Source organism: Acipenser ruthenus, chromosome 3 (genome assembly GCF_902713425.1).
Source record: "Acipenser ruthenus chromosome 3, fAciRut3.2 maternal haplotype, whole genome shotgun sequence".
Lineage (NCBI taxonomy): Eukaryota > Metazoa > Chordata > Actinopteri > Acipenseriformes > Acipenseridae > Acipenser > Acipenser ruthenus.
The window spans coordinates 56,637,325-56,781,503 of record NC_081191.1 but is presented as its reverse complement, the minus strand read 5'-3'; the positions used below and the strand labels follow the sequence as shown (position 1 = coordinate 56,781,503).

Below are 144,179 nucleotides of genomic sequence, written 5' to 3'. Positions count from 1 at the left end.
TATTTTATGATTTTAAAGCGCAGTTGTAAGCTCGGGCAGAGGACCCTTGTTTATGCATGAGTTGCTTTGCTAATTAAAATGCTGGTTTTGATTACAGGTTGTCACATTCGTGTCTCATAAGGGTAAGCGCAGGAGGGTCATTTCTCCTGGTGTTTAAATGATTATATATATTCGTGCTCTAGGCCTGAGTGAAATGAATTTAAGCAACCCAATAAACCTTTTAACAAAAAAAAAAACGACACTGTAAAAGGATAACAGCTTCTTTCAGTGAAAATGTTTATTGAGAATACACACTGCCTCTGTTCAGAACACATTCTCAATTAAAAAAAAAAAAAAAGGTTAAAACATAATTCTATATCATTCAAGGGTGTCACCCTATTTTTAAGCATTTTACAAAAAGAAAAGTAGCCTCCTTCAGAGAAATTATGTTTATCAAGGCCCTCGATACAAAAACGGTAAGTTTAAAACAATAAGTATCCTATCTTTAAGAACAAAATTCTATAAAAAAAAAAACTTATTAAAACAGTACTGTGTTATTCAGGCATACAAAACAATCTAAAACTAATAATGATAGCATAGTAGATACATAAGACATCTATTTTTCAGGCAGAGAATTTTACTTCTCCTCTTTTTTTGAGGAATAATTAATTCAGCGGGCAGGTGATGTCAAAATGGGTGAGAGAGTTTGCAGGCAGTTTCTGATTCAGGATTCAACTACAAAGGCTGGGTTCATCAAATCACAAGCTCAGGTTGAGATCAGAGATTGAGGACATTTTTGGTATAGTTTGACTCCAGTATTTATTTCTTTCTAAAAGCTGTCAGCTGTCCCTTGACATCACCACATCCTCTAATGCTATGTGGTTACAATGTGTTTGAAAGCTGATATATCTAATACAGATGTGCTAAAAATACATAAAAAATACATATAATGCATTTAGCAAAAATGCATATATTGGGTTAGGTAAATTGAATATAATGCATTAGCTTGGTTTATATGAGGATTATGCTTTTCTTTAATATTTTAACAAAAATAACAATTTTAGCAACCTGATAGCTTAGTTAAACATCATGACCTGATCCTGTAGTAGCAAAAATACACTTTGTGGTAATGCTTCAGAAGGACATCACTAGACCACAACGGTTAGATCATTATACTGTAGGTCCAAGCAACTCCATGGTTTTTCAGTTAACGGGAAGTTCATTAGACGGTAATATTGGAGGTGTTGTCATTCTCTGAAAACCGCTAGTTGAAAAGTACCCAAGTTCCTTTTTAGTTTATCAAACGTTCCTTGTGTGGTTTGTCTCAGAAAACTGTTAGTTGAAAAGTACACAATTCCCTTTACAGTTTTTCAAAAGTTCAATGTGTGATCAGGCTCAGGATGAAACCCTTGCTTTAGATCCCTTCTTCTCCATGACATGTAGCAGGACTTTATTTCGGCAGGCAGTATTTCACATTGCAGGTATGCCGAACCTGTGCTGGCTGGTTTCTGTAATGTATTGAAACCTCATCTGTGTCTGGCATACATTGTTTACATTCTGGGCTTTCAGCAGCTGCCCATTTAACGTAATTTTTGCACTTGAGACAAGTTGCCCTCACTATTTTTTTTCCGTCAAGGATATGGATCGGCTCTCCTGGGCTAATTCTGGTACCATTTAGGAAAACAGGCTGAACAATCTCCCTTCTTAACTGCACCCTGTCTTTTCTGACATCTGTCACAATTACAATAGTTGCGTAGAGGCCCGCATCTTCCTGGAACTTATTACCCTTAGCCTAAACCTGAATATCCTGTAGGACAGTTATGAAAGGTCCCGTACTTATCCATCTCAATCTGTTCACAAAAGTATACCATTCTGGGTACTCCATGAGCCATTATAATTATTTTAACATAATATTAGTTCACTTCCATGTCTCCAAACTGCCACACCTCAACATTGTAGCTACAATCAGGAGATATTTGCAGCACTAAATTAGACAATGAGCCTGTCTGAACACCAGTGTTTACTTTGTATATTTTCCACACCCTGCTGGGCCCAAGGATCTTTACTAGCTCAGTGATAAGGTGCTAAGCAGTATCAAACCCAACGGTTCTTACACAGACAGCTCCGGCTAAAGGTGTCGGCTGGGCGACCAAGGAAGGGGGGCTGGCTTTATTCTGTATTTAAACCTCTAGACCTGTATTTCGGTGCTCTATCACGTATTCTCACTCATGCACACTCAATGGGGCAGTTTACAAGCAAAAACTGAAAAGCGTGACAACAGATCTCTCGCGCTTTTTTGGTGATGACAGTTCTGCTTCCACGTTAACATGCGAGTTTATTTTAGAGAGAGAGAATTTTGTCGTCCAAATGCAAACGACCTCATTAATAATAATATATTGGGAGGGTTTATTTAAATATCACCAAACGCGCTGAAAAGAGATGCTGCGCGATAAAAGACATCGTTCAAATAATGCATAGGGGTTTACATGAGGCTTTACGCGCTAGGCAGAGATGAAGAGGTTACCCCCATCTGTCTAGAATGAAAAAGGCTTGCAGTTAAAACGGTTCATGCTGCCAAGAAGAAAATAATAATATTTACTACTATTATTGTTTAGAATTATTTGTTCTAGAAATGGTAATATAATAAATACATAATTTGTGTGTATTTGCTAATTAGTTATAAGGGTATATAAAATCATAGGCCTACTTACAACGTAGTTGCGACAAAAATGGATGGATGGAGAAGACGCAGACAAACACTGGCTAGATTAAGTCTTGTATGGGAAGAACTCCTTCAGTCCCATGCAATGGGTTTGCAGGAAAGGAATCGTGCATCTATTGCTTTCTTATCTAGAGCTTTCTTTCAAGCAGAAACCTTCGTCCACTTCGTTCTTATGTACAGACCTCTATTTGTATATCGGCAGGAAAGACGAATGCGGGCGCATCATCGTCCCTCTGTTTGGTGGGAGGAGGTTGTGCTTTACGAGTCTTTCTCTGACGAACAATGGATTGAAACATTTCGGGTCATCCGAGCTACGTTTGACCAACTGGTGGAACTTGTACGGGTGGACATGGAGCCGTCACCAATACATGTCCGTACACCTGTGCGCTGCAGAAGCGAGTGGGTATTGCTCTGTACAAACTTCTCCGACCGCTGATTCGGCAGGACTGCGCACAGCAGAACAAGTACCCACCTCAGCGGGAAATTCGGCGTGCAACATAACCACCTGTGCTGTTGATCAGCGTGGTCCAGCATTTCCAAAAGTTGGCTGTATTGCCGATCCTGCCTGCCAGCGGTGCGTGCAATCAGACGGTACATCCTTCTGTACTCCAGGCGCATCAGACGATGCTCTTGGATCAGCAGCTACAGCGTTCAAACCTTTAATTTAAAGAAGACAAGTTGTGAATGTCTTCACAGCTTTTGTTTTACATGTGAATCCTAAGAATAATATGTGAAAAGCAAAACATATCGCATATGTGCACACACTTAGTCTGACATGCGTAAAATGGCTTGATATACCCAACCATTTGTTTTTTCACAAATTATTATTAGGATTCACATATAAAACAGAAGCTGTGAAACAATTCACAACTGGTCTTCTTTAAATTAAAGTTGTTTTGAAAATGCTAGCTGCTGTGGTTGGGGATATCAAGCACTTTTAATTGACGCTGGGACGGTGGTGTGTATATGCGATATGTTATTGTATTCACAAATTATTCTTAGGCTTCACAGGTAAAACACAGACTGTGAAACAATTCACATTTGGCATCCTTTAAATTAAAGTTGGTTTGAGCGCTGTAGCTGCTGTGGTTGAGGAGATAAAGCCATTTTACGCGTGTCAGGTAGGCTGTGTGCGTATATGCGGTATGTTATTGTTTTTCACAATTTATTTGTTTGATTCACATGTAAAGAAGAGCTTGTGAAACAATTCAACCATTGGTCTTCTTCACATTAAAGTTGGTTTGGACGCTCTAGCTACTTTGGTTGGGGGAGATAAAGCCCTTTTACCCGTGGCTGAGGCTAATTATGTGCGGTATGTTATTATTTTCCAGAAATTATTCTTAGGATTCACATGTAAAACAGAGACTGTGAAACAATTCACAATTGGTCAATCTGGTGTTGCGTGCTGTCAGAAGGGGTGGAAGCTTGAAACATCCTGCAGGAAAAAAAGCTACATTATTCGTAGTATTATTATTATGATAATAATGCTGGTCATAACGATCTAGTAGTTTTCATGCATCCTTCATAATACATTGAAATGAATAAATAATGGTATAAATCAACATCTCTATATGCAATTTATATATAATTTAGCCGCGACCCTCATCAGGAGAAGCGGATTGATAATAATGGATTTGTATTAGTAAGACTGGGATAAGGAAAATCTTACTTACGCTACAGAGGAGGACAGAAAGACCGTATCACAGAGAAGAGCGTTCATTTACATAGGGGAAGTGGAGGAGGTATCGTGTTATTTCATGAAAGTCTATCGTTAATTATTTTGCACGACTGTGGAGTTTGTTGCTATAGGACTAATGAGGCCAATTAGCGCGCACTTTACCGTGCTTTACCAAAGTGTAATGACACTTGAGTCACACACTTTCTTTGCCATGAACTTTTTGAACGAGCACAATCATGCCTCATTTGTGCATGACACGTCATGAATGCACTATAGTAGCGCGATTAAAACTTGCATGTAAACACCGCATGTTTTTCCATTTATAGAGCCCTGCAGGTTTCGACTTGCAGTATTGTCTTGTTTCAAGACTGTGCTGCAGTTTGCATGTGATTGCGTTCTGTACTGTTTTCTTTGGATTTTGCTTTGTTCAGGAATTAAACTGTTTTGATTGAAGATTATCTGAAGAAGACTGAATTGCTATTTTTAAGAAATAAACTAAACCTTACATGTATGTCTGGTCATTAATTTATTAAATGTGTCAAACAAGTTTTTACATTTTTTGTGGTCTAACAAACAAACAATTCTTAATTTACTGGATTAGCAAATAGTAAACTGTAATCATTACAATACATGTGACTTTTTGGAAGTCATAAGGAGTGAAAATAAAAGACAGAAACTTAAGTTACATAAAGGCTTTTTATAAGAGAATAGCGAGAGACATAAAGTATATAAAACATTGTGTTAGATAAATTGCTTAATGTAATAGTTACACATGTATTTTGTAGATACATACTATGCAGCAATTATACTGTAGTATTTTTCATATGCATGCAATTTTAGTTCTTCAAAGTGTACATTAAGTCAAACTATTTTAAACATTTTGTTTATAAATCTGAATATTCCTTGTTGTATCGCATCAAAAAGGAGCTTAGGTTACTGAAGAAAAAGTTGTTCTCTGTCGTGACTTTATTAAGCTCTGTACTCAAGCCAGTTAATCCTGATTGTGGATGGCCCATGTTTATGCATGAGTTTCTTTGTTACTTAAACTAAAGAATGTACCAAGTAATTGTTTATTAACAACTAAGATCTGCTGAAAGTAGCCCTGGTCAAGTGTCTTTGATGACATAATAATAATAATAATAATAATAATAATAATAATAATAATAATAATAATAATAATAATAAATACCTGAATCTGAATTCCACAGGGACAGTACAAGGCTCTCATAAGAACATAAGAAAGTTTACAAACGAGAGGAGGCCATTTGGCCCATCTTGCTCGTTTGGTTGTTAGTAGCTTATTGATTCCAGAATCTCATCAAGCAGCTTCTTGAAGGGTGTCAGCTTCAACAACATTACTGGGGAGTTGGTTCCAGACTCCCATAATTCTCTGTGTAAAAAAGTGCCTCCTATTTTCTGTTCTGAATGCCCCTTTATAATAATAATAATAATAATAATAATAATAATAATAATAATAATAATAATAATATGAGGGGTTTAGAGACCTGTTCATTTACTATGACTTGTTTAATGCGATTTATTCAATGTTTAAAATACACAAACTACAAAACAGTAGCAAAGACTATAGACTCTAGTAAAGATACATCACGCTGATACATCACTCATGTGCCAACATTTGCCACCATGCAAATGGAATTATTGTCATTTAAAACTTACGCTTAAAATTAAACAAAAAATAAATACATTTAAAAAAAGGCACTCAGGACACGTAAATGCACCTAACCTCCCTGTGGCAGTCTGGCTCGCAGTGGTGACGTCACAGACCAGGAAGTAGAAACCAAAACAATGGATGGGCGGTTGAAGCTGAGTGCAACGGCACTCAGCGTATTTATTAATAAACAAAACAAAAGATTTAAACAAAACAACAAAACACAAAACAAAAAGGCACAAGGGCCAAATAAATAAACAAATACTATTTAGCAGTCGTCTTTAACTGTCATTTTCGCACACTCTCTCCGCTCCCCGTACTCTCCTCTGTACACTCCACCCCGAGTGCAGAGAGCTGCAGGTTTATATATTCTGGCCGAGGGATTAACTAGTTGTTAATTATCTTATTATCCCTTGGCCAGAGTCTGCACACGTTTGGTAAGGATACATGACTGTCAGCTAGTTAAATAATCAGTAGCTGATCAGCCATGCATCCTCACGGGGTTTTTAAATATATAATAAAAGACGCAGCGCTTTCACCTGCGCCGCAAACAAAAATACAAATAATAATAAATAGGGGTGGGACACTCCGCCATACATGCCCCCCCTTGTGCGCAGCACACATGGCCTTTTCGGCCACCTCCCCCCTTAGTCCCCAAAGTCCCGGTTAGCAGTCCCAGCGCAGGAACAGGGGCAGCAAAGGACCAAAGGTGGCGGCCACGGTGGGATGTCCTCCTCCCACCCAAACAGCCGTAGCGTTCCAATGGCCCGTGCACCGGCCGGCTCCTCTGGCCAAAACATTTTTGGGGGTGGTCTCCAGACCTGCCCCCCCTTCTTCATGGCCGGCAGTTCCCCTCCGTGGGGCTCCGGCCACCCTTTCTCCTGCAGCGAAATTGCTGCGGGGGGAGCTGGTCTCCTGACCTCCCCCCCCTTCTTCATGGCTGGCAGCTGCCCTTCATGGGGCTTCAGCCACAGTATTTCCTGCCGCGAAAGTGCGGCTGGGGAAGCTGGTCTCCTGACCTCCCCCCCCTTTTCCGTGGCCGGCAGCTCCCCTTCATGGGGCTCCAGCCACAGTATTTCCTGCCGCGAAAGTGCGGCTGGGGGAGCTGGTATTCTGACCTCCCCCCCCTTCTTCGTGGCCAGCAGCTGCCCTTCATGGGGCTCCAGCCACAGTATTTCCTGCCGCATGGCAGGACTGGTAGCGACCCCAGGCAAAACAGGACCCTCAGGAGGTGAAGGTAGCAGCTGCAGACCTTCGGCAGGTAATGGCAGCAGCAGCGGACCCTCAGGGGGCGACGGCAGCCGCAGCGGACCCTCGGGGGGCGACGGCAGCAGCAGCGGACCCTCGGGGGGCGACGGCAGCAGCAGCAGCGGACCCTCGGGAGGCGAACTCGGGAGGGAACCCCTGGCCATGGAGACGGCAGCGGGAGCTCCACTTCTCCCTCGTACCCTGTAACTGGTGGCTCTCCAGGCGATGCGGAGCAACAGGCAGCCCCAGGCGATGCCAGACAGGCATTCTTGGGCGAAGCGAGGCAGCTCTGCTCCTTGTGCTGGAGACAGCGGCGAGGGCTCCTCACCCTCTGGCGTTGGAGATGGCAGCAATGGCTCCTCTCCTCTGGGCGCTGGATGCACGGGCTCCCCCCCTCTGGGCGATGGATGCACGGGCTTCCCCCCTTTGGGCGATGGATGCACAGGCTTCCCCCCTCTGGGCGCTGGATGCTCGCGCTCCACCCTTCTGGGCGCTGGGTGCTCGCACTCCCCCCTTCTGGGCGCTGGGTGCTCGCGCTCCCCCCTTCTGGGCGCTGGATGCTCGCGCTCCCCCCTTCTGGGCGCTCGCGCTCCCCCCTTCTGGGCGCTGGGTGCTCGGGCTCCCCCCTTCTGGGCGCTGGATGCTCGTGCTCCCCCCTTCTGGGCGCTGGGTGCTCGGGCTCCCCCCTTCTGGGCGCTGGGTGCTCGGGCTCCCCCCTTCTGGGCGCTGGGTGCTCGGGCTCCCCCCTTCTGGGCGCTGGGTGCTCGGGCTCCCCCCTTCCGGGCACTGTAGCCTGTTTCTTCGCCTTCTTGGCACCGCCCCTCCTTCCCTTCTTCGGGACCAGCAGTTCCACCTCCTGCCATGGAGGGGGTTGGTCGGGTGGTTTGTGCCCGACCTTGCCGACGGCAAAGCACCACTCCTCCCCTTTGAGGCAGGTGAGGCAGGTTTCCTGATCCACCTGCGGCGATGGTATGGCCTTCAGGTGGATCCACTCCTCTGCAGTCTCCACCTCAACTTGATCAAAGGCCTGCACAAAGAGGAGGTCTTCATATGGGCACACCTCAGGGAGGTGCCCATACTCCAGGCAGGCGAGGCACCATGTAGCCCCTCCTTCCTTTAACTCCCGCTGATGCGCATGCCACCTCTCCATGTAGGCATCCACTTTATCCATTTTTTTTTTCAAACACAAAAAAACACTATTTGAAAAAGAACAAAAAAAAACGTCCTTTCCTTTCCTGGTCTGGCTGTTGGAGGCGTTGTTTGTCCCACGCAGGACACCATATGTGGCAGTCTGGCTCGCAGTGGTGACGTCACGGACCAGGAAGTAGAAACCAAAACAATGGATGGGCGGTTGAAGCTGAGTGCAACGGCACTCAGCGTATTTATTAATAAACAAAACAAAAGATTTAAACAAAACAACAAAACACAAAACAAAAAGGCACAAAGGCCAAACGAATAAACAAATACTATTTAGCAGTCGTCTTTAACTGTCGTTTTCGCGCGCTCTCTCCACTCCCCGTACTCTCCTCTGTACACTCCGCCCCTAGTGCAGAGAGTTGCGGGTTTATGTATTCTGGCCGAGGGATTAACTAGTTGTTAATTATCTTATTATCCCTCGGCCAGAGTCTGCACGCGTTTGGTAAGGATGCATGACTGTCAGCTAGTTAAATAATCAGTAGCTGATCAGCCATGCATCCTCACGGGGTTTTTAAATATATAATAAAAGACGCAGCGCTTTTACCCGTGCCGCAAACAAAAATACAAATAATAATAAATAGGGGCGGGACACTCCGCCACACTCCCTGATAACTTACTCCTGTATGAAGTGTATTTTTACCTCAAGAATAACTGAGCATGGAATGTACATATTTTAAACTGCCTTGTGATATTTTATGTTCCATACCAAACACCCACTGCTAAACGTACCCAATCCCAACAGAAACAAGCTGTTTTTCTGAGGCGGCGGCTTCTGGTTTTGAGAAGATTGTGTAAAGTTTGTGTATTAATTGTTGATACACAATAAATGGGTTAAAAAAAACTTTATTGGGAGAGTACATGGTATGATGATGTGTACAGGAATAGTGTAGCTGTTTAGTCTTGCTTACAAGTCTCAAGGCTGTTACAAACCAGACACTATGCAACAAGCGAAACTGCGCAGCGATGAGACAAAATTAATATAACCTATACTTTTGATAAGTATTTTTCACACCACAGGCGACACCAGGGCAACACTGGAGCGATGCAAAATAATAAACACTATTTTTTGCGATTTCTCATGCAACAACTATAGAATGACCAATCAGAGAACAGCTTCAATGCACGTGGTCCAGCAGGGTGAAGAACTATTTAAAATGACAGATGAAAAAATAATACTTGCCATGAAAAGATACCCAGAATTTTATGACAAAGATCATCGCAATTATAAAGATACAGATTTGAAAGGTAATATATGGGAGTCCATTTTGAAAGCACTGGATAAGCCTGGTATGTATGATTTATTGCCATATATGTTGAAATACCATCAGAGAAGACACTCATAATTTCCACATCATGTTGACGAATATGTACCAGTCTTGATTATAGTTTTGTCAATAGCACTTTTTAACAGTTGTATAGATCTGGCAGTTTTCAAGCCTGTCACATTGCCTCTGTGTCACTTCTGGTGTGTATGGTCACTGCAAAAGTATCCTGCCACCCAATGAAAAATCACATTGTGTCTGGTGTGTGGCGGCCTTCACTCATGTTTCTCTCTCATTCCCACTTCCTATATCCCCTATATAAAGGTCAACCCCCAATCAATATATGGGAACCCAAACTGAATATAAAAAGCTTGAAAAAAGAGCATTTTGAGCATAGCAATGACAGCTAAGTCAATATACTTAAAAACATGTGTTCTCTTGAGTTTTATTGGTTGACCCCTAAAAAAGTTTAGTTGGTTTATTGCCTGTGTCTGTATGGTCAAAAGTGCTCAGAAAAATACAATTATATGCGTTAGCTAGAAAAACGGTCATAGAGACGCTGAGAACCAGCGAGGCAGTTGAAGATTGCTGATATCCAGAGTTGAATCATTATCAGAAAACAGAGATGCCTGGTGCCATTATCGATGATAATAAGACAATGTCACCTGGCAATAATTAGATTTTCTAATAACGCTTGGCTAAGACCTGGCTCTTCTAAGGAGTGTCCAATAATTCAGTAGTTTAGTGACACGTATTCAATGCTTGTGTCAATTAACGTCTATTTCAATGCACATACTTATAAGTGCGTTTTGAGTGATTGACTATTGAATCACAGAACGTGGAAGTTAATTGGACTCAAGCTCTGAATATGAGTCACTGAAACTGATGAATTATTGAACATTCCTTAGAAGAGTTGGGTCTTAGTGATGTGATATTTGAAAATCTAATAAAATGGATTTCATATAAATGGATGAAACAAAGTTAAGACTAATAATAATTCAGAGAAAATATGAACGGAATAGATTAAGTTCTGACAAGTTATTAGATTTTGTATTAATTAACACTGCCATATGCATTGTATTGCAAATGATGGAAAAAGCCTAATTTCATGTTTTCTAATTAATACTTTCTTAACAGGTTTCTTTCTGTTTTAATGAATACCTGCCAACTTAAAGATGTTAAAGGAAATTATTTGGAAAATAAGTAACAGCGTAGCTCTAGTTGTCGACATTCATGGGTATCCAATGGAAACGTTAATGGTTTACAGAACACCCTGCAGTGTTAACAAGAAATACGTTACCTTTGCTGCATCAGGTGTTGCCTTTTAATTGCAATATATTTTTCATCATAATCACAATATCATAATCACAATGAAAAGATATTTTCATTTGCACAACATGAGTCATAAATCAGATAGGGTATATCTTTCTAAGCTTCCACTCGGGAGCATTCGCCAAGAGAGAGAAAACTTCTCATGAGCACTGTGGTGTATCCAGTTCATTCTTCCTCCTGCAACACTGATGTGTTGTGGGAACAGAAAACAAGCATGGTTGCTGGATAGGAAATGATCTGGAACTACTATGGTCTTTGGAAGTGTAATTCTCTCTCAGCTGACAAAAACTCCTGAATAAAAGTTGATCAATGTAATTCCTTATCTGGTTTATGACACACAATGTCAAAACAATCGGGATTATAATAAAATGTATATTGATGTGATACAGACACCACAGGACTCTGCAATGGAAATGTTTCATGTAAACACTGTAGGTGTTTTTGTAATAAAAGAAACCAGCAAACATTTGCTCCGATTCCAAACTTCCTAGTCACCAGCTCACCAGCAGTTGCTGAAATTTTCAGCAGGTATGAGAGCATGTCAAAACTGTTTCCCCATTACATTTATTAAAAAAAAAATACAATCCCCGCAGTTATTTTTAATAAATGTGTTCTTTGTGGTAATCCGACACAATTAGCATAGAGAAAACAGACATCCACTGAGAGCCCCATTAAGGCCACAAGGGTGCTTTATAAAGTCACCAGGATGTGATGACTGAAACAAATGATATACAAATGTAATCTAAACAAGAAGTATAAATTAGGTAAGGTAAATGTGATATTTTATACCTATACCAAGTTGTTATTTAAATCTATTAAGACATGGAGCAAATTCACACAAGCTTCTGTAATCACACACACAAAGAATAGTCTGTTTTGACTGTAAACCAATGGACGTATCTTATCTTTACCATGGTACAATGTGTGGCAGGGCAGAGCCCTGCCTGTAAGTAAAGCGTTGGGGTTATGTGTTTTGGTGGTGGTTGGTAGGGATGGGGTTAATTCCCATCCCTGCCAAATGCATGTGAGAATGTGGCTGTTCCCAAATTAGATAATTGGTTCTAATTGGGAACAGCCACATGCTATAATAAGGAAGCCTAAAGCTCCAATAGGTGAAGAACTGCCTGGGAGCTGGTAACAATAGGAAGTACTGTGTGCACAACCAAGAAGAATGTAAGAGTACTGTGTGTATAACAAAGAATGTGCATTTTGGAGCTTAAATGAAAGAGTTGTGTTGTGAGTTTCTGGTGGTGAGGCGAATGCTTCAGAAGAAGAAAACCAGAAAGGCTTTGCCCAGCCTGGTAGTTTACTATTGTACTACCTATTTACTCTTGTGAATTCTCTGAAATAAGTATATACTGTGTGTGTGTGTATATGTGTATATATATATATATATATATATATATATATATATATATATATATATATATATATATATATATATATATAAATTAGGGATGACAATAAATAAGTATATACTGTGTATGTATGTGTGTGTATATATATGTGTATGTGTGTGTGTATATATATATATATATATATATATATATATATATATACAGTGCCTTGCTAAAGTATTCAGACCCCTGATCAATTCTCTCATATTACTGAATTACAAATGGTTCATTGAAGTTTTGTTCTGTTTGATATTTTATTTTAAAACACTGAAACTCAAAATCAATTATTGTAAGGTGACATTGGTTTTATGTTGGAAAATGTGCACCGATACCATGACGTCAGGCTCAAGCAAGGGCCTATGGCATTCCCTTGGCAGGTCATTTGGGCAGGGTAAAACTGAGGCTAGACTAACGGCACAGTTCCAATGGCCGGAGATAGATGAGGAAGGGTAATGATTTGTGCAACCTTCCCTGACTGTCAATGGGCCAGCCTCAGAGTTGTCCCACAGGCCCCGCTGATGCCCTTGCCACTAGTGGAAGCTCCGCTCGAACATGTTGGGTTAGACATGGTTGGACCATTGAAAAAGAATGTAGCATGATACACCCTCCTATTGGTGCATTACGCAACGTGATATTCTGAGGACATCCGCTCAGGGTCCACCAAGTCTTGTAGAGAAGCTTGTCAATGTTTTCACCTGAGTAGGTATCCCCTGGGAAATGCTCACTGACCAAGTGCCAACTCCATGTCATAGCTGGTAAGTGAGACATGCAAGATTTAGGGATTAAGACCATTTTAATGAGACCCTCAAGAGTATATTACGCAAGTTCTTTCTTAACGACATGTGTAACTGGGACAAGCAGATCCTTGCTGTATGAGCGGAAACCTTGAGTTGTACTCAACCTCATCATAGAGATGTGGGAGGACTAGCCTGATAATTTGACCAATATGGTCCGGTATGTGTTGGACTTGCTCAGATGGAGACTGTGGACAGGCTCAGCACAGATACGAGACTGATTGCATACGTTTCAGCCAGCAATTCATTCTTCTCTTACTCCTCAGTTCAGTCTAAAGTGGCAAGGACCCTTTTAGGTCACACGGCGGTACCAGAATAGCTTCACTGTATGTGAAACAAAATGCGTCTGGTAAACGATTGTGACAGAAAAACAATAATTCTTGGTGGTAAATCTCTCTCCTGACCTGTGAGGGAGCTAAGTAACAGGAACAGAATACCCTGGACTGCTTGGCCTGACACTTCGTTCCTAGGGTTAAAAGGAAGTCGGTCATTTGGAAAAGTGGTGGAGCTTCGGTACATTAACTCATCGACCCGGAAGACAAATGATGTGGCAGCCACAGATTGGAGGAGCGGCTGCAATAGTTTACCAAGGGGTCATGAGTGACGGTATAAGTAGGGGTCAAAGCGACGTAATCTGTTCCTTCGTTTTGGTTATTGAAAAAAAAACCTGGAAGGACCTGAGGATTTGTGTATACATATCGTGAGTGTTTTGTTTGTTTGTCTAATTGTGTCTTGTTATTATTAGATGGCTAACACATTCCGGAGCTGTCGCCAAGGGCCAGCACAAACCCGGAAAAAGCACTGCACTTGTATCATGAAATAACTGTATTTGCACCACGAGCACTAATTCACGTACTAACTGCACTTGTGTATGTGTTTTGTGTATAATAAACTTGACTATTATTTTGGGACAAACCTGGGGATTACAAATTAAGTAATCCACACCGATGTATTACTTACCATCATTTATTGTTTACTGTTTGTTTTGCCATCAGGCACTGGACATGCAAATCATTGAACAACTTTGCACCAGGATTATGGATCACACATCACTTTTAGAGCTGCTGGAAGCACTGGACAGCAGACAGGAGACTGCGGAAAGACGGAGAGAGGAGTGGTACATGGCGTTGGTTGAGAAGACTGGCCTGGCGATCCAGACCACAGTACCAACGGCACCCGTGATCATGGCCCCAAAGGCGAGGGCACAGAAAATGATGGCGGAGGATGACCCTGAGGCTTACCTGTTTGCTTTTGAGTGGCTGGCTACCACCACGTCATGGTCCAGAATGTACTGGGTGAGGCAGCTGGGATCCTGCCTAATTAGGGAGGCTAAGGCAGTGTACCAAGCCATGACGGACACCGAAGCCGCCGACTACGACCTGGTAAAGCGAGCCAACATCATGGGGGAAATGCACAGGGTATGATTCCGGGAGTACCGAAGATCCCCAGATACACGTCCCAGGGTGGTTGCACAGCAGTTGTGTGACCACATGGTGCACTGGCTAAGCCCCGCCCAGAAAACGGGTCTCCAAATGGGCGAAGCCATAGCATTGGAGCAAGTCTGCTATGTGGTCGGCGCCGAAACACAGGTGTGGATACGTTGCCACAACCCCGCCACCCTGGAAGCAGCAATGAAATCAGCTGAGGATTTGGAGGACTCCTCTCTCTGCTCCACCTATAACACCGGGACCGAGACCTTCTACCTCTCCATGGAGATCAAGGTTGACCCCCAGCGGGGGTATAGCTGCTACCCTGACCTCATTGCCATACCAGCAACGAGACATGAATCTAACCAATGTTCCCTCTTTCTCCCCTATCTGTTTTAGATGCAACCAACAGGGGCACCAGCCCAGGTCATGCCCATTGACTATGGAGTGTGACATGGCGGCGTGCAATTGGGAATCTGGAGCGGGTAAGCACAGGGAAAATGGTCGGGAGGGGCATTGTATTGTTAATGCAGTTTTAACCCACGCATTAGTGGACCTTAACGCAGCTCTCTTTGGCGGTGTGTCGTGGCAGCCACAAGGCCTGTCTCCATGGAGATACGGCGACATACCCCACCCTAAAAGTATATTTATCGGTAGAACAGATAACACGCCACCTAGTAGTTGGGGTGGCGGAAAGGCTACCACACCCAATAATTCTGGGTCGAGACTGGCCAAATTATAGAGAATTGGTTAAATTAATGGCAGTCTTGACCGCACATGTAAACGTGGCAGACAAAAAGGAAAAGGAACGAATTGGTGAAGTGTTTCCTTTTCAAGCCAAAATATTTTCTCCCATTTTCCATCTTAGAAAAACAAATAGAGAGAAGGACTGCAAAATGGGAGGGAGCACCATTAAGACAAGGCTGGGGTCTGGTGGGAGAGTGCTCGGACGGTAACAAACGCCAACCAAAGGGAGTTGGAACGCAGTGTGACCGAGAGGGCGAGGTTACTGGGCCATCTAAGGCAGATGCTACTCCGGCCCCTCTCAATATACCTGACATGTGGTACTCAACCGCGGATATAGTGTGGGGCCAACATAATGACCCATCACTAGTGCACACTTAGGGGCAGGTCCGGTCTATTGAAGGTAAGGATGTTGATGGCACTGGGGCGCTAGTATATCCACACTTCAGTATCAAGGGGCAATTACTGTATAGGGTAAACCTAGCCGCAGGCACAGGACAGCCTGTAACACAATTATTGGTTCCCCCATCTTGTCGGACCGAGGTCATGAGGCTGGCGCATGATATCCCTTTTGCGGGGCACCTCGGAGCTGACAAGACAAGGGAGCAGATATTGGCTCGATTCTATTGGGTAGGTCTTCATACTGATGTGTCGAGATATGTAGCCACATGCCCAGACTGCCAACGAGTAGCGCCGGGTCGAGTGTGTCCCGCCCCTTTGGTTCCACTGCCGATTATTTCCACCGATTATTTCCACTCCTTTTGAATGCATTGCAATGGACATAGTGGGCCCTTTGCTACCTTCTGACTCTGGGTATACGCATATATTAGTTGTGGTAAATTATGCAATGCGATACCCAGAGGCAGTTCCATTGAGGTCCACTAGTGCAGCTGCAATTGCCAAAGAACTAGTGCAGATTATGGCTAGAGTAGGGATCCCCAAGGAGACTTTGACTAACCATGGAACCAACTTTCTGTCTAACACGCTACAGCAGGTGTATAAAATATAAAAAATACATCACATCAGGACATCTGTTTATCATCCACAGATGGATGGTTTGGTGGAACGATTTACCCTAAAGCAGATGCTGAGACGTTCTGTAAACCAACAGCAAAAGCATTGTGCATCGCTTCTTCCCTACCTCCTTTTTGCAGTGAGAGAGGTGCCGCAGAGTTCGACAGGGTTCTCTCCCTTCGAGCTCTTGTATGGCTGACAGCCTTGATCTGCTGAGACAGGGGTGGGAGGAGCACAAAGGCTCGTCCAAAAATGTAGTGCGGCATGTGCTCCTACTACTAGATCGCCTAGATTTGGTCGGTTGTTTGGCCCCGGACAACCTCAAATCGGCTCAGCACTGGCAACAGCAACATTACAATAAAAATGCACTAATTCAAACCTTTCGACTGGCAGACAAGGTAATGCTGCTGCCTCCCTCCTCAGAATCGAAATTATGTGCTAAATGGCAGGGGCCATATGAAGTGATTCGGGCTATAGGAAAGGTGAATTATAAAATTAGATAGCCCAATCGCCTTAATGAACGTGAAATTTATCATGTAAATTTATTAAAGCCCTGGCAGACAAGGGAGGCCTTATTTATAGCCCCAGGCAATGTACAGGATGATTTAGGCCCCTGTCCAGAGACCCCTAGCACTAAAGTCATTTTGATGGGGGAACAATTGGTTCCAGATCAACAATGGGAGCTGCGTAAGCTTATGAGGAGTTCAGCGATGTTTTTCCTGACATGCCCGGCAGAACTAACTTAGTTGAATATGACATTACTCTCCACCAGGGGTCACAGTACGAGAGAGACCTTACTGGATCCCAGAAAGTCGACAAAGTGGCGTTCGCAAAGAGGTGTGGGACATGCTCAAACTTGGGGTGATTGAGCCGTCCAGGAGTGAGTGCTGCAGTCCAATTGTCATAGTGGCTTAGAAAGTCGGCAACAATCGCATCTGTGTAGATTTTCGGAAAGTAAACGCTATTGCCAAGTTCGATGCGTACCCAATGCCTCGTGTTGAAGAACTTCTAGATAGACTGGGAAAGGCAAAGTTTATCTCGACTCTGGACCTGACAAAGGGACACTGGCAGATCCCCTTAACCCACAGTTCTAGGGAGAAAAATGCACTTTCAACACCAAAAGGGCTGTTTCATTTTAAAACCATGCCGTTTGGGCTACATGGTGCACCCGCTGCCTTTCAGAGACTGATGGACCAGGTTTTCCACCCACATCATGAATATGCAGGAGCGTATATTGATGATGTGGTGATTTACAGCTCCACCTGGCAAGAGAATTTGACTAGGATTACAGCCGTCCTTCAGTCTCTAAGGGCAGCCCAGCTGACAACTAACTTGAGAAAATGTGCGTTGGCCAAGACAGAGGCTCAATATTTGGGATTTTTAATGGGAAATGGAAGGGTGAGACCTGTGCTCACCAAGATTTAGGCTTTGGTCGATGCGGCAATCCCCAAAACCAAGACTCGGGTGAGGTCACTACTGGGATCAGCCGGTTATTACCGCCGCTTTATCCCTGGATATGCCACAGTGGTTAACCCTTTAGTCGACCTTACCAAAAAAAGTGCTCCAAATTCTATCAAAAGTGTCAGGGGGCGTTTGATACTATTAAGTGTAAACTTTGCCAGGCCCTCACTCTTATCACACCAGATTTCTTCAAGAGATTCATCCTCCACACCGATGCGTCTGATGTGGGTTTGGGTGCGGTCTTGTCCCAAAAGGTAGACAGAGTAAAACACTCGATACTGTATCTCAGCAAAAAGATGCTACCTCGGGAGCACAACTACTCCGTAATCGAAAAGGAGTGTTTGGCCATCAAATGGGCTACTCACTCTTTACGATAATACCTGCTGGGGCATTCATTTGATCTTGTCACAGACCACACACCACTCAAGTGGTTAAGCACAATGAAGGATAGCAATGCCCAGATAACTCGGTGGTATCTGGCATTGCAACCCTTCATGTACCACATGGTACACTGTGCTGGGAAAGACCATCAAAATGCGGATTATTTTTCCCGGGAGGTGGGAGTAATGGGAAAGATAGATTCAGCTGAGTTTTCCTTTGGCGCCATTCTGAGCGGGGGGTTATGTGACAGAAATACATTGAATCTTCGTTGTAAATCTCCCTCCTGACCTGTTAGGGCACGAAGCAGCGAGGACAGAGTTCTTTGGACTGGCTGGCCTGACAGTTCTTTCCCGGGTCGGGAAGTCGGTCAGTCTGGAAGAAGGCGAGACTCCGTTGCAAGAACGTATTGACCCAGAAGGGAAACAATGTAGCAGCCGGAGATTGTAAAGGCAGCTGCATTCGTTTACCAAGGGGTCATGCGTGACAGCATATAAGGGGGACGGAGAATCTTAATCTGTTCCTTCACATTGGTTTGTAGTGAGTAGAAGCCAGAAGGACAGTGAAAGTGTATTGTACCCAAAATTGTGAGTGTTGTGTTTTTGTTTGTTTGTAATTGTCTTGTCTTGTACGTCACCAGACAGTTAACACAGTTCCAGAGCTGTCATCAGGGGCCAGCACAAAACCGGACAACGCTGCATTTTTGTCACAAATATAAAACTGTATCACCCACCACAAGCGCTAGTGCATGCACCCAGGACTGGTGACCGTGTTTGTATTATTGTGGGACGGATATTGTTTATAATTTGGTTTATAGTCTGTTCTTATTATATACCCCGTGCTGTACACATTGGCGTGTACTGCCGGGGAACTATTGTTTGGTCACCAGACCTGGAAATACAATAAAAAACATTTCTAAAAACTGGATTACAGTTATCTCTGTCTGCTTCTTTCACACACTGCATCACCCCTGCACCTGTCTACAATAAACTACTTAGGAACACCTCGTAACAGAACACCGGCTCAGTGAACAGCCTTGTGGTGAAACAGAATTTTCCCATTGTAAATGCTCTGCCTAAAGGAACCGGAACTTCACTTGAAAGAACACTTTTTTTGGCACAGATAGCAATTTTTTGCTAACAGACTCAAAAATGATATACAGTAGTAGTACTGTTTTGTAACCTGATTACTTATCATCAAACTCAAATTCAAATGGTTTTATTCAATCTTTTGAAATGTGACTTGTCATCGTGAGAGTAATCTAGCACTGCTGCTGTTTTTTTGTGTGTATGTGCGTGGGGGGGGGGGGGGGGGGGGTTAATAACCATTGTGTTCAAATTCATTCACGTATTCATAATTACTGTTAATTTCTACCGTATAGGGGTGTTTTGTTAATTTAGTTGGTCAGTTAGTTTATTAACGTTAGTTAATTATTCTGTTCATTTCATATATTGATGCATGTGCATCATGACATAAGCAATAAATACGAGGGCTGTCAAGTGGTTAAAAAAAATGAATTGTGATTATTTTTTTTTATTAACTGCACGTTAAATTGATACAATTACTACATCAATCTAATTTTAAATTTGTTTTATTAATGACCCTATTATGATTATCCTTAACTGTAAATAAAACTGTTTAAAATGTATTTATTTATGTATTTTTAACCAGGAAATTTACCCATTGAGACCGTGACCAACATTTACTAAGAGCCATTATTTAGATATTACAAATACTAGTACAACCAACACAATAAAACGTGCAGTTCAAGCTTGAGCAGCAGCACAGTGAGATCAGAAAACATAATAAATAGGATATCTATATTTAATTGTGGACTGAAATAAATTTGTTTTTTATAAATACAATTATAAATATGTAGCTACACTAAGCACTTCTAGTAAATGGACTGTTAATTGTGAAGAGAACATAAAAAAACTTTGCCATCATATCCCAAAACTGCAAACTAACAAAAATAAATTGTTAGGCTTTACATACTACGCGGGAAAAAAGCAGCACTGCAGCCTACTCTGGTGGCGTAACTAGGCTTGGAAATTTTGGGTTGGACGGGCAATGACCAAAGGTCTGACGTCACAGGAATTAGTTTACATTTCAAAAATGATTTAAATCAATTAAAACCCTGAATACATCAAATATTTCCACTGTAAATCCATTTAAAATGTTTGAAGTAGACAAAAAATAAATGTACATATATCTGCAATGAATGCACTTTAAAAAGCCAAACCAGCGAGATTACAGTAACATTATATTTTAAGCAATGATTATATAAAATATAAAATCACACAGGTCTCTTTCAAAAAAACATATGAGACTTGTAAGCATGAGGCTCACAACAGCAAACATCCTGTTCACATTTGGAAAGATATACAAGTGGCAATAATCTAAAACTTAAATTACTGTTAAATATTTTTTTCCCACAGTTGATTTGCACTTTATTTGTTGAACGAAGACTGAAACTTCAGCTTCATCCATATTAACGTTGTACAAAGCACATGCCAGTTCTGTAGAATTCCTCTATTGCCAAATGTGTCCGATTTTGGCAAGCATGCAGACGCGGCTTTCATGAGGCCATATGTGTCATTTTGAAAGCGGCTGTTCAATTCACAAAGTTGACAGTCTAAAATATGATTCCACATTGCTCTCAAATCTTCATTAGAATGCTCCCTGGTTCACGTTTCCAAAGATGAAGTAACAAACAAATCAAACGAGTCGATTTGGTCATTTTCTCTTCCAACATTTAGTTTCACATGTTACTATTTCCACTGTTGAAGTAGAAGTAAATTAGTCTGTTGTCTTAAAAAATGAAATAGACTCATTTGTTTTGCCACATTGACCGCCTCACTACTACTAATTAGTCTGCAAGTTTGGTTAAAAAACTTCACATTTAAAATAAAGTTGGAATATAGACATGTCTAGGACTTTCAAAAGATCGCGCCAGCTGCCTCACAAGCTGTCAATCAAATGCGGCTTGCACACAGAGTTGCCAGACACTCCTCTCACAATCCCCCTACCGCAGAATAAAAAATCCACCATTTTCAGCTGTTTTCAAGAATTTTCCCTCATGAACATGTGGATGACATATTCTTCAAGAAAGTGAATAAAAAACGTTTTTTTTTTTTTTTTTTTTTTTTTACAGACTGTAATTAGGTGTACTTTGCATGGATATAAAATATGAGTGAATAAATAAAATTATCAATGCGAATGTATTAAATATATGTAGATCTTACCAGGGGGGTTTCCATGAGTAGAGCTTCCAGGGAGTCCTGTTCCTTGGTGATATTATACATGTTGCTGTTGAACTTCTGAAGCATTTGTGGAGTTGGCTGAAAGCTCCTGCAGTCCTGTCCCCTCCACTCCAAGCAGTATTTAACCTGTAACAGGCTTTCCAAAGTTGTGCACTGAAGTCGATTTCTTAACTTTGTTTTCATCATTGTAACAGTGCTGAAAGTTCGTTCCACTGCTGCATTTGATACTGGCAGTGTCAACATGGTGAGAGCAAGCTCAGCCACATGACCAAACCGCCTGTCCCCTGCAGCATCCCTGTCTTCATCTCCCTCAAACCAGAAGGATGACTCATCAGCTGTTTTGTCCCAGATCTTGTTGGTTAAATTGGACCATTGCTTTTCAGTTTCTCTTATGTCTTGACAAACCACCTGGAATTCCTGAGCAATAGTTGTGATGAATCTCTTGAGATAATGCCTCTTTTGGGTGCAGCATGTCCAGTTTCTCCAATATGCTTATATTGGCTGGTAGTCGAGCCCGCAATTGATGTGCCATCTGCACCAGCATCCCCTTGCATTTCTCCTTCACTGACTCTACAGCCTTTTTGTCTTTAAGACTGTCTGTAATGGAAGTAAAATCCAGTTATATGGTTGCTGTAGGCATGATATACATCTAAAAAAAAAGTGACTAGCTCAGAGTAGGGAATTTTCTCTAGCTGATTTGGATTAACTAGAAGTTTCAACACTGACTGGTAGTATATCATGAGATCATGAAAAAGCTTGAGGGGGGCTCTGTGGCAGAGCAGGGCTCTGCCTTTGTAAATATTGGCAGGGATGGGGTTAAATTCTCCTCCCTGCCCAGGTTTATTGTGTCAGGTGGGAATCATTAGTAATCAATTAGCACCCAGCCACCTGACATAAAAGGAGGCCTCAGCTCCTCAGTAGGGAGAGGTGGCTGAGGAAGCAAGAGTGGGTTTTTCTTTGTGTGCTGGTTTTTGTTACTTTTGCAATCCAGTGAAGGCAAAGCTCAGCCTGGAAGCCTTATTTTTGTAAGTTTTTGCGTCGTGTTTATTGTTTTTGTTTAAAAACATTTTGTTTGGCCCATGTGCCTGTTTATTTTGTGTTTTCTATTTAATAAAAGTATTTTTATTTGAACTGCAGTCTGTCTCTGGGTCTCATCCCTTGCGCCATCCTGTCACAGGCTCCCTGCCTCCAGCTGAAATAATTGGTTAATTCTGTTTAGCTTACCAAGGGTCTTTAAGAAAGATGAGATACACTTTATTGTATGGGTCTGTCATCATTTCACAGTGGAGACTTGCTGTATATCACCTTTCTGTGTCCTTTGACATGCCAAAATGTAACCTGAGAGCATCCCATTGATCCAACACCCTGGAATTGCTTTCTCCTCTACTGAGCAACCTGGTTGCTGCTGGCTGAGTCATCCTTCTGGGGTCAACACCTTCAAGAGTGTTATACAATTCCTTGTATAAGTTTCTTCGCTTTGCACTGTGTGAGGACCAATTATAGATCTCACGTACAAGAAAATCCAACTGCCTTGGCAAACCTTCAGAGGCTTTGCTGCCAACTAGGTTTAATGAAAGGCAGAAGAACTTCACCAGGACTAAATGAGGGACCTTTTCCTTTAGCAGGCTGTACATTGAATGGATGCATCCTATCATTACACTTGCCCATCAACACCAATGCCAGTGCACTTTTACAGATCCAGGCCATCTTCTTCCAGTGCAGTACACAGAGCGTGTACAAGGGATTCTGCATCGGTCTCAACCACTGGAATTAATTCAAAAAATGTTGACACAATCTTCTTTTTTGAAGAACTAGGGTATCTAATCACAACAGAAAGTGTCTGTGTGAATGTTATATTCACAATGTTCTGCTGTGTACACGCTAATTTTAATTCTGTTTTTTTGCGTGCTCTAGGAATGTTGACAGTAAAATATTGATTAATTGGCTGAAGTTCACCTGTTGCTTTTTCATTCCGGGCATTTGAAATATGCTTCTGAGACTTTGAATGCGTGATAAGAACTTTGTTGTGAGCCTACAGAGTGCAGCGACACACAGCACAGTAAGCCACAGTATCAAAATGTAATTTTAGATTTCAACAAACAAAAAAACAAAATAGGTTATTAAAGGTAGTTTGTACCTAACTTAAACATATGTTAAATCAAAATGCCAAAAAATATGTTTTAATCACAAGTTTTAAGACACCAAATTCACATGCTTTTTCTACCGGCAGCCATCTTAAGTTTTGCATTCTACAGTCTTTGAGCCCTTATAATTTAAAAAAAATAAAATAGTAACACTTTATTAATAATAAAAAAAATCCAAGCTAGATGATGATTTTAAATTGAAATATAAAAGTTTTAAGCGTACAAACAATCCTCCTAAAAACAATGTGATGCGGAGCCGCCACTGACACCATTTTGTGCTGTCATCACTATGCATTTTGGTGTTTTGAGATCAACATATACAATACTACAAGCAAAATTAAAAGTAAATTGCACATGAAATGTTATCTTCAATTAGTATACTATACTTAATTGTATGTTTTAGAATATAAATACAAATTTTAATTCAATTTTTACCAGTTTCAAAGTGCTTGCAATGGTGATATTTTCTCAAACTATGTGTATTGTGATTAATATTTATTTAGTATTTAAACTTATAATAACTGCAGACATATTGTGTTTCAGTGATTCACACTCAATTAAAAAAAAAAAGCTAATTTGATGACCAGCACTTTGTACTCTGAGCAGAGCTCTCCATAGAGGCTGTTTTGCCCACCCTAATTAAGCACATTTAAACCATAATTAAGCTAGACATACACCTTGATGTAAAATTATTCAAAAAATCATTAATTAAATTTTACTTGTACAGAAAATAATAATGCTAAAAATGTAATAGGCCTACTAACACTGCAGTCAGAATGTTCATGTACGACTAGTACTACACGTGTTTCCATTGCACAGTGAAAAACTAAGATATAATAACTAATAACTACATGTACCTTTCAATTCCGGTTCTGCCTCCCATTTTTTTGTGTATCGCTGTCGAGATATTGTTGACATCATTAAGATACATGTCAAAATATTTCTAAGAATTTCTCGCCTCTGGTACTTCGTTTGCTCGCTCGCTCGCTCAACAGCTATGGCGTCAGACTCAGCACGGACACACACAGACAGACAGCAATGCATAAGAATTTTGGGCATACCTCAAGGGCTCAAAGAGTGTAAGTATGATTGATCAAAACATATGTCCATCACTTGGAGGCGGAATAAAGCAATATGATTCGTAAATTCAATCAGTTGCCTGTCGTTAACAACTGATCAGGCGGGAGTTGAGAGAGTATGTATGATTTCAAATGGGAGGGTGGGGGGTGTTATTGTGACACATAAATATGCAGGATTGGTTAAAACTATAGCATGTGCTGCAATTGGTACACTACTGCATCAGTCACTAACTTAGAAAGTAGGATAAATATCATTGAAAGATCTCGAAGAAGCTAATTACAGAGAATATAAAATGGCCCCATTTCTATCTGAATCCCCCCATTTAAAAAAATATTTTCCCCCACACATTCCCCATGAAACCTATCCCCCTATTTTCCCCCCATGGCTTTGATTTTCCCCCAATCAGGCAACGATGCTTGCAAATGATTCATTGTGTAAGCGGAAGACCCCACCCAAACATAGCATCACAATAACTACTTTGCTTTCATTGGCTAAAGCCTGCGACATTTTAAAAAATACAGTAGCCCTTTTGTCCTAAACTTGAGCTCCCACCTTTGGGGTGCACAGTTTAAAAAAAAAAGAATAATAATAACTAATATGTAAATCTACTTAAACTTGGCATTCTTATAGGCACAGATTTGAGTGGGCCTGTGTGCTAACTGGGTACGCCCCTGGCTTACTCATTAAAAAATAAAAAGTCTTATATTGTCATACTTCGCTTGATTCTTGGGCTTGCAGCCATCCTGAATTTCTGTCGAAACTGGTGGGTTTAATTTTTTGTTGTATTGTTGTTGTCTGTAGTAGAAGAGCTGCTGGTGTATTTTGAGACATGAAGGCGTGTTCAGCATGCAGCAGACTGGATGTACTCGTGTGTGATACTGGAACTCACTTTAACAGTAGACAAGTAAGCGTCTTTCTATCCAGTGAGCCGTCAGAACATTTAAAAATAAATAAATAAACCTCCCATTCATTTTTTGTGCTTTGCTCTATTACGTGGTTCCGTGATTAACTTTCTATTTAAACAATAACTGCACTCAGACACTCAATCCAATGTTGCCGCGGCCGGGATTGAAGTATGGTGTGCCGAAAGGCTCAAGACACAGCAATGAGATTAACGCATGTGAAAATAATTAATCTCTAAAAACATTTATGCGTTAATCGCAGAAGTTAACTGCGGTTAATTGAAAGCCCTAATATATACCTTTGTATTTATTGATTCATATCACGATTGGACTTGGTATATTGTGTCTGGTGGTCAACTCTGTCTAAGAAAATACTTTGGCTAAGGGAACACTTCGCTTGCTTCCTGAGGGGTGTTCTCTTAGCCAGAGACTACTGTACATGTAGTAATATTTCTTAAAATGTTAAATATCAGGCCTGGTAAATAAAATATCTAAATATTTTATGGCATTTATATTTGTATTAATTAAAAATAATCTTCTGCTCAGAAAATCTGATCAACATATTTTCAGAATTTTAACATCATGCTACCTGAGGAGGGCACTGTTGCACGACTTTATTTAATAAAGAATAACTGCAGTAAATGTATACAAGTTACTGTATTTGTCTTATCAAAATGTAGCCAACATAAGATATATATGGGGTATTTTCAATTAGTCTAAAAAGAAGTAGATCCAAATGGCACCATCATTTAAATCATTATTTTTACAGGCATAAACAAAATTAAAATGCACTGTTGGAAGTTTGATTTCCATAATCATGGGTCCTTTATTAATCATTTAAACAGTGGCAGTATGCTGGTGTTACTATTGTTATAATCAAAGATGGGTAAAGTTTTTTTTTTTTTTTAACTAAACAACTCTTTAGCACTTTTGAGTTGTTTGTTCCTCACTTTGTAACATTAACATGCAATTTATTGGCTATTCTGTTTAAAACTAAATAAAGTAGCCTAATGTACACCAACAGTCAGATTAGGAAAATGTATAGTATATACTGTCCTTAAAAAAGCAAAAAAAAGTTGTTAGTACTATTTTAACTGGTACTGTTCCCTTTTAGGGACCGCCCAATGTTAACTATTCCACCAGCAACCTGGCCCTTTAAATCTTTTTACTAAGGCACTGTGAGTGACAGCCCTGCTTGTCATTGGAAAGAGGAGATTCTGAGCTTTAAAACGTATGGGGTGCCATGTATAAATCTAAGCGTTACTATTTTAACATGTCTTTTGTTCCAGATTTAACTTAAATCTTGTATTTTTTCCCCAGACTTATGAATGTTGTGAAAATAAATAAATATTTTTTTAAAATGTGTACATTCAGATATAATTTATAAATCTAGTTACAAGATTTAACATTTAGCTAAATATTTAATTAAATATTAAATCTCTTAACAAGATTTAACATTTAGCTAAATATTTAACTAAATCTTAAATCTCTTAACTAGATTTAACATTTAGCTAAATATACTATATATATATATATATATATATATATATATATATATATATATATATATATATATACACTGAGTGTACAAAACATTAGGAACACCTTCCTAATATTGAGTTGCACCCCCTTTTGCCCTCAGAACAGCCTCAATTTGTCGGGGCATGGACTCTACAAGGTGTCGAAAGCGTTCCACAGGGATGCTGGCCCATGTTGACTCCAATGCTTCCCACAGTTGTGTCTCGTTCTGGTGACTGGGCAGGCCACTGCAGTAAGCTGAATTCACTGTCATGTTTGTGGAACCATTCCTGGACAATCCTAGCCTTGTGGCATGGGGCATTATCTTGCTGAAAAAAATCCATTAGCAGATGGATACACTGCTGCCATGAAGGGATGCACCTGATTGGCAATGATGTTCAGATATCTTGTGGCATTCAAACATTGCTCCATTTTTATCAAGGGGCCCAATGTGTGCCATGAAAACACATCCCACACCATCACACCACCACCACCAGCCTGCAATGTTGACACACGGCATGATGGATGCGTGTACTCATGTGGTTTTCTCCATACCCTAGTCCTCCCATCAGCGTGAAACAGCAGGAACCTGGATTCATCACACCAGGCAATGTTTTTCCAATCCTCCAGTGTCCAGTGTTTTCGTTCCTTAGCCCACTGCAACCGCAGTTTCTTGTGTTTTGCTGAAAGAAGTGGAACTCTGTTAGGTCGTCGGCTGCCATACGTCGGCTGCCATACCCCATTCGTGTCAAGGTACGACGAGTTGTGCATTCTTTTATGGGTCTTTCGGCACCAATGTTGTACTGGACTGTCAGTTGACAAACTGTAGCCCGTCTGTTGCTCTGAACAATTCGTGTCAGCCTCCTTTGGCCTCTTTCATCAATGAGCCGTTTTTGACCACTGGCCTGCCATTGGCTGGATGTCCTTTGGGTGGTGGACCATCCTTGATACACACGGGAAACTGTTGAGCGTGAAAAACCCAGCAGCGTTGCAGTTCTTGACACACTCAAACCGGCGCGCCTGGCACCTACTACCATACCCTGTTCAAAGGCACTTACTGTAAATCTTTTGTCTTGCCCATTTACCCTCTGAATGGCACACATACACAATTCATGTCTCAATTGTGTCAAGGCTTAAAAATCCTTCTTTAACCTGTCTCCCCTTCATCTACACTGATTGAAGTGGATTTAACTGGTTACATCAATAAGGGATCATAGCTTTCACCTGGATTCACCTCGTCAGTCTATTTCATGGAAAGAGCAGGTATTCCTAATGTTTTGTACACTCAGTGTATATAGTAAGGGAGTTTTCTATCCTAACAAAAATTTGGGGGCCTTAGGACCCTGGGGTTAGGGTAGGACACTCCATGTGACTGTGACTGAAGGCAATAGGGGGCCATCTTGGTAAAGACCTCCTAAATTGATTAATGCACTGACTAATTAAAGGTAATGGGAAATGCCGATCAGCTGCGTCTGATCTTGGGGGATATATAGATTAACCTCAGGTGGGTTATTGGGTGTGGGAGGTTGGAGAAAGACAGGAAGTGGATTGTGAGTTGAAACATAGAGCAAATAAAGTATTTTGATTACCGGTAAATGGACTAGCCATCCGGTTATAGTTAGTTTCTTGCAAAAGTATAGGCAGTACTCTGAAGGGAGTTAGGTTTTTGTTTTGTTTGTTTGTTTTCTGAAGAAAATAAATATACAGGCACCGTCCTGTTTTCATTTCAAAAGTTGTTGGAATACTTTATTTTTCACATATGACGGGATTGGTGAAGCTGTCTGCATAAAACATTGCAGACCAATGCCCATTTCATTACATATGGTACCAGAAGTGGGGATTCTGAGCAAATCATGGAAGACATTCTGAGGGCTGTGTTGCAGGCCACAGCGTCCCAACAACAAGCCACTGCAGCCTTACAAGAAAATAATAGAGTTCTTGCTGAACAAGCAGCGCAGGATCGACAAGAATGGAAGAGTTTGTTCACTCAACTGAGCACCACCGGACGGGCAACGGAAGCACTGGAGTCTCGTCAGCCAGTTCGGGCAAGCTGCATCCTTCAGAAAATGACCAGCACAGACAACATTGAAGACTACCTCTTGGCGTTTGAGAGAACAGCTGAGCGAGAATCCTGGTAACAGCACAGTGGGCCGGCATCGTTGCACCGTTCCTGACCGGAGAGGCCCAGAAGGCATACTCGGATCTTGAACCCGAGGCGGCCGGCAACTACACTCAGCTGAACAAGGAGATATTGGCAAGAGCTGGTGTCACGCAGGCAGTGAGAGCCCAGCGGTACCATACCTGGGGGTATGTAGAAGGGAAACCACCCCGGTCGCAGCTATTTGATCTCATTCATCTAGCCCAGCGGTGGCTAGCGCCCGAGGTCAATAATGATGCCCAGGTTGTGGAAATATTGGTTCTGGACCATGAGGAAGTGGGTGGCACAGGGCGACCCTCAAACTGCTGATGACCTGATTGGGTTGGTCGAGAGGCAGTTAACAGCACTGGACATTACACGGAATACTTTCCCCACATCGACAAGAAGAGCCTGGCGACCCTCGAGCCCGAACTTGAGGAACACCGGAGAACCCGGTAAGACTGATTTTGGGCAAGGGGGCGCCGAAGAGCGGTTGGAAACTGTGAAGGGACCTTGGGGTGGGGGAAATGGGAAACAGGTTAGACAGGGGTATACATTCTATAAGAACCCTCATATTCAGTGTTTTAATTGCTTGGGTTTTGGGCATACTGCTAGATACTGTCCGATAAAGAGTGAAATTGAGGCCAGGGATTGTCACCTGGTTACCACGGTGAGTAATTTATTTACAGCCCCGATTAAAGCGGAGTACATAATCCCAGTGGAAGTAGAGGGTGAAAATACTGTGGCTTTATTGGATTCGGGCTGTGGACAGAGTTTGGTCTCTGCTGACTTACTGGGTGACCTAAAACTGTATGATAAGTCTGAAGTGAGGATAATCTGTATTCATGGAGATGTTAAGACGGGGCCCTCTAGCGTTCCCTTTCGAAGATGGTGCACTAGCGGAACGTAGAAAGACGAGGAAAACTAGGAGCGAAAAGAAAAGGTCTCGGGTTAATCCACAAAGACTGCCAGGGGGAAAGTGTACCGCTAAAACATCTGAGCCAGACAAACATTTATCTGAGGCACACCCAGGGGAGGAGAGTGCTGATACGAAGTGAAAAAGTGTGGCATGAGACACAGTTAGACCCATTGAACTTCAGGAAAGAACAACTAGTACGCTTTTAACCAGGTCGTTAGTACCGAGGGAGATTATTGGCAGGATAGGGACAGTCCTAGCCTGACACATTTTATTGTTAAAAAATAATTTACTGTATTGGGTAACTAAAACTGATGAAGGGGAATGGTTTGAGCAGTTGTTGGTTCCGAAGTCACAGCAACAGGTCGTGTTACATTTGGCACATAGTCACCTGTTAGGGGGTCACTTGGGGGTACACAAAACGAGGTACAAAATCATGCTCAGATTTTATTGTCCAGGGATTTATAAGGATGTGAAGCAGTTTTGTGTAACATTTTGTAGTGTTACAACCTGGAATTAAAATGGATTTAATTGGGATTTTTACCATTTGATTTACACAACATACTTAACACTTTGAAGGTGCAAAATATTTTTATTGTGACACAAAAGTTAATTAAACAAAAAAAAGACATCTGTTGCATAAGTATTCACCCCCCTGAGTCAATACTTGGTAGAAGCACCTTTGGCAGCAATTACAGCTGTGAGTCTTTTTGGGTAAATCTCTACCAGCTTTGCACATCTGGATCCTGCAATTTTTGCCCATTCTTCTTGGCAAAATTGCTCAAGCTCTGTCAAGTTGGATGGGGACCGCTGGTGAACAGCAATTTTCAAGTCTTCTCAATCGGATTGAGGTCTGGGCTTTGACTGGGCCATTCTAAGACATTCAGGTTCTTGTTTTTAAACCACTCCAGTGTAGCTTTGGCTGTGTGTTTAGGGTCATTGCCCTGCTGGAAGGTGAACCTCCGCCCCAGTCCCAGGTCTCTTGCAGACTGAAACAGGTTTTCCTCTAGAATTTCCCTGTATTTGACTCCATCCATCTTGCCCTCAATCCTGACCAGTTTCCCAGTCCCTGCCGATGAAAAGCATCCCCATAACATGATGCTGCCACCACCATGCTTCACTGTGGGGATGGTGTTCTCAGGGTGATGAGCAGTGTTGGCTTTGCGCCACACATAGCATTTTGCGCTAAGGCCAAAAAGTTCAATTTTGCTCTCATCAGACCAGAGAACCTTTTTCCACATGTTTGCTGTGTCTCTCACATGCCTTTTGGCAAAATCCAAACGGGATTTGATATGGGTTTTTTTCAGCAATGGCTTTCTTCTCGCCACTCTTCCATAAAGCCCAGCTTTGTGGAGCGTCCGGGTTATAGTTGTCCCATGGACGGTTTCTCCTATCTCAGCTGTGGATCTCTCCAGCTCCTTCAGAGTTACCATTGGCCTCTTGGTTGCTTCTCTGACTAATGCCCTCCTGTCACAAAGACGGCCGGAGTGGGTGGTGTCAGACCAGAAGCAGGAAATAACACGACAGAGAGGTGTGGTTTGGTGGAGCTGAGCGAAGGTTGTACAAACAAAAACACAGGACACGGCACTTCACGCCAAAATAAAGAGACAAACAAAATGGACCAAACAGACAAAACATGGTGAGCTTCTTTTAACGATTATTACTATTATTATTCTTCTCTTTACCTCCGTCTCCAATCCCGTTCTCCACTCACTGAACACCCAACCCCAAGTGAGTCAAACGTGCATCTATATATACTGTTGTGCTGGGATTCAATTACTAATTAATTATTTACTTGAATCCCAGCACGTTAATTAATTATGTGCAACCTCGTGCTCGCATATTAAATTACTTTAAATGCACGTGCAGTGATGTGCAATCCCGTGCCTAAATACAATTATACATTTTAAATACACGTGAAACACAGACCCGTTTATATCCCGTGTACCATCTCTATACACCAACATTTACACACAACACGTAACATACAACATATAACACACAAATGTACACAGGGGCGGGGCACATTGCCACACCTCCTTACCTAGTCACTGAGTTTTGGTGGACAGCCTTCTCTAGGCAGAGTCGCGGTTGTGCCATATTCTTTCCATTTTTTAATAATGGATTTAACGGTGCTCCGGGGGATGTTCAAAGTTTGGGATATTTTTTTATAACCCAACCCTGATTGGTGCTTCTCCAGAACTTTATCCCGGACTTGTTTTGATAGCTCCTTGGTCTTCATGATGCTGTTTGTTTAGATATGCTCTTTAACAAACTCTGGGGCCTTCCAGAAACAGGTGTATTTAATCGGAGATCATGTGACACTTTAATTGCACACAGGTGGACTCCATTCAACTAATTATGTGACTACTGAAGACAATTGGTTGCACCAGATCTTATCTAGGGGTGTCACAGCAAAGGGGGTGAATACTTATGCAATCAAGACTTTTCAGTTTTTTATTTGTAAATAATTTTGAAAAATATGTAGATTTTTTTCTCCACTTCGACATTATGGACTATTTTGTGTAGATCAGTGACAAAAAATCCTAATTAAATCAATTTTAATTCCAGGTTGTAACACTACAAAATGTGGAAAAGTCTAGGGGGGGGGGGGGGGGTGGTGAATACTTATGCAAGGCACTGTAAGTCTGTTTTGATGGAATAAATACAGTTGTGTATGTATTCATTTTCTTTTGATTGTTTTTAAAGAACTCAAGTCTAGAAGAGATTTGTTTTAATCAATACAAAAAACATTTAAAAATCTTATACATATGGTCCACTCAATGTTTATAAGATGATATAATTTCCAAAGTTCTTCCAAATTAAATTACTTGCAGATCAAAATTATGGAGTGGTATGGACTTTATATTTTTTATTTTATTTAGTGTGTGTGCGTGCGTGCATTTGTGTGTGTGTGTGTGCGTGGGTGTGTGCGTGTGTGTGCGTGTGAGTGTGCGTGTGTGCGCGTGTGTGTGCGTGTGAGTGTGTGTGTGTGTGTGTGCGTGTGTGTATTGTTGCTGACACAGATCATTCCATTCAGTTCCCTGCTGGGTAAAGTTGTTTATTTTAACTGAAAAAAAATGTAAGCCTGTACTGATTGAATATAATGAAATGAAAACTAATTTCAAACTGTGTCCTTGTGAAATGTACGGTACATCCACATTTAGCTGAATCTGGGCCATAAATATAAACCCGTTCTTGTGACTGCATATTGTGAGTACCTTTATAAAAGTTTACCATGGCACGGTCATTTTTCACATTTTCCAAAATAGGCACCCATATCAAGGAATGTATTATATATCCCAAAATGCACAACACTGATATGGAGGGACATGGTACCATTATTATGTTGCTTTTATTTAATCAAAGTCATAGTCAAACTGATTTTCAGACTGATTTTTCAGTATGCCAATTAATGTTTTGCAAACATTATTTAAAGTTAATTAAGAAAGTATTGTCATTACCTACCCCAAATGCTTATCCTCAATGTTATATTGATGTGGTGATGCATGCAGAGTACACTAGCATAGTCTGTAGTTACTTTTTTAGTGAAGTATATTGGTGCTCCATCAAGTCTGGTACTGTGGATTTGTAACAAGCTAATGTTTTTCCTAATTTTACTTAGTATTTTGACCATAGTTTGATTTTCGTTGACATAAAATGTGAAAAACATTCTGGTAACCTGCACATAATTGTATTCCAGATTGACAGTGAATGGTTTCTAAATAACCATATCATCTGTCATTGAGTACCAAATTGTAACTTGCAACTAACGATGAATCCACAAGATGGAGCTGTTGTATACTTTATCAAAGTTGATCAAGCCCAATAATGCCTCAGAAGTAGTATAAAATAGCATACCGTTAGGTTAAAAATCCTGATGACTTCAAGTGTAATGTATACGTAGTTTATTGTAATTCACAATGGATTCATGACTATATCATTATGCAGGCTTTGATTTTCAATTTTATGTCATATCGATATGTGGGCATTCATTTTAAATTATGTGAATCCTTGCCTGTTTGTAAACTTTACCCATTTATTAAATTATTTTTTAATTGATTATTATAGTGAATGGAATGGAAATGTAAAGGCTACGTTTAAGTCAGCGGTGGCCAAAGTTGGCCCTTCCAGTCCTGGTCTTTGTTCCAACCCTGTTCTAAATAGTTTAATTGAACCATTCAGACCCTAAAGTAGTTGATTATGTCATTTTATCTGTTAAACCTGGAGTGGAATGGTCCTCCAGGACCGTGATCGGACACCTCTGCTTTAAGTGATGCCTTACCAGTTTAAAAAGTATATGCAAAACGTCACATAGACAACAGATTAATATTTGTTTCCCTAAAACCATGTTATCTGTATACTCACAACTGCCATTTCTCTTCATATTAGGAACCCATAACTAAGAGTTTGAAATGTGAAGCATCGCATATTGAACTTGTATAGTTCTGTTTCCACTTGTTCCATGTTAAACCCACTAAACGTGTTTTAATAATGGTTTTAAAGCACCTTAAAAAGATTTCCATAGAAATCCTGAAAGAAATAAGCCCGAGATCCAAGTTTCTAAGTGCAAGCTACCTCATTGTTTAGCCTCTGAGTCATGTTGGTAAAAATGATTAATCCTACAGTGGATATGTTACAGTAAAAGTCAGAATATTGGCAAATTTTAAGATTTACTGGTAAATGTCGACATTTACCAAGCAAAACGGTAAATGTCTGAAATAAACATGATAGCATTTTATTTTGGACATTTACTGGTAAATCTCAAGAATAACCAAGGGGTTTTGGCTAATGACCGAATGTCTTTACAAAATAAACATGAAAACGCTTTACCTAGGACAGTTACTGGTGTACTGTCAGAAAGTGGTATACCGTCAGGATGCGGTAGGTATACCAAAACGTGACCTGTGTAACTTCAAAAGATTTTGGTATGTGTAACAAATCGAGATCTGATGGCTGTTGCTATACCTCTTTATCATAAGTATTTTGCTGTTGTTAAAAAGAAGTACAGTATATGTATATTCAAAGAACTTTAATAGCATGTACCAATTTCCTGCTGTCAAAAAAGTGGTATGTTTGTATTTCAAGGACTTTTAAAGTTTCTGATAGGTGTTTCAGTGCTGCAGAAGTGGTACATTACTAATTATAGTACATTAACTACTTTCTGACAAAATTTAAAGTCTGATTTGCAAAGGTGTTGCTCTGCTGCATAATCAGTGTGTTGATATGCTCCTCACTTGCTGTGGGACAGAAACCTTTTTTTTCATTGCTTTGTACTGGAGGAAAGAGCAAAGCCCTATTATTATGTATTTAGATGGAATTTTTAAGACTGAAGAGGCCAACAATATGGTAAATATTACATTATCAATGAAGAACTGCAAGTTCAAATTAATTGAACATGTAAATTTACAGCATGCTAAATGATTTGGCTTTCTAAGTAAAAGCTGCATATCAGGTGCAAAGAAAAATAAATAAATTGCTAAATTCAAGACCAAAGTACAGAAATTAAAGTACTATAATTACTGATGGTATAAAATATTTTAAAACTACATGTGCACTTTTCCTTCAGAGTTTCTTTGTTAACATGATGCCTAAAATATTTGTTAATTGGCTGTGTATTTTAATTTTAAAAGTATTAATAAAAAATCAAGCAAACATTTTCACTGAAAATAATTTTAGATGTTAAAAAGTGGTTTAGTGGATACCACACTTGGAAAGTGATTTAGATGCTAAACTAAAATGTATATTTCATTCTAGAAGTTTAATTAACCTGTTCAGTTGTTTGTATTTCTGAATCTCATCCGTTTTAAGATCTAGGAGATTTTTTTTCCATTTACTACTTATTTTTGCTATTTGCTATTACTATTAAGGGCTGTGAGAGGAAGGGAATGTTTTGCAACTTAGGATTCGAGGCTCGGCCTCTAGAGCAAGGGAGAGAGAGAGAGAGAGAAAAGGACGGGCCGGACTCCAATCAAGAGCTCCTTCCCTGTGGAGCCGAGGCTGGCCCTATCGGCCTCCAGGCCCCTGAAAACAGAGTCCTCTGACTTCTCAAAGAGTCGTTATAGGCTCGGCCTTACGATTGGGTCCCGGTTAATGACCAGGTTCGACCCTCAGAGGACGGAACGGCTCATATGAAGCCTTGATGTAAGTAAGAAAAGAGAATCTGAAAGAACACAAATAATTGTTAGTTATGGGCCTCGAGCACTAAGATTAAGAGGGTCATGTCCCAAGAGGATAAAGGAGGAAGTAAGACAGAGCCTTCTTTCATGAGGCAAGATATAGTGCATGAGTTGTGAAAGAATAGTGTGGGCGGTGGTCCCTTCTGACCACACAAAGAACCTGCAGAGTTACTGGAACTCCAGGTCGGGGAAGTGAGACTCACTATCCCCCCAAAAGATGGACCACCGGCTTCCCGTGAACCCGCACCTGTGAAGACAAACAAAGACCGCGTGCCAATGTATAAACTGAAAGCAAGAAGAGACAAACAATGACAAACAGCGATCGTATGTAGGAGTTGACTTCTGAAGAGGACCAATGCCCCATGGTCTTGATCAGGCAATGGCTGATGCGGGCTCTGGCTGCTTAAAAGGCTGCGCCAATCCAAAAGTAGGGTGTGGAATTGGAGAGAAAGACCTGCTCTGTTGACAAGAGCGGTGAAGTGAGAAGAGAACCAGTGTCTGATAATGATGCTTTTGGAGCAATTATAGGAAGTCTGGAAGAAGATGCAAGGGGTGTTCTTGATAATTCCTCAGATTGTCAAACATACTGCTGGGATGACTGCATTATTGAAGATGCTTGGAAGATGGCGAGCTTGGATGATGAAATTGTGGGAAAATGATATCCAAACAATTAAAGATGAGCTGCTGGAACTTAATTTGTTGATTGTTCCAGTATTGCAGCAAGGTGTACCACATTCTGATGTCTAGAGAGATGAGATGCTGACCATCCTATGTGTTAGTTAATACAGGATTGATCAGCAGTTTGCTATATTATGTCTGCTTGGAATGGAAAAGGTGAACTCAGATTCAGAGATTTGGGTTTCACAACTCCAGTCATTCTCCTAATAGTGGAACTCCTTAACTCGTAATCAAGACAGATTTCCAGTCCCGTACTACGATAAAGTTGTCTTCCCTGCAGGTCCCGAACAGTTGGTGGAGGGAGGGATAAATGGTCATGATTTAAAAGCGTCTAAAATATCCGCTTTTGCGAGCTAGGCGCCATGGCCTGCTGCTCTGATGGATTTAATAGCGGAAGCTGTAATGTAACAAAGGGAGAATTGATTGTGGGGAATTAGGGCATTGAGACTGGAGTGGAACTGCCTCTCGGGGCAGAAAGATCGATGATTAGGTGCTTTCCCCTATATTTTGTGGGTGGCTATTCCGATGGGGTTAATCCTTAAGACCGGGAATGGAGCTGGGAAGGAGCCGGCCATGAATTCTTTGTCCATCTCGACTTAGATTAGAGACTCAGTGATTCTTTAGATCAACGGGGAGAGGGCGTGACCTCAGATGGCGGCTGCTGATTGGGAGCCTGAAGCAGATGCTGTAACCAGGTTGTACTCTGGAATGCTTATAGATGGGGGCGGGGCCGGAGCTGCCTGGGCTGGGGTGAGCTATGGAGCTGCTGAAACAGAAGATGTAATGAAAGAAGGGGCGGCGATTGGCACATGAGAGGCTGAAGGAGGAACTGCAATGGTGCTGGAGTGATTGTCTATGCCATCTAAACAAGTGTTTATTGCTGACAAGGCGTTTCTGGGTGATGCTAAGCGAGCAGGGGCGGGGCACGAGTGAAAAATGTGGCTTTGCCGGGGTAAAATCGAAATCATGAAAATATCTTTAGTTCAGTAGCATTCAAAACTGGAAGTGTACAAGATGGGGAAGTCCAGTAAAATAGTAGTGTGAAGCCTGTTTTCAAAAATTAAACTTGACAGTAACAACAACTCAGCCATTTCTTAGTACTTGCAAGCAGTCAAAATTAGAACTGTACTTGAAAATGTTCCCTTATAGAAAATAAAATGATATGATCTTGGAGATAGCTTTGAGAATCTATCCCTAAATGTTGCACAAATATCAAAAATAGAAACCATATGTGGTGGCTGGACTTTGATTTCTGACAACAGGCGCTTGTTGTGGAGCATTGAGGGTGGCTGATGCCCAGTTGTCGGTCGGAACGTCAGCTGTGGGGACTGGAAGTGCTGAACCTGAAGAGATGGCGGCCATGATTGGAGTGGCGAATACTGGGCTTGAAGTAATGTGGAAGCCACCTGTTTGTCCATATATTAATTGAGGCAGTTGAGACAGTGATGGGGTGAATGAGGGGCTTCATGGCCTCGAAAATGTTGTTATGAAGCTGAAGAATTTAAAAGCTCTCTTTCCATTTACACCAGTCCAGTTCAGTTGTTGAGCCAGGATGTTGTTGATGGTCTTGCTGAGAAATCTCCAGACAGTTTCCTTCACATTTGTTCCCCTGTGACAGGAATGACGATGGTCTGACGTCAGGCAGAAGCAGGAAGGGAAAAATTAACTGACACCAAGGCAGTACTGCAGTTCAAAGTAAGACGCGGCTGGCTGCCGTTTTTATTAATAAACAAAAATAAATCAAATATTTAAACAAAACACTTGCGCTCACAGAGCAAAATAAAAGGGTTAACAAAAACAAATCTCGAACACAAAAGTAAATAATACAGGTCAGGCTGGGCTGTATCCTTCACTGTTCCTGTAATTGTTTTAAACTCTCTCGTTCCTCTCCTCGCTCTCTACTCTCGCTCCTCTGGACTCCCACACCGAGCTAGAGAGCTGCAGGCTTTTTATAACAGGTGACCATCTCCCGATTAGCAACAAATTAAATCACCTAATTAATTCGGGAGATGGCCACCTTCTGCACGAGTTTTAATTATGTTGTGGATGGGCTACCCATCCACGCTAAACAAAACAAATCGGCTACGCCGTCAAAATACAAACAATAAAACATACGGCGCTCGCCGACATAAATACAATAAATCATAATAAACAAAAACAATAATCTGCACAGGGGTGGAGGGGACTCCGTTCTAAAAATAAACAAAACAATGTACAGGGCTGCTCGCCCTGTTACATCCCCCAATCATCCCAAGATAAGAAATCTATAAAATCAGGTGTGACAAGATAGAACCGTAATAGTTAATTATCGCAGATTTGATATCAACAGTAGTAGTTTTTTAAGAAATCCATATGGCAGATTATGAGAACCTTTGGCACAGTGATCGTCACTCCTGGTCCAGGAGAGCCACCGCCCTGCAGGATTTAGAGGCAACTTCAAGACCGCAATGACTGATTAAGTTAAGCTATTAAGAGCAGCTCGGTTGAAGTGAAAACCTTGCAGCTCTCAAAACCAGGTGTGAAGATCACTGGTTTGGAGTATACTTTCATTCTAATTGAGAGGCGCAGAAACAACATTATCTATCATAATTAAAAAGGGCGGAAATGTGTATATATTTCTTTATGGTTAAAATTACCAAGCTCTTCTTCAGATCGGTTTGACTCCTCAGTTTCTCCTCCAACTCCAGCATGGAGGAGATATCACCTAGGGGGAGCAAAATGTCTCCTGGCAGTTCTGGTGCAGTCCTGCCCTTTGTAAATAGGTGGGTTAGTATTTGATTTAGCAAGGCTGAATGTTGTTTTTGCTGTTCCTTTATGGCATCCAGCACCACCAGAATCTCCCTTTGTACGTCTACAAGAATACAGAATAGCAATAAAAAATTTACAGATTTAGTGATACCATAAACCGAGCTTATTATGTTAATTTCAGATATCTCTGTCATTTAGAGACATCTTAAAATGAGGGTTTTAAAGATATCTCTAAATCATTTAAAGATATCTCTAAATAACTTCCTGTTCATTAAAAGATATCTTTAAATCATTTGAAGATATCTTCAAATAGCTTCCTGTTCATTTAGAGATATCTCTAAATAACTTCCTGTTCATTTGATCTTTAAATGGACAGGAAGTCTATTGAAAACATAGAGCATTTTCACAGCAAGTCATTTCAAGATAACTTGAAATGGCTTCCTGTTCATTTGAAGATATCTTCAAATAATTTAGAGATATCTGTAAATGAACAGGAAGTTATTTCGAGACATCTCTAAATGATTTAGCGATATCTCTAAATGAACAGGAAGTTATTTGAAGATATCTTCAAATGATTTATAGCTATCTTCAAATGATTTATATATGTCTTTAAATAATTTAGAGATATATTTAAATGAACAGGATGTTATTTAAAGATATCTCTAAATCATTTGAAGATATCTTCAAATAACATCCTGTTCATTTAAAGATATCTGCAAATCATTTGAAGATATCTTCAAATATCTTCCTGTCATTTAGAGATATCTCTAAATCATTTAGAGATATCTCTAAATAACTTCTTGTTCATTTGAAGATATCTTTAAATGGACAGGAAGTCCATTGAAAACATAGAGCATTTTCACAGGAAGTCATTTCGAGATATCTTGAAATGGCTTCCTGTTCATTTGAAGATATCTTCAAATGAACAGGAAGTCATTTGGAGATATCTCTAAATGATTTAGAGATATCTCTAAATGAACAGGAAGTTATTTCAATATATCTTCAAATGATTTAGAGATATCTTTAAATGAACAGGACATTATTTAGAGACATCTCTAAATGATTTAGAGATATCTGAAAAGTATATAAAGATATCTCAAAAACATTTACAGACATCTTTACATGATTTAAAGATATCTAAAAATGCATTTTAGATGTCTCATTTAAAGCTCCATTTAAAGACATCTGTAAATCATTTTGAGATATCTCTAAATATATTTTAGATATCTGGAAATGATTTAGAGATATCTTCAAATATTTAAAGATCTCTATAAATGAATTTGAGAAACTTTGATGTAATTTTTTTTCTCAGACTCCCTCTATATACGACTACAACCCACAAATAAATCTGACCAAATACAATGTGACAAATGCGCAAAAATGCAGAAAATCAGACAAATACTTTTTCACTACACTGCATCTAAAAATCTTATGTAGTTTTAACTTAAAAGACAACCAAGCACAAAGACACTCATAAATGTTCATAAATGGAAGCTTATCCTGTGTGTTTATCTACAAATTTGACATCCTTAGTAAAGTGTCTGTGCATTGTAATGATTTTGCGATTTCTTAAAACGGAAAGTGTTGCTTTTACTCCTCATACAAACTACATATGCACTGTATAGAAACCTTAAACTAAAAATGTAAGCTTTCCTGTAACATATAAGCAAGCTTTTTAACAAAGAACATGAAGTTTTATATTTTACTTTGCAATGCTTTGTTTCCAAAAGTATGTGGAGTATATTTACATAACATATAAAATAATGGATAAATTTAAATACAGACACACACACACACACACACACACACACACACACACACACACACATATATGTATATACAGTGCCTTGCATAAGTATTCACTCCCCTTGGACTTTTCCACATTTTGTAGTGTTACAACCTGGAATTAAAATGGATTTAATTAGGATTTTTTGTCACTGATCTACACAAAATAGTCCATAATTCAGCGCATCTTAGGCTCGTCAGGTCCAATTTATTTTCACAATCGCAGTTTATTTTAGACACGCTTTTTAAAAGTTTTTTTTTTCACAGTAAAACAGGTTTAAAAGGCACTGCATATCAACAGGACACTCAGTACTGCATCTCCAGCCCTGCCCCACCCCTTGTTCACTGTATTTTTCACATACCTCTTCATAGTCGTGCATACCGATAAATCATCTCCTGATCACTCGTTTTATCACCAAACTCCTCAATAATGCAATCCAAGTCATTATTTTATTACTATACCATCTCAAAAAGCTCTGAAAATGTCTGTGATATTCTTTGAGCGCTGGATGCAGAAGCAGCTATCTTGTTTGTTTATGTCCGTGTTATCTCTGTGATGTTATGTGTAGATCCGCCCCTTTTTTTCGGCTTCTCTCGGCTCCTATCGGTCTCACTCGGCCATTAAATGGTTTTCTCGGCTTTTTCCAGAGAAAAAATGACTAGAGACCTGTGTTTTACGTCTTTTTGATGATGTCAGACATGGAAAATTGTAATGTCGTACCTAGTCCGACATAGAACTGCAAAGGGTTAAGTTAGTAAGCTTGAACACAATGCATACAGCTAGGGCCAGCTTAACCCATAGGCTAATAAGGCTGTAGTCTTATGCCCTCATATTTTGTAGGCCCTCCATTCCATATTGAAGTAACAGCTGAGCGATGGTAGCGCGGCCATCGGAAATTGTTTGTCTCATTAGATATTGCTTTGTACAAATTGACGACGTTAGCGACACGAATTGTAGCACCCTCATGATCAGTTAGCAAACTACTCACTTAGGCTTCAGCCTTCACTAGTTGAACACTCTGTCTCTGTGGCAGCGACCCATTTTTCAAGCTGTCTCAATCTTGAGTCTGCCTGCGTTTTTATTTTGTTTATCTTAGCGATCGCGTTTGCTTGCTTCGTTTTATATACAACTGGAAGCTACTAGAGACTGGAAAATGCTGGCAGATGTTGGTCAATGGCTTATTTTTCCACCTGAGATTGCCACCACTAACCTTCGACCAGATATTGTCTTGTGGTCTGGATCAGCATGACTTGTTCACCTGGTAGAGTTAACAGTGCCATGGGAGGATGCTATAGACGAGGCATATGAGAGGAAGAAACTGCGGTATGCTCAACTAGCCGCTGAAGTGGAACAGCGAGGATGGAGAGTCCGGGTTTACCCAGTGGAGGTGGGTTGTCGAGGATTTGTGGCACACTCTACAACCCGGTTTCTCAGAGACGTCGGATTCAGTGTCCAAGAGTTGCGTCGCACAGTGAAGAACTTATCTGAAATAGCAGAGAGGAGCAGCAACTGGCTGTGGTTGAGATGGAAAGATTCTGTTGGAGATCTCAAGCACAATAGAAAGAAAGAAATGCTGATGTACGGGTAAGTAAGCTGGGTTGAGTTGAATGGGGGACAGAAGGGGGTGATGCTGGGATGCCAGAATCACCGTTGAGCCCTCTTGAGGTGTCGTGGGCTAGTCGACGAAACACCGAGGACAGAAGGTGCCCACTTGAAGACCCCAGAGATGTACCCTACTTAGTCCAAACAGTTGTCATGCTGATGTGCTGGGGAGACCACACTGTGGTTGATCCCCGGAGCCAGCATCACAGCCGTTGTGTGTGCTGATGCGCTGGGGAGGCAAAATAAGTTGATCCCTGGAGCCAGCATTACACGTCAGCCATCAACACCAGGCAGAAGGATATCTACATCATCAGATGGAAAGAAACTCAAATGGAGATGCAGATGGATCACATTAGTTTACTGTAAAGCTACATCTTAGTTGGTGCTTATCTTGGCGAGAACCGAGTTCAAATCAGCATGAAGTTTTAACATCTACTCTCATGTATGGAAATCAATGCTATTTTATTATTATTATTATTATTATTATTATTATTATTATTATTATTATTATTATTTATTTCTTAGCAGACGCCCTTATCCAGGACGACTTACAGTCATAAACAAATACATTTCAAGAATCACAGTACAAGTAATAATACAATTAAGAGCAAGATAAATACAATGACTTTGGTTCTAGCAAGTACAAGTGTGACAAAATACGATTCAATAATGGAGCAGATAACAGTGTCAGTGATAGCTGCATCAGGATATAATTAAATACAAAATACTACAGATTAAATAACACTTGACAGATTACAGTAATCTAAAATAGTTATTGTATTCTAAAGATTTGTTTAACCATATTTGTAATCATAATTTTGGAACCTTGTGACCAGACGAATCGATTCTTCAGAAAGCAAGGTCAATTTCCATGTTTTTATTATGTTTATTTTAAGATTTTTGAATCTTTATGTTAAAAGTTAACAATTACTATAATAAACCATTTAAAAGTTTTTATTTATATGATCTAAAATATAAAATCAACACAATTTTCTAACAACTAAATCGCCAGAAAATGCTATGAACAAAAGTTGTAGATCTTGTAAAGTTTAATATTTTACGATATTTATATTTGATTTAAATTTTCATAGCTGTGTGCATTATACCTGTATCGCCCTTTACATAAAATTGGATTATTCAAACTTCTTTTGTGTGCAGAATTTTAAATCTTTTGCTTGCAATACCTACTATCATTAAATAGAGATAGTTTTCCTTATTAATAAACTGCGGAGTGAGTATTAATTGAGATCATTTCAGTTTTCAGTACATGATGAGAAAGTACAGTGCAGCATGGGACAGATTTATATATATATATATATATATATCAAAAATGTCCTCCAATCCACCATGACTCAAGAGCATCTCAGTGATTTGTCCCTCTTGAGCACTGAGAATGAAATCGTCAGGTCTTTGAATTACGATGACATCATTCATGACTTTGCCACAGCTAAAGCTAGGGAAAAAAATTGTTTATTTGAAGAAATTAGTGTAGTGAGTGATTTATGTTTGATGAATTTACCTTGAGTCAAATAAATTTGTTAATATTACGTAGGTAAATAAATAAATATGTTTGATGACTTCATATTCTTTTTTTCAATATGTAATAAATACTTAGGCCCTTCCCTCCTATTATCCTTAGGCCCCTCATAACCTTAATCCGGCCCTGCATACAGCAGTCCCTCTGTAAATTGGGCACCATGTTAGGTACAATTGTAAAAAAAATAAATAAAATAAAATAGTTTTTAGCACTATATATAACTTAAGTAAACTTTACAGATACATACATAACATACCATATCGTCAATATCCTTTGACATTCCTAGCCAATAAAATCTTGCAGAGATTGCTTGTCTGGTTTTCACGATACCGTTGTGGCCACCCATTGCAGAAGCATGAAACTCTGAAACTTTGAAAATGTCTTGCGTTTCCAATACTGCTGTTAATACCTTGCAATTTTTACCATTAGAAAGACGATAAAAATTTCCATTAAAAAAAACAAAAAAAGCAAAAAAAAAAACATTAAGTTATTACAACTTACCCCTGGACCCCTCAAGAACCCAAATAATTATTTAAATTTACTAACCTTCAACTGAAAATTTGGAGCTCAAAAGTTGATATTCCCCTTCGGAAACATACTGATACATTTTAAAAATGTTCTCCTTCATGTTTGTTCCACCTCTCTTGAAAGGAAAAATAATATTTGGAAATGAATTCACAAGTGTGGCAAGTTTTAAGTAACACCTTACCACTAGAACTACCAGAGTGGTCTTTTTGGAGCATCATGGTTTTCTCCACTGATTTGGCAGCTAGGCACCTGTGCTTTTTTGACTTGTCCTATATATATACATATATATATATATATATATATATATATATATATATATATATATATTAAACATCTCAAACCATCAGAAACTTATGGAGATATAATATGTTATACCTAGAAATACCGCAGCTGTCATTTTGACTGTCATAGTAAAAACAGTTGGTTTGGCTTAGTACTGCTGAACTTGAGAGCTTCACGCTTGTTTTGAATAGCTACAGGAGACATTTTCAGATGTGATTTATCTACCAACAGCTGTAAAAATACTTATTTTCTATTTAAAAATACTTATTTTCTAGTTAAAATGAATAGACCAATACAACGCAGGACTGTACAGCAAGTCTTAGGCATGCCTATATTGAAAAAAATAAAAATAAATAAGTTACTGAATAATACCAAATAGTACCAAATCAGCTATTACAAGACTGGAGACGGAAATTACCGTTGAATAGCTAACAGAGTGAAACTCAGGCACAAAATAAAAGGGTAAACAGAAAACACTTGTATTAAACAGTCAAACAAATAAATCTCGGGCACTATTCTCTATTGCTCCACAGCTCCCACTGCATGTCAGAAGTCGTCTCTGAGCTGCTAAAACCACTCAATTTTAATAAATAATAATAATTTCAAAGGACCCTTTGAAATTCAAGATTTGGCTGGGTGGGGGGCACGTAAAAGTACCAACACCCAGTAACAGGTCGCTCTACCATTGGCGAAGTGCCAGAGACAGGGGAGGGGTATTTAAACATCGGAACTCACTTTTAAAGCAATATCACTCCTCATCAGCCTCAGATTATTCTTCTCCTGCTCTTGACTTTTTTTTAGAAATTGTGCGTTTGCAGTTTCTCCTATCCATTCTTCAGCTCCGCCTGCTTTTTCAACAAGCAAAGATTCTCATGGAAGACCCATCAAATATTCTGGGGGCAGACAGCTGTGCAATAATTTCAATTCCTCATTCTGCATTTCCAAAGAATTAATAGAACCAGTCAATTCTCTCATCAATTCCGAGATCTCAAAGGGATTCATGGAGGGCCTGTTTTTAGCCCCTTTCCCCACAATTCTGCATCAATCCTATTGGAGTAGCTACAAGGGAAATGTCAAGCAAGAAGCACCTCTTCATTGACCTCTCTGCTCCTCACAGCTCTTCTATCAGCAGCATTACTTCTCTCATTCCCTCGGACAGTTTTCTCTTTATTACATCACTATATCTGATGCTATCCATTTCATTAAAATGTCTGGACGGGGTTCCTGGTTAGCTAAAGCAGACATTTCTGACACCTTCAAAGTCATGCCTATACTCCCTTCTCTCTGTCATTTTGTTGCTATGTTGGAAGGGGCAATTTTACTTTGCTACTAAACTAACTGTTGGATGCTGCAACAGCCCTAAGATCTTTGATTCACTCTCCAAAGCCCTCTGCTGGATTCTACTCAATATTAATCGCATCCCCTTTCTGATGCATTTATTGGATGACTTTCTCCTTATCAGCCCCTCCAGCTGAAGCACTCTTAGAACTCAGGTCTCTCTTCTCAGCAGTCAACGCCCCCCTCTCAGAGGAGAAAACCAGTAGTCCAGTTCACTCTCTTGAATTCCTAGAAATAACTTTTGAAAACCAACTGCCTCCCAATAAACTAGAATGCATTCGCTTACTCATTCAATCCTTTGAGATCAACCATTCTGTTCACATCATTCTTCAAGGTAGGACATTAATTTCTCATCTTATCGCTCTTTCTACAACAGCTAAAAATCTGAACTCTCACATTAATATTACAGCTGAAGCCCGGAAAGACATAGGCTGTTAGGATGTGGTCCTCTCTCCTACAGCACTGGAACAGCCTTTCTCTGTTTTACAATAACTTCATTTCTACCCCCAATGACCTCTCACTCCATACGTATGCTTCTTCTATCAGTTTTGGTGTAATTTTTCTTAATCAATGGTTCTCAGATGTCTGGCTTCAAGAAATCAAAAATGTTCCTCCTCAGCTTAAATCCACAGCCTTACTTTGGGTATTCCCTACTGTCATTGCAGCCTCTTTGGGACCCATTTTGGCAGAAACAATCTAGCTTAATCTTTTGTGATAATCAATGTACTATTTATATTATTAATAAAGGCTGTTCCTCTTCCTCTTTAATTATGCAACTTCTTTGCCGGCTAGTCTGGACTTCAGTTATTAATAATTGTATTTTGAATGCCCAACACCCTCCAGGTATCACTAATAACACTGCTGATGCTCTTTCTCGTTTACAGATCACTCAATTCAGACATCTGGCTCTCTCAGCCCAAACTTTCCCTCTACTCATTTCTCCATTCAGTGAACTGGTTTTCAACTAAATTCTACATTTGCAATCTTCTGTCTTCAGCTCATTTCTAACGCTGGCCTTCTTCCCCAATCGTATTCTCCCATTCATTCTGTATAGGTGCAGCAACATCAGCAACCAAAGTTAAAATCAACCAGTCCTTCCTCAGCAGTTGAATTTTACATTCGCTGTTCTCCCTGATATTATTCCCGCTCAACAAAGTATTGCTAGCATGCCTGGTGGGGGCCATCTCTCTGCCAGGACCACCACAGGTTTCCTCCCACAAAAAACAGAGGGGGGGGGGGGGGGGGGCGGAGGATCCTCTCTGCCGAGCAATTAGATTAATAAAAAAATATATATATATATACACTAATTGTAATTAATCACAAACTATCATTTCTAACTAACCATTTTCTCTCTTCTGTGCAGTTGTGGGGAGCCAAGCTCACTTCCCAACCTTAGAGGCCAACAACGTCGTCTCGCATCAGAGGTGTGGATATACTGGATCAAATGGCACGGCTGTATTCTGTCAAAGGTGGTACTTGCGTGTGGCCTGTGTCTGTTTTTTATAAAGTTTTGGACCTGGCAGCCATCTACGCTTTGGTTTTTTACAAGGAGTGCACCGGCAACACATTCACTCTGAGTGACATAATTTTGCAGCTAGCCCTGGAGCTACGGCAGAAACATTTTGATAAGAGACACGAAAGCCGGCTGGCAAATGCCCCTCAACCTTCAGCCAGCGCTGCGCTCACTAGCACACAGAATAAAAGATAATGCCAGGTTGCTAAATTATTATTTATTTCTTAGCAGACGCCCTTATCCAGGGCGACTTACAGTCATAAACAAAAATACATTTCAAGAATCACAGTACAAGTATTAATACAATTAAGAGCAAGATAAAATACAATGACTTTGGTTCTAGCAAGTACAAGTATATGACAAAATACGATTCAATACCGGAGGAGATAACAGTGTCAGCGATAGTTACATCAGGATATAATTAAATACAAAATACTACAGCTTAAATAACACTTGTGACAGATTACAGTACTCTAAAGTACAGGATTAAATGCAGTAAAATAGGGGGCAGATAAGAGCAAGTAAAGTGCATTTAAGGTAGAGTGATAAGTGTCCAGAGGGAAAAAAGAGGAGTTCTACAGGTACTGTCTGAAGAGGTGAGTCTTGAGGAGGCGCAGGGAGGGGGTCAGGGACTGGGCAGTCCTGACATCTGTAGGAAGGTCATTCCACCACTGCGGGGCGAGGGTGGAGAAGGAGCAGGCTCTGGAGGCAGAGGAACGTAGAGGAGGTAGAGTCTTCTACTGCAGGAGGAGCGGAGAGGTCGAGTGGGGGTGTAGGGAGAGATGAGGGTCTGAGGTAGCTGGGTGCAGTCTGGTCAAGGCATCTGTAGGTTAATACAAGAGTCTTGAACTGGATGTGAGCGGTGATCGGGAGCCAGTGGAGTGAGCGGAGTAATGGAGTTGCGTGGGAGAAGCGAGGCAGAGAGAACACCAGACAAGCAGCGGAGTTCTGGATGAGCTGGAGCAGACGGGTGGCGGACGCAGGGAGGCCAGCCAGGAGGGAGTTGCAGTAGTCTAGGCGGGAGAGTACCAGGGCCTGGACCAGGAGCTGGGTGGCGTAGTTGGTGAGGAAGGGTCGGATTCTTCGTATGTTGCTCAGGAAGAATCGGCAAGTGCGTGCCAGAGTGGAGATGTGCTGGGAATAAGAGAGGCAGGGGTCCAGGGTGACTCCGAGGTTCTTAGCTGAGGAGGAGGGAGAGAGTGTGGTAAATTCCAGAGGAACACAGATAGAGAGATCAGAGGAGGGGGAGGAGGAGGAGGGAAAGAAAAGGAGGTCAGATTTAGAGAGATTGAGTTTGAGGTGATGCGAGTGCATCCAGGAGGAGATAGCAGACAGACAAGCAGAGATACGGGAGGGGATGGTGGAGAAGGAGAGGAAGAGGTGGGGAAGGAGAGGAAATTCAAAGTTACCAGATCTTATCCTGTTTCCCCAGACAGACAGGGTGTTGGTGGTGTGTGAGATTACAGGGGGGGAGATAGTTAATGACTTATTCCTTTTTACTATAACAAGAGAATTGTAAAATGGTTAAGAATGTCCGCCCATGTTGTTGCATGGTCTGAGTGAGATACTTAAGCATGGAGGAAAAGAAAGCTCCAGTTTCTCAATGCACACACACAGAAATGAAATTAGTGTGTATGTGTACCCCAATTGAGTTGTGTTCAAAAGATGTGATGATATGTCATGTGCTGAGGTAGCCTTGAAAATGGCTTGCCAGCAAGAAATTACCATTTATGTTAACCAGCTATTGTTGTGTTTATTATCTTGGGTGTGTCCGTTTTTTCCAGCTGCCAGCAGTTGTTTGTTGGAGACGGTGCCATTGGCTAATTTAACCATCTTCTCAAGAATATGCAACTTCAGATTACCTTACCACTCTCTCCCACTTCCTCTGCTAATCCTTATGAACTAACAGCGTATAGGAGATTTGTGAATTTAGTCACTTAAGTGTATGGAATGTGCACTGTAAACAGACAGATCATTTAAACCAAGCAGAATAATATCTGCTGTTATTTCTCTTTTCCATCTTACAACAAGGAGACTGAAGAGGAGTGAGCTTTTGGACACAATGAAGTAGACTGGGTGGTGGAAGCACAAACTCTGTTAGCATGGAGACCACTGAAGAATCTATTAAAGAGATCATGATCGTTTGAGACCAATCAATCAGTGTATAGTCCAATGCTAGCCTATAGTCCAATGCTTTTGCTGAAGCTTTATGATACTCATTAAAAATGGTACTGCCATATCTGACCGAGAAATCAACAATGTTAAATAAATATGAGTCCTGTTCTTGTCATCAGTGAGCGTAAACTTCACAAAGGACATCGCAAAAAATAGAAAATGCAAGCACAAATTCTCTAAGAGCTGTGTTTTTTACACAGCCGAGGATCCCGAGATTTTAGAGTAACAGATCTCCACAGTCAACTACACTGTGATCCAGACATTCTGAGGTTGCAATAAGAATAGAGACCAAATTAACATCTTTACCTTCAATAATATTGCATCTCAGTTGAGGAGAGAGAGAGAGAGTGGCGATGAACAGCTGAAGCAGAGGAGGTTCCAGAGTATGTGTTTGAGCGTGGATGAGGCAGCGGTAGAGACGAGTGCCGTTGCCACTGATGAGGAAATAATGGCTGCTGGTTCCAAGTGAGTGATCCTGCTATCTTGCGCATCCATGTGATCAGATACTGTAGAAATTGAGGTGGAAAGAGCAAAAGCTTGCAATGCAGCAGGGGTGGAGTGTGAACTTTGGATCTCTGCTCAGGAGGAATCGCAATATAATAATAATAATAATAATAATAATAATAATAATAATAATCTTTATTTTTATATAGTGCCTTTCATAGGTGACCACCATCATAAAGCTCTTTACGGATGTAGGCTGTGAACTGTGCATTAATAGGACATCGCTCCCTGCTTCAATGGGCAATCCTTTTTTGTAAAGAGCTTTCACAAGTTTGTTGATGGGCCAATCCTTGTAAAAAAAGTTGTGCTGGAGAAAAAGGTTCGATGCATTTTGAGTGTTGAAGAGGAATGGCAGTGGGCAGAGCTGGATAAGCAGAGGTTGAAGCAGCAGCATTGTCAGATGGAGGAGAAGCAGGACAGGAAGATTGAAAGTTTTTTCAGTGGATTATTTGTTGAAGGAAGACAGCCAGAAGGAAAGAAAAATTCTTCATCTGAGTCAGATGAAAACGAAAGCTGCCTTGGGTGAGTAGTTATTTTAAACCGATTGAAAACGAAGGTTTGTTTTAAGATTGGGTCTGCAAGTCTGCATAGTAACCGCAAACTGAAAAGCAAGACAAGAATTAAGAAGCTGGCTACAGTTTAAATATGGTGACTGACAGGTAATTAAAGGGTGACTGACAGGTATTTTAGCAGGATGACTAAGGGAGGAGCCCCGGCTCCAGCCCCCCGAAATACACAAAGGTTCTACTTATAATTATTATTATTTTTAAAGTATCACAGTAAGTTAAAACAACACGATTCTGGTACGACTTTTTTTTTTCAACAGTAAAATTCACATGATTTCGCTTGTATTTAAAAAATAATCAGAAACAACTTTCAACATTAAATATGTTAAATGTGTTTTATTAACCGGATAACATTAAAAATTGGCTATCTGGGCTTTTCCAGTGCCTTTACGGGTTTAACCCTTTAAGGACTGTGTGACAGGATGGACCGAGGTTTGAGACTCAGAGACAGTATAAAGTTCAAAAATAAAGTTTTTAATAAACAAAAATACAAAATAAATAGGCACAGGGGCCAAACAAAAAGGTTTTAAACATAAAATAAACACAAAGCCAAACTTACAAAATAAGCTTTCCAGGCTGGGCGTTGCCTTCACTGGAACAGAAAACAAACTGAAAATACAGCACAAACAAAACACTCTTCTCTTCTAGAACTCTCCTTCAACTCTCTCTCCAGCCAGGGCCTCTCCCCTGGCTTTTATTCCCTGTGGCTGGAGCCCAATGAATCAATAATTGCTAATTAGTCAATTAGGGCTCCAGCCACATTCTCACATGTTTTCCTGGCAGGGAGGAATTTTAACCCCCTCCCTGCCAGTCCCAACATTGATCATAAAGACGGGGCAGTACCCCGTCACATATCCCCCCCCTTGTGCCAAGCACAACATGGCCTAAATGGCCACCTCCCCCCTCAGTCTCAGTCCCGGAAGAGGGGGAAGCACAGTGTCCATGGGGTTGGCCATGGTGGGACGTCCGGCACCACCCAATTCTTCGTGGCCAGCAGCTCCCTCTTCCGGGGCTCCGGCCACACACCATCTTGCCGCGAAAGTGCCGCTGGGGGAGCTGGTCTCCTGACCTCCCTCCCCCTCTTCATGGCCAGCAACTCCCCTCCGTGGGGCTCCGGCCATAGTGTAGCGACCCCAGGCGAAGCAGGATCCCTGGCAACCCCAGGCGACGGCAGCAGCAGCGGACCCTCGGGAGGCGACGGCAGCAGCAGCGGACCCTCGGGAGGCGACGGCAGCAGCAGCGGACCCTCGGGAGGCGGAGACGGGAACGGCAGCCCGGCTCCCTCTGGTGGCGGAGGCGGGAACGGCGGCCCGGCTCCCTCTGCTGGCGGAGACGGGAACGGCGGCCCGGCTCCCTCTGCTGGCGGAGACGGGAACGGCGGCCCGGCTCCCTCTGCTGGCGGAGACGGGAACGGCGGCCCGGCTCCCTCTGCTGGCGGAGACGGGAACGGCGGCCCGGCTCCCTCTGCTGGCGGAGGCGGGAACGGCGGCCCCTCTCCCTCTGCTGGCGGAGGCGGGAACGGCGGCCCCTCTCCCTCTAGTGGCGGAGGCGGAAACAGCAACTCGTTTCCCTCTGCTGGCGGAGGCGGGAACAGCAACTCGTCTCCCTCTGCTGGCGGAGGCGGAAACAGCAACTCGTCTCCCTCTGCTGGCGGAGGCGGGAACGGCGGCTCGTCTCCCTCTGCTGGCGGAGGCGGGAACGGCGGCCCCTCTCCCTCTAGTGGCGGAGGCGGGAACGGCAACTCGTCTCCCTCTGCTGGCGGAGGCGGAAACAGCAACTCGTCTCCCTCTGCTGGCGGAGGCGGGAACAGCAGCTCGTCTCCCTCTGCTGGCGGAGGCGGGAACAGCAGCTCGTCTCCCTCTGCTGGCGGAGGCGGGAACAGCAACTCGTCTCCCTCTGCTGGCGGAGGCGGGAACAGCAGCTCGTCTCCCTCTGCTGGCGGAGGCGGGAACAGCAGCTCGTCTCCCTCTGCTGGCGGAGGCGGGAACAGCAGCTCGTCTCCCTCTGCTGGCGGAGGCGGGAACAGCAGCTCGTCTCCCTCTGCTGGCGGAAACAGCAGCTCGTCTCCCTCTGCTGGCGGAGGCGGGAACAGCAACTCGTCTCCCTCTACAGGTCCCTTCAGCCCTAGGCCTGTGGGCTTCCCCTTCTCGGGCCGTGGACGCACCGACTCCTCCCGCTCGGGCCGTGGACGCACCGACTCCTCCCGCTCGGGCCGTGGACGCACCGACTCCTCCCGCTCGGGCCGTGGACGCACCGACTCCTCCCGCTCGGGCCGTGGACGCACCGACTCCTCCCGCTCGGGCTCCTCCCCCTCGGGCTGTGGACGTTCGGGCTCCTCCCTCTCGGGCTGTGGACGTTCGGGCTCCTCCCTCTCGGGCTGTGGACGTTCGGGCTCCTCCCTCTCAGGCTGTGGACATTCGGGCTCCTCCCTCTCGGGCTGTGGACATTCGGGCTCCCCCTCTCTGGGCGACGGCAGCGGCTCCCCCTCTCTGGGCGACGGCAGCGGCCCCCATTCTGGCTCTCGGGACGGCAGCTCCTCCCCTTCTGGCTCTCGGGACGGCAGCTCCTCCCCTTCTGGCTCTCGGGACGGCAGCTCCTCCCCTTCTGGCTCTCGGGACGGCAGCTCCTCCCCTTCTGGCTCTCGGGACGGCAGCTCACCCCTCTCTGGCTCTTGGGACAACGGCTCCATCCCTTCTGGCTCTCGGGACAGCGGCTCCATCCCTTCTGGCTCTCGGGACAGCGGCTCCTCCCCTTCTGGCTCTTGGGACAGCGGCTCCTCCCCTTCTGGCTCTCGGGACAGCGGCTCCTCCCCTTCTGGCTCTCGGGACAGCGGCTCCTCCCCTTCTGGCTCTCGGGACAGCGGCTCCTCCCCTTCTGGCTCTCGGGACAGCGGCTCACCCCTCTCTGGCTCTCGGGACAAAGGCTCACCCCTCTCTGGCTCTCGGGACAAAGGCTCACCCCTCTCTGGCTCTCGGGACGATGGCTCACCCCTCTCTGGCTCTCGGGACGACAGCTCCACCTTCTTTATTGGAATGATTGGGGCGTCTCCCATATCTACCGCCAGGTAATTAATGACCATCAGGGCCAGCTCTGCGAAGGACGCCGGGTGATGCTGTTCCTCCCACTTTTCCCACCTCCCCCCATCTCGACGCCACAGCGTGTTGACAACTATGGGGAGGTCGTGGGAGAGGTCTGCCTCAGGGTGCATCAACCAGTCCCATATTTCCTGGGATGGTGGTGAAGGCGGTGATGTAGGAAGTGGTGGGGTGGCTGCCGAGGACGGGGTTTGCAGCTGCTCCTGGTCCCGATTGTGGGGGCATCCTGCCCAGTTGTGGCCATCCACCTCACAGTACCCACACCAGTCAGCTGGTAGCCCATCTGGACAGGACCTCCACTGATGATCCTCCTTCCCGCACCAGGAGCACCAGGGGAAAAGACTGGCTGGGTCCTCCAGCTGGGGTGGCTGTTGTTGCAGCAGCCTACATTTCTTCGGCTGCTGCTTCTCCTGCCTTTGCCGCTGTCTGCTCTTCTTCCCCATTTATCAAAAAAAATAAAAAATAAAAAATAACTCCCAAAATTCAAGAAAGAAAAAAAAATTACTGCTCTGAGCCTCCAGGTGGCGCTCTCCCGTTTCTGACACCAAATGTGACAGGATGGACCGAGGTTTGAGACTCAGAGACAGTATAAAGTTCAAAAATAAAGTTTTTAATAAACAAAAATACAAAATAAATAGGCACAGGGGCCAAACAAAAAGGTTTTAAACATAAAATAAACACAAAGCCAAACTTACAAAATAAGCTTTCCAGGCTGGGCGTTGCCTTCACTGGAACAGAAAACAAACTGAAAATACAGCACAAACAAAACACTCTTCTCTTCTAGAACTCTCCTTCAACTCTCTCTCCAGCCAGGGCCTCTCCCCTGGCTTTTATTCCCTGTGGCTGGAGCCCAATGAATCAATAATTGCTAATTAGTCAATTAGGGCTCCAGCCACATTCTCACATGTTTTCCTGGCAGGGAGGAATTTTAACCCCCTCCCTGCCAGTCCCAACATTGATCATAAAGACGGGGCAGTACCCCGTCACAGACTGGGATTGTGTTAACACGATCATACTCAAGGGGGCTTCTAGTAGGTTGGTCCAAAGATGCACCTGGCAATTCTGCCTCTATATGGCCACACTGCTCAGAGCGCTGTCTGATACTCATGAACTTGGCAGTTTTCAACTCGTTGTACAATTAAATACAAATCAGTTAAGCACCATCTTTCTGTATTTTGTAGAAGTATAAATACTCCGGTAAACATAAATAACATTCATCATACTCATACTTTGACGGTTTTTGTTTTATTTCCCTTTAAAAACTGCCATTTCTGAAAATAATACGGTCTCAAGCATATTCAAACTGGTAGAAAATGAATAAAAACATTAAATTAAATCTAAAACACACATTTTCAGTATAGTATAGTAACTGAAGAAGACATAACATGTGCAATGTAATTTATTTTTGCTCGTAGTGCTTTCTGGGTGGCCACATATTTTTTTAGATTTCAACAACAAACAAAAAAAATAGGTTATTATTAACAGTTTTTACCTAACTTAAACATATCTAAAATTAAAATATATAAAAAATGATTTAAAACGTGTAGAAATGCTTTTTTATGCACCAAATCCTGCTACCCTTTCCCTCTCGGCGGCCATCTTGGATTTAAGTGTTGCACTCTACTGACTTTAGCTTTCTGAATTAAAAAAAAATAAATAAAAAAAATTAAAAAACTAAAAAAAATTAAAGAAAAAGTTTACGCTAAGCTTGTCGTGTTTTTTAATTGAAAGTTAGTTTTTCTTTTAATGCAACAACCTGCCCCTAAAAACGCACCTCACCCAAGTGTCAGGACTGCCCAGAAGGCGTGGCACCTACAGACACGTGTCTGTGCAGTAAATCTGTACTGAAAAAATGGGTTAGGTGTCATTTTTAAATGCAAGGGTTTTGTTTATAACATATTATAGCTTGTTTAAAAGCGTTTTTATTTGTCTGTTAAGAAATTATAACTATTCCAGTTTTGCAATATGTGTTATAGTGTTTGTTTAAGGTTCAAAAGTCATCATAACAATGTTTTACATGTTAAGAATTTGTAAAGAGTGCATTTGCCACTGAAAAGGCAGGTAATGTGATTATTTGTATATAAATAAAGTGTTTAGCATTTTTAACTTATTAATATATTAATCTAATTTAAATTTGTGTAAATTGTTACACAATTGCAACTTTGTAATTTCTATAAAGTTGATATATTTAAAGCATAATATATAATTTGGTATCATATTTGTTGCCGTTGTGTAGTTTAAAACAACAATGGTTAAAATAAATAAAATAATTATTTAATTAATATTCAAATGACCACTTTGTGACGTTTTGTTACATGTTTAAACTACCGAGCCTAAAAATATTCAACCTACACAGGAGATATGAGCTCAAACGGCAGTCTAATGACAGACACACACACAAGCATATGTCAGATCTATGTTATATCCCCATTATCTATAGTTTTTAACTGTTTGCCTATCAACTACTGTACTAGCGTATTTTAAATGACCTAGTTCATGTTCAGCATTGCTGGACCCGCGGCACTGTTTCACCCCCCCCGTACAACGATAGGCAGTTTGTCTAAGCTTAATTTCACGCATTTTATTTCTATTTTAAATGAATTCCCTTACGTTCTAGACCATTTTTGTTTAAAATTTAAGTTCTTGATTTTTTAAATTAAGGATGAAGTAGTGATTAAAATATCACAAAACGCATATTTCAGGGGTCGATCATTTTGTCTAGCAACGGCAAATACATATATTTCGTGTATAACTCCATTGCTCAAAATCTGTACATATAAATTATCATTTACATTTTTATAATTTAATAACTTTAATAAATGTAATAACTCTATTCCTAATTCCGTACAATAAAGTATTGCTCTGCTGCGTCCGAATAGTACTCGCTGATAGAATGTTGGGAGCACCGCTCCACTTCATAACAAAGACTCTACTGAGCTGTTCAAAAAATTACAAGCTGGTGAGGAAGTGCGTACAATGTTAACGCCTTAATATCTAAAATGAATTAAGAATTAAGAAGCTGGCTACAGTTTAAATATGGTGACTGACAGGTAATTAAAGGGTGACTGACAGGTATTTTAGCAGGATGACTAAGGGAGGAGCCCCGGCTCCAGCCCCCCGAAATACACAAAGGTTCTACTTATAATTATTATTATTTTTAAAGTATCACAGTAAGTTAAAACAACACGATTCTGGTACGACTTTTTTTTTTCAACAGTAAAATTCACATGATTTCGCTTGTATTTAAAAAATAATCAGAAACAACTTTCAACATTAAATATGTTAAATGTGTTTTATTAACCGGATAACATTAAAAATTGGCTATCTGGGCTTTTCCAGTGCCTTTACGGGTTTAACCCTTTAAGGACTGGGATTGTGTTAACACGATCATACTCAAGGGGGCTTCTAGTAGGTTGGTCCAAAGATGCACCTGGCAATTCTGCCTCTATATGGCCACACTGCTCAGAGCGCTGTCTGATACTCATGAACTTGGCAGTTTTCAACTCGTTGTACAATTAAATACAAATCAGTTAAGCACCATCTTTCTGTATTTTGTAGAAGTATAAATACTCCGGTAAACATAAATAACATTCATCATACTCATACTTTGACGGTTTTTGTTTTATTTCCCTTTAAAAACTGCCATTTCTGAAAATAATACGGTCTCAAGCATATTCAAACTGGTAGAAAATGAATAAAAACATTAAATTAAATCTAAAACACACATTTTACAGTATAGTAACTGAAGAAGACATAACATGTGCAATGTAATTTATTTTTGCTCGTAGTGCTTTCTGGGTAATAACTCTATTCCTAATTCCGTACAATAAAGTACTGCTCTGCTGCGTCCGAATAGTACTCGCTGATGGAATGTTGGGAGCACCGCTCCACTTCATAACAAAGACTCTACTGAGCTGTTCAAAAAATTACAAGCTGGTGAGGAAGTGCGTACAATGTTAACGCCTTAATATCTAAAATGTCGACCATGATTGGCTCTTGATTTAAATTACGTTTTATTATAGACACCTTCAACAACCAATAGTTTAAGTGTCAGCTCGGCCCTGATTGGTTTAGGTGTTGAGATCATCGCGTAAAGGAAAAAAAAACGGAAAAAAACGCCCTTCTGTATGACGTACATTTTAGGGCCTACACTGACAAAAAGTTTAGACTGTCTACTTTTAATTTATTACACAAACATGAATCAAAATCGACCAGGACTCATCAACCGTGAGTTTAAAAAAGTGTAGAAAAATAAAACTCGGTGCCGCGGACCCGTTCGAAATGCATATTTTGCACTATCAAGAAAACAGGTGGTGCCGTGATGCGTTGTTTTGAGATCACTACTGGACTGCGAGTGTGTAAACATGATAAAAAAGCGGTTTATTTTGATGACTTACAGGGCCACCGTAACTGTCGTTCACTTCCTGATGTTTTTTCGTGTGACGTGACTGAGAGGGGTATTTGGTGTCTAAAGGGCAGAGATTGTTTACAGCAGCCAGGAAGAGACAAAAGCAGAAACAAAACATCACAGAAACTTGTTTAGAGCTAATAAAAAATGGTAAACACTGTCAATCTGATGTATTTGACATATAATTATATTAGAACATGTATTCTATCTCATGTGTTTTAATATATGTGTTTTACAACATTTATAAATATCAAGAAACGAGTGGATATAAGCATATATGGATATAAGTGGATATAAGCATATAGTATGTCATGAACTAAACGTATCAGGTTTGTTTTGTTATTCCTTATTACTGATAGTAATGAAATGAGTATCTATTATTTTATTTATAAATATTTATTTTGAGACAATAAATCGAAAGTATTGTCCATTATTGCTTATAAAGACCCTGAGAATAAACATGTATTACAGTGCCTTGCATAAGTATTCACCCCCCTTGGACTTTTCCACATTTTGTAGTGTTACAACCTGAAATTAAAATGGATTTAATTAGGATTTTTTTGTCACTGATCTACACAAAATAGTCCATAATGTCAAAGTGGGGAAAAAAAATCTACATATTTTTCAAAATTATTTACAAATAAAAAACTGAAAAGTCTTGATTGCATAAGTATTCACCCCCTTTGCTGTGACACTCCTAAATAAGATCTGGTGCAACCAATTGTCTTCAGTAGTCACATAATTAGTTGACTGGAGTCCACCTGTGTGCAATTAAAGTGTCGCATGATCTCAGATTAAATACACCTGTTTCTGGAAGGCCTCAGAGTTTGTTAGAGAGCATATCTAAACAAACAGCATCATGAAGACCAAGGAGCTATCAAAACAAGTCCGGGATAAAGTTCTGGAGAAGCACCAATCAGGGTTGGGTTATAAAAAAATATCCCAAACTTTGAACATCCCCCGGAGCACCGTTAAATCCATTATTAAAAAATGGAAAGAATATGGCACAACCGCGACTCTGCCTAGAGAAGGCCGTCCACCAAAACTCAGTGACCAGGTAAGGAGGGCATTAGTCAGAGAAGCAACCAAGAGGCCAATGGTAACTCTGAAGGAGCTGGAGAGATCCACAGCTGAGATAGGAGAAACCGTCCATGGGACAACTATAACCCGGACGCTCCACAAAGCTGGGCTTTATGGAAGAGTGGCGAGAAGAAAGCCATTGTTGAAAAAACCCCATATCAAATCCTGTTTGGATTTTGCCAAAAGGCATGTGGGAGACACAGCAAACATGTGGAAAAAGGTTCTCTGGTCTGATGAGACCAAAATTGAACTTTTTGGCCTTAGCGCAAAATGCTATGTGTGGCGCAAAGCCAACACTGCTCATCACCCTGAGAACACCATCCCCATGGTGAAGCATGGTGGTGGCAGCATCATGTTATGGGGATGCTTTTCATCGGCAGGTACTGGGAAACTGGTCAGGATTGAAGGCAAGATGGATGGAGCCAAATACAGGGAAATTCTAGAGGAAAACCTGTTTCAGTCTGCAAGAGACCTGGGATTGGGGCGTAGGTTCACGTTCCAGCAGGACAATGACCCTAATCACACAGCCAAAGCTACACTGGATTGGTTTATAAACAAGAACCTGAATGTCTTATAGGGCAGCAGTGTGGAGTAGTGGTTAGGGCTCTGGACTCTTGACCGGAGGGTCGTGGGTTCAATCCTAGGTGGGGCACGCTGCTGCTGTACCCTTGAGCAAGGTACTTTACCTAGATTGCTCCAGTAAAAACCCAACTGTATAAATGGGTAATTGTATGTAAAAATAATGTGATAACTTGTAACAATTGTAAGTCGCCCTGGATAAGGGTGTCTGCTAAGAAATAAATAATAATAATAATAATAATACTTAAGCAAGGCACTGTATGTCATTGCAATCACTCAGGTGAAACAATGTCCTTTATTCTGCCCAAACATCAATATTTTTCAACAAAACTTTCAGGAAGTATTGTAAGTTCCATCGGGTCATAGAATAATGTGTTTTTATACATGTATCTCTAAGCAGAATACATAATAAAAATTACTTTAAAACAAAACAAACAAACAAACAAACAAAACATCAAACAAAAAACGAAATATTGTGTTGAAAAAAAGTGAAAAGTTTATATGTTTTTTGAAGTACTTTAAAATGTTTTCCAGAGTGTTTTGAAAAAAAAGGACACCATTTGCAAGATGCTACTGTAAAAAATAGATTTTTAGTGAATTTTTATAGGAAGATTATGATTTCCATCACATGAGAGTAGATCGTAAACCTTCTTGCTGATATGAACTCGGCTCTCGCCAAGATACGCACCAACTTAGACGCAGCTTTACATTAAACTAATGTGATCCATCTGCATCTCCATCCATTTGAGTTTCTTTCCATCGGATGATGTAGATATCCTTCTGCCTGATGTTGATGGCTGAAGTGTAATGCTGGCTCCAGGGATCAGCTTATTTTGCCTCCCCAGCCCATCAGCACATACAACGGCTGCGATGCTGGCTCCAGGGATCAACCACAGCGCAGTCTCCCTAGCGCATCAGCATGTCAACCGTCTGGATTGAGCTAAACAGGGTACATCTCTGGGGTCTTCAAGTAGGCACCTTTTTTTCTTTTTTTTGGACCATGTGCAATAAAAACATTCATGATTAAAACATGCGATGCATCGCACCCAAGTTAGCTACAGCTAATTTACATTGGTAGTCCCACAAACTACCAACTACAAATACAATGATAATGACAATTAATCAACAATAAAATTCAATTAAAAATACTAAAATAAAAATACAATTAGAAATAACAATAAATAACAATAAAATACAATAAAAGAAAGTCAACAAATGAAGGGGGCTAGACATGATCACAAAGCTGGTCCTGTTTCAACCATTTTTTCAGTTCTGTTAAAAAACTCTTGTAGTCTGATATGTTTTTCATGAAGACTGGTAGCGTATTCCAGAACATGGCACCCTTGATTGAGCAAGCTGTTTGTGCAAACTTGGTTTGACATCGATACACTATTTATGTAGAGACTTAAAAATCAGACATGTATTGGAGAGATTTATAAAATTATCAAAACTTAACATATTATATTTCTAAAGAATGTGACAGTGATGATATTTTACTAGCTTTTTATCTAGAACTTTCAAACTCTGTTTGTATAGAGAGTGAAGTGGTTGTAACATAGTTGACCCAGCCTGTGACCATATAGTTATACAGTAGGACATATGGGATAAAATCATAAAGTGCAAATACATCTTAGCAGCAGTAGTAGGTAAATATTTTCGAATATATGTAAAATTGGACAGGTTAAATTTCACAGTTTTGATTACCTTTTTTATGTGTTTCTGTGGCAATGTGGCCACGCCCTTGTGCGTAGTTTATGTTTATATGTTACGTGTTGTGCGTAAATGTTGGTGTATAGTGATGGCTGCACGGGATATAAATGGGTGTGTGCAGCACGAGTATTTAAAATGTATAATTGTAGTTAGGCACGAGGATTGCACATCACTTCACGTGCATTTAAAGTATTAGTATGTGAACACGGGAAAGTGCACTTTAATTAATTCACGTACAGTTGTACCGAGATTCCAATTGAATGATTGACTAGCAATCGAGTCTCGGTACAACTGCATAAAAGCAACATGTTTTCACTCACTTGGGGTTGGGTGTGTTCGGTGAGTGGAGAACGGGATAGGAGACGGAGGTAATAGTTGTAAAAGTATAAGTAGTTAAATCTGCTCACCGTGTTTTGTCGGTATAGTTCGTTTTGTTTTTGTCTTTTTTGTTTTGGCAACGAGTGCCATGTCCTATGTGTTTTGTGTTCAAACCTTTTATTTTATGTTTTGTTTAATTATTAAATGAGCTCAGCTTCATCAAAACCCCAAGTCTCTGTGTGTTACTGCCTGTTTCTGGTCTGACGTCACCCACTGCAGCCGTCTTTGTCACAGTTTCCTAAAGGCAAGGTGTGAATCTAGTGTAATACCTAAATATTTAAATTCTGAGACAGTGCTAATCATTTCCCCCTTTACAAAAATGGTAAACTGATTCTGCATTATATGTTGTCTCATAGAAAAACACAATCCCACTGTTTTACTCACATTCACACTCAAGCAAGAGTGATCAAGCCACTTTGACACCTCTACCATAACAGCTGTTAATTTTGTAGCTGCTTCTTGACTAGTTTTAGCACTTACATACACCACTGTATCATCAGCATACATTTGGATATTGACTTCTGGACAGACCAAAGGTAGATCATTAATGTAGAGACTAAATAATAAAGGCCCTGATATAGATCCCTGTGGGACCCCCAAAGTACAGTTCTTAAACGTTGATTGACCATTGCTTATTTTAACACTTTGTTTTCTATCCGACAAGTAAGACTCCATTCATTTCAGTGCCTGACCAGACAGGTTAAATTTAGACAACTTAGACAGTAAACCAGTATGATTAACCGTATCGAAAGCTTTCTTCAGATCCAGAAATACAGCTCCAACAACTCCACCTTTATCAAGCTCAGACTGAATCCTTTCTAAAAAATAACAGTTAGCTGTTTCTGTGGAGTGTTTTGCTCTAAACCCAAACTGCATAGGGTGTGCCAAAAGCTGTTTTACTACCACCTTCTCCACTACTTTTGAGATTACCTGGAGTAGACTGATAAGTCTATAATTGCTGACCTCTTCACGGTCACCAGCCTTGAATACTGGAATAACTACTGCGGACTTCCAAGCACTCGGAAATACCCCCTGTTTTATAGATAAATACATAGATGGGTTATAGGACTAGTCAATATATCTCTATGTTTCTTTTAAAAAGTGGTATCTAAACCATAAGCATCCTTAGCTTTTGAGTTTTTTGAGAACCAAGTAGTTCAGATACGTTTATCTCTGAGATTTCAGCAATGTTAAAAATGACTGTTATTAACTGGGGAGACATCCGAATTTCTTGTACCAAATTTCTGAGCCAGATCCTGCACTGAATTTATGAAAAAAGTATTAAACGTGGAGGCAATAATCTCATTATCAGTTATCAAGCTGCCTTGCAACTTCAATTCAATTTCACTTTTATATTTATGTTTGTCATTTCCAGTTAAATGTTCAAGATTTTTCCAAATAGTTTTAGTGTTACCATTTGCCTCATTTTTAATGTTCATAAAACAAATTAGCATTTGCTTTTCATAATTCACGTATTACTTTATTTCTTATATCATTATATCACTCCCTCTACCAGTTTTTAACGATGTCTTCAAAGCGTGATCCCCTTTTTTAAGCAATTGCCATAATGACTCAATAAACCATGGTAGATCAGTTTTTTTCCCAGTTTTGTTTTTGACCTTTGTAATTTGTCAATTTGAGTCTGTATTTCTGGATTGAAGGTATCATAACAGGATTCTACATTGTCACATACCATAAATTCACTCCAATCAATATTTTTAAGTGCATTACAAAAGTTAATCAGATCATTTTTAAGTATTATATGTTTTTGATGTTTCTTTTCAACTTGAATTTTAAATCTGCCCTTTGTCATTTGTCTTGCGATAAGGGTTAAGTTTTGATCAGAAAGCCCAGTTACAAGATTATATGATTTTATAATTCTTTCAGGCTTGTTGCTAAATATTAAATCAATTTGAGTCTTTGAAGTTTTTTTTTAGTTCTAGTTGGCCCTTTTACCAGCTGACATAGATTGAATCTATCCATAGTTTATTTTAGTTTCTTTTTATTTGATTTTTCTAACCAGTTAATGTTAAAATCACCCATTAGAATAAGTTATTTTCTAGGATCACAGTCTTTTAAAATTTCACGTAAATTGTCATAAAACATATTATTACATGATGGAGATCTATACAATCCAATAATAATAAAGGACATCTGAGTTGATAACGTTACATTTAACCCAATACATTCCAGATCATTACTACCGCCAAGTTGTATTTGATTACATTTAATGGTTTCCTTTACATAAATCAGAACTCCCCCTCCTCTACCTTGATCTCTATCTTTCCTAAAAATGTTATAACCTGGCACATTATATGCACCCAGGGGAGAGTTCTGCTGCAACCATGTCTCAGTGAGGCATAAATAATCCAGGTTAGAATCAACTAAAAGTTTTTCCAATTGTTCACTCTTTGGGATGAGACTTCTAATATTTAAATGACCACCAAACACCTTGGCATGATTTACAGTATGAAAGAATTTAAATATATGTTGTTTTGAGACTGCTTGATTTTTACATTCCCTAAATAACTTGCCAGTATTTGGTATTTCAATAAGACCCACACCTCCATGATCGCTCCCTAAGGAGCGGAGATGGCAGGATACCCCATCCTCAACCTTGTCTTTTAATTCCTCCCCCATACAATCTTTAAGAGGGAACAACAGCTTAAATGAACCCTGAATATGTAAAATTATAAAGAAAGATAAAAAGAGAAGTCTAATATTAGACATTTCTTAGTACTTACAAAGCAACCTTTTTTTGTTTTGCAGACTCCGTATTTTTAGCTCACTAACATCATCCCAATTAAAGTCTCTACCTTCCTGATAAGAACTTATACTGTAGACAACTTTTCTAATTTAAATTAAATGCTTGCTTCAGCTGCCAAAGTTTTCTTTAATTTCTATAATATAATAAAAAGCATGAACATTACACCATAATACACTCCCTTATTCTGTTACCAAAAGCTATTTTGTTAGTTAATTTTTAAAAAGATTGCTCATTATAGAAAGACCATGAATTTAAACTGCTAATGCTTCGACTGCCAAAAAGCACTTTCCATGCCCAGCACCATTCTGCTACAAGCAGGTAAAGGCGAGATCACCAAATTAATTATATTTCTTTAGTAGGTCCACTGTATACTACAGTTATTAAATCCAGTTTACACTTTATTGTCTTATATTCACACTTAACAGTTCCTCTGTTATAATAAAACATGTACACTTATACCAGATTAAAATGCTTGTGTTTAGCTTAGAGACTACTTTCAGATCAAGCTTACTTCTTTTCTAAATAAGAAACTTGACTATGAATACACGCTCAAACAAAATAGATACTCAGTTCCTTTCTTTACAGTTTTTACTTGTTACAATACAACTCAAATAGATGCAATACTGTTATTTTTAGTTTCAAATATAATCATGTCAAAAAGGTTGCTTTTTTCTTTTGCTATACTAAAAGGCTCTGTGTTTAGATCTTTAAAAACTATGACTTCATCTTCAAGTTAATTAAATGAGATTCCTGCTTCACAGGCTTAAAGGCTTCCACGCCCAATAGTTTTCATTAATTTAAAGATAGGGGAAGCCCCATTTTTAAGATTGACCAGCTTCCAATAGTTTATATACTCTAATAACAAAGGCACACAGTCAAGCTTTTTTTCCTAACATTAACATTTGTTCAGTTTTTTCAATTCAAATTATTTTATCCTGCTCATAATTTGCTACAATAGTATTTCTACTGGCTGTATATTCTTTAAAACACAGTACAGTTATTACAATATTTTGACATTGTCAGTTAGAACTGGTCTCTTATTTTTCACTGTAATATGTTCTTTGAATAATAATTTTATTTGTATAACAGTTTAACTTTAAATGATTTTATAACATGTATTTCTAATTGAGATACTTCAATATAGCAGTCTCTTATAAATTGTAATTTTATTTTACTCCATTGATAGACACAGAAGGCAAAAGATTAATTTTAATTAGGCACCTGCTTGGTAGCAAATTCAACCTGGAATATTAAAATTTAGGACTACTATACTTTGATACAAACTAACATCCTCATGCATTTACTTAAGGTTATTATATTAGTATTCTTATTTTTAAAATCTCATCGTTTTATTTATTTATTTATTTTTTTACTATAGTAGAACCACAGACCTATTTTAGTTCAATTCATGTTAACTGTGCTCCATAGAGTTTGTCATTCTGTTGTTGCTGGATCGGACTTTGAGGTTCTGAGGCTTTTTGCCTGATAAGGGAGGTTTGGAACTTTCAGCAGGTCGGCCTGACCTTTTGATACAAGCAGCCCTCTTTCCTGACCTTACACATTCACTAATAATATTTTTCTACTGTTATACTAGAATAAACAGGAATATAGAATCCTACAATATTCTCATAGACTAATACAGAGTACATTATAACATTTTTTTTCCAAATAGTGTGTTTTAACAATTTGTTTAATATTTCTACTGACTTTATATTATTTAAAATACATTACAGTCATTACAATATTTGTTGCAGTTTCACAAATGTTCAATTTGTATCCCAAAGATCAGCCTGCTTTCGGTAGCGGTGACAGTCTTGGGTCAGTTTCTGCTCTCAGTGAGTCTGTCAAACAAATCACATGTATTGGTGACAGTCTTTAAAAGCCTGATACCAGCAAAAAACTTGTTAGCTGGGATCCCATCTCTACATTCTCATTACCATCATCAGTGGGAAGACTTCAAATAAATTAAGCAGTTTCTATGAAAGAGCCATACATCTCTGCCGCAGTACAGGGTATACAGGCTCCTCCCCTGACCAAGGCATCCGACGAACTCAAGGGAAGCTGGAGCGGAGGGTACGGGAATGCGGGTCAGCCGTTCCTCCTTTAGACCAACCCGCTTGCGTTTCCGGTGTTCGGATGTTGAGTTGCTTTCCGGTGTTCGGATGTGAGCGTGAACCGGAGAAGGGGCTGCAGCACTGGCGGCAGGCCAGTGGTTTGCGAGGCGGAGTTGACTCCGTGGCCTGGGAGGCGCAGACAAGCTGTTCCTCTTGTTCCCCGTTGCTCTCGTCTGATCTGGTAATGTCTCTGGCACTGAATACCTTGGTTCCCCTGCGGTGACGGGCTCTAGCCTCATCCATCTCCTCGGCCTTCTCCAGGGCTTGGATTATGGATCTTTGATGGGACAACTGGATGTGACGGAGCAGTTCATTCTGAGAGAGGCCACGGATGAACAAGTCCAAAACCAACCATTCAGTGAATTCCGGGTGCGCATCCTCAAAGGCTCGCAGGGCCAGGCACTCGATATCCGCCGCCAGGACGTCTAGCTTTTCGCCGACCTCTCTTCCAAGCATACAGCTGGTCGTGCAGTTCCAACTCTGGGGACCCCCTTCCGAACTGGCACTGCAGTGTGGTGCACAGTGCCTGGGACAGGTCAAGCAGAGTTTGCTTGGCGGGTCCATCCAGGATCACCACCAGGTTGGCTGTCCACCCGTTCACCTGAGCGACCACTTGGAACTTGGTCACACAGGTCTCCCAGTCGGAGACATTAAACTTCCTGACCTTGAAGGGACAGAAGCTGGGATGACCTGGAGCGAATGGAGCATCTGCGTCCAGTTGCCACTGAGGCTTGGGGAAGCGCTCAGGCTGAGGCGTTTACTGCCGCTGGGCCAGAGCCTTGAAAAAGGGTCCCATAATCTGTCACTGGAGCTCGGAGAAGATTTTTCCAAACCCATGCGAGAATTTCCTTATTTCAAGTCCAACATATAGGTGGGATGTGGAAGGGTTGCTCTCAGCTGACAATACAGATGTTCCCACTTGTCCTTCATCGTTGTAATTAACAGACGCTCACACAGATATGGAGAAACCTGGACCAGAGTGAGATGCAACATCTTGTCGATTCATTGCAAAACAGGCTAGAGACTCTTCATACTGCAAAAGGTTGCTTGAACTTTTACTAAAATAAAGTTAGAACATTTGTATTTTTTGTTATTGTTGTTAAACTAATCAGCAGACACATTTTAGAACAGCTTAATGTTGAAATGATGTTAATCTATGGGACAGGCATGTAGTAGAGCTGTTTCTGTGTGTGTATATATATATATATATATATATATATATATATATATATATATATATATATATATATATATATATATATATACACAGACGTGCTCAAATTTGTTGGTACCCCTCCACAAAAAATGAAGAATGCACAATTTTCTCTGAAATAACTTGAAACTGACAAAAGTAATTGACATCCACCATTGTTTATTCCATATTTAATAGAAATCAGACTTTGCTTTTGATTTTTTATTCAACATAATATTGTAAATAATAAAACAAATGAAAATGGCATGGACAAAAATGATGGGACCGCTAACCTAATATTTTGTTGCACAACCTTTAGAGGCAATCTCTGCAATTAAACATTTTCTGTAGCTCTTAATGAGACTTCTGCACCTGTTAACAGGTAGTTTGGCCCACTCTTCCTGAGCAAACTGCTCCAGCTGTCTCAGGTTTGATGGGTGCCTTCTCCAGACTGCAAGTTTCAGCTCTTTCCATAGATGTTCGATAGGATTCATAGAAGGCCACTTCAGAATAGTCCAATGTTTTGTTCTTATCCATTCTTGGGTGCTTTTAGCTGTGTGTTTTGGGTCATTATGCTGTTGGAGGACCCATGACCTGCGACTGAGACAGAGCTTTCTAACACTGGGCAGTACGTTTCGCTCCAGAATGCCTTGATAGTCTTGAGATTTCATTGTGCCCTGCACAGATTCAAGGCACCTTGTGCCAGGCGCAGCAAAGCAGCCCCAAAACAAAACCGAGCCTCCTCCATGTTTCACTGTAGGTATGGTGTTCTTTTCTTTGAAAGCTTCATTTTTTCGTCTGTGAACATAGAGCTGATGTGACTTGCCAGAAAGCTCCAGTTTTGACTCATCTGTCCAAAGGACATTCTCCCAGAAGGATTGTGGCTTGTCAATATGCATTTTAGCAAATTCCAGTCTGGCTTTTTTATGTTTTTCTTTCAAAAGTGGAGTCCTCCTGGGTCTTCTTCCATGGAGCCCACTTTTCCTCAAAAAGCGACGGATGGTGCGATCAGAAACTGACGTACCTTCACCTTGGAGTTCAGCTTGTATCTCTTTGGCAGTTATCCTTGGTTCTTTTTCTACCATTCGCACTATCCTTCTGTTCAATCTGGGGTCGATTTTCCTCTTGCGGCCATACCCAGGGAGGTTGGCTACAGTTCCATGGACCTTAAACTTCTTAATAATATTTGCAACTGTTGTCACAGGAACATCAAGCTGCTTGGAGATGGTCTTGTAGCCTTTACCTTTACCATGCTTGTCTATTATTTTCTTTCTGATCTCCTCAGACAACTCTCTCTTTTGCTTTCCCTGGTTCATGTTCAGTGTGGTGCACACAATGATACCAAACAGCAGAGTGACTACTTTTCTCCATTTAAATAGGCTGAATGACTGATTACAAGATTGGAGACATGTGTGATACTAATTAAAGAAACTAATTAGTTTGAAATATCTCTGTAATCCAATTATTTGTTATCTTTTCTAAGGGGTACCAACAAATGTGTCCAGGCCATTTTAGAATATCTTTATAGATTAAGCAATAATTCATCTCTTTTCACAGCTTCTTTGCTTTATTCTATGACATACCAAAGGCATACAAGTATACATGATAAAATAGCTTTTAATTTCATCACTTTTCAGGAGGAATGAAGCATTATTTCAATGAGCTGTAAGGGTACCAACAAATTTGAGCATGTCTATATATATATATATATATATATATATATATATATATATATATATATATATATATATATATATATATTAATACTTTAAGAAATCACTGTTCAACATTTTGATGCATTTTTAGCAGGGCCGTCCAGCCATATAACCATGAAGAGCCAATCCAGCTACCAGCTAGTAATTAAATAACATGTGAAAAATGGGAACAATGAACATGCCTGTAAAGAAATAGTCAACTGCGAAAAGTTACAGTTTGATGAGCCACAACTTTACTAATGTCTTAAAGGATACTGCATACCAGCATTTGCTTTTTGCATTTCAGAATTATTTTTATAAGTTTAAAGAGCTGTACATTTGATACCTTGAATTCAATTAAAAAGAGCTATGCTTTGGAACTTATTTTGTGGTCGGTTGCACAGTCCTGGTGTTTTGTATTATCTTTGCTGATTAAATTGACAACTTTACATAAAAATTGTATAGACTTACTAATTCCTCAACAACTAATAGTAGTTCTAGTTCAAGTTAAAACGAGTGTGTTGGAAATTCAACTAAAAAGATTATATTTGTTATGGAATCATTTAATATATTTACAAGACGTCATGCCAGTAATTCTATGGTAATGATATAAACTGTTTCAAGTAGGTGTCACTCAATGTAGTACATGTTTTGATGAGGTACTAGAACAAAAAGTTCACATAACTTTGTAAGTACAGTACCTGCAACTCAAAGTAGTTAATTAACTGCTTGTTTTTGAAGTGACTCGAACTCAAAGTAGTCAAGATCATATAACTATTTGGAACTTACTTCAACTCAAGGTAGTTAAGTACCTCTGACTGGTTCCAAAATTACTTCAACTCAAAATGGTCAAGTTAAGTTAAGAGGCTTTTTAAAGTTATTGTAAAAAAAAAAAAAAAAACTTTTCCATAAACTTAATATTTTCACCATTGCAGAACGTGAATTCATTTTTTTAAGGCAATGAGTTACCTCATTTTTTTTTTTTTTTAAAGTAACCTCAGCTTGTTGTGGTTTACAGTGTATGAGTACATTGTAACATTGGAACTCAAGTAACTATTGAAACAATCTTTAAAAATTAAACAAACTTTTGCTGGAACAAGAGTTGTTTAAAATAGTCTGCGTTGGCTGCAAAAAAAAAGTAACAAGCAGACAAAATAGATTTTTTAAAAACAAGATTGAATGACACATTCAGCAACATTTTCAAGTTTTGTAAACCTTAATTACAATGACCATGTAATTCCCATAGACTATTTTGCTGCCTTTAATCCCAAAATAAACACGGGAGAAATGTTAACTGCAAACCTGAAATAACAAAACCGAAGCTTTTGTGTTTTTCTTTATAACAAACAGAAATTAGTTTTTATGAAGTTTTAAAACCACAAATACCGTCAAATTATTAGTGAATGATATAAATGATATGCCACTGGAGCCTATCAACCTAAAATAATAATAATACTAATAATACTAATAATAATAATAATAATAATAATTATAATAATAAAACTTTACAGCTTCCAATGAGTTATTGGGAAATTTAAGCATTTTGATTGGTTGAATAAAACATATATGGGTTCCTATATGTGTTCCATAGTAACCATAACCTTATCTACACTCTGTATGGACTTATAAGCTAGTTTTTCATTTGAGCTTTAGGATAGGTCAGAGGTCATGGGCAAGGAACATTTTTGATAGAGCATATATGGGTTCATATGTGTGTTCTATAGTAACTATGGCACATTCTGCACTCTCAAAGTTGTTATAAGCAATATTTGCATTTGAACTTAAGCAGAGGTGAAAGATCATGATCAAGGTCACTTTTGAATAGAGCATATATGGGTTCATGTCTGTGTTCCATAATAACCATGACCCCATCTACTCTGTAAGCAGTTAAAAGCTAGTTCTACATTTAACATTAATGAGAGGTCAAAGGTCAAGATCAAGGTAATTTTTTAATAGAGCATACATTAATTCCCATAGGCTTCCACTACTGTGTGAAGAGTCATGTATCTCAGATAAATACTGCAATATATGCAAATATTTACAAATTGACCATAGCTCAAATTTGATTGGCTCGTGGCAGCCATGTTTTTTATGTAGCAACTTGCTTTGAACAAACTTGATAGATAAACTTGCCAAGGCTATGTATGCAAAGTTTGGCTTCAATCGGCATAACGGTTTCAGAGAAGACATTGTTAGAATATTGTTGATAAATCCAATATGGCTGCCAAGCTCATGTGTTGCCACTGCTGTTACATTCTTAGCCCGGCACTGGCTCAGTCTGTAGTGAGAGGGGTAGGGGGAGATCTAGAATGGCTCCTATGTGATTATTTAGCCTGTAAAATGAAAATCAATTTCCTTTCTTTGATTGCTGTGAGAATGGGATTATTTACTCAATAGAATACGTGCCCGATGCTGTGTATCTGAACTCCACTGGTGGTGAGATTGAGGACTCGTTAGGTTATGTTTAGTCGAAGCACTGACTTATTTTGATTTGAATACATTTTGTTGACTGTCCTCAACCACATCTCCAATTCACCAATGTAACTGGATTGTTTATTCTGCTTAGGTGACCTTTAGTGCTTTACAAACTGTGATAGCCGTGCACGATCCTATACTGGTTTGGCTCCGTTACCCCGCACCCATTACATCCACACATTAACATTATTCATTATATTTAAATGAATCAAACTCTGTACTGCCACTGGTTAGTGAATACAGCAGGTGTGCAAAGCACGAAAAAAGGGGCATACTGCTCGGAAAACACGTTACCGCTGTTTTGTGAATGTGGCCCTTGAATTTAGGTAACCAAATGGACTTTACAAAAAGAGTTTAGTGGCAAAATAAAGCATAAAAAAGGGAAGGGAAATGGCTATGTGCTACTTTTTCAAGCTATTGTAAACAGCTACAACTAATTATAACAGCAAAGTGTACAATAAAATGCGTAATGGGCTTCTGGTGACATGGATAAATGATGTGACCTTCGATCTCGTCATTTATCTTGCCACCAGAAGCCCCCTGGAGATTACAGGTTTATTATGCACACTTTGGTGTAGTGTATTCCTATTATTATTATTATTATCGCTTTGGTATGTTGACTCTTAAGCAATCAAAAATAGTAGCCAACATCACTGACAGAATAATGAAAACATCTAATTTACTTGTTTTTATTCTCTGAAATTAATTTAGTATTTTGTATAGGGATTTCTTTGGTCTTGTCCTTCGAGTTTATTAGATCCAATGTCAAATTTATATGATTCCGATTTTGTTTGTTATGTGCTATCTAAATTATTTCTGGAACTCACTTTAAACCATCACCAGATGGCGCTTTAACTTACACAAATGAATCTCTCTCTCTCTCTCTCTCTCTCTCTCTCTCTCTCTCTCTCTCTCTCTCTCTCTCATAAGTAAACAGGTTATATTTAAGTGTCTGGGATAAATTATACACAACCATAGGCTCCTATTGAACAAGAATGTAAACACATTGTGGTTAAAGCAAAGTTTGCAGCTGGGGCATTACAAGTATGTCAGGCTGAAGAAGAAGAGACAGAAGTGCCCTTGATGTAATTATGAAAATTAATTGTAGTTTACAGGCAGTCCAAGCAGTAGTCCTAACAAAGCTCCTTTTCCATAATTTTTGTAACCCGTTGAATAGAAAGAAGCCATTCATGAAGTTTAGGCAGATGCAGGTTTATACAGTATTCATATGGACATAAACTATATCGTTCTGAAACACAATTTGTGTAGTCCTTTCGTTCTTTTTAAAAGGATTTGTGTGCTTATTTGTTTATTTTTTTATTGTGCACCACAGGGTTTTGCTATAGGCCATTTTTGGATGATACAACAAAGACCCACAGTAACTATTAACTATCTGTTCAAAATAGGGCCATATAGTTAATTTCAGTACATTTGTTAATCTGTTAATTTTCCCAGAAACAAAAAATATACTGTGTCCTACTTATATATCTATATTTACAATAGTAAACCTTATCACAGAAAGTGCTAGTTGTAATTCTGGCGCAATCATCGAATCATGTCAATAACTTCAACTTACTCTGAATAATGGAAAAAAAGAATTGCTTATTATTAAGCATTAATAACAAGCAGCTTATATTTCGGATGGTTATTTATTATTTTCACAAAAAGCTTATAACAAACCAAACTGTATGCATCATTTTAAAATAATGCTAATAGGCTACTCGCAAAATCTGTTTTGAAATCCAGTGTTTATTTTGCACTATTTGAAAATCTAAAAATGATGGCACAATAAGTGCCTTCACCGCTGATAGTGAAACACACTTAAAATGTGTACCAATATAAAAAGCACTTTTTGTATGTCAAATATCTGACACAGACTGGCAGGGACAATTAAATTGAATGGGGGCCCGGGGCTGTTATCATTTTGGGGGGCCATCTTTGCATATTAATTTGCTTCCCTTTACTGTTTTACTACCACCACACTCGATTAAGATTAATGTCAAATTATTCAGTATTAGCTGATCCATATTTTACCTGACTAGATGTTTGAATTAACGCCAGTTTTGAAAATGAGCATTGGCCACAGCGTTAGTTACTGGTAGTTTCAAATACAAAATGGGAAATGCAAACTGCAGACTTTTATCGTAATGCAAGTTATCTGGAAATGTGTTGTCGTTATCTCTTACGTATATGTAGGTGTATAAGTTTATAATAAATATATATGCAGCCAAACAATTTTTAGCAAATAATACAAGAATAGTACACAGCACTTTCTTATGTAATATTTTTTTTTGGTATTATTATTATTTGTGTCAGCAGAAACAGCAGAGCTACACACAGGAACGACGTTTATTTATTTATTTATTTATTTATTTATTTATTTATTTATTTATTGGGGGGGGATGAGGCAGGCTGTTTTTTAAGACAACCTAAAAACTTCATGGAAACCCGGTTTAAGAAAGCTGTACGATATCAGTTGCACAAGGTCAAATTGGAACACAGGCACAAACATACTACCTCCGGTATTTTAATATGAATTAGTTTATTTGCATTTGGAACGAGAATTTCTCAGTATAAAAGAAAACTACATGGAAACACACACAACCCGAAACTACTACCAAAATAGAATGAGAAAATGGTGAGAATTATTTTTTGTTTTCTATGGACATTGCCCCACTGTATAAACATATAAACCTAGGCCGGTTCCTCCTGTTGATTTCTCTCCAATGTATTTTCCGAAGTACTGGTACCTTTACATATTTGTTGGTATTGCATTAAAATAGCGTGTCATGGTGTTTTGTTTAACATATCTTCCTCGTGATGACATTGTACTTGTTGCGTTTCTGCTTTTCAGCGCCACTCTCATACTTCCTAGGTGCTCCTGTGTCTGTCATTTACAGGTTCTGAACTGTGCCACGTTCGCGCCGCCGCACACCTGCTAAAAGTGGCACGCGACTTTGATCGCATGTCAAGTCGTATGATCAGGCAGTCCCTGGACCTCCAACACAATACGATTTGGTAAAATAGACATGATGTTCCGATCCCTATAGGCTACTAATATATATATATATATATATATATATATATATATATATATATATATATATATATATATATATATAATCCGGCCCTGCACACTGGAAATATGTACTGACACTCATACAATACGGCGCAAAGGGGATCACGTAGCTAAGCATCCACGATAATCACTGTGTTACAAAACCAGTTGTGTTGTAAAATAATAGTTTTCATTTCTATTTATAACACATGCTTTTTCTATTTGCTAATTTGTTTAGTCATATTTGTTAAATACGTTTTTAAGAAGACTATTGATTATCTAAAGGCTATTTCAACGTTATTCTAATTGTATTTCTCCATGAATATCAGTTGCTGTATGCCTCATGTTTTAAAAGCGGCAGTGACAAAAAAAAATCACTTGACATCTGTAGTCCAAGCCCACGTGCTTTTTTTTTTTTTTTTTGGGGGGGGGGGGGGGTAACATTAACAGTAACTTCTTTAACTAGGAATATATATATTCAGCTGGCTCTTTGAGCTAATATATATATATATATATATATATATATATATATATATATATATATATATATTGTATAGGTTTATCTTAGCATGCTTTTTAAAAAATACTGTTAAATTAATTCATCCAAAAGTGGGTTGCCCTTCATTAAACAACATAGACATGGCATACACGGAACACACTTTTCAAACAAGCATTACTGTGCGCTCTTTGGTAGCCTAAAGCTCAGATAACCTGCCCTGTACAACAGCGTTGATTTAGTAATATTGGGGTTACTGTTCTTACAATATAAACGCTGACCTTCAGGTAAGAATTAACATATGTCTTTTTTCTTTGCTTTTTGTTCGTTTAATATTGGTCTATATGTATAAGGTAGCCGATGGTTTCAAAAATCACTCTAGAATGTATATTAGTTAAAATAAACATATTCTTAAGGTAAATCTACATAGCTTAATTCTACACATACATTTTAAACATAGATATTTTATTGAAAGACTTTACATCAGAATATGGTGGCAAACTTAGCTATATAATAAGTGCAAATATGTTAATGTTTAATGATTTAAAAAAAAAAAGTATGTGAACCTACATGTATCCCTTCTACCTCCCCTTATTCATCCACAACATTTCATGCACAAAAATGTAACTGGAACTAAATATTCTATATACCTCAAAAAACGAGTAAGCCTATATACATTATAGAAAAGAAAATATCAATGGCTACCTAACATTGTATTGACTTTTGTGGTTTGCAGGCGGTTAAACAGTTTTAGCGGTTCCTGTTCTTGAACTTCAACATAACCTGTACTTAATACTGTATTACCTTAAACTCTTAATGTGAACTATTGCAAATACAAATAAAAATTAAAAAACGTAGACTATGTTGTTGTTGTTTTTTTGTTAGTTTTTTTTGGGGTGTGTATACAATTTAAATCCTATTAATATAATAAGGATTAAAGACAAGAACTTAGCTGCAATAGCCACATTGTCTATTGTCATCCAATAGCCTACTGTCAGCTGCAAAAATAGTCAAAGGAATGTTTTCAGGGTTTTGAAAACATGATACTAATAAAACGTTCATTCACCTTGTAATATTGACAGTAAAAAGTGGCTGTTCGCGTTCTAGTAAAAGTGTCAGTAAGAGTGATTTATTGATGTTCTATTAGTCTTTATTCATCCATTTTTCTTCGGCACAGATTTCTAATTTTTTCGTAACCTGTTGAGGCAGTCAGTGGAACAGCTGTCTGCGGCGGTGCGCTAGATTTATTGATGTTCTATTAGTCTTTATTCATCCATTTTTCTTCGGCACAGATTTCTAATTTTTTCGTAACCTGTTGAGGCAGTCAGTGGAACAGCTGTCTGCGGCGGTGCGCTAGAGCATTCACCTCACACAGGGCTTTATGTCCTGGCATACGCTCTGGTGGTGGTGGTGGTGGTGGTGATGGTGATAATAAGAGCCAGTGGCTGACGGGTGGAATGAGGAGATCCCGTTGAAATTCAAAACAAAATCTTTCCTTTCACAAACTGGCGACGAATGGGTTTGGTAACGAGGTATTCCCACTGAAAAATAGAAAATGACATATGGGTTAACATAATAGAGAATGCTATGCATTGGACTACAAGAAATAAAACTGTATAACACATTACTAAGACAAGATCACAATAATAATACTACGACTACTACTACGACTAATAATAACAACAACAATAATAATAATAATAATAATAATAATAATAATAATAATAATAATAATAATAATAATAATAATAATAATGTTTATTAAAAAGCGTGATAAATGAAATTAGCCTATTGGTTTAAGTTATATTTTACAAGTAGGATAAATGTGTAAAAGTAGGATAAATAACGATACGATCTTGTCCTGTCATGCAGTAGGCCTACACACAGTGTGAAAATTCGGTCCAAAGCCGAACGGTTACCGAGGACACTATATATATATATATATATATATATATATATATATATATATATATATATATATATATATATATATAAATATAATGGGAAGTAACCATACCACAGTACACCAAACACAACTAGAGACGATCCAACTGTTAACGGCACTATATATATATTTGTCAAATACAGGTTACGTTGCGTGTTTTATTATTATTTGTATTATTTATAAAATGTATACACTTTGATAAATATAAATCTTATTCAACAGTTTTGAAATTAAAGTTGTGTAAAACGCTATTAAAATAACTAAACGCTAAAATGTGTTTAAAATATGTTGCTACAGGTTTTATGTTAAGTTCTTAGTTCTTAAGCATTTGGTTTTACATTGGTCCACGATGGCAATACAATAGCCCTGTTTTAAAACAACCATGTTGTACGGAATATAATAGCGTCATACAGTACTGAACTACCACTGTAAATGAAAATATATGTACATGGCAGTGAATCTATTTAAACAGTAATAAGCTTCATCTGATGGTAATTTCTGTGAAATCTAATCTAATATCTATTATAACACTACAATGTGTTGGTTGGGTGATGTACACAAAGCAGTACAAATTATACTTTAAACACATTACAATTAATACAAAAAATACCGGTAATTACATAAACAAAGTTTACTTAGTTGTGAAATAATACATATTTGGTGTCCATTTTATATCATACCAATATTCTCTAAAAACATTTGCAAGAAGATGTACAGGCTGGTATGGTCTGTATTGACTCTCCAGAGTTTAAGAAAACAGTGCAGTGGTGATATTGATTGACTGACAGTTATTCAGCAGCAGAATCACTGTGTGCAGATACAGTAGATGCTTGTATTGTAAGTTGTTGAAATTCCTATAAAATTTAACAGGGCCCAGCTCTCCTGTGGGTTTAGGCAGCATAAAATCCTCTTCAGTGTGGTCCAGCCTAGACTGTCTTTGTTTAGATAACCTCTGCGACCCACGTTTTAATAAAGGGATGTTTGGACAATTCTGCTTTTAAAATGCAACTTTTCTAACATTTTCTATACATGTATGTAATATATATATATATATATATATATATATATTTGTAATCGTCTTCAATAAGCAGACATTCATAGTTTATTCATAATTTTGAAGCTTATATGTTGCAATGTAATATATTTAGAATCCTTTTATTACCTCATGAAAACAATTCTCAAAATAGCTATGCCTATATTAAAGTTTTTTTTTTTTAAAGTTTGGTTTGAGAAAACAATTTTAGTATTCGAAAGATTGTCGTGCCTCGTGTATCGCCAATATACCAACGAAGGTATTCTATCTATCTGTCTGTCTGTCTATCTATCTATCTATCTATCTGTCTATCTATCTATCTATCTATCTATCTATCTAATATATATATACACACACACACAAACACACACACATTGGTATTACAGTACTGTATTTCAAAACTAATTGATTTCTTAGCTTATAGTTTTACCTGTAAACTATTTTTTGTAAAAAACGGAAAATGCGATGGCAACTAATTAATTAATTACCTTTTATGTTTTTTTTTAAATACAAAATGTAAGAATTGATTTATGAGTAAATGGAAAACAATTACATTATTTTAATTAAATGTGGAAAAGGCAAACACCGACCCTTACCTGAAATATCTGCCGTTTCTCTGGCATTTTGATGCAAGTAGCTTTGTTCCAGGGAGTAGGAAGACATGTTAGAATGTAAAGTGGATGAAGAAGGGTTACTAGATGCCAGTGTCTGCTGTTTGATATAAGGAGACCCCCCTGAAGATGCCCAGTGTGCAGAAGTACTTGCATATGGAGAATGGCATTCCAATGCACTAGCCATTGCAGGGGAAGAAGGTACTGGACTACTGCTGTTATCAGGGCCATAGTCTCCATTAGAAGTTACTGGACAACTGGCCATGTAAGTTGAACCGGGGCTGGAAGACATATGAGGGACATGGTGGCCACCACTGAGTCCATCATAGCCTCCTGCCATAGAATTAGTCATCATGTCCAAGTTGTAGCTGTTGGTATGGCATGCCAGTGACGCAGACGGAGCTTGGAAATCAAAGCTTTGGGGTAATATTGAAGTGCCAAAACCAATGCCGTTCATCATCCGATACATTGGTTTCAAAGCCTGGCATTTTCTTCTGAAACCTCTTGGTCTGCGGCGGAATGATCCCTCCTCGAACATAAATTCACTGGCTGGGTCAATGGTCCAGTAGTGTCCTTTACCCGGTCTTCCTAGACCCTTTGGTAGTTTTATAAAGCACTCGTTCAAGGACAGATTGTGGCGAACCGAATTCTTCCATCCCTGGTAAGCGCCTCTGAAGAATGAAAACCTTACCTGAAGAAACTGGTAGATCTCGCTGAGGGTTAACCTTTTTGTTGGGGAGCTCTGAATTGCCATCACAATGAGGGCGATGTAGGAATACGGCGGTTTTTCAGGGCGCCTGAGCCCTGCATTCGCCTTTTTGCCTTTGGAGGAGGCTGCGCTCTCCACTACCGAGGACTGTTGGTTCATCGGTGCTGAATGAAGAACTCCAGAAATCGGGCTCGATCTTAAAGGCGCTGGTGAGTCCAGCTGCTGCTGGGAAGTTTCAGTTGTCATTTCCTAGCTAGCAAAAACAGCTAGCAGGGGCAAAAAAAGAGTTTTAATAATGGTTCCTATAGACAAAACGGCTTTTTGATCAACCCTTGAACACGGTGACATTTGTTCCACTAGAGTCAAAAAGAAAATATAGCATCCGCTGTTCAGCCCGACTTGCAAATAATAAAATTTAAACCAGGAGCGATGAGTTCTCAAAAAGGAAATAGCCGAGCGCTAGCTTCCTCTCCAGTGCAATATATTTGCGTCTCACGATGTTTACCCCTATAGTTCTGCAGTATGATGTTTTTCTGTGCGGTTAGTATTTCGTTTTTACTCCAATAGCAGTTCAGTATCTCTGAGACAGCACCTGGTGGCCATCACTCGTCTTAATCCTTTAAGAAGAGGAAACGCGTAGAGGCTGCTCAGCCAAACAAAACTCGACCACCTATCAATTCGTAAATCTTTCTTTCCTTTAGACCCCCTATATGCCTCCGAGAAATCAGCAGCAACCAGCGACCACATCCCTCCCATATCTGGCCTCTGTCCACTCGTCATCTAGGAGGAGGTGCTGCTGCACCAGACCACTCTCTGCCTGACATCTCTAATACACGCAATTACACAATTTATCAAACCTCCTTCAGACGTTCCAATCAACACAGTCACACGCCAAACGCCGAAGGTAAAGTTCTCAAATGTTACTGGCTGCATGCTCTAGGGCAAACGGTGTAAGCTTCTGGGAGCTCTAAGGGGGGAAAAAACACAGTTAGATTACATGTATTTCCCAGTTATATATGTTTTTGGTTATCACTATAATGTAACACAATTAATTTTGCATGTGATTTTTTTTTTTTATGTTGTTGAGTATCGTTCCGAATATAAAAATGAATTACTGCGAACAAAAATGCAACTTACAGTATAGTGGACTTCAATCAATATGTAATCACAGAGTATAAAAGCTAAAACTGTGAAGGGAGATGTTTGCTAAGCATGTGTGTATGTAAGTTGCTCTTGGTAACTGGCTTTGACATGAGTGGAAGCAGGCTTTTTCCATTAAGCGCTGATACCACACACAGAGCCCAAGTGTTAGCTTACTGCCTTGAGCCTGGCTCCTTTCCCCTGAGCTCCACAATAATTAGACAAAGAACCCAGAAATAAAGCGAGCGGGCGTCAGCAGGTTCCTCCAGCTCAACTTTTGCATACACAGATTCACACAAAACGTACAATAATAATCTTTGTTATAATTTGTATCGATGAACGAAACGATTTAGTTTTAGTGTATGCACAAGTTTTGAATACCATTTGTATATAATTGTAGACAAAGATAGTTGAACATCTAGATAGATAGATAGATAGATAGATAGATAGATAGATAGATAGATAGATAGATAGATAATTTAACAGACGTACATGCCAATTGCTTTACTATATGCTTCATCATAAACTGTATCTATTGTGAATTCGTTTTTTTATTATTTATTTTGTGATCCCGCAGACCTCCAAAGCTTCCCTAGACCATGGACCTCGTGCACGCAATCCCGTTGTTTATTTGTACGCAGTTTCCATTTTTGTAAACGCTTGTGACTCTTGAAATGTGTATTTTTTTCCTTTTCTTGCAGCGATCTTGAGCTCTCTCAGGAGTCAGTGGGGTTAAATACTACAGATGGCTTATCTGTAGCTTTAAGTTTCCCTAAAAAAATCCAGTAGACTATGTTGCTATTAGAATTTAACAGGAAATATCTGGAATGTATATTAGGAAATATATATATATATATATATATATATATATATATATATATATATATATATATATATATATATATATATATATATATATTGCCAATTATATATATTTCCTGTTAAATTCTAATAGCAACATATTCATATATATATATATATATATATATATATATATATATATATATATATATATATATATATATATATATGAATGCACCATGCACAACAAATGAAGTGGCAAGTATTAAAAATGAATAGTATTTATCATATAACCTACTCTTGAATTACATTACATATTTGTACTTTATAATATGATTTTACATGCATTTGGAGTAATTGAGCAACAGCGTTTGTTTTCTAATAACGAAATCAGTCTATTTTCGTGGCACATGTTAATTTAAACTTTGAATTATGCATAATTTTGCTTGCTCTTCACTTAAATTTGGTTGACACAATTGTCATTTACTTGTACGAGTGGACAAAGTTGTCAAACTGATGTGAGCAATTGTTAGACAAAGCATGACCATAATGGCCGACCGACATTTAACAAGGTTAAAGCTTTTAATTTTGAAAAAGGGAAATAATTCAAATATGGCGTAGACGTGTGGAGGTAATAGGTTTATGGATTTTGACATTTAACGCCTCTAGAATGATTTGATAAAACAATTTAACAATAATGTTTGTTTTATAATAACTGGAGTCTATTTGCAGAATATATTAATGAAGTATGAATTCGCCTGATAAAGATGAAATTGTATCCATTTACAGAAGTTATATGATTGAGGGTATTTCTGCATAGAACATTTTTGTATAAATGATAATGCATTTTAAAATGTAGTGAAATATCTTATCCAATAAAATAAAATTATGGTTGTGACACGATTAAGTTAAACAATAACCCTTTGCCTTGCTTACTAGGATTTAAACATCAGCAGGTTAGAATAACACTAAACCACAATTAGTATACATGCAACAGGACATTTTAAATTGAGACAGCATATAAAGTAAAATACCATCAAAACAATACAAAAAGTCGAACTCTTTCTACAAAATAAAATAGATTGTATAACCAGGCACCTGTCGTACCACTCGTTTAGTAACGCTATGTATATTAACAATATTGGTAATGAGTCTGCACAATAACCGATGGTTAAACATATTTCTAATTTCTGTTTTTTTTTGTTTGTTTTGTTTTTTTTAATAATCCAAATAGCCTACAAATGAAGAACAACTGTCTGCCATAAAATGCAATACTTTTTATCTTCTGACAATCTTCAGGATTTTTTTCCAGCGTTTTTAAAATCGGCATATTGCTGAAAGACAATGCAGGAAGTCTTTACCCCAAACTTTTCCTGCCATTGAACTTTTTCAAACACATCAATATAATCATCCTGGGACTTTAGTCTGTTTCTGTACTATGTATTTGAATTTGAGATGCAGACAACCATTTTATTTTCGTTACTGCATTAGTTAAATACGAATATTTTACAAGTACATACTACAATAAAGTATCGACTCAATCCACATAATTGTGCATAACAGTGCAACACAGTAATAATAATACAATCAGTTTGAACTATTTCATGAGTTAGAAGTAAGCCGAGACGATGAGACAAATGAAACTTATATTATTTAAATTCATAAATAATTATGCCGGCATTTTTGCACATGCGCGATTTCTTCAGTACTTTCTAATATTATAGATGGATATTGATGTCCATAAATGAGTTGTTATAACAAATATGAATGAATATGACAGATGAGTTCAGCAACAATCCAAAGCCATTTTAATGCTTTTTGTTTCGACTAAAACCATCACGTTAAAACAGTAAGGAATGGTGCATGCATACATTAGGTATTGCAGTAAAATAACTGTTTACAAGCCCTTTTCTTAATTTTCATAAACATTTGTATTTTCACAAACAAGTAATGGATATATAGCATGTAAAATAATTGCAGAAATATTTGATTTTTTTTTTAAAGTTTGTTTTAAATTATTTTCATGGTTGTTGTATTGTCCGCATGTAAACTGTTAACTCAAAACTGCTGCACTGTACCAAATAAACAAGACCACGCGTTTGTACTACAGTATTAGACTGATTTAAGTGGGAATGCCTTTAACAATTTTAAAACTGGATGTTGCTTGAGAAAACAGATTACTCGTCAGATAATTAATTAACAAACGAATTGCGCTTATGTTGACAACTATTTGGAAAAACTGTTTGCCACTCTTGGCATACAGAATAGTGATATTCTTAAGAATCTACGTTGTATAAATTGAAAATAAACTTGTACAGGTAATCGTTAAGTATTCCCAAATCGATTATAAACTTTTACCAAAATAATATCGTTATCAAGGTTTAACCGCGGAAGAATATTTGCTTATGATAAATTTTATCACAGAAATAAACATTAGACTTTACAATCAATAACAACATTGGATCAACGTATGATAAGTAAGAGCTGGGTCAGAGGTTAAGCGTGTCACAACTAGCCCCAACCCTGGTACCAGCAAGAAACAGCAACACAACATATATATGTGCTATGTGCTAATTGTAAATACACATATCAGAGATTAATTAAATTATATATATATATATATATATATATATATATATATATATATATATATATATATATATAGATAGATAGATAGATAGATAGATAGATAGACAGATAGATAGTGCCGTTAACAGTTGGATCGTCTGTAGTTTTGTTTGATGTATTGAGGTATGGTTACTTCCCATTATACATTTCGCTTTTATTTATAAAACCGTCAAACTGGTTATATAGGTTATATACTGTTATATACTGAAGTCATTCTATTTTATACTGAAGTCATTGAATTTTATCTTGTTCTTAATTGTATTAATACCTGTACTGTGATTCTTGAAATGTATTTTTTGTTTACGACTGCAAGAAATAAATAATAATAACAAGCGCACCTTCGAAGCTTTCTTTAAAATAAACTTTCCCATAGTCATTATGAGCTATTAGAAAATTGGCTTTTTATTTCCTGGCAACTCATTGGCTAGTACCCTTGGCAGGGGGGTACATTAACTTTCAATAGATGACCAGGAAATATAAAGTACTAGCATAAGTGCCCTTTCACCTGGACAGATATCCTACAGCCACCTAATTTAACCACAAAACTGGTTTATCTTTTTTTTCGTAACAGTTGCCCATTTTCTAAGCGCAATAAGACCCTCCAGGGTGGGCGGTATTGGGAAATTGCCTCATTGTGCATTTGAGCGGTCTGGTTTTGCCCAATACAGCCCACCCTGTAGAGTCGTATTGCTTACTTATAAATCGTCTTGGAAAATTCATGCTATCTGATTGGTTAGCTGCGTTCTACCATACATTAATCCCACACAACCTTTCAACAGACACAGACACATCACCTTTGATTCAAATTCCTCTCCTACTTACCTGTCCTAATTCTGTAACATATAATATCTATAGGTAACCATTCACTTAAAAAAAAAAAAACGTCAGACCCAGAATCAAATGTTAATTTTTTTAATGTAAAAAAACTGTCGAAGAATGGTATGAACATTCATTTTCTGAACCAGACGAAGCACCACTAATTCAAATTTATTTAAAAGAAAAATGGCACAACGAAATAACGTAACCAGAACTGAATCAACTCCAACTTGACCGAAACTTGACATAATAAAGGATTCTAAATGGGTTGTAAATGCAATATCCTACAAAACTGTCTCTAAGAAAAATTACTCGCTTTTTGGATGACCCACTATACAGCAAAAATGTGAATTTAGTGTATGAAGCAGAACTTAACAATGCTAACAACAACATATTCTTAGCAGTAATTACAAATCTTAGGCAACGTGGAAAAGACAAAACAACACACTATCCCCCCAATAACACAAGTAGAGCTGGAGAAACATTCTCGCACAGACGCCGCAGCTTTCACCTGCAGCTTACCTTCTGGCAGTACAGCAGTCAATACAGTTCATTCAGAGCATGTTTTGTGCACAATATCTGACAATTTTCAAGTTAACATTTATTCCAAAAATCACTGATCTAAGTTTATATATATATATATATATATATATATATATATATATATATATATATATATATATATATATATATATATATATATATATATATATATATGTGGTTATATATATGTCCATTAATGACACAGTAAATTAGCAAGTAATATGTTAATATAATTGATATACATACATGATTTACTTAATACACATTGTAATCAATATTTATTAGGCTATATTTATGAATAAACTGATGTTCATTTATTAAAATAAAACACTAAAAATAACACGTTATTTACTTTTCACTGGAACTGTTAGTGGAAAGATTTTTTTATTTTATTTACTTTGTTAATTTAAAAAGTAAACAAATATTTTATAATCGTTTAATAATAGCATTAAGGCACTCCAGAGGGTGGGTTGACATGGTATAACCGCACACTTAAGGGTCCATCCCCTGTCGTGACTTAATGCTTCATTAAACTCTTGTACTCAACACATGACATAGGCCTAATGGATTCCCACACAGTTCTTCGATAGACTATATGTCAGTTCCCACGTATTTCTATATCACTGTGGCATGTATTAAGTAATTCATGCTTAATGCATGTCGAATATGTGTCCTTAAAAAAAGTGTAACTAAGAATACTTGGGGAGGGGGGAGGGGGGGAGGGGTGGGGGGTGCACAAATCATACAGGCCAACTTAAGTCAAGTTCCTTCAAGCAACAAACCACACTATTTTCGACATAAACAAACTGCACACGTTTCCAGACATTATTCGAAATTCAATCTGGGAGGTATAATTCTGTCTGAGGACAGATTTGCCTTGGAGAAAAGAAAATACAATCCAAAAACTGGCGCCTGCCATGTGCCTTTTTCATGCCCATGAACCAATTTCAATGGAGCCTTTTACACCGCGACCAGAGATGGGGAACAAGATATGTGTAAAAAATAAGAACAAAAGGAGCTATACCAGGCAGAAAAAGGGCCGGGGCAAGAATGCGGAAATGGGAATGGTTAGATATAAGAAAATAACGTATTAGTGAAAATGTTGAAGAAAATGTTTGAAAATACAGCAACAAAATAACGAGCTCAGGAAAGGAAATGGAGGGTATATAGTCTATAGCAGATTTCTCAATTTCTTAACGGTAAAAAAGGAATAAGAAACGCATTTAAGGTAGACTGAGAGGATTTAGATACAAGTTAGGATAATGGTGAAACTCTAACATAATAATAATAATAATAATAATAATAATAATAATAATAATAATAATAATAATAATAATAATAAACACAAATTTGTGTTTTTAAAATATTGACAAACGGACTTTAGTGCAACAAATGAATAAATAAATAAATAAATAAATAAAATACTTGTCATTTCATAAGTTTGTTGTATATGAAAAGTATAATTTATGCAATAAATCTTTCTTCTGCTCAATCAAATATTTACATTTAATTACTTTACACAGATTGTTACATATGACCCCCTTACCTGTGAAAACTGACACAGGCAGTGGAGTCAGTTGTAACATCTGACAGGTCACCTCACATTTGAAGCAAAGTTTCTGGCTGTGGCATAGCTATATCTCATAATAGTTGTGGCGCCGTCATACACTTTGGTTTATTTTAAGCCTAAGGCAGACAGCATGTTTAACTGCACAGAAGTATAGAGTATACTAGCTTTTTACTGTTCTATGTATTCTTTGGGATAGGGGGTAGATTCAATCTAAAGGGTATGTAGGAGCTTCTCTAACATGGCGCCTTGTAGTGGCTATAGAAACACATTCAATCAAGCGTTGTTGAACCCGCATTTGTCAAGGCGGGTCCTTTTTTAAAGATAGATTCGAAGTTGCTCTTATACAGTAAACCGCTCAAAGAGTCACGTTTAAAAACAATAGAACAATATAAAATGGGGCATTATGTCATATCTAAGCACACCAAACACAACTATAGACTATACAAGTGTTAATAGGCACACAGCATTTAAGAAAATACTTTGATTTTTTGCATTCTGTATTGTATTTTACTTATTTGAAGAGACAGTAACCGAATAAACAGTATCAGACATGTCCAATTCTTCCCCTTTACATGCCGGTAGTCCCTAACGGCATAATTTGGGGATCCCGACCAAATCCCTGTTGAGATGAAGGGTGTGGTATCCGCTACAATCTGGAACCTGTCTATTCTGGAAGCCGGCATTATTTGTAAGTCTTATCTGTCTAAAACCAATGTAAATATGACTGTGCAGTCTGGTAACAAGTCATGTTTTTTTTTTTTTTTTTTTTTTTTTTTTTGTAAAATTATAATCAAGTAAATTGCGTAAATACGCACACGTCCCTTGGATATACATCTACAGTAAAACGTTTACATAATGTAGAAAATACAATTGAAATGAATACAACTTTAAAATGATAGGCTATACCTGGACAGCACTCCTATTATTCAAGGTGTTCAAATAGTTTGTCATTTATACCTTTTTTTTTTTCAGGTAGAGTATTATTTGCAAACGCTCCGTTGTTATTTGGTCGGGACTCAAAATCATGACATTGCAGAATGTATGTGTAGGCTATGTGGTTACTGTCTTATTTAAAAAAAAATCCAATAAAAAGTAAAACAAATGGTATTTTGTTACGTTCAGTAGCCTAACCTTTTTGTTTATATCACAATTGCTGTTAGGTTTTTTTGTTGTTGTTTTTTTTTTTGCGTTTTTTTGCGTTTTTTAAAAGCTGCTTTGTAGAAAGTTATCCTATAGGTTTAGTCATTTTACACAACGACAATTACTATTCAGTCGTATGCTAAAAATACATTTTTTCTAGTCAGCAGTTCCATTTTTCAACACTCACTTACTTTCACTGCCACCTACAGCAACCCTTATACCACCGCTCTATTCACAGGTAGTTTTGAGTGGAATTCTCCCCAGTCTCAGTATTTATTTGATCTGGAATGATCATTAATTATGTTACTGTGGCACCGAAAGAAAGCGATTTTAGTTAACCTAACAAATTAAAAACAAATATATTTAATGTAATGTGAAACTAGACTCAGTCGTGCAAGTATTTAAATAAATAAATGTTTTGCATGTAAGTATTGTCACTCTACGTTTATTATACTATAATGCAATGTAACAGATTAAGGACAAGCTTTTAGTAAACCTGGCTGTTAATCTAATTTTCTTTGGACGTCCACTTCTTTTAAGCGTTTCGGTTGAATTTGTTCTGTGGTACTTGTTGATTATTGCTCTGATTGTGGATTTTGGTATTCCATATTTCGTTGATAGTGTTCTGTAGCCATTTCCTTTGTTGTAGTTTGCTACGGGCGCTTTTCTCAAACTATCATCTGCTGTGTTATCAAAACGCTCTTCTTCAACAGATGTTGTAAATAATTACCTCTTTTTCCGGCTGTTGATTCTGTAATGCTGCTTAATTACTGTGTAATGGTTTTCAATCAATTGTAAAAAAATAAATAAATAAATAAATAAATAAATAAATAATGTGATATCTGTATAATGTGAAATAATGTATAATGTGTATAATGTGAAATAATATGATATCTTAGTCTGCTAATAAATAATAATAATAATAATAATAATAATAATAATAATAATAATAATAATAATAATTAATATACTTTAAAATTACATCTATTACATTTGTACTGTAAAGGTGTCAATACTTTTGTAATTAACCAATATTTGAAATTGCTTAGTGCTTATATATATATATATATATATATATATATATATATATATATATACACACACACACACAGTGCCTATAGCAAGTCTACACCCCCTTGAACTTTTTTCACATTTTGTTGTGTTAGTGCCTCATTTTCATGCATTTAAATGAGGATATTTTCCACTTATCTACACACCATACTCCACACTGTTAAGGGGAAAAAAGTTTTTATTGAGAAAAAATATACAGTATATATTAAAAATACAAAACTGAAAGATCATAATTGGATAAGTCTCCATCCCCTTGAGTTAATACTTAGTGGAAGCACCTTTGGCAGCAATTACAGCTGTGAGTCTGTTGGGATAGGTCTCTACCAACTTTCCAAACCTAGATTTGGCAATATTTGACCATTCTTCTATACAAAACTGTTCAAGCTCTGTCAAGTTCCTTGGGGAGCGTTGATGGAGAGCAATCTTCAAGTCATGCCACAAATTTCCGATTGGATTTAGGTCGGGGCTCTGACTGGGCCACTCAAGGACATTTACCTTAGTGCAGCTTTGGATGTGTGCTTTGGGTCGTTGTCATGCTGAAATGTAAACTTCCATCCCGGTTTCAGCTTTCTTGCAGTGGGCAGCAGGTTTTCCTCAAGGACTTCTCTGTACTTTGCTCCATTCATTTTCCCTTCTATCCTGACAAGTGCCCCAGTCCCTGCCGATGAGAAACATCCCCATAACACGATGCTGCCACCACCATGCTTCACAGTAGGGATGGTGTTCTTTGGGTGATGTGCTGTGTTGGGTTTGTGCCAAACATAATGCTTTGCATTTAGGCCAAAAAGTTCCATTTTTTTTTCGTCAGACCACACAACTTTTTGCCACATGGCTACAGCATCTCCTGAGTGTTTTTTTGCATACTTCAAACAGGCTTCAAGGTGGGCTTTCTTGAGTAATAGCTTCCTTCTTGCCATCCTACCATACAGGCCAGATTTGTGGAGTGCTTGGGATATTGTTGTCACATGCACACTTTGACCAGTCTTGGCCATAAAGACTGTAGCTCTTGCAAAGTTACCATTGGCCTCTTGGTAGCTTCTCTGATCAGTCTCCTTCTTGCTCAGTCATCCAGTTTGGAGGGACGGTCTGATCTAGGCAGGGTCTTGGTGGTGCCATACACCTTCCATGTCATAATAATCGTCTTGCCCATGCTGCAAGAGATATTCAAGGTCTTTGATATTTTTTATACCCATCCCTTGATCTGTGCCTTTCAACAATTTTGTCCCGGAGTTCTTTTGAAAGCACCTTGGTGCTCATGGTTGAGTCTTTACATTGAAATGCACTACCCAGCAGAGGGAACCTACAGGAACTGCTGAATTTATCCTAAAATCATGTGAATCACTACAATTTAACACAGGTGGAGGCCACTTAACTTGGTGTGTGATTTTGAAGGCGATTGGTTACACCTGAGCTAATTAAGTAAGGATTGCTAATACAAGGGGGGTGGACACTTATCCAACCAAACTATTTCAGTTTTTATTTTTAATTAATTTTCTACAAATTTCAAGAATATTTTTTTCACTTGGAAGTTGTGGAGTAGGATGTGTAGATAAATGAAAAAAAAAACTATTTTAATTCCAGGCTATAAGGCAACAAAAGGTGAACATTTTGGGGGTGTATACTTTCTATAGGCACTATATATATATATATATATATATATATATATATATATATATATATATATATATATATATATATATATATATATATATACACTACCGGTCAAAAGTTTTAGAACACCCCCATTTTTACAGTTTTTATTGAAATTTAAGCAGTTCAAGTCCAGTGAATAACCTGAAATGGTACAAAGGTAAGCGGTAAACTGCTAAAACTGTTAAAAAAAAAAGTTTAGGTTACCAAAAACTGAAAAATAATGTACATTTCAGAGTTATACAAAAAGACCTTTTTCAGGGAACAAGTAATGGAAGTAAATTAAGCCTTGAAAGTTGATGCTAACAATTCCTACAGGTGTCCCAACTTTTGTTGATTACTTACAAACCCTCTGTCTGTATAAAAGCAGTGTTGGAACAGACTGTGTTACTACACCCTCTTAAGCATTATTTGGACAGTATTGTACTGCAGGAAGTAGTATATTGCTCTCATAATGGCGAGAAAAAGGCAATTAACAAAGGAAGACAGACAGACCATTATAACCCTTAAAAGTGTAGGTCTTTCCTTTAGAGAAATTGCAAAGAAAGCCAAGGTGTCAGTGAGTACAGTTTCCTACACCATCAAAAGGCACTTGGAAACTGGAGGAAACTCTGACAGGAAGAGGTCTGGCAGACCCAAAGCCACAACAGAATCAGAAGACAAGTTTCTGAGAGTCAACAGCTTGCATGATATGTGGCTCACAGGACAACAGCTTCAAGCACAGCTTAACACTGGTCGAAGTAAGCAAGTCTCAGTTTCAACTGTGAAGAGAAGACTTCGAGCTGCAGGTTTGACAGGTCGAGTGGCAGTAAGAAAGCCATTGCTAAGATGGCAAAATAAGAAAAAGAGGCTTGCCTGGGCCATGAAGCACTGCCAGTGGACTACTGAAGACTGGAAGAAAATTTGAAATCTTCGGTTCATCACGCAGGGTTCTTGTATGCCGTCGAGTAGGCGAAAGGATGGTTCCTCGGTGTGTGACACCAACTGTCAAACATGGAGGAGGAAGCGTGATGGTCTGGGGCTCTTTTGCTGGATCCAGAGTCGGCGACTTGCACAGAGTGAGTGGCACCCTGAACCAAAACTGCTACCACAGCATTTTGCAGCACCATGCAATACCCTCTGGTATACGCCTAGTTGGTCAGGGGTTCATCCTACAGCAAGATAATGACCCAAAACATACCACCAGGCTATGTCAGAACTACCTTAGAAGAAAAGAACAAGACGGTAGGCTTCAAATCAAGGAATGGCCAGCACAGTCTCCAGACTTAAACCCCATCCAGCTGGTTTGGGATGAACTGGACAGAAGGGTGAAAGCAAAGCAACATTTGAGGGAATTTCTGCAACAGTGTTGGGAAGAACTTTCCGAACAATATTTGATTTCCATTGTAGAAAGAATGCCACGAGTGTGTTCGGCTGTTATATCTGCAAAAGGTGGCTGCTTTGATGAGTCAAAAATTTAGATTAAATTTTGTTAAACAAAACGATTCCATGATTTCTTTTTTTTAATCTCCAATTGTTTATTTGTTCTATGCTTTAATTTCAGAGTACACTGAGACATTAAACTGCGTAAATTTCAATAAAAACTGGAAAAATGGAGGTGTTCTAAAACTTTTGACCGGTAGTGTATATACATATTATATATATATATATATATATATATATATATATATATATATATATATATATATATATAAAATATCTCATAGCTCCTGATCTGAAAAATCACTGTTGATTTCTATAACAATTATTAGCAGCATACCCAAGACATACTTTATTAAAAAAAAAAAAAAAAAAAAAAAAGATCGTCCTGGTATGTTTTTTGATATATTAAATGAATTTTAATGTCTGTAATACAGAATGTGATAATATTAGCAGGATATACAACTTGAACTGGGAGACAAATTCCATTCAACAAATGAATGATTAATATTCATCCAGTCCAGTTTTGTACAACATGATGTCTGTTTTTTCTCATTCAGTATCTGTTATTTGTTCTAGATGAACTAATTTGCTTTAGTTTAAAAAAAGACATTCAAAGTTAATTACCATGGATTATAGAGTTTGGTTTGTAATGACACCTGAGGCAAATCTCTGACACTTTGAAAGGTTCCTAATATATACATGATGTGGAGGACCTTATTGCTTTATACTTCAATAATAAGTTATGAGGGATTTAAACAATCATTTTCCCGACTAGTTCGGACATTCAGAATACTGTGCTATGTTCTTAAAATACTTTTAAAATGGGAACAAAGCTAGCGTCCTTTCCTATATATAATAATTTGACACCTTATTAAAATCTATACTAAATATTATACTTTAAAAATTTTTATATATGACATAAATAAAACATAAAACATCTTACTAATAAAATAGAAATGTCATAAATATGACTCTTGATAAAGTGATAACTGACAACATTTTTATTTCACATTTGGAGCGCTACAACTATTATTTTTACATGAGAAATAACTGTAGGGGTTAATTTTTAAAATGTATCTTTTGGGTGTACTGACAAAGGGTTCAGGGATTAATTGATGTTACTTGCGGCTCAGGTTTTTAATTTTTTTTTATTTGCCTTTTTGTATTGTTTATTGGTGTCCATAATTTTTCTTTGTCGTGTACCGGCCAACTCTTTATTTCTGTCTCATCTAGATTGTTCTTTAGCAGTCTATTACATTAAAAAAAGGATGCTACACCGTTTCTCCTCAAGCAACACAACCTAACACAGAGTACACTACCATAATTAAGAATTTCAATTTTCTAAAATTGTAGTTCATTATTTATAAGTAGTTAACAGAGAAGGAGTTAAAACTATGGTTTTAACGTTTAAGTATTCAGATACAGAAATAACTAGCACAAAGGCTGTATATTGATTTGTGAGTGTCATCTGAAGTCTTGCTTTCATTTATTTTAAATAGGTGTTGTGATATGCAGAGTGATTTAGTGATGAGACCATTGATATTCTATTATGGTTTTAAACAATGTGAGTCTGGCTCACATTTAAATGCAATAATAATAATAATAATAATAATAATAATAATAATAATAATAATACAGAAGTAAAAAAATAAACATCCAATAAGCATCAAAGATAGAAATAAAAATATTCAGAAATCTAAACTTAAAACTTTTCCAAAACTACTGGTTGGATATCGGCACTATATTTAACTTTTAATGCTATATATTTATGAGGAGTTAAACATTGTTTAACCAAGACTTCTCTCCTTCAGTGCTAGATCTCCAAATGTCCTTATGTACACATTATCTCCAATCTCAACCTAAATGAAGAAATGACACCAACATTAGGGAAAATCACTTAGCTCTGTACAGTTCCAGACAAAAGTTAGCACACCATCCTATCTTTTACATTTAAAATGCTTTAATTCACGCTGATATTATTACCACTTGGGAAATATATGCAGAGGCTGTGATTTCTCAGGGCCTACAGAATGAAATCTGTTGCTTTTGCATTGTTGCTTCAAATTTCAGGGGACACTGTTCTACAGTATGCAGAAATTGTAGATAGAATGTTGATGGACAACACAGAGAAGACAATACATAGATGATGTTTCCTATCAAAAAGTTTATTGGTGTTTTTTAGTGTCCTCTGACAGAAAGACAATGATTCTTGGTAGTAAATCTCCCTCTCGACCTGTGCGGGTGCTAACTAATGGGAACAGAGTACTTTGGACTACTTGGCCAGACACTTCATTCCGAGGGGTAAAAGGAAGTCAGTCACGTAGAAAAGAGACAGAGCTTCGGTACACTAACTCATTGACCCGGAGGGGAAATGATGTGGCAGCTGCAGATCATAAAAAGCAGCTGCAATCGTTTACCAAGGGGTCATGAGTGACGGTATAAATAGGGGTCGAAGCAATGTTATCGGTTCCTTCGTTTTGGTTGTGTCATTGACCTGGAAGAACCTGTACTGTTGGTGAAATAATCGTGAGTGTTTGTTTGTACTGTCTATTATTGAGTGTATTCACTAGACGGCTAACACATTGCCAGAGGCCAGCACAAACCCGGAGCAGCACTTCACTTGTCCCACTGTAAAACTGTATTGCACCACAATCACTAATTCACGTACTAACCGGACTTGTGTATGGGTTTTGTGTTTAATGTGGGGATACAAGAACGGGAATATTATTTCGGGACCAGCTTGGGGAATTATAAATGAAAGTAATATACACAGCTGTATTACTTACCATCATTATTATTTCCTGTTTGTTTCGCCATCAGGCACTGGATAAAAACAACTAATAAAAACAAACCTTTTCACCTGGATTACAATTGTCTGTCTGTTCTTTAATCACCTGCACCTGTACACAATGAACCACTTTGCCACATGTCCACATAATTTACCAGCATTTTTTTTCAATATAAAATAAACTTTATTCTTAAATATGTATATATATATATATATATATATATATATAGGATTGTATTAGTAATATTGACATTACCCTCATCATTTTTGTTCTGAATGTGTTGTTTTTGGCTTGAATGTTTTTCTGTTTTATTTGTGTAAATAAATGTGTAAATAAAACTAACTGCAAATAGAGAGAAGTTGAAATGTGATTATCGCTATAATTTTTTTTTTTATTATACATATTATTTTGAACAGAATTCCTAATTATGCCAGGTGAGAATTTTTTCTACAAATCAGATATCGGTAACTGTGTAACTATATTTGGAAGTCTGCGGAAGTGCAATATTCAAACAGCTTTAAACAAAAAGTAGAACTCACTTTATCCATTACTATTAAGTTGTATCAAATGAAAGCCTTTATCTGTGACAAAATGATGACTGGAAACACAACTTGGGAACTAAACCGTAACATATACCGTTAACACACCGCTGCAGTTTAACATGAACGCTCTAATGCTTCAGCATCGGTACCAGGCTGGCTTTTATTTTGTAATTTCTAATAATACTACAATGCCAACACAACATTATGTTTAAAACGGTTCATCATAGTAAATCTTTTTTTTTTCAAGGAATATAACAATAAGTGTGTCGACTTTAATTCTGTTCAACTAGATCTCTTGGCATTAACTGACACATTGGTGATTAAATACCAGGAATGGACCGATTAACACTTATTTACTTGCCTATACCACCTATAAAAGAAAAAAAAATGGAAAACAAATCACCCTAAAAAAATTGATAAGGAGAGTCTAGCTGACAATATCCCACACCGGCTTCGCATTCATTCATGGGGTTTCCATGCGGGTCAATTTACACGTGAAATGGCGATGCTCGTGCCCGTTTGGGAGAATTACTCGGGTGAATCAGGTTTGTGGCTGAAAAAACGGCCAAAGAGAGGGATAGGGTAAATCTCATTAACAGCCAAAGAGAGGGATAGGGTAAATCTCATTTACTCGTGTAAATGACGAAACAGGAAAATCCACGCCCAGTTTTACATGGAAACCCAGATTTCACGTGTAAATGTTAATGAGTGTTTATCCGTAACTATAAATATTGCAAGGGATCAGGTCAGTTGTTACTGTGAATTCCAAGACAGCAGAAAGTAATGGCTGATGGCGATTACTTTCTGATAATGTGGGCGGCTTTTTATATTATTGTTTTTTGCTGTGTCTGGACTGTCATGTTGTATATCTCTTGTGGGTTTACAGTTAGGTATAAAACCACTTACCATGAACTTGTTATAGTATTAAAGCAGCTGTTTGAGAATACCCTTGCTGTAAAAATTACGATAAAGTTAAACAGTGAGTTGCTTAAATATCTAACTGAATTAATTCCCGTCCTTTTTTGATCCCAGCTATGTCCAAAGACAACACGTGTCTGCCCTCTACGTTAATATAGTTGGTGAACTGGATGTCATGAGCCAGTTCGATTGTCCAAAGCAGTGCAACAACATCTAACAAGTTGTTGATGCCCTCTTAGAATTGACCAAATAAAATTGCAAATGAATGTATTGATTGTGTTTTATTTGTTTGCATCATTAATATTTAACACAGCAGTAAATCCAACACAACTTAAAAGAAAGGAGAGAATCTCTGACAGCACGAGCCTCCTCAGATCGCTGCTGTCCAATTGAAACTGGCGGCTGAGGTAACCTTAACAATTGCCAAGTCCACTTACAATAAGCAGGATTGGGCTTGTTCGCTTGTTTTGAAAGGCAGTGTCTCTTTTTTCTCGTGAGACTTGGCAACACTGGTAACCTCCCCGCCTGTTTCACAGGCAGCAACTGATTCCACCTCACTTTGTTGTTGACAAGAGTTTGTGCAGGATACAGCAGGCAGTGGCAATTTTGGGAACTAACTAATGCTGCACTTCAGTCCATTTCAGCAGTATCTGCCACCTCCCTTTCAAGTTCCCACTACCCGTATTTCCCCAAGCGTGGTGTTGAATGCTTCCTCAGCAGCTGTCAGCCGTTCTAACGGGTAGGGCTTCTAAGCCAGTGTAGTATACAGAGCATCACCTGATCCCCTAGCTGTATTGCCTGAATGAAAAGTATATATATATATATACTGTATATATATGTCTCTGCCGGTTTTCAGCCATGGTGATCTGCAATACCTGTTCAGTTTAATTTTATACCTCGAGTTCATTTTTAATTTATGAGTAGTAAGAGTTGAAACAGTATTCTAATGACGTGATACCCCACTAGTGACATTTGAAATTTGGGCAAGAGCAGTAAAACACATTATTAACCAACCAGACACGAGGTATTTTGCTTTATTGCAGCAGCTTAGATTCACTCGTGTACTAGTTCTCTGCGCATGGAATCCATATTTTCACATAATTTCACTAGTAATCTTCAAAAACGGCACGAGTACTTTACACATAGCTAATTTACATATCAACCCCCACCTTTCCCATTCATTTGCATGCCGTCGGGTGAAAAGCCTGGTTTACTTGAGTAAAAAAAAATGAGCGAACGGAAACCCAAAAAAAGCATTTTACACAAGAAATTTTTCTCGTGTAAATGTCTCGAGTTAAAAAAAAAGCTCGCATGGAAATCCCATGATTGATACGCGTATTGTTTACTTGCTTTTGTCGCCCAGGTCAACCCTGCTTTATCAAAAGCAGTGTTAAATTGCGTACCCGACCCGTGTGACACCGGGTCCTGCCCCGGTAGATCATGCCAGTGTGAAAGGGGCTCAAATTTGGAATGTGTGTCTCTTTCCTGCACGTATGTCACGTGAGTTTGAAGGCGCACTTCAGTGAGCGGTAACTTAGCAACAGACGTACAATCCATTTTACAACTCTAAAAAGCAACAGCTTGCATTTTGAATTTATCATGCAGCGATTTATTGTTCAAAAACGAGAAGTTGCACTGGTGGTGAAGATTAACTTTCTCGACCTTCTAAATCTACTCAGAATGAGCCAGTGAAAAAGTAAAAGAAAGTGGTGAGAAAATATCAAGATGCGTACTTAAAGTTTGGATTTTCCTTTACCGGATTGAGTGAGTATCCTTTGCCTCAGTGCTGTGAAACTTTAGCTAAAACATGAGTGTCATCTGTAGCAAAAACATAGTATGTTGCAAAATAAACCACTAGTGTTTTTTTTGTTTTGTTTTTTTAGAGAAAAGGATAAAAATTTAAGATGAAATCAGGTTGAGCCTCACTAACATATTCCCCCAGCTGGAAAAACTGCGACTAGAAAGTTGAATAGTTGAGAGTAGAGTTGTGTCTTTTAGTTACAAAAGTACAGAAATTAGGATTTTAAGAGTAAGGTGCAGGTAGCACTGGTGTTACTAAAATGTGATACCATATGTAGAAGGAAAAATTAAAAATAGCTTGATTTCAAAGATACTTAGTTGTGAAAAGGTGCATTATTTCAATGTTTGATTAAAAACACAATCTGTTTAGTACTTGTATTTACTTTATAAAACTAAAGTGTTTCAAATAATGTTTAAAAGATATAGAAGCACTTCATCCAGTGCGTATTCCTATTGATTTCTATCGTTAAATATTAACATTAAAATGAAAAAATAATGTAAATCTGTATTTGCAGTGTTACAGGTTTAAACATATACAGTACAATGTTTTCCGTTCATTTTCTTCAGGAAGTGTTAATAGTAGGCCACAGTGCCTAATGCAGCTGCACAGATGGGCCTCAGGTAAAAAGTTTGGGAACCCCTGGATTAAGGTACACTCCAGTCCTGTAGGTGGCAGCAATAAGCCTCATATTTGGCTTACACAGCAATATTAATGATATTTACTTTTATGCCCTGTCCACACTACATAACCGATCTCGAGAACCATGATAAAAAAACGCTTTAATTAATCCAGCTCAAAGCGTCCACACTGAAGTACCGTTTCACGTTTAGTCGGGCGTAATGCGTACACACATTATTACTATTTGTCACAGATGGCTTTGTGTGGTGTGTGGGTGGTGACGTCAGGTTCAGGAAACAGCAGTCAAAACAAAAGGTACGGGGCTGAAACGGCCGCAGCCGTATTTCTATTAAATAATAAAACAAATGACTTGGAGGCGTTCCCAGGCGGTGACGTATAGGCATCCCTAGGCGGTGACGTATAGGCATCCTTGTGCGGTGACGTGAAGGCATCCTGGGCGGTGTATTGCAAGCATCCCCGGGCAATATCTTGGAGGCATCCCCGGTTGGTGCCTTGGAGGCATCCCTGGTCGATGATGTGCAGGCATCCCCGGGCGGTGTCTTGGAGGCATCCCCAGGCGATGGCGATGGTTTCTCGGCAGCCCTAGGCGGTGCAGGCGTGGCAGCCCTAGGCAATGCAGGCTCGGCAGCCCTAGGCGTTGCAGGTGTGGCAGCCCTAGGCATTGCAGGCTTGGCAGCCCTAGGCACTGCAGGCTTGGCATAGGGGCATCCCGACCAGTTGTGTCCCCCCTCCTCACGTCTCCTGCACCAGCCCGGTGGAACCGCAGAGCATTCCCTCCAGCAGCGATCTTCCTTCCTGCACCAGGGGAACAGGTTCTATGGCTCCTCTGGCTGCTTTTGCTTTTGCTGTTGCTGCTGGGGCAGTATGAGCAGCAGTCTACCTCCCTCTGCTAGTGGTGGAGACCGATGCAGCCCCTGCTCCTCCCTCTCCTGATGGACAGGGCACCTGGCCATGTAGCGCCCACCCCGCAGTTGGAGCATAACTGTGGTGGCTGTCCATGGGGGTACCAGGGACAGTTCACGTGTTCATGCGGGCAGCAGAATTCATCCATTTCCCTGTCTCTCACAAGCTGCAACAAAATATAAAGCAGGGTTTCTTGGGAGGTACGTGTTTCCAGGTGTCCTGGGAGTCATCAATTGCGCACCAACACAGAATAGGCACCTTTACATAAACCATAAGGGGAGCTATTCTGTTAATGTGCAAGAAGTGTGTGATGCCAACTACATCACAAATGTGTATGCAAACTATCCTGGCTCTGTTCATGACTTGTTTATCCTCACTAATTCGCAGGTTGCTAATTCACAGGGCCTCCCTTTCTTTCCAGGGTTTTAGCAAATTAAATGTGATCAATTTCGATTTTATTACGGCGATCGGTTTGTCTGATTTCATAGTTTGAATAAAATCGAGAAAATATTCGTTCCTGAGTCTTTTTGCTACCTAGATGTCCTGAACAAGGGACATCGTGAGCCAACTGCATGATCTCACTCCGAAAAGACTGGGGAACAAGTAATTGCTTTACAGTCTGCTCTGTGTTTGTGGCTTGGGATCGCTGTTTCAAAATGTGCCCATTCTCGACCTAAAATAACCGGGTACAACAACCTTTTTGCCACAGCCACGATTACGCGGCGGGTATGACGGCCTATCGTCACATCTAATTTAGTGAGGGGGTAGTCCTCACTAAATTATCTCTATCTCTATGGATACAGGAGACGACCACTAACCTACGTGACCACCAATTAAGGTTTGCCCACACCCTGAGTCCACTAATGCGTGGGTGCTCACATTACCAACTCGCACATCAACAATAAAAGGCCTCTCCCAATCATTACCCCTGGACTTACCTGTCACCGGTGAAAAGAAATGCGAGGCTGCACCACACTCCATTGCTGCGGGCAATTTTGGGCGAAGTGACCAGCCTCATGGCACCGGTAACACACCAGGGTAAAAGGCGCCCACGGAGCCTGTGTGTCCCGTTGCCGACTTAGTAGCGGGGAGGGGGCCCCTGCTCTACCCCAGCTGGGGGTCGACCTTGGCCTCCATTGTTGTGGAGCGATGAGAAGGTGTTGGTCCATGGATGATGGGTGTGTGTGGTTGAGGTGGCCCTGGCCTTGGGCCCGCCATCCTGGGCAGGCGTTAGTGTTGCCAGTAGTGGAACAGCCAGTGGAGGGAGCTAAGATTCCTCGTAGCCTTTGGCCAACCGGACCGCTGCATCCAGCGTGGTGGGGCGGTGTCTACTGACCCAGTTGCGTGCCTCTGGCCCCAGCATCTGTATGAACTGCTCGATGGTTACCAGTTTGGTAACCTCCTCGGCTATATGTGTGCCAGGGCAGAGCCACGGGTCACTTGATCCACCAGCTGTTGAGCCATCACACGTGGTCTGACTCCTGCAGGTCGCTGGTATTCTCGGAACTGGCAACAGAGTATGACCTTTTTCACCAGGTCGTAATCCAATGCCCCCTCATGTGTCAAGGCTTGGTAGGCTGCACTGCTGGTTCTGACACCTGTTCCCTCCGGTTGGCTGCCAGGAACATGGAAGTCATCCTTTCCATCATCACTTCCATCCTCTGCTACTGTGCCTCCATCATCACAGTCATCGTAGCAGGGTCAATTTTTCCCTCTTCTGTACACCAAGTGTGACAGGACGGTGAGTGGTGTGATAATATCAACAAGTCGTCACACTGATATTCCTTCAAAACATCTAGATTTTATTAAATTATATACACAAATTAAATGCAGTCGCTCCTATACAAGCAGTGGTATAGGGGAATCAAATACGGCGGGTTGCAGTCCCAATCAAAAAGACTCCTTAACCACAATCCTCCGTGCACGAAACGGTGCTCTGTAATCCGGGGGAAGGTGGTGCTTGTGTCCATGCTGTGCTGTGCAGTGAGGTAGTGATCTGTGAATGAGCTGGCTCCATGGCTGCAGCTCTGGATCTCCTCCTTAAGCCTCTGCAATAAATAAACACAAACAATGGCAGAAGAAACACGTACATGCTCCAGCTGGGAACTACATTCTCAGCGCAAGGGGCCGTACTCATGCAACGGACAACGTGGAGAACTACTGGGCTACACACATATAGAATATAACTGTTAGGATTTTGCTTTTATTAAACAATGAACACAATCAATTACTGATTAATAATAATTTGTTTCATGAAATCAAATTAAAAAAATGTAATTCTGTCCAAACATACTTGCCAAAACTGAGCCCATCTAATTTTTGTGCATGACAGATGGCATGCTCTACCCGGGTCAAAACCCTGTGTCATGCTTGGCTACACGATTTCACACTTCTTTTGATAAAGCAGGGATGACCTGGGTGACAGACACAAGTACACAATGTGCGTATCAATGCCCTGGAAGAAGCTTGTTACTGACACTTTAATCCAAGCTTCTCTGGATTCAACCGTCGGCCCAAATGTTGATTAGAGCAAATCATTTCTTCATCCCTGCCGCAATCTGGCTGATGATGTGTCTCAAGCAACAAAAATATGGCTAAACAGAATAAACAGAAATGTTCGTTGCGGAAGTGAAACCGGGTCAAAACGTGTAGACCCACAATCACACTACGCGAGATTGTGACCTGGGTTAGCCAGGGCCCAGGTGCGGACCCAGGTAGAAGTGCCAATGTGAAAGGGGTTTATTTTTGCTGTCTTTTCTCGCTCATTTCTCAACCGGGGAAAAAAAATGCTCACCAGAGATTATAAAATACTACATGGGATAGTGTGTGATAAATGAAAATATAATGCCCACCGTGGTTGAAATGAGTTATTAAAAATAAATAATAGTTTAAAGATTATAAATATATATATATATAATTAACATTTAATATACACACAACAAAACATTCTCAAGTATGACCAGCAGGCTATATCACTCAAAAGCGTGACCATCTCCAGACCAGCTTCACCAGCTTTACACCAGCAGCCACCAACTTGTTAGCAAACAAATTCATCAGCATGACCATGACCAGCAGAAACCAGCTTAAGTTCCAAGCTGGTCAGTGCTGGAATCCCCGGCACGGTGTCCTCCCCTTTTAGGTAAGGTTGTTATTATTATTATTATTATTATTATTATTATTATTATTATTATTATTATTATTATTATTATTATTATTATTATCTAGTTAAGAACGTAATGAGCAAATTAATAACAGACGTCATCAAACTAAATGTGGTACTTAGAATGATCCTGTGAGAATATAAACATAATAAACAATAGGGAGAACAGCAACAGGGCTAGTTCCATTTTTATGGAAAGTAAGTAAAACATTAAACTGCTTGTTTGACTAGTTTGGCTGGGATCGTATCAGATTGTCTGTATGATCATATCTGTCATTGTTTATGAAGGGTTATGGGTGGGTCACTGGACAGAAGAGTTTGGGGTTGTTTTGATTTCCTAACATTGTGCCTCTTTTCAGTTTTCAAAAATGATTGTCTAAATACTGTTTGCATCGCAATGCAATTGGGTTTCTTTTTCTGTTGCTTTGAGAAAAAAAAAATCATATTTACTTATTTTATTTTGAGTAATACTGGGCTCCAACAACATTGTGCACAATATAAATAAATAAGGAACAATACAGAAGATATCTGTAAGTAACAATTGAGAACAAATTAAATAAATACATAAATACATTAATAAAAACATCATAATTGGAGGTATTATGTCACTTTGTAAAATCGGTAATTCTATAAAGTGTGTAATTTTTTTAAATATAAATTGTAACATACGTTTTTACAAGAGTATGACACCTAAAAACAAAGGTTGATGGTTTTATCAGTAGGGGACCTTACAAAACCTCCAACAATACAGAAGTACCTTTCAATCCAGGTGTGCTTTCTGTGATTCTGGAGTCTACCTGTAGGTTGCAGTATTGGCTTTAGAAAGAACACCACTTTAACATCACCTACACCTGGTGAACAGTTCCAGTTATGCTAAACAGAATTTTATATTTGCATGTGAAAAATTGTAGAGAAAGACAAGCCATTTTAATAAACAGCTGTATTATTATTATTATTATTATTATTATTATTATTATTATTATTATTATTATTATTATTTATTTCTTAGCAGACGCCCTTATCCAGGGCGACTTACAATTGTTACAAGATATCACTTTATTTTGTTTATTTATTTATTTTTTTTATGTGCACATTGATAAGATGGTGTTATTTACAATTGAATGTATTTGGCGACCACACACTCCTATATTCTTCAGTTTCATTAACCTCTCAAAACCCCAGCCCCTCACAGACAATTTCCGCCTGGGGGGCTGTGCCCTTAAATAAATCACTATATCTTCCAAAGTATAGACAGCACAGGCATGGTTCAGGGCTTGAATTCAAGGTAACCCCTTGGGCATCAAGACTAAAACCTCAGGTGTGATAAAAGTCTTACTCAGTACCACACTGGAAGGAGATATCCAGAAAAAACACATAAAAAAACAACAAACGCTTTTCATTTTTTTATGTTCTATAGTCATTTTTTCAACTTGTAGCATATGAAAAGAGCCAGATTTTTTTCCAGTGCTTCACCAACATGTCTAATATACTGGGTAAAAATTTGGAACTGTTTGAACAAAGGGATCAAATTCTACAGGAGTTTTTACAAAGCTAAGCCCAAGGGTCCCCAAACCTCTCCAAAAATAAACATTGTGTAAATCTTTATGTCAATTGATATACTAAGTTCTAAAAGGGATGTTATCTTCTGGCACCTCACAGGCTAGCCATAGCTACATGCATTTGCCTTTGAAAGGTTTTTTTTTTTTTTTTTTTTTTTTTTTTCCCTTATCTCATTCAAGAGGTGGGTGTGTTTGTTTGCACATCAATTACTCTGTGATGTATTGGGTTACAAACACAGTAAAGGCATGAATGGAACGCTTGTGACCTCCCCTACAACGTGATCAGGGAGATTCCATCGTCATGAAGGTTGTAAGACCACAGCAGCAAAACGCAAGCTAGTCGATTGCTTTTGTTTTGAATGCATGGGGGTACTAGACACATTGTGAATGGGATATCTCAGCGGTGAAATGACGGATTCGAAAAATTCCTTCGCTGTTTGACGGTAGGAAAACAACGATTTTGATATCGAGTCAGCTTTTTTCTCTTTTGCTTTTGTAATAATATTAAAAATGCGTTATGAAATATAATATTTACGTGCAGTTCCGTGTTCCGCCGGCGGGACAAGAGGGGCGTAAAAGGTTGTTGCTATATACATGAGGTCAACCAAATTTTGTTTGCTCTTTAAATCACCAGATTTGTAAAATGGTGGGATTTTGTGCCATAATTAACATTAATGGATGCGTCAATTACATTAAATGAAGCAGAAAAATGCATGCAGCTGTTAAATATACAAAACATACACTTGACTGCATTGGATTTATTTAGACTTGCCCAATGAAACTTTAATTCAACTTAATTATCTTTGTGTATATCAGATTGTAACAAAAATGCAGTTAATATTGTGTAAATTGACTATTTTTCTACTTACATAACAGGACCCTTATAAAATTTCACCACAGAGTTTGGTTTACAGCATACACGTGCCATGCCTCACCATGATTAATGCTTTTTATTATGCTTATCTGCTTTATAAGTTCACTATGTCTTTACTTTGTTTTACAGCGTATATAGCGCCTTGTGTTCAAGTTCATAGAATCTCTACATAATTGCATGAAACAGTACATCTAAGAAAATAATTTACACTTGTGAATTTCTATATGTTATTATATGCTATATGTTATTATACCATTACTTAATTTTGGGGAATATACAGTAGATATAAGTTATTTTGATCCATTTAATGTCTTGTGCCAGTATCCAGTTTTGGGTTCCCTCTGTTCTTTATCATGAATGCTTTGATCATATTGCATTCATCTGTGACTCTTTAATCTTATCACACATCAAAGGTGTTGTCATTTCATCTTGTTGCTGAAGTTGACATTTTTGACGTTTTATCAAACTTGTCAAACTCATACACACATTTTCTCAAAGGCTTATAGAAGTGTGCATGACAACAATTAAAAAACGTTCCCTCTTCTAAAACATTATTTAGAATAACAAAAGAGTCCCATAGGTTTACAGTAGCCATGTAAAAACAGAAAGTTCCAAATATGCTGCGTCTTGGTGGTCTGCCAATACAGTCGCAGACAAAAGTATTGGCATACTATACTTAATATAAGACAATTGAAGAAAACACATTCAATAAAATTATTTGAATGAACATTAGCCACTAATTAATATGACAAAGACCACAATTTCTAGTAATACAAACAATCTTTGTTAGAAAAAAAACTAACAAGTCATATGAAATATTTGTACATGACAATTACAAAGGTCTGTAAAAAAATTCAATAGAACAAATTAAAAAATATATCAACTATACAATAATTAAGCTGCATTATAAAGCCAATAGACAGAAAAGTGGTAATTATAACATTATTTTTTGTATTTTTTTGCCAACAAAGCAGATGATGATGAAGACAAATGAATTGGATTCATGTTTGAGAAAAGCACTCTTGGCAGACTACAGCAAAGGAAATGGCTACAAAGCAGTATCAAATAAATATGAAAAACCAAAATCCACCATCACAGCAATAATCAAGAAATACCACAGAACAAATTCAACCGAAACGCTTGAAAGAAGTGGACATCCAATAAAATTACGAGTACAGCAGGTAGGAGAATCATCTGAGTAGCTAAAAAAGATCCAAGATTAAAAATCAAGGACTTAAAGAAAGATTTAGAAGCATCAGGCATAATAGTGCACGAGAGAACTGCACAAAGACACCTGAACACAAAAGAGTTGTATACCTGTAGATCTCACTGCAAACCACTTTTAAAGAAAATCAATAAAACAAACAAATCTGAAGCATTCTTTAACAAAATTCTCTGGTCCAATGAGACTAAAATATAACCTTCCCCCAAAAATGAACAATAGTATTTTTGGAGAAAAAAGGGGAAGTCTTCAATGAAGAAAGCCTTGTACCTACATTTAAACATGGAGGTGGTTTGTCCGTGATATGGGGGTGTTTTAGCAGTTCAGGGGTTGAGACATTCATGTCATTGAAGATGGAATTAATGCAGCCATGTATCAAAACATTCTACAAAGTACAATGATACCATCTGCTCGTAGGATGATTGGCAGACAGGTTATCTTCCAACACAACCATGACCCAAAGCATACAGCTAAGTCAACTGGAATTCTTGAAGAAAATTAAGATAAAAATTTTGGAGCTCATTTTTATATTGCGAGAGGCTAAGTTCAGATACCATAGTTATCACCTGCTATTTTAAAGTTATCACCTGCCATTTCAATGTTATCACCTGTTTCTTTTTTTCAAGTAGAATAGTAGTCGAGTTTCAATATGACAGGTAGGCTAGCAAATACCCCCATTCTACATGCTGTATGTCTGAAAATACACAAACCATGCAATACAGGTTTAAATGACCTAACACCTCATTTTCTATCTGTGTATGACTTATTATTATTTACATATTCACATGTAATTTACACGTTTGTAACTGCACTATAAACACAGCATTGTGTTAAAATAAAGAGTTATTTAATAAATCTAATTTAATATTTAACAGAATTTCACAAACAAGATTTAACATACTGTTTGAAGTATCATAAACATCTGAAAGCCATAATAAAAGCAAAAGGAGGACACACAAAATACTAAAGCAGGGGTGCCAATAATTTTGTCATTAACGAATACTTTAAATGAAATAGGTTTTTTTAGGGTTTTTTTAATAAAGGTTTTTTAAGTATTTTTATAAAGATTATTAGTGTATTTTGCATTTGAATTAAAAAATAGTTAAAGTAAGGGTCCCCGAGTGACTCATCAGTTAAAGTGCTGCCACTGGGTGTGCAGGATGAGTCATACAGATTGGACGGCGCCAGTCTGCTTTCTGGTGTGGGGGATGGGAAACTGGCAGGATTCCTTCTCCTCATCGCGCAACAGTGAACCCTACTGGCCAGACACTGAGCACATTCAGAATGGATAAAAAGCAGGGCTGACCTCTGTAGCCCGCCCACCTCCGCTCTGGATTGCTCGCCATAAAAGCGATTCTGGCGTTAGGCTTGTGAGATTGGAGGATACACACACCCTCAGAACGTTTGTACTGTGTGGGGACTCGCTGCGGTGAAGAGAAAAAACATAAGTGACATTCCAAATTGGGGGTAAAAATAAATAAAAATAATAATTGGTCACCTAAATTAAAAATAATAATAAAAAAGTTTACTAAATGCTTGTCCTTAATCTGTTACCTTGAATTACAGCATAGCCTAATATGCATAGGGTGCCAAAAATTTTCTCTGTGACTGTAGGTGACACAGACCTGTTGTCACAAATTACACGCTTGTGCTTCTTTCCAATCTGCTAGGAAATGTCTATGGTTAAAGTACACCATATCGTCTGCCTATGTGCTGCTGGGGGAAAATAAATAAAAAATCAGTATAGTTTGGCCTTGATGTGCAAATGGTAATAGCATCTGAAAGGAGTGGAGAATCCTGTGAGCTGTGTTACTTGCTGTGAACCTATTGCTGCCAATAAAGAGCCTGCCGGCTATTGAATCATGCTCTGTTGTCAAGACTGCCTTCTTTTTCCGATAGCAATTTCATCCAGTGCAACATTATTATTATTATTATTATTATTATTATTATTATTATTATTATTATTATTATTATTATTACCACCATTACTTAGAGGCACGATATTACCTATAGTGATTGCAGATTCTTAAAAGTTTCTTTTTACACAAATAATCTTTGTGAAAACAAATAGGCCTTCTAATATTTCTTATCCGGTTGTTGTAAACAAATCCCCTCTCTTTTTGTTGCACGATAACTTGGTTCTTATAAACATTTCGTGAGAGCCTACAATAATGTTTATAATCTATAGCTTTCTTTGAACACATACCTCTCATTCCTTGTATGCAGGTGGATGTCCTTTCAAAAGCACTGAATGCCATGCAAGCCTGTGCTGTTCTTGAATATAGTTCATTCTGTAAACAATACAGCCTGTACACGAGAAATCTTTTTGATGGTTGGATACTATTGTAAACTATAAAGTTTAATATCTTGATAGTTTATGACACAAGCTGTGCTCAGGGTAATGGCTCTGACTAAACATGCTCTGTTGTAAAAACAGCGGTAGGCCTAATAAAATTGTGAATGCTTGTGACACATACACAAATAGATTATTTATTAAGAAATGAGACATCCACAAGATTTAAATGAACAACTCTTTATTGCATTTGACAAATAACCATGCCCATAATGAAACTTAATATAATTTGGGCTATGGTCCATTGGAACTCGATAGCCGCCCCTACGCTGGCCAAACTATGATGTAATATATATTGATTATATGATAACTAATGCCAGCAGGGGTGCAACCAGGGTTTCCCCCACCCCCTTTTATCCATAGATGCGATTACAATTGTGTTTATGTTTTGTATTGTTACCGACTACAAATTCATGATACAATCATTTCCCTTCCACCCATTGAAACCATTCACACAGCTGACCAAATGCGACCAATGAAAACGTTAGGTTACTCACATTAGGTAACCCTGGTTCCCTGAAAGAGAAGATGACCACCAACGACATTATGTATGGGATATGCCTGCCCATTGGGTAGGTATCACTGAGCTCTCCATATCAGAGCTGCCGGTAGGCCCCTTCCTGGGATGACACACTCAGTCCCGCCCACTTAACGTTCCCTTTCAATTCGAAGACGACCACCAACAGCATTATGTATGGGATAATGTATACCAGAGCTGTCGCGAGGGAGAAGGAACGGCAATATGAGGGACGCATCAGAACCGCATAACCCCAGGGTTAGCGGTGTGAGCTTACACCCTCAAGGACCCTCATGCCTAATGAAGGCAGGGCAGGATCTACCAAAGGCGGTAGAACCTGGAGAAAGTATGCAGCATAGCCCAGCTAGCCGCAGTACAAATATCGGACAGCGAGGTCCCTCTGAAGAGGGCCCAAGATGTAGCCAACCCTCTAGTGGAGTGTGTGGCTACCCTCCCAGGTGGGGGCAAGCCAGCACCATCATACACAGTCAAGACTGTGTCCACAATCCAATGTGACGGACGCTGGTTTGAGAGGGGCTGTCCTAGGGTCTGTGTCCCATGACAGACAAAGAGCTGGTCTGACTGACGCAGAGCTTGTGTCCTATCCACATAGCATCTCAATGCCCGCACTGGGCAGAGGAAATTCAATCTCTCATCCTCCTCCAAAGAAAATGGGGGTGGATGGAAGGACTGCAGTTCACAGATTAATGTGGAAGGCTGTGATGACCTTGGGGAAAAAAGCAGGGTTTGTACGTAGTGACACCTTGCTACCATCATCCCTAATACGCATGCAAGAGCTGTGCACCGACAGCCCCTGCAGCTCACCGACCCGCTTAGCGGAGGTGATAGCCACGAGGAAGGCTGTCTTCAACTCTATGGTGTATGGACTCAAACTGGGCCTTTGTGAGAGCCTCCAGTACAATATCAAGGCTCCATTCGGGAAGAACAGTCCTTCTCGGAGGACATAATCGCCGTGCGCCTTTAGATACCGAATCCACAGGGGCATGGCATGCAGAAATAGCCGCTAAATACACCTTCAAAGTGGTAGGTGACCTACCAGCATCAAGCAGTTCTTTCAGGAACTGTAAGATAACTGGCATGGGGCAAGAGACCACTTATAGGCATACAACGACCTACTGGAATTTGCCCTAGCGTTCTGCAGTGTACCCACAACCGCATCTGATAGCCCTAGGGAGTGGTCTCTTTCAGGGGCCAGACCCATAGCTGGAACCTGCCTGGTTCCGGGGGCCAAAGAGTGCCTCTTGCCTGGCTGAGGAGATCCATGTGAAGCGGGATATCCCAGGGCTGGCCTTGTAAGAGCTGGCACGGGGTCGAGAACCAGATTCTTCTGGGCCACCTGGGGGCCACTAGAAGAACCAACGCCTTCTCTAACCGGACCTTTTCGAGAAAGGCCGGGAGCAGCAGTATAGGTGGGAAAACATACAAAAACGTTTTGGGCCATTCCTGCGCTAGGGCATCTATGCCGAGTGGACCGCCTAAGCGGTGGAGGGAGTACCCGCCAAGGCGAAGAGATCGACCTGCGCCTTCCCAAACAATTCCCAAATGCGCTCCACTACCTGAGGGTGGAGTCGCCACTCTGACGGATGCGGACCCTCCCTGGAGAGGAGGTCCGCTGCCCAGTTCACCACTCCGGGGATATGTGTCGCCCGCAGGGACAGCAAGTCCATGTGAGTAGCCTGAAGGCCATGTGATGCAACCCCAGGGACTGTAGGCCACCCTGGTGGTTGACGTATGCCACCACTGTGGTGTTGTCCGTCCGGATCAACACATGTGTACCCTGCAGCACCGGGAGGATGTGGTGGAGAGCAAGGGAGACCGCTTGCAACTCTAGTATGTTTATATGCAGGAATGTCCAGTGGTCTGGCCAGGATCCGCATCCTCCTCTGCCTTCCCAGACCGCCCCCCAACCCAAGTTGGAGGCATCTGTCGTCACCACTTGGTGGTTTAACACTACTCCCATCCGCAAACCCTCGTGCAGGTGAGAGGTCATCCTCCACCAGCGTAGGGCTGTCGAGCACGTATGAGACACTGTCAGCCAACGGTGTCTGTCACACTTGGGATGGAGGTGGAACGCATTGAGCCATGCTTGTAGCGGGCGCACGTGAAGTAGATCCAGCTAAATGGCTGATATGGCTGCAGCCATCAGACCCAGTAGTTTCTAGCACAATACGAGAGTGACCTGCGATCCTTGTAGAAACAAGGAGAGGTTCTCTTGGATAGGTGCTACTCTGTCATCCGACAGGTATGCGGGCATCATACTGGAGCCCCAAGTACGTCGTGCACTGCACCGGTGTAAGCTGACTCTTTGCATTGCTGATGGTGAGGCCCAGCCTCGCCAGATGCTCTGTCATGATCGCCGTGTGGGCCACTGCTACCTCTCGTGACTGGGAACAGATCAACCAGTCGTTGAGATAGTATCTTTTATTCTGTGTGCCAGTGAGCTCAGCGCTGGCTGAAGGTTGAGGGGCATTTGTCAGCCGGCTTTGTGTCTCTTATCAAAATGTTTCTGCCGTAGCTCCAGGGCTAGCTACCAAATGATGTCACTCCGATTGAATGTGTTGCCGGTGCACTCCTTGTACAAAACCAAAGCGTACATGGCTACCAGGTCCAAAACATAAAAAAACAGACACTGGCTACCTGCAAGTACCACATTTTACAGAATACAGCCATGTCATTTGATCCAGTATATCCACACCTCTGATGCTTTTGTTTAGCATCAGTCCCGATGGTCACTGATCCATGCAGCGCTTAGAATAAGCACTTTTTTTTTTTGCACCATCACACTCAGGGTGGCACAGTCATTCTGTCTGAGAAATGTAGTGTAAATAATAATAATAATAATAATAATATATGATGTGTAGAATGACTTTCATCAGTGTTTCAAGTACTCAACAGGATTATAATAGGTTATTTCACAATGATGTTGATTTTATTACAAAGCCCAGACTAAATTGTCAGCTATATTGTATTGATTTCAATATGCCCTCTGGACACTTTATCACTCTTCCTTAAAGCGCTTTACTTGCTCTTATCTGCTCTCTATTTTACTGCATTTAATCCTGTACTTTAGAGTACTGTAATCTGTCACAAGTGTTATTTAATCTGTAGTATTTTGTATTTAATTATAACCTGATGTAACTATCACTGACACTGTTATCTGCTCCGTTACTGAATCGTATTTTGTCATATTCTTGTACTTGCTAGAACCGAAGTCATTGTATTTTATCTTGCTCTTAATTGTATTAATACTTGTACTGTGATTCTTGAAATGTATTTTTGTTTACAACTGTAAGTCACCCTGGATAAGGGTGTCTGCTAAGAAATAAATAATAATAATAATAATAATAATAATAATAATAATAATAATAACAATAATAATAATAATAATAATAATAATAATAATAAACTGCGGGTCTGGCGGTTGAAGAAGCAAGTGCTTATAACTTACGATTCTGCAACTGAAACACCGTATGGGTATTTAATTCAAATATTTAGTAACACTTCAGAACCGACAGGCATGAGATATTCACATACGAGATATTTAAATTTTAATTGTAAAAGCCGTTCAAAAAATACAGAGGCCTGGAGAGGGTCTGTCATGAAAGCATTTGTGATGTCTCGAAAGGGAGGAGGTCCCAAGCGGAACTGGAGTGCGTAACCGTTGTGCACGGTGGCGAGCATCCAGGTGTCCGAGGTGCAAGCGCGCAAATAATGCAGCTGGTGTGCCCGAGAAGGGGGTCTGAGGCCGCAAGCCTTCAGGGGCCCTGCTGGGGTTGTGGCGGGTCGGTCTGGGGCAGCTGCCTAGGGTGGTGGCCCTGAAACCGCCTCCTGGGATGTTGCTTCGTGGACTGGCCACGACCTGCGTTTCCCCTGTTTGTTAGGAGGGGCCGGTTGTTCACTGCTGGTGTGCCATATAGGCAATGCCTTAGGTCACCAAGCGGAACCGTGGGAACTGCAGTTCGACCTGCCCCAGGTGGGAGCGTGGGGAGGGAGCAACACAGACACCTGCCGGGACGCAGGTGCAAGATCTCCTCCACGGCCAATGGTATGTCCTGGGGATATAGGCGCGTCTAGCAGTGTGGCCTTATCCGTGTCAGGAACTCTGGCTTATGACAGTCACAGCTGTCTATGAGCCACCACTAGGCTAGCCAGGCTCCGGCCAAGAGCTTGCCCTTGAAGGCCGGTTATATGTAGCAGCGTGCTAGACAGGAGGCATAGTTTGGTGGCCACCGGCTCAGGGAGTGGGGCTTCATGCAGGACACTGTCCATATAGGTTGTCAGTATACCCACGTGTTCGCCAAGTGGGTTACCTGTGCCAACACTGAGTACGCCTGTTTAAGGTGCGGGTTCAGACACACCAGGTCTCTGGCTAAGCCTCCCACCAGTGGGGCCTTGACCAAGGCTACGATGGTGGAGTCTACCGGGGGAAACCGCATCTTCCAAGGAGGCAAGCTGTGCGGCCTGCTTCAGCACGCTTGGAGCTGAGGCCGGACGATCCCAGGAGAAGCGGACCTCCTCCATGAAGTCCGGGAAGGTCGGGAACTTTTGAGAGCAAGGGGCTATTGCCTATGTCCGAAAAATGGACCGGCGTGGCTCTGCCGCTGGTGTCCAGGGGACCTGCAGACATGCTGCAGCGCGCCCCGTCAGCGCTGATGTCAAGTCCGACATTGGTGGAGCACTGGCTTCCGAGGCCACCTCGAAGCTAGGATCCGCCTTGGCAGGGGGTTCGAGCTCCCTTCCTACATCCATGCCGGAGGAGAAGGAGGCTCTGTCCCAGGAGGGCGCTATCGAGAGTGTATCCTCCGTACCCTGATCTCCCCTGGGTGAGGGAGGGTACGGTACTTGGGGCAGGGTTGGAGCTGGGGTTGTGGCTGGAGCTGCAGATGCCTGTCGAGACAGGAGCTCCAGGACCTGGGCCATTTGGCCCAAAGGTGGGCCACAACACAGTCCCGGGTGGGCCGCGGGAGCAATGACATTCTGAATATTTTTTTTCTATTAATAGTGAAAAGCAGGAGCCGGCATCAGCTGTAACTGTAGAAAAATAAAGTGTAGCAAGGGAGTATTGGTGGACTGCCAATCAAAGCAGAAATTCATAAATCAAAGCTAACAGACTGCCTACCTGTAGGCGGGATATAAAGCGAGAGGTCGTTTTCTTTTGGTTAAGCGGGCGATTTTTTTTTTGGCAGGGGGAGGGGTGTTGCAGACAACTGAATGTGACTTTGCAAGTTGTCTGGTTGCACAGAGTAGTGGCGAAAAAAGTAACTTCTGCAAGGCTCTCATTTCCCTCTGTATTGTGCGCATTTCTATTTTTCGTGCATGACAGTTCAGCATTCAAAATTAAAGTGTTTCAATTTGTTTTTATTTTCACTCAGTGCATATTCTATGTGATTTCCATCTTTCACAATATTTATTCAAATGAGTAAAGGGCAGTTTAGATTAGGTTTATTTATAATGTTACAGGTTTAAACATATAAAATGTTTTTAATTTGACATTTTCCCAAGGAGTGCTAATAGTGGGCCAAAGTAACTCATGCAGCTGAACAGGTGGGCCTTGGGTAAAAAAGTTTGGGAACCCCTGGCTTATGTGATTAGTGGGTGGATTCTCCTTTCAGAAACACAACATAGTTTACAAGTTAAAAAACTGTGTTTGAAAGAGTTAATTTCAACTGGTAATCACTTTTGTGATTTCTACCACTTTAAGCCAAAATTTCATCTGTCCACGAATTACAGTATATTTGATGTCATATGATAGACTAAAGCAGCACGCTGTTATGGTTTTACCAACATGAATCATCCATTTATTTTAATTCTTGGGTTTTACGTATTATAGCTTTTGCTGTTCAGTATATATGCACCAGTGTTTAGAAATAAAACTAAATAAGGTTTTACCATAAAATCAAGAGGAAATGTGGTTCAATATAGTCTATGCCTGTAGTACAGTGCACAGGTTTTCTGCAGGTCAAAATACGTACTTTAATGTCTCTCTACAACACCGCCCCCCCCCCCCCCCTCCCTCACGCCCCGTCCCGTCCCGCCCCGCCCCGCCGTTAATCCTTTAGTTGTATTGGTTTTTGGTAGTGTTTACACAAGGGATGCCACGGAATGTTGATAGTTTGTGTGCTTTCAGTTCAAATCATACGTAACTTTAAAAGAGCGTGTGTGAAGGGTACGCCCAGAAAAGTAGTTCAACAAGCTGGTTTGGAAAGCAATAGATAATCAGACACACTGGTACTTAATAAATAATTTAATCGACATCAGAGGGAACCCTTGCTGTATCAGATATAGTTTGCTCTATCATCTCTATGTGTCATCACGGAAACGCGTGTAATCGGTCCATTTGAAGTATTTACGTTATTTTGTTTCTTATATAAATGATTATTTTTCTATTGAAACATTAGCATTCTAGTCAGTCGTTGTAGTGTCTAATGGAACAAAGGTATTCAGGTTCAGCGAGGTATAACTAATCCAGTGTGGTAAACGCACACCTGTTGGTTCTTGAATGATCATATGATCACATGTATCAAACAAATTAAAAGCATGTTAAAGTAATCTATAAACTGCCTACTTAATATCCAATTTGAACAACCTATACATCGCTGGGATAAGCCACAAGTGAATGTATCATCTGTAAGTTTTGGTGGTTGTTGTGTGTGTGTGTGTGTGTGTGTGTTATTTTTCTTTCTTTTTTTTTTTTTTTACTGTATTTTACAGTAACAGGGAATGCCTTGTGTAGGAGTTCCCGGTGTAGGACGCTGAAAACACTCGGGGGTTTAAACATCCAGGGCCTATTTAGCAACTTTCGCAAACCCCTAAGGCAAATCGCAAAACACTTTAGCGCACCAGAATCAGGCGCACGTGTGAGCAAAGTCTGTTTGTGATATAGAACACGTGTTTTTGTGCCCACTCGGCAAGTTAGTGTCAGCGCTTGACATGGCCTAAACTTGGGGAATGTCCTCATTTAAATACAAATGTAGCGATTTAGCAAACAATTAACAACGTTAGCGTTTGCGTTTCAGTAAACATGTGAAAACCAGGTCTAAACTGTGCAAATTACATGGTCCACAATAGATACCAATAGACATTTCTGAGTTTATGTTGACTCAGAAATGTCTTCATCTAGACAATGTGGGGAAGCTATAAAAAAGGCTAACAAGATGCTTGGATATATTGTGAGAAGTGTTGAATTTAAATCAAGAGAAGTAATGTTAAAACTCTACAATGCATTAGTAAGACCTCACCTAGAATATTGTGTTCAGTTCTGGTCACCTCGTTACAAAAAGGATATTGCTGCTCTAGAAAGAGTGCAAAGAAGAGCAACCAGAATTATCCCGGGTTTAAAAGGCATGTTGTATGTAGACAGGCTAAAAGAACTGAATCTATTCAGTCTTGAACAAAGAAGACTACGCTGTGATCTGATTCAAACATTCAAAATCCTAAAAGGTAAAGACAATGTCAACCCAGGGGACTTCTTTGACCTGAAAAAAGAAACAAGGACCAGGGGTCACAAATGGAGATTAGATAAAGGGGCATTCAGAACAGAAAATAGGAGGCACTTTTTTACACAGAGAATTGTGAGGGTCTGGAACCAACTCCCCAGTAATGTTGTTGAAGCTGACACCCTGGGATCCTTCAAGAAGCTGCAGTGATGAGATTCTGGGATCAATAAGCTACTAACAACCAAACGAGCAAGATGGGCTGAATGGCCTCCTCTCGTTTGTAAACTTTTTTATGTTCTTATGAAACTACCACGGAAGCAGGCAGAGAAAAGAGAGAGAGAGAAAAAAGAGAAATAAAACAAATATGGAATGCACACTGGATTAATGTGATATTTTATAATGTGATACTTTGTACTGTGATTTTGTAACAATTGTAGTTCGTCCTGGATAAGGGCGTCTGCTAAGAAAGAAAGAAAGAAAGAAAGAAAGAAAGAAAGAAAGAAAGAAAGAAAGAAAGAAAGAAATAATTTCTACGTGGCCAGACAAACAGTGGAAGAGACGTCCCCAAATATTTAGAAGTCATCTGTCTTTTCTGACCCTGTCTGACGCACAATGTATGCAGCAATTTCGCCTCTACAGACAAACAGTCACTGACATCTGCCAACTGCTTCAGGCTGCCCTGGAAGGAGACATGCGGAGAGCACACTGTTTGCCTGTAGCACTAAGGTAAGCGCACCAACACAGAATAGGCACTTCTGTGTAAATCTTAAGGGGACCTATTCTGTCAACGTGCAAGTAGTGTGTGATCTGTGATGCAAACAACTACATCACAAATGTTTATGCAAACTATCTTTGCTCAGCTCATGACTTGTTTATCCAGTCTAATTCGCAGGTGGCACCACCACTATTCTTTGATTGGTTGGGCGCCTGATTCGCTATTTCATGTGAGTTAGCCCGCTCATGAGACCCGACTTCTAAATCACGTTTTCGTGCGCTATCTCCTCGCTTTGAAACAATCATTTTTGCCCTAGCGATAGCGGCTACTCACTTATTTGCCAAATAGGGCCCCTAGAGTGTAATTTTAAAACAATGCTGTGCTCTTAACTAACGTTCATAACAGTATTAATTTTATTTTATATTCTGCCAAATCTACAAATAATATTTAACTAAACTGTACATAAAAGGATGCAATTGTGTCAGGTTTATGGTTGATAAATCGCTCTAGGTAGCGTGTCTTTGATTTATGTCACACCAGAAATCCTCACTAGAATATAATTCTTCTTCTTCGTATTGTTATAGGGCAGCAGTGTGGAGTAGTGGTTAGGGCTCTGGACTCTTGATCGGAGGGTTGTGGGTTCAATCCCCGGTGGGGACACTGCTGCTGTACCCTTGAGCAAGGTACTTTACCTAGATTGCTCCAGTAAAAATCCGACTGTATAAATGGGTAATTGTATGTAAAAATAATGTGATATCTTGTAAGTCGCCCTGGATAAGGGCGTCTGCTAAGAAAGAAAGAAATTATTTATATGTGGTGGTTTTGTTTATTAGTAAGCATAGTAATGTTTGTGGCTTACACTTCATCTGTGCAGAACACTTGACATGTAAAAAACTAAACAAGAACAGCCAAGTTAGAATAAAGGGACGAGCCAGATTGTCAAACTTTTTTTCCCACAATTGTGTCTCGTTTAAAAGCCATTTTTACAATATTTACCTATTCATATATCTTTACATAACTTGTCTATTTTTGTATATGATGTCTTTACATATGGCTGGTTCCTTTCTTTTAACTTGGCTGGAGTCACTGCTGTCTCTAGGTGTTTTTTTTTTTTTAATAGGCCTAGTTATTGTTGCTCATTTCTGTTTTATTTAATTGTATTGTTCTGCTTTGTTGGGAAGCTAATACAGATTAAAGCATTATAAAGTTTTTTTGTTTTTTTTTGAAAATGGAAATTACGTAGATGAATACATTGATAAATGTTTCTTTTCTTATTTTATGAAACTACATATTTTGTAGAAGAAAATATTTCAGCTCCATATTTAGATATACGTTTGTATATCTACTAAACATAATTATCACGTTTTTGTTTTTCAAGATGTAATCAGTACCTGGCTTAATTAAGTTAGCTTTGGCTGAGAAAAGCTTCGGGGAAAATACAAATGTAAAACCATAACTGAATGCAAAACTAGTTTGATTAATCAATGGTGCAGAGAGATTATATATATATATATATATATATATATATATATATATATATATATATACATATATATACATATACATACATATATATATATATATATATATATATATATACATATATATACATACATATATATACATACATATATATATACATACACATATATATATATATATATATATATATACACACACACACACACACACACACACACTCACACGCACACAGGGAATACAATACAGTGTAGAAAAAGCAATATAAATGTGTGCTGAACGTGCACTGAGTGTTTTGGAAGTGACTAGGAGAATGTTTTGAACTTCCTACGACGCACAAACAGATACGTGGTTGCTTGCTGAGCTGTTTGATTCCTTAATTGGCAATTCATTTTCTAAGTGATACAATTAATGTAAATTTGGAATTCATGAAGTCACAAAAAACCATTGGTATTAAAAACAAAGTCCCTGCCAAAATATTTAGTCAAGCTTTGCCAAATGACTCGCCTCAGAAATGTAATCTAGGATTGTCTACTTGTGTAACCTGATATCTTTCTTTCAACGTGTATGAAAATCTTTGTATTATTTCTCACGCAAGTCAAATATTTTAATTGAAGTGAGACCTACTTGACAATACGGTATACAATTGACTCTGAATTAATAATCAAATTACTGCATGACACACACTACTTGTTTAGTAATATATTTTATTAAAAAATAACGCTCATGCATAATTTTAAAGAAAATACACAATAATCGTCTGGATTACATTGGCAGTGGTAGAAATTGTGTACAACTCTATAGCTCGATTCGAGCTTTGTCACTAATAAACGTCAGCCTTTACTTAAACCACAAAACGCTGCAGCCCGTCATTTAATAAAATAATAATAATAATAATAATAAAAACATTGTTTGCAATAAAACAAATAATATAACATTAATAATAAAAACAAACCAAAGAAAACTGATTTTTCTACATTTTGGCACAATCATGCCATCGTTTGCAGCAGAAACGTGTGTTAAACTATAACTTATTATAAATGCCCTGAATTTGTTTCATAGTTAATTTGTAGTGACCAGAAAAACTGCTGGTTGTCAAGCAACAACAAAATACAAAAAAAAAATATATATATGTTACGCTCTCAGTTTCAAGCGACTGATTGTCAAGCAAGTCAATGCAGTGAGATGCATTTAGTTATCAAACACAGTACAGTATAGTCTTTAAGAAAGTGCTCAGGAAAAATGCTTCTTTTTTCTCCTCCGTCCCAGTCATCCAAGCAAAGAGTCAATTTTGAACGAGTGGCAACTGCTGGTTGGCGCTCGCACAGCAGTCGGCATTCGGATGGCAGGGTAAACCTCGGAGTTGGGCAAGCCGTCTGTTACCAAATAGTTAAAAAGATGGTCTGCTCCAATGAGGTCTGATAAGCCACACCTGTACGCCTGCAGCAAATGCGAGGCACTGGTGTTGATTGGAAACACCGGCTGAATGTGAGCAGCAGGTGGATATGACACAAGATAAGGCATCAAGGGGGTGCTATTAGGCCACAACACTCTACCACTGCAAGGCTCAGGCTGCATGTCTTCTTTTCTTTTGAATGGTCTGCTCAGGATGCTATCAATAGCAAAGGAGCTTGAAAACTTGATCGCTGCTCTCTCATCTTTAACAACTGAGGCAGTGGCGATGGAACTGGGTAGCTCCTCATTGACAGGATGATCTAAATCCTCCGGGTCTTTCGCAGTTTTTTTGTTGATTCGCTTCCTCCTGCGCCGGAATACCCCATCGGCAAAGGTGTACTCGCTGTTTGGGTTCAGCATCCAGTAGTTGTCCTTGCCCCATGGTCTGGAAGGGTCCCGAAGCACTTTCAGAAAGCAGTCGTTCAGAGACAGGTTATGGCGTACCGAGTTCCTCCAACCGGTATAACTTCCTCTGAAAAAAGGGAATTTTTTCATCAGGTACTCATTGATCTCAGCCAGAGTGAGACGTCCAGTTGTAGAGTCTCTAATTGCCATGGCGATCAGTGCGATGTAAGAATATGGTGGTTTGGGTCTCCTGGTGTAGGGCTTGCCCTTTCCATCAGCGGCCGCGTTAACAGGTGCAGGGCTATTTGCTACGCAGTCCCCATCTGAACCTAGCTCTTCTTCGCCGGAAAGCGGAGACGGGATACTGGCCTCAACATCGCTGCCCACCTCCAAGGGCTTCTCCTCAGTGCTGCTCCTGTAGAAAACTTCCAGTTTCATTTTTTTGTCTCTCTTGTAACTGTATCAGTTTCCGAATACTGGGATGTCAGCGTTTCAGTTGTCAGTTTCAGCTGCAAAAAACACAAATAGCAGATAATATTCTCTTTGTCGGTATAGCTGTTGTCAGCAGTTTTAGAAACTATAATACAACAATTAGCCAACTTCGTCAATGCACCAACAAAAGCGGAGTTCGCTTTCAGTTAAAAACAGTTCTTTGTATTTTAAGGCACCCAAGTCATTACTGTTAAGGGACCAATCCCCTCTCTGTCTCCTGAGACTTCGGCAGCTGGGTTCTTATCACTCCCGAGAGCCAGCCCATTTACACACAGACACAAGGGGCGGGGTTAAACTATTCAACTCTGATTATTATTAACAAATCAATTGAAGCAATTGGAAAGCTAACCAATACAAACACACTTAGAAAATGCTAAATGCCAACTGTTAGTGACGACTCTGTAATTTGAAAGTTTTTTTTTTGTAGCCTACTTGCTGCGATCCCTCCTTCCCCATACACCTGTAGCCTGTTTCATTAAATACAACCAGGTGGCGTACGTTAACCAGGCGCACTTAAAAAAATAATATAACATTCTGCAACACCCAGTGATGTATAGCAACAAAGCAGTTTTAATGTTTTCGAGGTGGTCTGTTTATTTTGCTCTTCTGGATTTCTAGACAGTGACTCATTACTTTTAAATGTGGTTCACACGCTTGCTTGCTTGCAAATCAAAAGTTTATTTGTTAACAGTCCTGCATCGTAAGCCTATGCAAAACACATGACTAATTAATATATTACATATTTTTTTTGCAATATGTTTTCGACGAGGTGTTGCTACAATATTCAAATAAATGTGTTATAAAAAATGGACTTTACCATTGTGTTTTGTAGAATCGATTGGTAAAAAGTACATTGCATGTAGTTTTTTACTTGACTTCGTTACTGCACTGCAGTAATACCTACATACCTAATTGTTTTTAAATGATTATTGGCAATACAATCTAATTGGATAGATCTGCTTTAGCTTACCAATACCAATGCGTCGCTGATACAATATAATTAATGTATCCTTTTTCAAACAGTTGACATTTTGGAACAGGTAACGTATTGTAATACACCGTGGTAATACTGATTTCTTTTTAACCATTAGTATTTGTCTCTGTGTTTTAACACCAACCGTTTAAACTATCGCTAATAAGTGTAGTATTACAGTGTGTGTGTGTATATATATATATATATATATACAATAGGCTATAATATAGAACCGCCCTCCGCCGTGCAACAATGCTGTAATATGGTGTGTGTTTATCGTACACTTTCCAAATAAATAAATTCGTTTTCTGCTGTTAACCAGACAAGAATACAAAAGCAAACATGAACTGACGAATTCATAGCCAGTTTTTACATAACAAAGTAAATGCGTCTTAATCTCCACTAGTCACTTCCATCTCTAACCGACGGTTGTATAGGAAATAAGAACATTTCCCACTCACACACACTTAAGTGATATCAAAAGGCTATGGGCAACCACATATAGGCCTTTTGCAAAATCTGTTCGATTTTCTCTTATTTTAAATACCTCTTTGAACACAAAGTACAGGAGGCCATTAGCCTATACCTGATGTACAGTCAGAAAGAACGCACAGGCTGGGTGAATTTCATCCTAAAATAAAAACGTCGCTTTTTAGGAACTGCATTGTATGATATCGTATTAACAATAATTATTATTATACTAAATATAAATAAAATAAACAATATTTCAACTATTTATTATCTATTTAGTCAAGCATTTGAAGGCATGCCCATGAAATATCTGACAACTGTAGTTTTGTTCCCACATTCCATACCATGCACAGGTCAGTTCCCTTTAATTAATATGGACCCCAGTCTTTACAAATGACGACGAATCTAGTGCTAGCATCCATTCTTTAATGGTTTTAGATCTCACCTGGCGTTACTGTTTGTCAGGTTATACAAACTGTGCTATAAGCTCCCTTATCTACTTGTCAGTAACATAATCACAAACAAGGACACAATTGAGTCAGAGTGAAGTTTACAAAGACGTGTTGTCTCCAATAAGGTGCAAGTTACTTCCTATTTATGGAAGGCCATCCGGGTCAAAAACGCATTATTTAGTATGCATTTCAAATATTTTACATGTATTGATTTGGACCAATCAGAATACATTAAAAACAAAACAAAACAAAAAAAACTACATGATCTAAATAATTGTAAATTAACTACGCATTTTCTACGTAGTGGCTGGTCATTTTACAAACATGCTGCGTAATTACAAGAGTAGCCAATCACCTTCGGGATTAAATGTTTTTAATTTGAAAGGAAATACAGTAGAGAGTCAATTATCCGAACTAATTGGGACCATACTAGTTAGCATAATCAATTTGTATGGATAATCGAACAGGTATTAATAACAATTACTGTACCTTTAATAATGTATGGAATAAAGTTAACATACACAAGCATTTAGTACACAAGTACCTACTGATGATATATAGCCTAGCTAGTAACCTATTCTATCACATTAAGCATACACAATTGCAAAGCTTTACAAATCATTAGATTAATGCAATTCAGTAAAACGTTTAACACCAAGTGAAGAGTCTTGGGAGACGGTACGACGGGGATCTAAAGGACACAGTTTGTGTGGGAGAAGTTAGACAACAAGCAGTGGAAGGGTTGAAGAGCATAGACAGCTGCGCTCTACCAGGCAAACTAAAACTCTGGTGCTTTCAGTTTGGTCTACTGCCGAGGTGGACTGTGTACGAGGTTTCTTTGACAACAGTAGAGAAGCTGGAAGCTTTAATCAGTTCATACATCAGGAAATGGTTGGGAGTTCCACGCTGCCTCAGCAGAGTGGGACTTTATGGTAAAGGAATACTGCAGCTACCAGTCTCCACTCTAACCGAGGAGTTTAAGTGCGCCAAGGTCAGACTGGAAATTACATTAATAGAGTCACGCGACAAATGCGTAAGGGAGGCAGCACCTGTGTTGAAAACTGGAAGAAAGTGGGCGGCAAAGGCTGTCCTTCAAATTGGTGATATCATGGGGCAAGTTCAGCATGGAAAAGGGGGTCTTGGTCTCAGTTCAGCTTCTCCTACATGGCACAAGGCAGCCCCAGCTCAAAGAGGTGCAAAAGCAGGAGGAGAGGATGAGGTGTATAAAGGCCATTTCCCAGGCCAAGCAGGGAGAATGGATGAGATGGGAGAGTGTGGAACAATGCAAGATTGGCTGGCAAGACCTATGGTCAATGGAACAGAGCAGGATCAGTTTCCTCATCAGGTCAACATATGATGTTCTCCCATCACCACAGAACCTAAACCTCTGGGTAGGAGAGGATCCCTCATGTTCTTTGTGTTCATCACCTGCAACATTAAGGCACATTTTGACAGGATGTAAGGTGGCTCTTAGCCAAGGACGGTTTACTTGGCGCCATGACCAGGTGCTGAGATGTTTGGCCTTAGCATTGGAAGACAAGCGTAACATGACCAATAAGTTGCCACCTGTTCCATCAAAACATTACACACAAAAGACAACATTCCTCCGCCCAGGAGAGCAACCACCAAGAAAAGGTGTGAAAACCAATCCTCGCCCAGGACAACTGGAAGCTGCTAGAGACTGGAAAATGCTGGCAGATGTTGGTCAATGGCTTATTTTTCCACCTGAGATTGCCACCACTAACCTTCGACCAGATATTGTCTTGTGGTCTGGATCAGCACGCCTTGTTCACCTGGTAGAGTTAACAGTGCCATGGGAGGATGCTGTAGATGAGGCGTATGAGAGGAAGAAACTGCGGTATGCTCAACTAGTCACTGAAGCGGAACAGCGAGGACGGAGAGTCCGGGTTTATCCAGTGGAAGTGGGTTGTCGAGGATTTGTGGCACACTCTACAACCCGGTTTCTCAGAGACGTCGGATTCAGTGGCCAAGAGTTGCGTCGCACAGTGAAGAACTTATCTGAAGCAGCAGAGAGGAGCAGCAACTGGCTGTGGTTGAGACGGAAAGATTCTGGCTGGGGATCTCAAGCACAATAGAAAGAAAGAAACGCTGATGTACAGGTAAGTAAGCTGGGCTGAGTTGAGTGGGGGACGGAGGGGGGTGATGCTGGGAGGCCAGAATCACCGTCGAGCCCTCTTGAGGTGTCGTGGGCTAGTCGACGAAACACTGACGATGGAAGGTGCCCACTTGAAGACCCCAGAGATGTACTCTACTTAGCTCAATCCAGATGGTTGTCATGCTGATGCGCTGGGGAGGCCGCACTGTGGTTGATCCCCAGAGCCAGCATCGCAGCCGTTGTGTGTGCTGATGCGCCAGGGAGGCAAAATAAGCTGATCCCTGGAGCCAGCATTACACTTCAGCCATTAACACCAGACAGAAGGATATCTACATCATCATATGGAAGGAAACGTAAATGGATGGAGACACATATGGATCACATTAGTTTACTGTAAAGCTACGTCTTAGTTGGTGCTTATCTTTGCGAGAGCCGAGTTCAAATTAGCATGAAGATTTAACATCTACTCTCGTGTAATGGAAATCATAATGAAATACTGTTATTAAATGTACCATATACCAAATTTTAGAAAACATCAAATAATGCAATTAGCACAACTTTGATACATTACATAACTTTAGGAATCATTCAACTTCAAAAATTCAGTAATATGTTTCTATACTCTGATACTTGCTGTTAAGGCATTGTAATAATGTGCAATTGAAATGAATAAAATACAAGTTATTCGCTGCTCAATAACATAGACAGGATCTCCAGCCCTTACTGACGAAATAAAAGAAAAATCAAGAACGAGGTGACTGTTTTAATTTGCTTAACTGCAACAATTTCAAGTACACAGTGCTCCATCTAAGGTTTTGCTGGTCTGAATAATTCTGTATTTGCCTCAGTCTGCTGGTGCTTTTTGGCAGCTAAATCTCGTAGCTGTTTTCGTAATTCATCACGTGATTACAGGTGCGTTGAATTGATCAGACAGTATGGTTGATCAAAGTTCGAATAATTGACCCTCTACTGTAAGCTTTAAAAATCAAGAGTAAGGAAAATTGCAAATCATGGTGGCGAGAGATTTTCTTCTACGGTGCAAATATAGATTTGCTGCTGACTTCTTGAGACAGTGTTGACCGTTCAGTTTGTATTAACAACGTACACCATTGTTTTTTTATTTTCTATTATGTCAGTTTTACACTAAAATATTGAGTTGCCATAGCTAATATTAGATTAAATGTCAGTTATTTCAACACTTGTTTAAAATTAGTTACAGTGGGGTTACCACTGGGGTTACCTCATTTCATTTTCAGCGATCTGATTGGCCAAATTAGTACGTGTAATAATTTGAATTACAGCACCTACTAAAGTCAAATTAGAATTTGTACTAAATAACACGTTATTTAGTATGTGTTTCAAATATTTAGTATGTGTTCTAATTTGACTTTAGTATGTTTTATGTATTCTGATTGGTCCAAATCAGTAAGTGTACTAAATATTTGAAATGCGTGCTAAACAACAGGTTTTTGACCCGGATGGCCGTCCATACAATTACAGGTGTAGTGTTATTTTGTGGTATTAAAACGTGGTACACCGTGTGCTGCAACCATTATTTGCGGCATGCTCAAATAATATTAGCTCAGAAAACAAGGAAACAACCATTTGAAAGGGGTATGATGTACTGAGTTTGGCCATTAAAGTTCTTTTTAATATATATTTTTTTCACAATTTAGCAAATTTATGTGACTTTAACTGATGAGCAAAAAATTGGGTTATCCAAAATTGTAAATATATATATATATATATATATATATATATATATATATATATATATATATATATATACGATTTTGTTGGTGAACTGCAGTTTGTCTTGTTCATAGTGATTTGTGCAGTGGTCAATCACAGCATTGACAGTGTACCATTTTCTGGCATTAAACTGTACACATACCACATTCTGATGATGTACCAGTTCCTGGCATGAAGTCTAGATGCCAAGTCAAAAATTAAGTGTTTTGCAAGAAACAGAGATACACCTTGTCACTTTAACTGTCAACAGGCCACAGGAAAAGTTTATTTTGCTGGTCTTGACAATTGTGTTTTGGAGACATATAAAACACCAAACTGTGTCACCCAAACCCCTTATTTACTAGAACCTGTAGCAGGGATATATATATATATATATATATATATATATATATATATATATATATATATATATATATATATATACAGACGTGCTCAAATTTGTTGGTACCCCTCCACAAAAAACGAAGAATGCAGAATTTTCTCTGAAATAACTGGAAACTGACAAAAGTAATTGGCATCCACCATTGTTTATTCCATAAATAATAAAACAAATGAAAATGGCATGGACAAAAATGATGGGACCGCTAACCTAATATTTTGTTGCACAACCTTTAGAGGCAATCACTGCAATCAAACGTTTTCTGTAGCTCTCAATGAGACTTCTGCACCTGTTAACAGGTAGTTTGGCCCACTCTTCCTGAGCAAACTGCTCCAGCTGTCTCAGGTTTGATGGGTGCCTTCTTCAGACTGCAAGTTTCAGCTCTTTCCATAGATGTTCGATAGGATTCAGATCAGGACTCATAGAAGGCCACTTCAGAATAGTCCAATGTTTTGTTCTTATCCATTCTTGGGTGCTTTTAGCTGTGTGTTTTAGGTCATTATCCTGTGGGAGGACCCATGACCTGCGACTGAGACAGAGCTTTCTGACACTGGGCAGTACGTTTCGCTCCAAAATGCCTTGATAGTCTTGAGATTTCATTGTGCCCTGCACAGATTCAAGGCACCCTGTGCCAGGCGCAGCAAAGCAGCCCCAAAACATAACCGAGCCTCCTCCATGTTTCACTGTAGGTATGGTGTTCTTTTCTTTGAAAGCTTCATTTTTTCGTCTGTGAACATAGAGCTGATGTGACTTGCCAAAAAGCTCCAGTTTTGACTCATCTGTCCAAAGGACATTCTCCCAGAAGGATTGTGGCTTGTCAATATGCATTTTAGCAAATTCCAGTCTGGCTTTTTTATGTTTGTCTGTCAAAAGTGGAGTCCTCCTGGGTCTTCTTCCATGGAGCCCACTTTCGCTCAAAAAGCGACGGATGGTGCGATCAGAAACTGACGTACCTTCACCTTGGAGTTCAGCTTGTATCCCTTTGGCAGTTATCCTTGGTTCTTTTTCTACCATTCGCACTATCCTTCTGTTCACTCTGGGGTTGATTTTCCTCTTGCAGCCGCACCCAGGGAGGTTGGCTATAGTTCCATGGACCTTAAACTTCGTAATAATATTTGCAACTGTTGTCACAGGAACATCAAGCTGCTTGGAGATGGTCTTGTAGCCTTTACCTTTACCATGCTTGTCTATGATTTTCTTTCTGATCTCCTCAGACAACTCTCGCCTTTGCTTTCTCTGGTCCATGTTCAGTGTGGTGCACACAATGATACCAAACAGCACAGTGACTACTTTTCTCCATTTAAATAGGCTGAATGACTGATTACAAAATTGGAGACATGTGTGATATTAATTAAAGAAACTAATTAGTTTGAAATATCACTATAATCCAATTATTTATTATCTTTTCTAAGGGGTACCAACAAATGTGTCCAGGCCATTTTAGAATATCTTTGTAGAATAAGCAATAATTCATCTCTTTTCACAGCTTCTTTGCTTTATTCTATGACATACCAAAGGCATGCAAGTATACATGATAAAATAGCTTTTAATTTCATCACTTTTCAGGAGGAATGAAGCATTATTTCAATGAGCTGTAAGGGTACCAACAAATTTGAGCACGTCTATATATAAATATATATATATATATATATATATATATATATATATATATATATATATATATATATATAAACAACAAAAGAAAGCTATTTTATGCACTGCAGTGCTTCAGTTTCCACAGAGTAAGTGTGCATAATATAATGTCCATAAGAAATGTCCATAATATAAACAATTGTCTCTATCAATTCACGCCAACCAGCCAGGAATGGTAAAAAAAAAAAACTTATTTCCTTATGGTTCAGGACTGTAGAGCCAAAACTTGGTCACACACTTTGTGATCCAAAAATGGATATATATATATATAACCCTAACCCAAACCCAAACCCCGTATCTACGAGAACCTGTAGCAGGTATATATATTTTTTCTTTCTTTCACTTGCTTAAGGGTTTTGGTGACTTCTTAGGAATGAGGAAGTTATGCAAAAACAATGTCGAGGAGGACACTCCAAAGGTAAAAATAGCTCGTCTTGGAACTGTGCCACGAGACAATGAAAACTGTATGTTTACAGGCAAAAATTAAGGCAAGTCGGGCCATTGTAAAATCAGGATTAACTGTGTGTCAGATCATTTTACATACCTGATACACCAGCATACACTACTACTACAGTAGATTCTGATACTCTCAATATAACCAAGTTGTATCTTTAATATTAAATAAATAAAAGCTTGGGAATTTCCATAGTAAATAAAAAGAGGCAAAGAATAAATTCAATAAAAAAACAAACAAACAAACAATATCTATAGCATCCCAACGTAGGACTTATTTCTACCAATTCATTATTTAACAGGTCGATTAATTCAGTGGAGGCTGAGTGGAAAAGGCGATTCAAATGTTATTATTAACATACAGTACATCATTTCAGGTGAATAAAGTAAGAATACAGTAAAAATAATACAGTGTAAAATCACATTATATTACAATACGTAATAAGCATATTTGTCTAACTGAACCTGGGATCATATTTTTATTATGTTGCAGATCTCCTTATAACAGCTGTTAAAAATAACAAACGATAGAGACAACAATTTTGATGCATTCACAGTCTTCAATATCCCATGCATTGTATAAGGCAAGCAAAGTTATGTTTAAGCAGATATGATAACTGACAGATAAACTTGAAGGGTAGGTTGTCAGAGAAAGTCATAGCAGGTCACAGACCTGATCAGTGAGTCATATTGTAGGAGCAGCCACCTTCAGACACTTTATCACAGCCATTATTAATCTTGCATTTCTCCAGGATAGCTCAGCTGAGGTTGCACATCATTTGTTTTGTGGAATGCTGTTTCTATCTAAGACTTAGGCACAAGAGAACAGGTGTCTTCATGGACAGAATATAAGCCAACATTCCCAGTATCTGTGTCGATCACTGCAAGTACTTTTGACAACCGAACTATACAATTCAGTACATAATTATTTCAACCAACACATCATACACTGTGAGGTAAAACCATAACCATAACATTTATCGGAAACTCTTGTTGTTGACATGCTACTGATAAATTATTTGGACTCAGATTCATGCCCCCTTTCTCTTTGGTTTACATGGAAAGAATAGGGAGCACACAACACAAATATAGTAATGTTTCATGTTTGTTTATTCGTTTATCTTATTTTCTACCCAACTGAAACACAATAAAGGAGATATATATATATATATATACATACAGTGCCATGAAAAAGTATGTGCTCCCTGTCTGATTTTCTGCATTTTTGCACATTTTTCAAATTGCATTTGGTCAGATTTTTTGTGGGTTGCAGTAAGAAGAAATGACACCAAAGTTTGGTGCTTCTTTCATTTGTTTGGTGTGCAAGGTAATCAAACATGCAATCTTTAGGTGTGAAAAAGTTATTGCCCCCCCTAGTTAACTCAACCCAATTAAAGGGATAATTAGGGTCAGCTGTTTGAGTACTTTGGTTAACAACCAGGCCTGATTTGGGCCAGCCCTGCCCAATATAAATATGAGTAACTTTGGCCCTTACCATCAGAGTGAAGTTGTCAGCACACAGGTACTAGAGGCACATCATGCCACAAACAAAAGAAATTCCTGAAGACCTCCGGAAAAAAAGTTGTTGATGCCTATCAGTCTGGAAAGGGTTACAAAGCCATTTCTAAGGCTCTGGGGCTCCACCGAACCACAGTCAGAGCCATATTGTCCAAATGGAGAAAGTTTCGGACAGTAATGAATCTTCCTAGGAGTGGCTGTCCTGCCAAAATCTCTCCAAGAGCAAGGCGTAAAATCGTCCAGGAAGTCACAAAGAACCCTAGAACAACATCCAGGGATCTGCAGGCCTCTCTTGCCTCGGCTAAGGTCAGTGTTCATGACTCCACCATAAGAAAGACACTGGGCAAAAATGGGATTCATGGCAGAGTAGCAAGGTGAAAACCATTGCTCACTAAGAAGAACATGAATGCTCGTCTCAAGTTTGCCAAAAAGCACCTGGATGATCCTCAAGAGTTCTGGAGCAATGTTCTATGGACAGATGAGTCAAAAGTGGAACTTTTTGGCCGACATGGGCCCCGTTATGTCTGGTGAAAACCAAACGCTGCATTCCACAGTAAGTACCTCATACCAACGGTCAAGCATGGTGGTGGTAGTGTCATGGTTTGGGGGTGCTTTTGCTGCATCAGGACCTGGACGTCTTGCCATCATTGAAGGAACCATTAATTGTGCTCTGTATCAGGGAATTCTACAGGAGAACGTCACACCATCCGTCTGTGAGCTGAAGCTGAAGCGCAGCTGGGTCATGCAGCAAGACAATGATCCGAAACACACAAGCAAGTCTACATCAGAATGGTTGAAGAACAAGAAATTTAAAGTTTTGGAATGGCCTAGTCAAAGTCCAGACCTAAACCCCATTGAGATGTTGTGGCAGGACCTGAAACGAGCAGTTCATGCTCGAAAACCCACAAATGTCACTGAGTTGAAGCGAACCAAAACTCGACCTGTGTAATGTCAGAAAGCGATATGTTGTCACATTGAAAGTGGCATGCTGTCAGATTTGGGTACAGGTGCAATCAGTTGCGATCTCATGGGTGTTTTCCTATTGTCAAACAGAGGTACATTTACCATTAATTATACATTATTTTTTTATACTGGAAAAAAATAATCATGATGAATAAGACAAAATGAGAAGTCCACTGCAAAGCTGCACAAGTAAAAATATGTATAAGACCCAATGTATTGCATATGATAAATATTTGCATACCATTTTCTTAATGGTGGAAAAATATGATAAATTATATTAGCAATGACGTAAAAAACTGGAAAATATGATCAATTCAAATTAAAAAGATGAAAACAGCATAACGTACCAGATTGGAATGGGCACTTCCCTGCTTTCTTAGCGGAAGTTGTTTAGGCATTGTTTAGGCAGTGCGCTGCGTACCACTTTTCACAGAGTACCTGAAAATCACACTACACCGGAAGTCCATCTTGGATTTACTGTGCACTATGAAAAACAATATATATTTCTGCTATTTCTCCAGCATGGGCATGTGAGTAAGCAATAAGGCACAACAGGGTGTGTGATATACTGTAATACCACATTGCCCTGGGTGCATTGCAGTTCACACGGTGAAGATGAGTGTCTTCAACCACCTGGGTCATGGTGATATTAGAGTAAATCACACACCCTGAAGTGTCTTATTGCGCTTATAAAATGGGTTAACTAAACTAAAAAAAAATTAAAAAACGTTTTTAATTAACAAAAAAGTTATTTTTATAAAACATCCTTCCGTTTGTTGGGAGTATTCTCAACTAATGTGCTGGTATTATCAATATGACACAGCATTAATATTAATGGATACATTTGTTTTTGATCCAATTCGCTAAATATGTTGGAGCTACAGCTATGGCCAAAAGTTTTGCATTACTCTATTGAATTAACAGATTTTGCTTCATAAAGTGGATTGAACCCTGATGAAAAAATGTTTCATTAACATATTGAATTGCATACCGTGTTGCAGTTTTCTATATACTTCACAAAAAATTGACAAAAATCTAACATGATTATGACTTCCGGTAGACTTTTGTGATATCATTTTGTGGTTTCTTTGATTACATGATAAAAGATCTAAATTATGTTCATATAGGTTTTTTTTCTTTTTTTTATATAGTGATGATTATTATAATGCATCATAATTAAAGGTCTTTACAGACCCAAAGGATTTGATGAATTGCCCAGTCAGCATTTTACTACTGGATTAACCTAATTGATACAGTGCCTTGCATAAGTTTTCACCCCCTTGGACTTTTCCACATTTTGTAGTGTTACAACCTGGAATTAAAATGGATTTAATTGGGATTTGTACCATTTGATTTACACAACATTTGTTGGTTGCATAAGTATTCACCCCCCTGAGTCAATACTTGGTAGAAGCACCTTTGGCAGCAATTACAGCTGTGAGTCTTTTTGGGTAAGTCTCTACCAGCTTTGCACATCTGGATCCTGCAATTTTTGCCCATTCTTCTTGGCAATATTGCTCAAGCTTTGTCAGGTTGGATGGGGACCGTTGGTGAACAGCAATTTTCAAGTCTTGCCACAGATTCTCAATCGGATTGAGGTCTGGGCTTTGACTGAGCCATTCTAAGACTTTCAGGTTCTTGTTTTTAAACCACTCCAGTGTAGCTTTGGCTGTGTGTTTAGGGTCATTGTCCTGCTGGAAGGTGAACCTCTGCCCCAGTCCCAGGTCTCTTGCAGACTGAAACAGCTTTTCCTCTAGAATTTCCCTGTATTTGGCTCCATCCATCTTGCCCTCAATCCTGACCAGTTTCCCAGTCCCTGCCGATGAAAAGCACCCCCATAACATGATGCTGCCACCACCATGCTTCACCATGGGGATGGTGTTCTCAGGGTGATGAGCAGTGTTGGCTTTGCGCCACACATAGTGTTTTGCGCTAAGGCCAAAAAGTTCAATTTTGGTCTCATCAGACCAGAGAACCTTTTTCCATATGTTTGCTGTGTCTCCCACATGCCTTTTGGCAAAATCCAAATGGGATTTCATATGGGTTTTTTTCAGCAATGGCTTTCTTCTCGCCACTTTCCCATAAAGTCCAGCTTTGTGGTGCGTCTGGGTTATAGTTGTCCCATGGACGGTTTCTCCCATCTCACCTGTGGATCTCTCCAGCTCCTTCAGAGTTACCGTTGGCCTCTCGGTTGCTTCTCTGACTAATGCCCTCCTTACCTGGTCACTGAGTTTTGGTGGACGGCCTTCTCTAGGCAGAGTCGCGGTTGTGCCATATTCTTTCCATTTTTTAATAATGGATTTAACGGTGCTCCGGGGGATGTTAAAAGTTTGGGATATTTTTTTATAACCCAACCCTGATTGGTGCTTCTCCAGAACTTTATCCCAGACTTGTTTTGATAGCTCCTTGGTCTTCATGATGCTGTTTGTTTAGATATGCTCTCTAACAAACTCTGGGGCCTTCCAGAAACAGGTGTATTTAATCTGAGATCATGTGACACTTTAATTGCACACAGGTGGACTCCATTCAACTAATTATGTGACTACTGAAGGCAATTGGTTGCACCAGATCTTATTTAGGGGTGTCACAGCAAAGGGGGTGAATACTTATGCAATCAAGACTTTTCAGTTTTTTATTTGTAAATAATTTTGAAAAATATGTAGATTTTTTTCCCCACTTCGACATTATGGACTATTTTGTGTAGATCAGTGACAACAAATCCTAATTAAATCCATTTTAATTCCAGGTTATAACACTACAAAATGTGGAAAAGTCCAAGGGGGGTGAATACTTATGCAAGGCACTGTATCTGACATACAGACTCTAACCAGCAAGCCTCAACACTAAAAAAAATCCTTTGGTCAATTGTTTGGGGCGCTAGTTGCTTACTAAGTTAAGATGGTGATTTTAGCGCTGTCTATTTAAGTAATAATGAAACAGATTTTACTGGCCAGGTAATGACTAGTTAGAACAATTACAGTATATAGCCAAAGATAGACAAGTGATTATTAATGTGCTACAAAATTACTGAGAATGCAAGCATTATTGCTATTATGAGCCAAGGATTTTATGGTATGAGTATTCATCTGAAATTTGCTAACAAAGAACTGAGTTCAATGCAATTCAACATTATTTTTGTTCCTAGAAGATAATCAAGTGTGGTTTGCATTGCATTTTGAGAACAGAGTGACAATGAAGCAGATTAAAGACGTGCTAATGTATGTCTTAAAACTTGTTATAAGCAATAGCAATTTTATCACAAGTCTCCTTTTTTCTGTTGAAGATCTTTTGGCTGTACATTGTATTTTATACTTTAGATTATTCAGATATTTCAAAGACAGCACAACAGTGGTAAAAGCAGCTGCTCTTTAAAGCTATGACATCACTTCATTGGCTGTAGCTCAGTTTCATTTCACAGACTGTCTGCAATCAGGCCATAACCTACCACACAGGAAGCGTATTAGATAGAAAGATTAGAAAGGAACTTCACAAATCTGTATAATAAAAAATATCTTCAACACAATACCTTCAGCATTTTGTTTATGCACTTATTGAAATGCTGTTTTGTTTAGTCAATGAGATCACAGAGATTCGATTTCAATATATTTAACAAGCTTTCTGGACAAGGGCGTGTTAAACAAAAGTTATTGTTTGTTTAGATTTCCCTTATTAAAAGTACAGTGGTTGGTTGTAAAATCATTATATGTCAGAAGTACTGATAATACTGTCACAGGCTGCTTTAAGTCACTTGTTTTTACATACCTGTTAATTGACAATTATTCAGTTACATTACATATGGTTATTTTATTATAGGTACCATATCCTGGAATTACATGCAGTATATCTAAGCACTGTTAGAGGCATTTAAGTGGAATACATAGTAAAGCTGTGAATAACTAAAAATAAATAAAGTGCAATCTTTAACTGCAGTATTCAATTCAACACAAAAATATCTGGGTCTGTGTTCCTGGAGAGTTACATAATTTAACATTGCTCTGCTCTATCAGACGCCAGACATTGTTAACTTACCTGTAAATATATGCGTAAACTAAGGCAATTTTACCTGTAGGCACACAAGCTTCCTCCCACTAAACAGCTATCATCCTGCTAAGAACCTCATGTAAAAATGTTTTTAAAACTGAATGGTACACTACACCTTTATCACAAGCCAATATGTTTTTATTATTTTTTTTAAGCCATCATTCATTATTTACTTATTAGCCATACAGTTCATACACACTGTAGAATACAAGGCTATAACCTACTGTGTCTGGCTTAATAGTTACATCAGTTACAGTGTAGTTCATTTTTAAGCATTTTTACCATATGTTTTTAGCATGTAGTTCTGTGCTGTTCAGGGATGATAACCAAGTTATATGAATACATACTTTAAAAACATGTATTTCATGTAGAAATACATTGTATTTTCTTGGATCATTATTGCTCAGTAATATAAAAAAGGAATTTGGTCATAAAATTATACAAATGTCACTTTTTGGTACAGTCACTTTTTGATACCGTTTATCAAAACCCATCAAAGGTAATTGCTGTTCACAATTCTCTGTTTTGAACATCTGTGTGTTGACTACAAATTTACATAACCCCTTTAGACAATGACTAAGGTGTAAATTGTACCTGGTACTTTGCTCCACATGTAGAGGCTTGTGAGAAAAGATCTACTGAATCATCAGCTATATTGTTTGTTTTTGTGCAGGGTTAGAGGCATGTGAGCAAACTGTTATCCAGTAAAATGTTGCAAGTCTTGCATAGTCACGGGAAGCTTCTGTTCAGACTTGACGTGTTGTGGTAACTGGGTTTCATTGGGTTTTCAATGACAGCAACAGGGTAGTGTTTTTAAAGTACAGTAATTATTGTATTATTGGTGTAGGCTATTCATGGGTCGTGATTAATTATACAAGAATCTAGGAATTCTCAACAACACTGTTTATGTTGTGATTTATTTGCATACTGTATGTGGATGTACATAATGTTTGCAGATACATGGAAAAAACAAAATCCTTTAATGCTTGTGCTGTTGTTCATCTTCTTGTATTGACTAAACTATACAAATAATAATAATAATAATAATAATAATAATAATAATAATAATAATAATACAAGTTAGTTGAATATACATATACAAGGTGAAATAAAAAATGCTCCATATGAAAGAAAAACTAAACATTATTACGGTGCATGTTTGAATTGAATTATTATTATTATTACTATTATTATTATTATTATTATTATTATTATTATTATTATTATTATTATTATTTATTTCTTAGCAGACGCCCTTATCCAGGGCGACTTACAGTCATAAACAAAAATACGTTTCAAGAATCACAGTACAAGTAATAATACAATTAAGAGCAAGATAAAAATACAATGACTTTGGTTCTAGCAAGTACAAGTATATGACAAAATACGATTCAATTGGCACATGCTTATGCATAAATGTCCGAAGCATTGCTCGGATGACCACAATGTTAGGGGTCCCTAGTTGATGGTGAAGGAAATATCATCTACAGGTAATGATCACTGAGGGGGATATTAATGCTATTATACACTGCACTGAAGACTTTAAATGTTCTGTATGTATGTGATAATGATCGCTCTACCCGGAACATAATTGGCTGAGAGGTTTATAATATTTATTTAATTCCAGTTGCCTGGTGTGATGTTTGCACATTTGCTTTTTGTATTTCAGCAATGTTTCTGGATTTTTCAGTGTTCACTACTGACTTCAGGTGGCTCCAGAAGAATTTCCCTTGAAAATTGTTAGCTAAGTAAGTGTGCTGTTTATGAATCACATTGAGCACTCATAAATGGAAGTGGAGTAGTGAAGACAAACATCCAGTAATTAAATACATGTGAAATGAAACTGATAAATACACAATAAAGTGCAAATATAAATATTGGAGATGGGGGAGAGACCCACAACACATACTGTTAACCCTGTTGCAAAATTCTTTGCAAAATTCTGCTTATGGTGCTGTGGAGATCATGATTCTTGGTGATTTGTGACAAATGGTTTTAACCCCAGACACTCATTTTAACCACAGACACTAATTTGCACACTTTCTTATCTGTCTGGCCAGTGTTTAGTTTCCTGACCTTAGTTTGTATTTGCTGCCAATTTTCCAAGATGACACAACTGCCCCTGCTTGTCTGTAATATCTTAAAATTAGTTGGCTGAACGTACAGACACCAATGCAATTGTATAGTATGTCTGGCCTTTTAATTACCTCACACACATAGCTCTTATGATGTTTATTATGATGATCTATTTTAGAGGACGGAATGTGATACACTAGCCTCTGGTGGTTTAACCACATGGTGTCATGAATTTAGAAATAGACTTTTGTAGATTTATTATCAATTTGTTACACCGCATCTCACTATGAGGTTTATTTTTGTTCACATTAAATGTCAATAAAATACAATGCAATGCACTTTCTACAGTGTATCAATATGAGTTGTTAAGTGTAAAAGCAATGCAAAAAGTGATAACTGATAATTGAGAAACCACAAATAGTACAGTTATGTTATGTGGTTGCAGTATGTTTTTTTTTTTCAATTTTTTTAAATAAAAAAAAAATGTATTTAAAAAATGTAGTAGTTTTTTTTTTTTATCATTTTATCCCAATTTAGAATAGCCAATTATTTTTAGGCTCAGCTTATCACTACCACCCCCGTGCTGACTCGGGAGGGCGAAGACAAGCACACGCTGTCTTCTGAAGCGTGTGCCGTCAGTTTTCACACTGCAGACTCACCATGCAGCCACCTCAGAGCTACAGTCAGAGGGCAACGCAGCTCTGGGCAGCTTACAAGCAAACCAGCAGGCACGCGGCCAGACTACAGGGGTCGCTGGTGTGCGGTGAGCAGAATACAGAATACAATGGTATTTAAAGGTGTAGTCAGTAACATGTTTAAATGCATTACCTTTATTTTATTACATTCGGTACCATTTTTATCCCCTACGTACAGCTAAATGTAAACCAGGTCGGTCTGCACCTATTAGAGTTGGTGATGAGTCAAAAACCTTTTTGCTGCCATTCAACCAATCAGAGGTCTACAATAAGTGTACCCAATCAAAATAGCATCAGGCAGCTTCAGTCACATGAACCAGTCTACATGCAGCGAAAGTGGCGGTTGTAGCCTGACAACTGGGATGCTTTCATACCTGCTTTCCATTAGGATCAACTTTAACTCTTTTTAAAATAATAATGAAAAACTCCAGCCATGTCAACTTGAAGTGCTGGAAACGTTAACCGAGTGTTGAGACATTATGGCATTGCTCCTAACTAGTATTTTCAAGGTCCTGCTCCTTGCACTGCTAATTGCTGTTACACAGAATATTGGCAGGACTATTGGTCTTGTATTTTCATACTATGCGTTTATCATGCCATGTTTCTGTTTACAGAGCTTTACAATACTGTTCTCTGATTTACCATGTTTGCCTACACTTTACCATGCTTTCATTATACTTTATTACATTATTTAATATTTTTACTGTTGTATACTGCTGTAACCTTTTGTAAGACAGAGCAAAGAAAAGTTAGGCTGCCATACTCAGATGTTGGAGCTGTGCATTATCTTGTGCCAGGATAAAATGTGGTTAAATCACAGCACAGCCCATTAGTGATCAGAGTTTTTGACTGAATGCACTCAATGTTACTGGCACCACCAGGAGTCAGCAATGCCTTCTTGATACGGATCCAGCTTTTTATAAAGATACTGGTTTCACAGGTCTTGAGGTTGTCAAATAAATCTACACATCATCAGACAGAGACTCATTTAAATGTGCTACTTGGTATTAAAGAACCAGGTACCAAAAATGTACTCGAATTCAATATTTTGTAACCAAGGAACAAATTCTATAATTGAGTGCGTGTGGTATTATAAAATATGACTTATTTAGTAATACATTCCTATTATGGAAAGGACAGTTATCTGATTCCCATCAATTTTGTCTCTTTCAATAGTCATTTCATAACAAAACTGTTATCCCAAGTACTGATTAATGCACAAACATCTAAGCTGGGTTCTGTATGACGGCTACAGGAGCTGTGGGAACAAAGCAAATTAACTTTTTTATAACTGGACAATATTTCATCAAAATCACCATGGCAACAAATCTAAACTTAAATGTCATCATGGAATGGTGAGGTTACAGTTAAAGACCAATGCAGCTGAGGCTATGTACAGAAACACAGAGAGATGTGCAGTGGAACAAATAACTCACTGAGCCACATATTTCTACAAGAGAAGAAAGCTGCTCCTGAAATCCCAACCAAAACTTACAATGAGCACTAATCTATCTTGAAGCAGGTGTTAAGAAAACTTGTATGAGTGGAATAAAACAGTTGAAAAACAAACAATAAACAATTACTGTTTATTATTAGTTTTATTCAATTAAAAAATGCCTTTGCACTATCATGTTTAAAAGCTAAATACATTTTTTACTGTATTTTTACAATAGTATACTACAGTATTTTGACTTGACTAATAAATGTGAATGCAGCTAAAATGTTAGCCTAAATGCCTGTGTAAGTCCCTAGTGGTTAAAGCATCTTCATGAACCAGGAAAACAACAGAGAGTTGCCAATGACCTTGTGATCTTCCTAGCCAGACGGTTCCACTGGGTGAGCTGGTGTCTTGAGCCGCTGCTGGAATTAGCTCCTTTTACATAAACAGGTAAAATGGCTCCTGTCCAAGTCAAAGTCCTCAGATGTTACTCAGCCCTATAGGTGTTTATTATTAGGCGGTTTACAAGTGGCAGATTAACATTCTCTGAATAGTTTCCGGCATGTTCACCTGATAAGCCCTTTTCTGCAGTCCTTCAGTGGAGACCTCTGTGAGGTGACGTGATGCTGACTAAGTTAGTTCAGCATTCCAGGTGCATGAAACTGCAATGTATCTCCCCAGCAGTCAATTAAAAAGGGAGAACCTAAGCTAATCAGAGGGCTGCAGGTCCGGCCCTCAAACAACTCCAAGGGCCGCAAGACCCCCTTTACCACAATTACAAGCCAAAATGATACATTTTAATTTAAAAAGAGCTATATAATACATTATATAAATATTAAGAATGCAATAAAGGATTGAACACATCAATACAAAAGAAAAATCATTTAAAGTCATAAATATACTACTTACTTAATGCAACTTCTGGGTGATCGTATTTTCCAGCAGCTTTTTGAAGTTAGGAGTAAGGCAGGTGCAGGCACATTGCAATTCAGCAGTGAGGTTTCCATCTGTCAGTCTGTTGCGTTTGTTGTTTTTGATGTTTCCCATCACAGAGAATGTCTGTTCGCATGTATAGGTTGAACCAAAAATTGACAACAGCGAAGAACAGGGCCTGGAAACGTTAGTCATAGTTGGGGAATGTCCTCTTTCTTCAGCTGGTTGATGACGTCTTCATCCAATTGCCGCACATGACGGAGTTCCTCCTCGAAGTTTTTCTTGTCAAGCCCAAGCCTCTGGCACAGTTCCACTGTTTGAAAAGGCAAATCCGAATGGGTTTGTAAGCAATGAAATGAATGGCTTCAGCTCATTCAGTGATGAAAACCGTTGTTCAAAACGCTCTGCCAATCCAGTAAGCTGCGTGAATGGAAGCATCATACTCTGTCACATCGGCATCAGAGCAGTTGTTCAATGCTTCTTTAAGATGGGGGAAATGTGTGAAATCTTGAGACTGCAGCTAAGCTGACATTAACTGTAACTGCAGCATGAATTTCCTAACACTGGCAATTAGGGTAGTAAGGTGATTTTTCCCCTGTATAGCCGAGTTTAGCATGCTGCGATGACCAGTTATATCAGTGAGAAATGCCAAATCCAGCACCCACTGTTTATCGTCAAGTTCAGCCTGTGCACGGGAACACTGAATAGGAAACTGGCGGATAGATAAATGGGAGTAGTGCAGTGAAACGTTCCAGTACCTTTCCCCTGCTTAGCCAATGTACTTCAGTGTGTAAGATGAGGTCCTCACATTCTGTATCCAGTTGATTCAGATGTTTGATAAACTGCAGGTGGTGCAATGGTCGCACACATATAAAATTAACAATATGCACCACTTTGTCCATCACAGCCTTCAGTCTATCTCCCTTGTCTAGCTCTGCACAGAGTGCCTCCTGGTGGATTATGCAATGCAACCCAAACAAGTTAGGTACGTGAGATCTCAACAATGTCACAAATCCACGGTTTACTCCCACCATAAAAGGACAGCCATCTGTTGTGACAGAAACTAGTTTCTCTAGTGGAAAAGCATGCATTCTGAAAAAAATTCAAAAATGCTTTGAAAAAGTCAGTCCCTTGTGTACACCCATATAAACCTACCAGGTCCAGAAATTCCTCTGTTATAGTTAACTGACTGGCGAATTCATCTGAAATATCATTAACTCGAT

General features: G+C 39.2%; 2 protein-coding genes and 1 long non-coding RNA gene across 4 annotated transcripts; 1 reads left to right on the top strand and 2 right to left on the bottom strand.

Annotated features, from left to right (window-relative positions):
- Positions 1–76,810: 76,810 nt before the first annotated feature.
- LOC117394258 (forkhead box protein F2-like) lies at positions 76,811–81,766 on the bottom strand. Of its 2 annotated transcripts, XR_009319835.1 has the most exons (3): positions 80,319–81,766; positions 78,057–78,285; positions 76,811–77,941 (listed from the first exon to the last, which is right to left on the bottom strand). XR_009319835.1 is itself a non-coding variant. In XM_033992369.3 (2 exons), the coding sequence occupies exons 1-2, from the start codon at positions 81,286–81,288 to the stop codon at positions 78,107–78,109; spliced, it is 1,149 nt and encodes a 382-aa protein (XP_033848260.2). In that variant the 5' UTR covers positions 81,289–81,766; the 3' UTR covers positions 77,992–78,106. The 2 variants fall into 2 exon arrangements, 1 of the variants encoding a protein (XP_033848260.2); XM_033992369.3 differs by lacking the exon at positions 76,811–77,941 and having other exon boundaries at positions 77,992–78,285.
- Position 81,767: 1 nt separating this feature from the next.
- On the top strand, positions 81,768–110,095 carry LOC131721057 (uncharacterized). The gene is made up of 2 exons (XR_009319837.1): positions 81,768–81,946; positions 107,983–110,095. It is a non-coding gene; the product is annotated as an uncharacterized LOC131721057 (long non-coding RNA).
- Positions 110,096–121,441: 11,346 nt separating this feature from the next.
- Positions 121,442–123,599, bottom strand: LOC117394330 (forkhead box protein Q1-like). The gene has a single exon (XM_033992471.3). The coding sequence runs from the start codon at positions 122,987–122,989 to the stop codon at positions 122,021–122,023; it is 969 nt and encodes a 322-aa protein (XP_033848362.1). The 5' UTR covers positions 122,990–123,599; the 3' UTR covers positions 121,442–122,020.
- Positions 123,600–144,179: the final 20,580 nt, after the last annotated feature.

What these genes read in the sequence shown, in the direction of transcription:
- LOC117394330 (XM_033992471.3), bottom strand. Translation starts at nt 122,989, where the DNA reads ATGAAACTGGAAGTTTTCTACAGGAGCAGCACTGAGGAGAAGCCCTTG.
- LOC117394258 (XM_033992369.3), bottom strand. Translation starts at nt 81,288, where the DNA reads ATGACAACTGAAACTTCCCAGCAGCAGCTGGACTCACCAGCGCCTTTA. An exon ending in AGAAACGGCAGATATTTCAG is followed by an intron (nt 78,286 to 80,318) that starts GTAAGGGTCGGT and finishes TCTATTTTTCAG; the next exon opens with TGGGAATACCTCGTTACCAA.